The sequence below is a fragment of the Coffea eugenioides genome, chromosome 8 (genome assembly GCF_003713205.1).
Source record: "Coffea eugenioides isolate CCC68of chromosome 8, Ceug_1.0, whole genome shotgun sequence".
Taxonomy (NCBI): domain Eukaryota; kingdom Viridiplantae; phylum Streptophyta; class Magnoliopsida; order Gentianales; family Rubiaceae; genus Coffea; species Coffea eugenioides.
The window spans coordinates 1,000,715-1,105,863 of NC_040042.1; the positions used below are offsets into that span (position 1 = coordinate 1,000,715).

At 35.9% G+C, this 105,149-nt stretch overlaps 11 protein-coding genes and 1 non-coding gene across 21 annotated transcripts; 9 read left to right on the forward strand and 3 right to left on the reverse strand.

Annotated features, from left to right (window-relative positions):
* Positions 1–11,515: 11,515 nt before the first annotated feature.
* On the forward strand, positions 11,516–12,859 carry LOC113779095. The gene is made up of 2 exons (XM_027324534.1): positions 11,516–11,946; positions 12,076–12,859. The coding sequence occupies exon 2, from the start codon at positions 12,096–12,098 to the stop codon at positions 12,540–12,542; it is 447 nt and encodes a 148-aa protein (XP_027180335.1). The 5' UTR covers positions 11,516–11,946; positions 12,076–12,095; the 3' UTR covers positions 12,543–12,859.
* Positions 12,860–17,150: 4,291 nt separating this feature from the next.
* LOC113779311 (copper transporter 5) lies at positions 17,151–18,100 on the forward strand. Its single transcript, XM_027324865.1, has one exon. The coding sequence runs from the start codon at positions 17,503–17,505 to the stop codon at positions 17,968–17,970; it is 468 nt and encodes a 155-aa protein (XP_027180666.1). The 5' UTR covers positions 17,151–17,502; the 3' UTR covers positions 17,971–18,100.
* A 1,039-nt stretch (positions 18,101–19,139) lies between these two features.
* Positions 19,140–23,644, reverse strand: LOC113781724 (G-protein coupled receptor 1). Of its 3 annotated transcripts, XM_027327705.1 has the most exons (10): positions 23,287–23,644; positions 22,502–22,533; positions 22,230–22,399; positions 21,944–22,047; positions 21,741–21,842; positions 21,557–21,613; positions 20,926–20,970; positions 20,350–20,493; positions 19,969–20,039; positions 19,140–19,732 (listed from the first exon to the last, which is right to left on the reverse strand). In XM_027327705.1, exons 1-10 carry the CDS (start codon positions 23,467–23,469, stop codon positions 19,630–19,632), a joined length of 1,011 nt encoding a protein of 336 aa, XP_027183506.1. In that variant the 5' UTR covers positions 23,470–23,644; the 3' UTR covers positions 19,140–19,629. The 3 variants fall into 3 exon arrangements, 2 of the variants coding, with proteins under 2 accessions (XP_027183506.1, XP_027183507.1); XM_027327706.1 differs by lacking the exon at positions 20,926–20,970; XR_003469662.1 differs by lacking the exon at positions 19,140–19,732 and having other exon boundaries at positions 19,971–20,039; positions 20,910–20,970.
* Positions 23,645–23,755: 111 nt separating this feature from the next.
* On the forward strand, positions 23,756–23,837 carry TRNAS-GCU. Its single transcript has one exon. It is a non-coding gene; the product is annotated as a tRNA-Ser (tRNA).
* Positions 23,838–29,825: 5,988 nt separating this feature from the next.
* Positions 29,826–33,311, forward strand: LOC113779597 (monoacylglycerol lipase ABHD6-like). The gene is made up of 4 exons (XM_027325232.1): positions 29,826–30,706; positions 32,625–32,720; positions 32,877–32,944; positions 33,034–33,311. The coding sequence occupies exons 1-4, from the start codon at positions 30,080–30,082 to the stop codon at positions 33,149–33,151; spliced, it is 909 nt and encodes a 302-aa protein (XP_027181033.1). The 5' UTR covers positions 29,826–30,079; the 3' UTR covers positions 33,152–33,311.
* A 1,457-nt stretch (positions 33,312–34,768) lies between these two features.
* Positions 34,769–42,193, forward strand: LOC113779063 (guanine nucleotide-binding protein alpha-1 subunit). 3 transcript variants are annotated; one of them, XM_027324485.1, is made up of 15 exons: positions 34,769–34,973; positions 35,128–35,282; positions 36,405–36,575; positions 36,728–36,800; positions 37,881–37,918; positions 38,022–38,111; positions 38,286–38,363; positions 38,615–38,722; positions 38,880–38,981; positions 39,323–39,378; positions 40,678–40,812; positions 41,084–41,177; positions 41,366–41,425; positions 41,510–41,589; positions 41,842–42,193. In XM_027324485.1, exons 3-15 carry the CDS (start codon positions 36,489–36,491, stop codon positions 42,017–42,019), a joined length of 1,179 nt encoding a protein of 392 aa, XP_027180286.1. In that variant the 5' UTR covers positions 34,769–34,973; positions 35,128–35,282; positions 36,405–36,488; the 3' UTR covers positions 42,020–42,193. The 3 variants fall into 3 exon arrangements, with proteins under 3 accessions (XP_027180286.1, XP_027180285.1, XP_027180287.1); XM_027324484.1 differs by having other exon boundaries at positions 34,769–34,969; XM_027324486.1 differs by having other exon boundaries at positions 34,769–34,965.
* Positions 42,194–44,914: 2,721 nt separating this feature from the next.
* On the forward strand, positions 44,915–54,355 carry LOC113779380 (endoglucanase 16; the record flags this gene model as incomplete). The annotated part of the gene is made up of 9 exons (XM_027324948.1): positions 44,915–44,990; positions 51,880–52,016; positions 52,112–52,324; positions 52,400–52,600; positions 52,774–52,851; positions 53,050–53,199; positions 53,347–53,455; positions 53,553–53,716; positions 53,839–54,355. Coding segments are annotated over 9 exons (1,461 nt in total), but the record flags the coding sequence as incomplete, so codon positions are not given.
* Positions 45,007–50,709, forward strand: LOC113779141 (fatty-acid-binding protein 2). The gene is made up of 11 exons (XM_027324601.1): positions 45,007–45,194; positions 46,103–46,654; positions 46,816–47,038; positions 47,476–47,551; positions 47,643–47,745; positions 48,643–48,711; positions 49,238–49,274; positions 49,361–49,435; positions 49,515–49,566; positions 50,066–50,110; positions 50,267–50,709. The coding sequence occupies exons 2-11, from the start codon at positions 46,173–46,175 to the stop codon at positions 50,362–50,364; spliced, it is 1,260 nt and encodes a 419-aa protein (XP_027180402.1). The 5' UTR covers positions 45,007–45,194; positions 46,103–46,172; the 3' UTR covers positions 50,365–50,709.
* A 3,642-nt stretch (positions 54,356–57,997) lies between the features above and the next one.
* Positions 57,998–60,548, forward strand: LOC113779480. The gene is made up of 2 exons (XM_027325064.1): positions 57,998–58,663; positions 59,902–60,548. Exons 1-2 carry the CDS (start codon positions 58,317–58,319, stop codon positions 60,440–60,442), a joined length of 888 nt encoding a protein of 295 aa, XP_027180865.1. The 5' UTR covers positions 57,998–58,316; the 3' UTR covers positions 60,443–60,548.
* Positions 60,549–60,839: 291 nt separating this feature from the next.
* LOC113779479 (myosin-15) lies at positions 60,840–88,838 on the reverse strand. Of its 4 annotated transcripts, XM_027325060.1 has the most exons (39): positions 88,776–88,838; positions 88,526–88,691; positions 88,260–88,403; positions 85,957–86,102; positions 85,702–85,858; positions 85,491–85,549; positions 84,721–84,877; positions 82,320–82,469; positions 82,077–82,213; positions 79,735–79,881; positions 79,537–79,638; positions 78,778–78,835; positions 78,574–78,675; positions 78,121–78,158; positions 77,900–78,026; positions 77,636–77,809; positions 76,866–76,997; positions 75,905–76,014; positions 75,206–75,266; positions 74,943–75,120; positions 74,032–74,237; positions 72,836–72,955; positions 70,960–71,058; positions 69,956–70,177; positions 69,506–69,645; positions 68,815–68,926; positions 68,569–68,619; positions 68,393–68,482; positions 68,072–68,242; positions 67,718–67,870; positions 66,902–67,078; positions 65,937–66,074; positions 62,705–62,775; positions 62,528–62,627; positions 62,380–62,436; positions 62,240–62,296; positions 62,075–62,155; positions 61,918–62,000; positions 60,840–61,386 (listed from the first exon to the last, which is right to left on the reverse strand). In XM_027325060.1, exons 2-39 carry the CDS (start codon positions 88,643–88,645, stop codon positions 61,248–61,250), a joined length of 4,566 nt encoding a protein of 1,521 aa, XP_027180861.1. In that variant the 5' UTR covers positions 88,646–88,691; positions 88,776–88,838; the 3' UTR covers positions 60,840–61,247. The 4 variants fall into 4 exon arrangements, with proteins under 4 accessions (XP_027180861.1, XP_027180862.1, XP_027180863.1 ...); XM_027325061.1 differs by having other exon boundaries at positions 68,393–68,479; positions 88,526–88,836; XM_027325062.1 differs by lacking the exons at positions 85,957–86,102; positions 88,260–88,403; positions 88,526–88,691; positions 88,776–88,838 and having other exon boundaries at positions 84,721–84,917; positions 85,702–85,782.
* Positions 81,142–81,630, forward strand: LOC113779481 (NADH dehydrogenase [ubiquinone] 1 alpha subcomplex subunit 1-like). The gene has a single exon (XM_027325065.1). The coding sequence runs from the start codon at positions 81,198–81,200 to the stop codon at positions 81,399–81,401; it is 204 nt and encodes a 67-aa protein (XP_027180866.1). The 5' UTR covers positions 81,142–81,197; the 3' UTR covers positions 81,402–81,630.
* A 3,355-nt stretch (positions 88,839–92,193) lies between the features above and the next one.
* On the reverse strand, positions 92,194–100,642 carry LOC113779651 (LRR receptor-like serine/threonine-protein kinase ERECTA). 3 transcript variants are annotated; one of them, XM_027325318.1, is made up of 27 exons: positions 99,861–100,642; positions 99,384–99,522; positions 99,131–99,202; positions 98,963–99,034; positions 98,719–98,790; positions 98,518–98,589; positions 98,332–98,403; positions 98,140–98,211; positions 97,976–98,059; positions 97,820–97,888; positions 97,652–97,723; positions 97,472–97,543; positions 97,102–97,173; positions 96,840–96,911; positions 96,686–96,757; positions 96,530–96,601; positions 96,129–96,200; positions 95,924–95,995; positions 95,773–95,844; positions 95,606–95,677; positions 95,173–95,241; positions 95,018–95,089; positions 94,843–94,916; positions 94,394–94,522; positions 93,831–94,178; positions 93,341–93,711; positions 92,194–93,072 (listed from the first exon to the last, which is right to left on the reverse strand). In XM_027325318.1, the coding sequence occupies exons 1-27, from the start codon at positions 99,964–99,966 to the stop codon at positions 92,695–92,697; spliced, it is 2,991 nt and encodes a 996-aa protein (XP_027181119.1). In that variant the 5' UTR covers positions 99,967–100,642; the 3' UTR covers positions 92,194–92,694. The 3 variants fall into 3 exon arrangements, with proteins under 3 accessions (XP_027181119.1, XP_027181120.1, XP_027181122.1); XM_027325319.1 differs by having other exon boundaries at positions 97,976–98,047; positions 99,861–100,641; XM_027325321.1 differs by lacking the exon at positions 98,518–98,589 and having other exon boundaries at positions 99,861–100,641.
* Between the last annotated feature and the right edge of the window lie 4,507 nt (positions 100,643–105,149).

Below are 105,149 nucleotides of genomic sequence, written 5' to 3' on the forward strand. Positions count from 1 at the left end.
AAAAATTGTACCAACACAATTAAAATATAATATCTGTCTAACAATAATTTGAAATATAATAGAATGTGTATATTATTGAAAAATTACCTTTTTCGGAAGATAGATTCTGAAAAAATAATAGAAATTTATGTTAAAAAATGAATGATATATGAATAAAAATGAATGTAATTAAATGTTGTTAAAATGAAATACTTACAAATATTATGCATTTGATTTGATAATCTTGTATGAAGGTGCGAACACTCTTCATACCAATCAACTTTTAGTATGAAAGCCAAAATTGGTGATTTAATTAATTCTGTTGAATTTTGTGAAATGCGCACTACAAATGAAAATGCACGATCTTTGCATGAATTGATTCGTTGGTTGAACAACCTATAACCATTGTCCTGAGAATTAAGTACGTGCGAAATTCAAAATTAGTGTTTTTTTTTTACATAGTTTATAAATAGCATTATAAAAAATAAACATATATCAAGAAATTCTACCTTCATTTGTAATTCTCTGAGATACGAAGTATCACAACCAAATACGAATCGTGCATATCTGTCATGTAGATTAAGATGCATGTTACCACTGGAATCTTTGATTTGTATGTTAACATTGTACCTGTTTGATAAATAAAATATTATATACAATACATAAAAATTTGTTGAAATTAAAGGTACATGAAATTAATTATCTAACAACAGTATCGATTACGTCATTACAATGCATACACACTGTTTGTGAAAAGTGACCTTCACATAGTTGTTCACAATTTTTGCATAACTCATAGAACATATTTTCTATGTTAATGCTCTGAATATAAGCAAGTATTCGAAAAATTTTGACCTAGTAAGAATGAAAGAAGGTATAGGTTATGAATATAAATTTTAAAAATTTGTACAGTAATAAAATTAAATAGAGTAAGTTTACCGTATGCATGATTGTATATTCGGATATCCATATTCTCTTTGAATTTGCTATTAACAATGCTTGTGATGTTGTAAAATTGCTTGACCTCAACCACGTAATTAACTTTCGAGCACATGTATCGTTTTCAAACCTACAATTTTTTGAAATACATGTTGATAAGAGTATGAAACAACATTAAAAGTTTGATGTAGTGTTACTGATGGAACTCACCAACTGCACAGGTATCGAGCAAAATCTAAATTGTGATTGATATACAATTTGCTAGCTCCAATTATACAAAGTGATGGTCCTGCATAGTATAGTTATATTCGTTAAAAAACTATTCATATTATATAGAGTATAAGTAAAAGCATTTGATTTGTCTCTGAAATTTCGTACGCAAATACTACATGCTAGTAAAATATTATTTTTTGTAGCAGACTGATATTATATGATTTGTAGTGTATTCAATAACTTGATACTCAAATCACCGATGAGGCAAAGTTTGCCTAAATAAGCTTTACAATGTCATAACTCCTTGCAAAAAAAAAAGAGCGCTAAATAGGCCTAATTCGCATCGCAAGTTACGGCAACGTGCCAATGTCATCTAGACCTAATTTTTTTTTAGGTCAAAATCTAGTCCTAATTGGTTCTGCTGTTTCTTGATCATGTTGTATGCTTCCGAATTAAAATTGTATTAAAATAGCATGTGAACGAGCATTTGTCTTTAATTAAGGAGTAAAAAGGATTTAAATTATAAATAATAAACTATAAACGGTTTATAAAGTAGATTATGGGAAAGTTTTAAATTTTAAATTTGACTGGTGATAGGATTGGTTATAACCCACTACTTTTTATGTATTAAAATAAATACAAAAATCTATAACCCACTACTTGTTCTGTTCTTGGGATTTTTTTAGGGTTAAATATAGTAAACCCCTTAACTTTTCATTTACCTCCGCTTTACCCCCTCAACTTTATATTTAGTTGCACATTTGTGATTTTTTTGAAACGTGATTGTAATTTGCGAAACTCATTTGTAGGGGTGGTTATAGTAGTATGGTGACAAATATTTCTTAATTATAAAAATATAACATTGTATTAAAATAGCATACAAATGAGCATTTATCTTTAATTAAGGAGTAAAAAGAATTTAAAGTATAAATAACAAACTATAAACGGTTTATGAAGTAGATAGTGAGAATGTTTTAAATTTTAAATTTGATTGGTGATAGAGTTGGTTATAACCCACTACTTTTTATGTATTAAAATAAATACAAAAATCTAAAAAAAAAGAATGAGAAAAACCATTGAGAGGGTCTCTGCTAAAAACCCCTTCTGCAATACATATAGATATAGATTTGGCAAATCACAATATTCTCCATGTGTCATTTGCAACTAAAGAAAATGTGAAAACAGAAAATTGCCCTATTTGGTAAATGAGATTATTGGGTATTTGTCCAAAATTTTACTATAACTTACTGTAGATTTTGTAGAAATCCTTTTAAGCTGATTAAAAATTTTTTTTGAGAAAAAAAGCTTCATTTTTCCCCCTTTTTTTCCTTTCTTTTTTTTTCTTTTCCCCTTTCTCTCCATTCCTCTTCTTCTCCCCCACCCCATTACTCTTCTTCTCCCTCATTTCCCACTAATCAACCTCTCTCGCCGGCATCTCTGCAGTTGACCGACGTTAGAAACATTTTTTTCTCTCTCCTTCATGTCTTTCCTCTACTTCCCTTCTACATCATTCCTCTTCCCTTCCCCTAGCACGACCAGAACTCCCCCTCCTCTTCTTCCCTTCTCCCCCTCTCTCTCCCCAACGCGACTAAATCTAGTTGGTCCTTCCCTTTCCCCCACCATCTCCTCTCCCTTCCCTCCCTTTCTCTCAACGCAACTAGATCTAGGAAAAAATATTGGATAACTTTAAGCAAACTCAATAAAGAATAAATATTCCAAAAACCTTGGCCAGCGACGTCTAGGATTCTTGAACATAAAGTACGGACAACTTAATGAATGCCCCATAGGGAATTAAACATTTGAATTTAACTAACATATAACCATTAAGCATAAATCAAATGGGATAATTTCAAAAGCTTCGCCTTAGATTTCTGAAACTTGCACTGACCTATCCCAGGGTTTCTATAATTACGTTGACCTCCCCTAGCAGTGTTTTGGGACCTATTGTTGACCTAAGATATCATGAATTTACTTGTGTATACTAAGCCATTAAGGTTGTTAACAAATGAATTTAGGGACAAAATAAGATTAGGCTAGCAAACTCGAGAGCAACTAATTAAACTTGAACATAATGTTGTTTGTGATACTAATTCTGTCCTCGCCTTTGTGGATGCTACCCAAAATTACGAAATATTTCTTTAGTTAATGCTCAAAAATCTTAGATCCAAAGAAATTATACTTTGAAAAGATGACAATAAAAACTTCTGTTTTGAGAGAAATTTATAACAAAGTATTGTACAAATTTCATAATCTATAACATTAGTTTTTTTCTACTAAGAGAAAAGTTCAACTTTGACACTGAAGAGTGAGAATTCTTTGTTAAGGTAAATATTTTAATAAGTAGGAAAAAAATGCATTAAAAAGAGAAATATTGACCAATCAAAATCATTCATAATTGTCAGTAAAATAAGGAACAAATATAGTATTAGTATCCAATTTTCATCTACAAAATGCATATTTTGTGCAACTTTTGACGTTGAGTTTAAAGGATTTGACTCCTACTTAAATATTTTGAATTATAATAGACAATGAAGATGAAATTTATTCATGAACCATTTCTCATTCTAAGTTGGATGCAAGAGCCTCAATATAAATCCTTACTTTTTTCTATTTTATTAAGATTTTAGTCTCATATTTTTGAACTTTTTGTACCACTATTCGCAAAAAATTTTTAGATTATAGTCAATATATTATGTGATTATAATTATAGGCAATGTAGTGTACATTATTCTTACTGTTGATAGTACATAATTTTAACAAAAATTACACTTTATGTGATTATAATTATAAAAGGGCTGTGTTATATGATGGCATACTATGAAATTGTATTTCTAACTTTGTACTCTTTTATCTGATTTTATTTGCAATCACGCAACAATTAATATTCTAATATTCACTATTTAATTGTTTAAGGTACTGTTGGTACATAATTAAACAGCTAATATCAACCGAGACACCCAACATGACCCCACAATTTTTGTTGTGAGAAAAAGCAAAAAGGCCATATGTGCAATAAAAATATCATCTCACTCTTCAAAATACATTTCTAGCGCCACTTTCTCTGGCATGGGGCTGGATCTATTAGCAAAACATTAAGCTTACGGGAGGTTAGCGTAATTTTAGAAATCTTAGGAGAGGTCAGTACAAGCGTTAGAAACCTCAGGGAGGCTTCTGAAATTATCCCAAATCAAATTTATTAGAGAATAAAATAATTCAATAATATTAGAAAACATATGTAGAGTATTAAAAAACTTCTAAAATATCTCTCTTCTAGTGAGTATGGATTTAAAAAGTCAGATTAACGCACTGTTCTAGATGACCCTTTTAACATTTTGCTTGTCCATGTACATTAAGCGTATCAAGATATATGGGGGCCGTTTGGAAATAAGTCATGTCGGATATCACCAGACTTACTCAGGACTGAGAATCAACTTGATAATCGAAGCCACACAGATTCATATTTGTTGCTTGGTTTTCAATCTCACCAGACTTGCTGTAAGAGCATCCACAATGGATTACACTCTGTGGAGTGTAATCCACATGCCACGTCAGCATTCCACTTTCTCCTCTTTTATTACACTTTCACTCACAATGGATTACACTCCACAAGGTGTAATAGCATGGGTCCACAATTAATCAAATATTTATTTTAATAATGCATAACTCATATCCCATAAATAAATAAATAATTTTTAAAACTAATTTTGTTATTTTTAAAAAATAAAGTACTAACTTTCGTTAAATTTTGTACATTTTGAATTTTTTTATTTTCTAAAAATGATATTATTAATTTTTAAGTTTGAATAATATATCTTTTTCTATGTTTCAAAAATAATATATTGTTATTTTTTTAAAAATAATTATGTAGGAAATTAAACAAATATTTGATACTTCAAATGCGAAGATATCATAATAATCCATACTTAATTAATAATTCGGAATGTAATTAGTTGAACTCCATAACATAATATTACATAAGTTAAATCAAATAAAATACAAATAATAACAAAATGAATACTAGTTTTCATTGTCATTGCCTTCGAAATTTTACCGTTGCCATAGGAAGAAAATTCAATGGATTACACGCATCACCTGTGTGATGCGTGTAATATCCATGACACGGCTCCAATGGGGAGCCGTGTCATGGAGGGGTGTAATGGGGAGCCATTACACCCCCATTGGAGCTGCTCTAAGAAGATTCCTCACCAGACACATAAATGATTGCCACTTAATAGCATTTATGCTGCTTGAGACTTGCTGACCGAGCTTTAATTTCCTAAGTTGTGTAAAAATTTGGTACCATATTTTTATTTTATCTCTCAATATCAATATATATATATGTATATATTACATGAACTGGTAACCATCGCAATCACAAGAAGATTACAAGTTGGAACATTTACCAGTTTTCGTTCTTATTCTTATGAATTTGACTTTGAATTGTATAAAACAGCCAGGCATACGAGGCCTGCAACATTTATTAGCATTTTACCAATTGACACGAGCATAAACATAAGAATTTTTTGTAATAGCCGTCAATTAAGACCAGATGATCATCTGTCCCTTAGAAGTTAGAACCTATACGCCACTTATCATTTTGAGCGATTACAAGAATTTAGACCATATTTAGACATAAAGCATAATTGAGCCATAGTCATGATTATCAATGATCTTGGACAGTTCGCAGCCTATTGTGCAATAAATTATTATGTATGACTCTCAAAGTAAATTTGGAACTGCGCGCGATTCTTCTGAAAAATAGTTTTTTAAGGCAAATTTTGACCTGAAATACCTGTTTTGCCGTTCAGACCTTAATAAAACTACCATGACTCTTCTTGAATTTCGCTCCAAACTTGCAGAAAACGACGTTTTTTGCTTATATTATTAGTGAATGAAACTAATGAATCAAAAATCGTTTGTTTTAGGCTACTTTTTGCTTATATTATTAGGGCATTTCTTTTATTTCACTCAAAACCGCTTGTTTTAACGATTTCTGTCAGTATTTCAAATTACTTCAAATCATGAGATACCGACACGTATGATTTGAAAATACAACGGACCTTTCCGTAGGATGGTTATACCACAAGGGGCTTTTTTGTTTTTTTTACCCAAGATCCTAAGATCTCTACTAAGTTAATTATATAATGCCACCTTCAAGACCGTACAAGCCATTTCAAGAATTCTATATATGCTTGTTGTCTAGTTTTGATATGGTACTGATTTAAATAGATCATCCAGCGAGGGATACACCCCCGATTTATCATCCCACAAATAAAGAGGTTGTATAATCATTTACCCAAACCAGCCTCAAGTTAAAAAAGCTAACGAGAAACATTTGGAAAAGTTGACAAGAAAGACTCCTCAATTAACATGTGGCTGTCAAGAGAAAGGCCAGTACAGAATTAGTATCATACACGCATGATATACGTATATACAAAGTGATAAGGACCACGGATTATCAAGGAGGTCCCTTCACGATACATTCCATTTATCTGTTCAATGAGGGATCCTCATTTTCTATCATGCAGCAGCAGTATTTATTTTTGTTGGTTTCTCCTCCTTTCTTATCCCGACTCTCGTCCATTTCTTTCTCCATGCAACTTGTTATTTCCTGAATCGAATCAAGTCGCAGTTTCAGTTCTCTGATTATTACATTAAATAGTACCCACTGCTAGAAATCATCTGTTTAAATGGAACAAAATAAATAAATTCTGCAAATTTGCGACAGTTCCATATGTTCATCATGATCTTCTTTTGCATGCATGCATGTAGTAATTAGTCTAGCAAAGGAGAGACAAGCATTGATTATTGATCAAGTCCTCTGGATGAATGAGTAGTAGTATCTGCAATTTGAGCTATGGCGCCTGCAAGGCTACTCACTAAATCATTAATTCGTGAACAGTTTGGGACCCTAAAAGATTTTGAGTCATCTGGCTCAGGGTGCAAAGTGTGGGAATTGTGGATGTCGTATTAGAGGGGAGGAACATGGTCTAATTTGTCTTTAGCTTGGGAAGAATCCAGGCGTACCTTGTCCTGGTGTCAGCTCAACCTCTCAGTGATCTTTTCAGAATGAGGAAGGTGGCCTGGATTTTCTTCAAAATGAATGATGGTTGGTGCTTTGTTCGCATGCTTGAAGACAAGTCTAATCCTAATTGTCTAGTCTTAATCCCAACTTGGGCCATCAATTTCAGTCTTAATTAGCCAGATGAACTTATGTTCTAATCTACTCTCCTCCTATTTTGATTAAGAAAGGCAACTTGGATACTTGACAAAGTTTATTGGTTGATCATAAAATGTTAAGTCATTTACGTGCAAAAATGAACATTCAAAATACAACCCTTGAAAAAAAAAAAAACACATTTCTATAAACCATATATAGAGGAATTATATATAGCAACAAAATTCTCTACCACCAAAAAAAAAAGAGCTCTAAATTCAAGAATACTGCTGTAAAATAAAAATTTTTTCCTTTCTTTTCCTCTCTCAAAACTTCCAAACAATAGTATACTTATCACGAGACCACTTGTCACGTGTTAATCCAACGCGCACTCTCGAGTAGCATCTGCGGTTTCCTTATAATATAAAAGGATGTTATAATAATCTTTTTTCTCTTCTCTACTTATCAGACCTACACAGCTTTCTCATCCTTTCATTTCTATCCTAAACTCCCAAACTAGCCAATGGTGTTAATTTATTCCGGAAGTAAGTGCAGACCCTGTTGAGTGTTGATTGAAAGCAAGAAAGACATGCTAATTCTTCTCACATTGTCAGGTCTAAAAGTCCGGGGGGTACTAGGGAAAAGAACAGCAATATGGCTATTGGGCATATTTATCATCAAGGATGATTATGAATAAGCAAAGGTCATTAATGTGTCTGAGGATATTAGCAATGCGAGAGAGAACCAATAGCAGCCGAGCAAGAAGAAAGGGACTCTGACTCTGGTCGTGGCCGTATTGGCCGCGGTGGTGACCCACGCGTTCCGATTAGCACGTGGGGGTCCTGCATGTTGGCTCCGGCGACTCGCTAAACTGTCTTGACAGCTGGCTAAGCCAGCGACGCAATTCTATCACCTGTTCCGCCCACCACATTATCAGCCTTACATCCTCGCGGTTGAGAATTCCACTTGTGCACGATTCCATGAGATGTGAAATCAGGATGGACCCTTGTAGTCTCCTTTCATATCACTTTTGGCAGCGTCCCTACTCCAAGTACAAATGAGTTTGTTTGGATTTTGGATTATTCGGGATAATTTTTTTTTAAAAAAAATACTGTAATACTTTATCCACGTGGAATAACTTTTTACTGATTATGGGAATTTTTTTTTTTGAAAATATATTGGGACCAATTTACTCTTATAACTAAGAGTATATTAGAAACTTTAAAAAGTGACACTGTATGTTTATACCATGCAATGTTGCTCTTTCTTCATATATTGTACAGATTTTCTCTCTATTACACCTAAATAATTATAATTATAATATTATTTTTGAAAATCAAAATCATCCGCAATATGTTTCTCCGCTTGTTTAACATATATACTAGTAAATTGAAATTAAATTGATTAAAATTTACCGTTACGTCAAACTTTATAACTTTTATCATAATTTCAACTCGTCTTGAACCGTCCAAAAATTGGTGCAAATTTAATAACAAAGCGTTCATAGATGAGTTTGATTTTTTAAGTGTGTTAATCTACTTGTGGAAATAAGACTATTGGCATAAATATATTATTTTGTAAAAATTTATTTGTATAGAGATAAGAAGAATAGATACATAAATGGAAAGAAAAATAATGAAGAGGATCTCAACGCTATCATTAGGTACTTGTTAAGAGTGTTTGTTTTTTCAACAAAACTAACTATAATTTAAGAAAGTGTATAAATATAAGAGTGAAATAAATGTGACTGTGTGTATTTTTTTTGTCAAAGCAAAAAGAATATACTTATATTAGTAAACTCTCCCTCTCATGTTTCTAATATTTTGATTCAACATCTATACATAGTTGTAGTAACTCGTTGACGATCATAGCTATCATAAAAAATAGAGTGAATGGCCCAAAAGGTCACTAAACTATTAAAAATGGCACCCTCTGGTCACTAAACTTTTTTTGTGGCCGAAAAGGTCACTAAACTCGAAAAAACTCTCCAGCGAAGTCATTTTACCGAATTTCACCGGTTCCTCATCCGGTAACAGGGTCAATATGGAGTGGAGGAATATAGTAAAGGGGCAAAAATGTCAAACAAAATATGGTCAACCTTTTTTTCTCTCCCCCTCCTTTCTGCTGGAAATGCCGCACATCAGATAAGGTGACAGTTCCTTTTTCCGACTTCCTCTCTTTAGCATCAGGTAAGGAGGAAAACGGACGGCGGGCGGGCAAAAAAAATGGACTCTGCTCTCTCTTCTTCTTCTTCCTTTCATGCTCCGCCACGTCTTGGTCCCTCTGGCATGAATCTACTACAAACCCATTACTCCAGCTCTTTCTTCTTCAACCCCGTCCCCAACAGAAATCCCATCTCCACAGCCAACAGGCCCTCTTTGCTTTCAACTCAACAGCCATCAAGAAAGTTGCGTTGCCTACCACCTGCTGGCAAGTATGTCAGAGAGGATTATCTTGTGGTAATATTCGGTACTCTTTTTTTGTAGCTGATTACATAGTACTGCTCTGTTAGTGGCTGGTTTCTTGGGATTAGGCGGTGCAGAGAATTCATTGTTTAGCATGCAACAACTACAAAGTGTTTTTCTAGTATATTTTTCATTTTTGTCTTTTTTTTCCTGCGAGAAAAAGGAAGCTTTTTTCGATGTTTTTCAGAGGCTTATTGGGGGGTTTTTTGTTTTGCTTCCTTTGTGTAGAAAAAACTGTCTGCTAAAGAAGTCCAAGATCTGGTGAAGAGAGAGAGAAATGTACCACTAATAATCGATTTCTACGCAACATGGTGCGGTCCCTGTATTTTGATGGCTCAAGAACTTGAAATGGTATGGATAGTAATTGGATTCAGCTTATATGTTAGCACAATGCCACTTCTTTTTTTTTCTTTTTTTTAAATTTCTCCTTGACTTTCTTGATTCGTATCCTGATGAATCGGTTTATTGCGTCTTGCCATGAGTCATTGGACAGGATGAAATGGAAGGAGATTTTTCCTTGAATAGATGAGAGAAGATTTGTCTTTCAACAAATGAAAAGAGGACTCAGCTAATTTCTAGATCTAAGGCACGACTTGCGAGAGAAAAAAAGGTTGACCATATTTTGTTTGATATTTTTGCCCCTTTACTATATTCCTCCACTCCATATTGACCCTGTTACCGGATGAGGAACCGGTGAAATTCGGTAAAATGACTTCGCTGGAGAGTTTTTGCGAGTTTAGTGACCTTTTCGGCCACAAAAAAAGTTTAGTGACCAGAGGGTGCCATTTTTAATAGTTTAGTGACCTTTTGGGCCATTCACTCTAAAAAATATATAAGGCTCTCTTATTATGTGTCTTTGTGTACACTAGATAGGTCTATATATTCTTATTTGAAAAAAAAAATAAATTCATGATGCAAAAATAAATGCAATGCAAATGGAGATAAGATCAAAGTTTTATTATGTATCCCTGTGTATACTGGATAGATCTATATATTTTTTATTTAGAAAATAATTTGAAATTACGATGCAAAAGTAAATGCAACTCAAATGAAGATAAGATCAAAGTTGAATGGTAGACCTTATTCTCTTGTTTTTTGTGTACTTGTATGAAAGCTAAAATTAGGATTGTTTTCCTTTAAAAATTGCAAATCGTAAAAACGACAGACTGAAAGTATAATATACTTTTTATACTAACAGTCTTGGATATATATATATATTACACGTGCATGATTTAAATTTGAATTTATATCATATAATGTAATTTAAATTTGTTAGTATAAAAAAAAATACGATGATAGTGTATAAAAAAGTTATTAAAAAATATACTATAAGAATCTAATGTTTGTAAGTAAAAAAGTAATTAAAAAGTGCGTCAAAAGGATATTCAAAAATATTTCCTTGAAGGTCCAAACTTCATCGATTTATTTGGATAGTTGAAACAATTTGACATGACAGGACCGTTCATTCTGCAGATAACCATAGCTGTCCAAAGAATTTAATCACCGCCTAAGAAAGACACCTGTAACTTTCGACCATCACAGATCAAAAATTTTACAACGATGAAGATATGCAGTGCTGATTGCCCAAGAGCAGCAAGGCACACGTGTTCCATAGAGCACTGAATAATAGCCCTCCCAGACAGGTCGTGAAAAATCTGACGTGCACAAATTTACTGTGGGCCTCAGTACCGCCAATGATTGGGGTCGCATCTTTTTGTCTATACATTGCCTCCTACGTAGGATAAAAAGAACCGCCCACCACAATACCTTTGGCTCAGAATCCCATCTGAAAACTCAATCTCCCCTCTGATCTCTCTTGCTCATCAGGGAAGGAAAAAAGGAAGATGAAGAAGAATTCAGATTCTTGAACCTTCTCTTCGTCTCCTTCCAAACAATCCCTCGACGAGAATTAACCAATTCCCCCCACTTTCAAGTGTGAAATATCCAATCTCAAAGAGCCAAACAAGGCTCTGAAATGTATATGGTATTCAAGCTCTTGATCATCGGTGGTGAGATTGTAGAAGAAGAAGGAGAGTGGGAGAAAGAAAGATAGAATCTTCCTTTCAGAGATTCAATTTTAGGAAAAAAAAAAAAACCCTCAGATTTGTCAGCTTAAAAAAACCTGCCAAACTCGCAATAATATCTCATCCCCAATTTCCCTCGTTTGTTTATCTGCGGGATTCAGGCCTCAAGGTAAGCTCCTTGGTATAATAGTCTATCGATTACCATTATTTAATGTTTTACAATTCGTTAGAAAGTTTTGAAATTTAAATGGGATTCCTTTTTTAATTTTGATTTTTGTTATATAAATTTGGATGCAAGATCGGGAAAGTATCCCGAAAATGACTGCAATTGATACTCAAACATCCCCTGAAGCCAGCAGCTTGAACATGGCAAAGATGTCATCATCAAGCAGCAGCAGCAGCCCTAATAGTGATTTGGAGTTTGCCAAATGCGAGTGCTGCGGATTGACTGAGGAATGTACCGAGGCATACATCAAAAGGGTCCGTGAGAGGTTTCAGGGGCGCTGGATTTGTGGGCTGTGTGCTGAGGCAGTCAAGGACGAGGTGGTCAGATCCCAGAGGAGAACTGGAGATGAAGAAGAAGCCCTGAATTCCCACATGAGTTTCTGCAAGAAGTTCAGATCCTTGCGGCCACCCCCCAATCCAACTCATGATCAACTCATCTCTGCTGTCAAGCAGCTTCTGTTGAGGAGCTTGGATTCTCCTTCCCCCAAGAAGGAAGCTTTGGTTCGATCAAGAAGTTGTTTTTCAGCTCTGGATCGTTGAGAAACTCCAGTACTACTTTATACAAGTCAATTAGTCTTGATTCTCGATCTTAAAATAATTGAGACAAGGTTGCTTCAGTAGTTATTGATGATGCAGAATAAGTTAGCGGAAGTTCAGGAATTAGACTATCAGCAATTCAGCATTGGTAGTTTTTCAGTTGTCCGATATTAATGAATAATGGCATGTTTAGTAATGTTAATAATCGTTAGGTGACTGCAGTTCACCTGTCAAAAACTGTTGCATTGCCTACGTACTTGTTAAAGATGTGTTCAAACCTTTATGGAAATTTCATTCAAGATTTTAGTTTTGCATAGTAATTCTCATCTTCCTGAATGTCTCCAATCTCATTCGCTCTGTGTATCCTATTAATTCTGTTCAAGATTGCTTTTGCAGTCCCTATGTATCCTATTAATTCTGTTCAAGATTGCTTTTGCAGTCCCTATTGGATAAGGACGAGACTGTGGTTTTGCAGCTTTTGCCTTTGTCACACACGTAGTAATATTTGCTTTTCATAATCATAAAGAAATGTTGACAGATTCATCAGAAGAAGTAATATTCTTGTTGGCTTCCTTTGGGGAACAGTACTTTCTGTGGCAATGCTTAAAAGGTGATTTTGGGGGCCAGGTGGTGCATAGAAGAATATGCTTGGAATTAAGCAGCCATTTACTAGTGCTGAGATGACAGTCAATGGATTTGCAGTAGGGTTTTCTCAAGTCTGTATTTTCTGCTTAGCACCTCAAGAATCTGCTCTAGGAGAAGACACATGAACCATACTATTAAATGCAATTGCCACTGATTTGCTTGAACAAAGTTGGTGAAAATGACCAGAGTTAATGAATCTCAGGGTAAATATCTTACCGATGGTTGTGGGATGGGACAGAAGAAGATTAATGCACATCTTGTACTCCCCTTTGGTGGTCCTCTTCCTCTTAAAAAAACATGCAACAATTTTCTAGTTGTAAGTAAATTTAACAAAATGTTCTTCTCAAGAGCAAAGATTCCATGTCAAGCTCTAAAGTGGTTGGAGTACAGTTCGTTTCATCTTTGTTTTCACTTTTTTCCTTCAAATATGAAGCTTAAAACAAGAATTTTCGTCAACTCTCTGATATGCTCTTAAAAGATCATGATTGGTTTACGCAATTTTTTGTAATATCAAAACAACCATTAGCATAATCTGAGCATATGATTAGCAAACCAACTCTCAACAAACCAGTAGAATATACAGTTCAGTTGAAGTGGCTTTTGTCTGCTAGATTTGGTGGAAATGTGGTGCAATGGCATATTCAACGAGAGTATGAAAAAGATCTCATACTCAGTTAACTGCTTTAATAAAATATGCCCACCAAACTAAGGCGAAGGGAATTCAATTATTGCATGCTCTTCAGCCCTTCCTTCCTTCCTTCCTTCCTTCCTTCTTCCTCTTCTTCTTCTTTCTTTCCTCCAAGCCTCCACAGTCCACTTTGTTTTTGTTATTGATTACGTATGGAGAGTTAGTTGATGGTCCACCCACCCACCAAATAATTGCCAAAGCAAATGTTTTTTTTTTTTTGATAAGAGGTCCAAGAGCAAAAACCTGCATTAAGTTATTGCAGCTTATGTGGACGCTTAGCCATCTCAATCTGAAATTCTCTGCAATAAAATTACTATAACTATTTTGCCATCCGAGCCCTCCCAGAGTCCTGAAACAAAAACAACTATGTCAAACCTAACAAAAAGAGCAAAAAAAACATTACAAAAAAATCAGATCATCACAACTGATAAGGCCTTTATAACAATAGAAAAGTAAAACAAGTCACTATCCACACAATGCCCAGAAAAAACTTACTACATAAGAAAAACAGATTTGATGGTGAGAGGACAGACCCGACAAAATGAAGCAGTGCATAAACAATTTGCAAGAAACTTCAAGAAGTGCTCAAACTGGTTACTATATAATACTCGAAAGGTAAGTATTATCAGTCCACATAATAATATATAAGTTGGACTGGTTAAGTGCATGGCTTTTAATTTTGAGAGATAAAGAAGAACTTATCATGTCCACTTGGCATAGCAATCCACCACTACAGGAAAGAAGAAAAAGACGGAGAGCTCATTTCTTGTTGCCCCTTCGAATGAGCGAGACAAAGAGAGGAATCCAGAAAATTGGGCTAGCATCAGATTTCCCCAAAGTATTTTAACATCCACAGAATATAATGTTTGGCAGCTTTTATGTGAATCCAATCTCTCTTTAGGGTCAAGAGAAACTTGTTTAATTACTACCCTACGAGAAATGAATGCTTGAATTTAGACAATACTGCTGTCGAGATAAGCTATAAATTGACAATTTCGAGATATTTGAAACGTGCAATATCAAGCACTGATATGGCCGAACAAACTGGAAATAACACTCTATCATAGGCCTGTAGTTTAACTGTGAAGGACTGGATAGGGAGGCTGAGTAAGCAAGTCACTATCTGTTGTATTTTTGGACTTTGATCCATTTTTCTTTCTTTTCCACAGATTTGTCTGCTTACGTGAGGAGGAGGAGAAGTGTAGTACCGTGACTATGTTGTATATCGCTGGCCATTTTCTGGCCTGTACTGCATTTCTTGCTGTTGTTTTTAGGAGTCTTTGCTGTTCTGACCACATTCAGAAATAACCCCACCAAAAAAAAAAGGAAGAAAATGGACAAAATTGAGTTATTTCGGTGCTGATTAATTTGAAATCTTTGCATGAAATGCACCGCAAATAATGCTAAGAAAAACTTGTCAAGCAGTACTTAGTCTTTTCCACTTTCTTACGACCTTTTTCTGTTCCCCCACATTTAGAATGGTGTACTTTAGATACCTAAAATATTATTAGTATTCAAATGCAACGTTTTAGTTCAGATTTTTTATTTCTGCTCACTTTTCACCTAAAATACTCATGCCTAAGCCACAACTCGCATGTTATTGAATTAGGTGACGGAAATGATGGAACACTCTACTTTCTTGCAGGAAGAAAGCCATTTATTTATCACATGATCCTGTCCCCTCCCTGCTGCTCGTGAACTCGGTCGTACCTAGGAGTCTGGGACTAGAAACAAACGACGTGAGTTTAAGTCTGAGTTTTGATCCAATTAAGCCAAATCTCGATTTAATTTTACTAAATTTGAGCTCGATGAGCTCTCAACGTAAAGCTCAAACTCGAGTTTGACCTCAAATTCGAGTCGAGTAGAGTCAAGTTCGAGTTTAAAAAAATAGAAAACAATTTTTTTATTTTTTATTTTTAAAAAATAAATAAAAAAGTAATTTTTCTTAACAAATAATAAAATATTTACGCAAGCTAGCTAACAAGTTGAATATCTTTGAACTTGAATTCAAACTCAACCTCAACTCGAATTGCTCGCGATCGGCTCGCAAGCAGCCCAACTCGTATGCAACCATAGTCGTACTCCAAAAAAAAAAAAAATTGCTCGTGAACTCGGTAAAATAAATAAACAAATACAAAATGAGACAGCTCTCATAATGGAGCGATCCTCTCAGGAATAGAGAGAAATAAAAAATAAAAAAAGATTAATCTTTTTAACACTGACAGTGTATACAATATCAACTTTGGGTGAATCACAATCGTGCAAATTTTGAATTTGGAATTTAAATTTTGCACGCATATCATGGATCCAACAGCAATAGTGTATATATTATTAGTGTATATAAGATTTACTCAATAAAAAAAGTGTAGAAATGTAAACCAAAAACGTGAGGTCATTGAGCAAACCAAAAAACAAGGATAAAAGAAGGATTAATTTCTATGACATTGCACGCATACTATCACGATTAAATGCAGAATTATATGTAAAATTTAAATCTAACCCTGACAGTATGTGTACTATCATTGGTGGATTTTAAATCTAATCATAATAGTTGTGTATATATTGACAAATTTAAATGTGATAGTGTGTACATTTTCAGTGTATATAAATTAACTCATAAAAAAAACCTTGGAAAAGCAAGATTATCAATCACCATGGATGGATGGACATGAGGTAAGGCCTAAAGTTTTTCTTTTCTAAATAAAAAAAAAAAGAGATATAGGTGGAGATTCTAAAGATGAAGAATCTGAGTTTCCTTTCAATTAAAGCATGAAAAATGAAAAAGAAAATTTGCACATGTTCAAAGTATACATATTTGGTTATCATGATTGACCATTTCCTTTATTTTTGGCAGAACAATGCTAATATATGTACACAGGGTTAAGGATTAGGTGGATGAATCAGTAATGATTTCAAACTATGTCATCAAATGTCTAACTGTATAGTAAATATATGTATAGGTTTATTTGCATATCCTATCCAATCTTCTATAAAATTTATCTTGGTTATAGAATAAATAAGATTCTCAGTCATCTTTTTATATTTTTTGTTAAAAATATTACATCATATAACAAAAAAAAAATCCTCTACACAAACACTTTTTTTTTTGCTACAAAAATAATAAAGAACTCGTATTCTTTTATGGACGAGTATTCAAGTACTCAGTCCTTAACTTAGGGAAGAAAGCAAAAAAAAAAAAAAAAAAAAAAAGGTGTCTAAAGACAATTGAAGGCTCAAGAGTGTAGTACAAGTCAAATTCTGATGAAAGCAAACGTAGCACAAAAGCACAAGGCACCCTTGTGTCTCTTTGTACTCAAATTATTCCCTAATCCATCAGCGGCAACTGACTTTTTCATCTTCTTGCAACAAATCCAATTCTGCCAAAGCCAAGGGCCAAGCAACAGGCCAAAACCATCCTCCCACCAACCATTCAACCCTTCAACCAATCCAAACAAAAAACAAAAACAAAAACAGACATATATACCAAAGTCCCTTGAACCGCATCAATCAATCCTTGGATCCTCATCCCTCATCAGATCAGATTATCTATCTAGTTCCAGACTAGTGGATAATCGATCAGAATCTTCAAATCAAGCAAACTTCTTCAGAAAAACCAACAAGAAAATCAAGATGATGCACATGACCTTTTACTGGGGTAAAAAGGTGACCCTTTTGTTCGATTTCTGGAAAACCGATTCTTGGACCAGCTATGCATTCACCTTATTGGCCTGCCTAATTGTCTCGATCTTCTACCAATACATGGAAGACCGTCGCCTTCGGTTCAAGCTTCTCTCCACCAACAAAACAACCGTCGCCCCGCCTCCTCAAGATGGTTTTGCTGCCAATTCAACCACCACCCCTCTTCTCTACTCCAAGCTTTTGACCCCTAATGCCGGGAAACTAAGCGTTGCAAGATTTGCTGGGGCTGTTTTGTTTGGAGTCAACTCTGCCATCGGATATCTCTTGATGCTGGCCATCATGTCCTTCAATGGAGGGGTGTTTGTCGCCGTTGTTGTAGGTCTGGCTTTGGGCTATTTGCTTTTCAGGGCTGCTGATGAGGGCCTGGTCGTTGTAGATAATCCTTGCGCTTGTGCTTGAGCTTTACTCTTGCAGTTCCTATTGAATCTCTACTGATCCTATTTTATGTTTGTGTCCTGTAAATCTTAAATCAAGAAAAGGTCAATCTTCTATGGTTGTTTCAACTATATGCACAGTTTTTTTTTCTTCATTTCCTGGATTGTTTAGCTGATTTTCTGATTAGATCTGTTTTTTTAATTTTATTTTCTGACCTGATCTGTGTTTCCTATTATTCGGTTATGAACCCTTTTTTTTTACTGTTCTTGATCGTTTTGGTAAGAATAGAAGGCTGATCTTCTTTGCTGTGATGGGCGAAATCTGAAGCCTGTTGGTTCAACAAAGACAGGACAAGGGATTTGCTGGCTCATTCAGAGCCAAATATTGACGTCCCACCCAGTCTTGACACGTTTGGGGAAATCACAAAATGCACAGTAGTAGTGATAGCTTCTCGTGAATTAGATCAGGTATTGGGGACCATACATGGAAGGATATTTCTGTTTAAGCTTTTGCATTGTCAACTGGAATGGAATGTAGCAGTTATTGCAAAGTCCAAATATTTTCTTCCATCCTCATCTCGCTTTTGCGTGGAAAAAAAGCTAGCAACTAATAAACTAAACAAGTTCTTCCGAGTTCTGACCTGACACATGCCTTGATTTTTGCACAGAAGCTTCACAAACACCTAATTGGTTTTCTTAAACAATATGGTACCCATAACCATTTAGCCGTTGACTTGCTTTCTCATTCCGGTTGAGACAGGAGAACTTAATAGATAATTAGCTTGACAACTCATTCTAACAAATTAGGTACTAGTAGGTATAGCAAATAGAATACCGATTTGGGACGGTCCAGAAGCTGCACAATCCAGACAGAAAAGCCTTTACGTCAGTTTCTAAAGACCCGTCGAGGATCAGGCCAGGCTAATTAACAAAAGAAGGAACAGGGTGATTCCTCCAAGCGTAAGATAAGGGGACAGGATGATGCCACCAAGCATAAAATATTTGTGCAGAAGATACGTGCATGTGCAGGAATTCTGGCCTAGAATAGATTTACACCACGGAGACCGGCAGAAGCATCATTGACCAGTTGTTGCACCGATTAAAAAATATACAAGTTGTTCATGCAGGGTAGGATACAGTACAGACACCACACGGAAAATAACATTGGAGGAAGCTGAATGGACATATGACCCAAAACCAAAATGGTGTAAACAAACTCAATCAATTAGGAGTTTAAAAATTCCATAATCACCAGTTACTGCACGCAAGAAAGAATGATCAATTTAATCTTCTGAGCACAAGTTAGACTTTAAAAAAATCTATAACCCAATCTTAACAGCTATCACAGTAATGCATTCCCAAGTTCCCCCAAATCCAAAGTGATGCAACGTTTGTCTATATGTCTGAGTCCATCCACTGGTATCTTCTACTTGGTACCCTCCATGTAGGCCAGATTGAATATGAGCATCGGCAGTGGAAATTTGCAGCAAAATAGACTAGAAGAAGGCCAACCAGAGAAAAAAGAACTGCCCCTCCTTCCATGACGAGAGTGAACCAGAATGCTTCAGATAATCTGTACGCTGTAGCTGTTTTGAAATACAACTAACCCCAGTGGAACTTGTAGGTGTTTCACTTAGCAGAGACAACCTCATCCAGCTAAATGTACAAGAAAATCATGTAATTGCTATTGCTGGTCCTGAATTTTTAAGGATACTAATTCACTTTCCTGTTGCTGACCTCTTGACCTCAAACTTTTTGGAAACCATTTTCTCAGCCGTTCTGGCAACCTGGAAGAAACTAACCAATCACAATGCCATACAGAGAAAGAAGTATTTCTTAAGTAATAACATGCGACAGCCAAGCGGTAATAAAGCTGTCTTCACTAAACATCATGAAAAGGAAAGGAAATATGTCAATGCAGAACTAGGAAAAAGACAGCCAATAGTAGATAGAAGAACACTTGCTCTTACGAACTCTGGCAGTCAAAATAGAATCAGAATGTACAGGTGAAATCAGCACTTACAGATCCATTCTTTCATATATTGCCCTGCGTACTGAAGAGTTAAGGCCATATGCAATTGAGTTGAACAGACCCTGCAAAATGGTTTAACAAATAATTGAATCCAAATTATTGAAATAAACCTGTGTGCAGCACGATGATATGATAGTTTGACTAATAAATACTGGTAAAGCTGTACTAGGCAAGGTTCCCATCTTCTAGAACTACACATCAAGAATGTCTACCAAAACCTGACCCATGCAACATAAGCACATTATGTACATGATGCATGACTAACCCAACACACACAATTATCATGAGAGCAAACAACACATTCTTTTAAAATAATAGATCGAAAAAGTAACAAGGAACATCAAATGAAAAGCTATCGAGGTAGAGATTTACCATGAGTGCAGCCATTCCTACATCAAGAAGAGAAAGCCAAAATATCTTGTGTCCTGGTTCAATAAAATCGTGGATGCGGTTGATTGTGCCAAAGAACCATGATCCTATTAGAATGAGAGGATAATAGCCCCAGCGGTTCAGTACCTGCACAGGACAGGGAAAGGAGAAGAAATAAAGGAGTCAAGAGAAGCAATGACCAGTTCTGAACTATTCCGCATCTGTGCAACATGTTGCTTCACAAAGTCAACTTAACAATTATCTCCATGCTTACAATTTGCATTCACACAGAATGAAGAAATGCTATGTAGTTTTTAATGCTCAGGATGGTTCAGGATTCCACAAATCTGCAACTTGTTCTGATCAATCAAATATCACCATTGCATTAATAACACTCACCTCCCTTGAGGTTAGGCCAAATTACAAGTCAGATACTTGGGTTTGGCCAAACTATAAAAGATCCCTCAAACTCATGACTTCATATCGAACACCCGTGTTTGGCAACACATATTGACCTCCTAAAAGTGATGATGTCAGCAAAAATTTTAGAATATATATGATACCTATCATATCCCTAACCTTCCTCCTCTTCTTGCAAAACCCCACAAAAGCACAAGCCTTGTCCTGCACTAAAATCCCAAAATAGATTTAGCTTGATCCTTAAATGAAGGAAGGTATATGTAATTAGCCCAAATTGAATTAAATCTCTTAAAGCCATTATGCTTGACAAAGGGTTTCTGTCTCCAGTGACACAGGCAACCAGCTTGGTTTGTATGTGTGGTTTTTTTTTTTGGGGGGGGGGGGGGGGGGGTGGGGTTCTTGAACTGGAAAGCATACAAATCAAATACTATTCGAGTTTATAAAAGACAGGAGAAAAAGGAACAAGCTGGAGGAAGTTTGAGTATTAAGTAGCTTCACTGCAAGAGAATTAGTAAAGGAATGAAGAAAACATGAACTGGACATAATTCATTTATAAATAGGCAAAGAAGACTGAACCAAGGGCATCAGCACCATATGGGGTTGCAATGATTGACTCACTAGAAACAATAACCTCTGTGCACAAGTGTCATTGACATAAAGGAAGACACAAGTTTTAGTTGACTCATGGGCAATAATGACTACAACCAAATATTTCCGCTTTTATGATATCATTAAGAACAAAAAAATATTGTGTATGCTTCAAAGAATGATCAAAGGAAATGCAGGCTACCTTTACATCTGGCCGTGAATCAAACTGGAATATCCTCTCCGACATGCCAGCTGCCATCTGAAACACCAAAGATCAGATTACTACAAGCTTGACTGTTAAAATGCCACTTTTGAATATCCAATGCCTAAACCCCCAAAGAAAAACAAATGCTGAGCCAAAGAAAATATCTGAACTGGTCACTTACACGGGTTGCATTTTTTAACATGCGTATTACTTGGAAATAGGTGACAGCATTAAAAAGAATTGCACCCCAAAGAGGAGCATAAAATGTTATAAAGTGAACCGCCTGCAGATTGAAGTAAAAATTTGAGAATAAGTACTCAAATGAACCAAAATTCAGAGCATTGAAATTGCAGACAAACTTGATACCACAAAAATCATACTTGCCTTCCCTGTACGTCCTGTTTGGGCCCAGCACCATGCTCCTATATGACTTATATGCCCATGGTCATTGCTGATAGAGCGTATTACAGTCACAACTCCTGAAGTTCCTGTTAATGTCATCCAAGTTAGCTACCGCATAGACCAGAAGTATGAAAATGTCATGCAGTAAGCACTAAGGTTGACATCATGGTGGCTAAACATTAGGACAAAGAAACTTCTGCATTCCAGAAGAACCATTCTGATGAATGCTTTGAAAGAAGCGAACTCATTCTTAAATTTAACATCATACCCCAAACATACAAATGAAACATGGGCTCTAAATCTTCCACATCTGTTTTATGTCTAACAACGGTTCGATGAAGTGTAAAAGCAATTGTTGTTGTCCACAAAAAAGAAGCCACACAAAAGAAATGTGTGGTATAGCCTTGAGCATAACAGAAAAATCCCTTTGATGGATCCCTGCAGAACCAGAGAAATCGATTATCACATATATAAAACTTATAAGAAAGAAATGAAATCAGAATCTGATTAAACTTGACCCCCACGTGGCATCTTCCATACCCTATTATGCTGAAGAAACTACACAGCATGTCCTGCAACCAAAAAAGAACGCAAATAGATGGTCATACTCCTCCTATTATGGGCAGAATAATTGAACAGACTACTAAACATTTGAATTGGAAGAATAAAAAGGAAAAACAATAGAACAGCTGAAGGTTGACATAACTATTACCCTTTCACCAAATAATTATTACCGCTCATGCAATCATGAACACACAACAACAGTCTTCACTCACTCTAGACGCCAAATTGACAATATGGATCACATCTAACACGTGCAATTGCGAAGATCTCACTGTTTTGGCAAGTTTAACAATATATATGGCGTCAACGACGGCTTCATCATGGAGCCTTAATAAGCAGAAAAGGAAATCACCATATGCACATGAAAAACAACATCAAAAAGAACTTCGAATGACTAACTTAAGGCTGTGTTTGATTCTCTCTCTCAGAACCCAATAGCTTGATTCCAATAGTCTACAATTATTGTGTCTTAAACGGAGCCGGACATTACGATTCCAAAAGTCACATTTTTCATCATCAACAATTCCAATTCAGGTCTGATTTTACAGTTAATTGTCTAACCAAATTTCCATCTTTCTAGCAGGATAAATCAAATTAATGAAAATGGTCCAACTAAATATAAAACCCTAACATTTGAGACCTTTCGAGGAATAAGTACAGAGAAAGCTTAAGCGTTTAGGAAATTCAACACAAAATGTGACGAATGCTAAGTACTATATGTTGAGGTAGTTATTAGTATCAGGAAGCTGAATAATGCTTACGGAGAGGGCGAGGAAGAAGACGAGTTTGAAGGAGAACTTGCGGAGCTCTTTGAAGAGCAAATAGCAGAGCACTATGAATCCGGAACCGATAAATGAGAAGGTGGAGGCTCCGGTGTTGACCGCCGTCAGTATTCGCCGATCACTCGCCGACAGATTCCCCATTACTGCCTGCACCGTCGCCATTCCCCAATCCCCGCCTTTTTCAATGACTTTCAGTAATATTCCGGCTAGTGTTTCACTTGATTCGATTTCTACTCCCAAAACAATTTTAACATCTCTTGTTAAAATTCACCATAAACGGCGTACTATTTCTAGTATTTCACTTGATTCGATTTTCTATTTCACCATAAACGGCGTATTATTTTCTGCTGCAGTAACTAATCACAGCTAATAGAGGGAATCTAATTTAGTCCTTTGCGTTTGCGTACTCTTTAGTTCCAGTTTCCTTAATCGTTTTCCACAGCAACATGTCGCTTTGGCCGAGTGGTTAAGGCGTGTGCCTGCTAAGTACATGGGGTTTCCCCGCGAGAGTTCGAATCTCTCAGGCGACGTATTTCTTTTTATTTTTTACTTTTTTTAAAAAATGCACAAGCAGATTTGTTTCTTTTTAAATTTCTTTTTTAAATGTACAAGCGGATTTTATTTGGCAAGGTATCATAGGCAAGTTTTAATATTGGCCCATATGTTACTGTTGAAAGAGCAGAACTTTTAAAACTTGAGCTCAACTTAATTATCTATAGGGTCTAGATTTTTTGGATTCAAGCTCGATTAAAGAAAGGTTTTCGGTCAATTTTAATATGTCTTTTAACAATAAAAGTAACTTTTCAAAATAAAGATTAAAACAAATATATGAATATACTACTCGATCAAACTCGCAAAGTAATCGAGGTACTTGTTTTTATACTCGTACTTAGCTGGGGAGGGTTGGGTTGGGTGGTACGGGGGGAGGGAGTGTAAGTGAGAGGTTTTGGGTTCGAATCCTCTTGCTTACACTAAAAAAAAAAAAAGTATTTAAAAAAAATACTCGTACTTAGCTTGAATTTTTTATCCAATAACACTTAAACTTGACTCGAACTTATTCAACATCAAATCTATATCCAACGGTTGACTACCATGATTATGTCCCAGTTGAGCTCTCTCCTAAACACAAGAAATATTTCAATGCATGTAAAACAATTCAGGACCTTCGGGCGTTGTAAAGAGTATATAAGATCTAATAGAAAGCTGGATGCGCCTAAGCCCTTGTTTAAAGAATGTATATAAACTGGGAAGAGGGCGCCAAAGCATGGTCGTCCTCCATGTCTTTCTCACGTACGGGTTGTGAGAGTAGCCCATGAGATGGCATATGCGTCCCTTGTTCTTTTCTTGTTTCTTGGAACAAAAAAAAACCATCAACCACTTCTTGTCCTGGGAACCTTACGGCAATTATTGTGTCTTTACTGACGACCTTATAGAAAGCCACGATGTTTTTTATAGAGCTGTTAAAAGCTGGGTAATGATGATTAGCTTCCTATTAAAAGTAGATAACGAGATGCCAGAACTTAAATGAATTACTGCCAGCCTTATCGAAAGGCATGATGCTTTTTATGAAGCTGTTAAAAGCAGGGTAATGATGATTAGCTTCCTATTAAGAGTAGCTAACGAGTTGCCTGAACTTAATTGAGTTATCGGTGCTTCCTTCGGGTACACAGCCAGCGATACGTTCGTTGGCTATTCTGCCTTTAGCCGCCTTGATGATTCCTCGAATTTGTGGCGCACGAGCGCTCTTTGCGTTTTTTCATGAAGCTCCTCTACCCACCTTTTCGTCATGCATAGGGATGGAACGTACCATTTTCATTCGTATCCTCATGCAAGCTTCTACCCTTATACATTCCTCTCCAGCGACTCATTTTTCGCCTGTTTCTCGGCCTTCCCTGGTTTTCCTACACTTTTTGGACTGTTAGCCTCAGTGTCGATATACTCCCTGTTGCTGTTGGTTGGAAGAGGTGTTCGTTATTTTCCGCTTTAGCCTTCTTTTATCATCTTTTATTTCTTATTTCGTGCTAATCCAGGTTTTGATCTTAATCAGCCCATTCTTCTACGAATCTGCATTCGGTTTGACTTGTTTGCTGGTTAGCATTTTTCATTAGCAAGCTTGGTTTCTATTATTATATTGCTTTGCCATGGCGTCTGCTGTTTAAATGGTTTTCGTTAGCTCTGTGTCGGCTGCTTAGGTGGTTATATAGTGTGCATTGTGTTTGTCAACTTGTTCCTTCAATTGTTCTTTGTTATTTCTTGCTGGGTTTTGCCTCTTACAGAAAATGTCATGCCTTTTTCCACTGAAACTCGCTTTTATAGATAAGTCCTTGCTGTTTTATATTATTTGTGCCATTTCTCCCAGTTGAGCTAAGAAATCGTACTTATGTCTTTTACATTTATATTGGCTGTTCTACGCTTGAAGTTTATATGCAGGTGTTGGATTCTTTTTCCTCTGTTTCGCACTGACGCCGCATTTTGTGTGCTTCCCTTTCTTGCATGCAGATTGTGTGCTGCGTCTCCTGGAGTTGTACGTACTCTCTGCTCTTCAACCTGTGTAAGCTTTTCAGCTTGACCTCCATGCTCATTCAATCTTTTTGTCCAATTTGTTTAGCCTGTTCTTTTTTTCCCCCTGCAAGCTACCCTGCTTTTTCTGCTAGCTTTTGCCGCTCCTTTCTTGTTGGCATTGTTTCGGTCACCTCGATTGCATAATTTGTTTGCTAGCCTGTCGGTGTTGTCGGTCTTGTGGTGTTGTGCTGTTGTCGGTGTTGTTTAGCCTTCGTGTCTTGTCGATGTTGTGGTGTTTTTTTGCTGCTTGCTGACTTGTATCTGGGAGCTGGTGAACTGTTTAATTTGGCCGTCCCAGCTTAATGGATAGAAATGCCAAGCGTCGGCAGCGTTATGCAGAAATGCTACGGGAAAAGAAGGATGACCTCTTGCGGCGCCGCAGGGAAGCTAATGCTGCAAAGAAAAAAAATATGACCCTTGCTCCTTCTAGTCCTGGACCTACAGCTCGCCTCTCTAAAAGAAAACACGAAGCTGATGTCCAAGAAGCGACTTCACCAAGCATACACACAGGTGTTCGTGTTTCTGCTAGTTCTGATCAGCCATGTAGTGCCTATTGTGCTAATGTTGGAACCAACCAGTGCCCACCTCCTAAACAAAGTTCTTTTGCTGATCCTGCCAATGTTACTTTGGGTGGTCATCGAGCATCTTTACCAGGTTCTGTATCCATTGAGTTGATGTTTCTCTGTCTGGTGTTTCGGCTCTCATACAATTGCCTGCTATGACAACGCCATCCACTAACGAAAATCCACTTACCAAATCAAATTCTCTCCTGCTGAAAAAGTTACCCCCAACAAGCGAATGCTTCCAAACATTCCTTTTTTCTAACCTCAATGCCTCCGTACTCACTCCTAACGAGCTACCAAAGTGCATGTCAAAGGTTGTAGGACAAAAAATTCAAATGTGCTTACATTTGCAATATATATTCTGTAACCCTGTTAAGAATTCAAAAACAAGCACGGTCAGCTAAATAATTTCTCTGTACAACAAATCTATTTTTAAATAAATGCTTGCTGTCCTCTCAACCTGGGCATACTTACAACGTACCACCGTGCGCAAGCACGGTGAACATCTCCTAGTCCATTGATACTTGTATCTGCTGATCTTTCGAGGCATTTGGAGCCAGGAGAAGTCTACTTAATCCCACCTTTTTTCCTGGATACCAATGGCCACAGCTGCAACTTGGACCAATCTACCATCTATGTGCATTGACAGACAAAGGACCTGTTTGGCAAACAAGTTTTTGGCCAAGACTACTTGTTACAAGTTTTTTAATACCTTTAACTACTGTAATTTCAAAAAAACTTCTCACAAATTTTAAATTATATATTTCAAAATATCCAAAAATTTACACACTTCAAAATTTTTTCCTACAGTTTCGTCTGCAGTAAGTTATAGTAAAATTTTAAACAAACACTCAAAAAACTTATTTGTCAAACGGGCCTGATTTTCTCAAAGCATGATTGATTCAGTACTTTTTTTTCTGCTCAGGGGATATCCGGGTTTCGGGTATGCCGGACCCGACTAATCCCTCTGAGACCCGAGAGGAGAGGCCCCATTCTCTCGAACCGGCAACCACTGGGACTCGATCCCTGGTGGGGGAGAATGGACAACGGGACCTTAGGAGACTTTCCATGACCAACCGAGCTGCCTAACGGGACCTTAGGATTCAGTACCCTTACGCATTATGTGTTTGACACTGTGGCCAATTTTATAGTATTGTACTATCTTCATAATTGGAAAGACTCTATTAATACTAAATGAATAAAAATATTTTAGTAAACAGATGACAAATGAACTACACTATTAAGTCTTTCCATTCAAACTTAATTAAAAAAATTCATAGTTGAGTCACTACTCACTGGTCACTGCACATTCCAAGCAAGTTGAAACGATTATACACCATCACATAATAAAAAGAGTATGATATGATACTTAAACCAAACAAGTGGAGACTAGGGAAGGTTTTACATGCTTATCACACAACCATCATTTTCTATAAATTCAGTTGAGTACAACTTTTTTATATACACTAACAGTATATATACTGTCACGATTGAATGCATGATACATGAACAAAATTTAGATTTTAAATTTAAATTCAGATGAATTGTCATGAATCCAATAGTGATGGTGTATACAAAACCTATCCACAGTTATGTACTGTGAATACATTGTATACACTGTCAATATATAAAAGATTAATTCAATGGTGATGATATATACACTATCAGTATATCAAAGATTAATTTAATTCTCAGTTACAAACGTCAAACCTATCCACAGGCCTAACCAGACCGTATGCAAATTGATGAAAAGGACTGTTTCAAACTATGAATTATTCGCACAACTAGAAACCAATATCTGGCCAAATTGCAGCAAATAGTAGAATTAAATTAATGGGAGAGGGCAATGACAGCTACGCAGAACGGTTTTGCTGAATTAAACGAAATAAAAGTTCATTTGTGCAGGATGTAAATCACTTTAAACACAAAATAGACATAAAACTAATTTTATGAGTTTCATATATATATATATATATATGCATGCATTTTATATACTGTTGAAAACAAGAATTGTTGAATATTCAATAATTCGAGAAAAAAGAAATGCACAAATTATATATGTATATGAAGTTATTGTTTTCTTATTATAATTTTTCATATTGACAATTTGATTAATTTGGGTAGACTTGGTACTTAACAAATATCCAAATTAAGATTTCTAGGTGCCAACTGCAAACCAATAATTCTTGTTGAAATAATAAAAAAAAGAGCAGTTAAAAAATGTTTGAATTACACATTATTTTTACCTTATTTACACACACTGGCTTTTTTGTATCATCAACACATTTTTCAATCACCTTTCTATCTCACATACATCACATTAAAAAAGTGATACAATATATTTTTACAAAATTATTTCAAATAATTTACTATCATTAATCCTATTCTTTGGAGCAGTCAACAAATGGGATTAATCCTATTCCATGACGTCTCATACATGTCTAGTGGGTCATAACTTAATTGTTCACTCTTCCAAAAACAAACCCTTTTTTTTCACCAAATTTCAATAGTAGATTAGGCATAAGATAGGAATGAAAGGAAAAAAAAAAAAATCAATACTCAAGACTTGTACCGCCTTTGCCACATAAAGCTACTGTTCTTTAATGGCACCGTCGAACACCATCTTGTCATGACGCTCCCATGCTCTTTATCTCCTACTAAACTCAATTAATTGCTGGTATATCTCCACGATTAAATCTCATTAATAAGACCTGTGATCCACGACATAAAGAATTTCAACTTGATTAGCATTTATTATTTATAATTAGTCGGTATGCCAGATTATTGTAAACGTGAACTAATTAATCTTGAGATTAAGTTTTTCTCAAGTAGTAAAACAAAATCATGTGATATGCGGTACCCTTTTTCACGCAGAAGTAATAAAGGAAAGAGGCAAAAGGAATACGTTAGATGCATAGGATGTGAAGCAAAACAAACTTGCAAATTGGGAAATAGGAAAAGTTCCCATCAACGGTGTGTTAGGATAGGAATGATATGAAAAAAAAAAGAGAATAATTTGCTTGCATCACAAACACAAATTTCAATACACCTTTTTATATTTTTGATCATTTTATATTTCACATACATCACATCACAAACAAAAAATGATACAGTAATTATTTTAAATAAATATTTCAAATAAATTCCTGTCCAAACACAATTAATATTTTCAGAGAGGTTTATTATTAGAAAAGTTTTCTATTTTTTTCAGGGAAAAAAAAAACCTCTTATGTGGTCCTTGTTTGCGCACACTACTTTAAAGTTTCATGAACAGCAATTTGGTTCACATGTGGAGATACATACATGTACGTGCGTGTGTGTGTGTGGAAAAAATCCCCAATCTTCATGGATGTTGAAGCCAAACAACCACGATACAAGGACTTGAAAGTCACATTCACCCAAAAAAAAGAAAGAAAGAAAGAAAAGAAAGAAGTTACATCAGCAAGAAAATTATATACCAAACCTATCAATCTAATTATGTAAACCATTAACGTGTGCCACCATCCTCAAGACACTCAAACTCAAAACCCCCCAAGAAAGAAATCAAGAATCCACCCCACCTCCCAAGTCCCAACTCCCCAACTCCCATCCCATCCTTCCAAGGCCAAGCTTGAGGATCCTTCTTCATCCGACACCAACAACCAAAAATGGTGGCTTCTTGTTTAAGCATAGTCACCCTCTACGGCGGCTTTCTCCACCGATGCATCTCCGCGGCCGGTTTAGCCTCTCAAGCAACAAACATCGACGACCAAACCACCATGCATTTTTGGGGTCCGACGCCAAAAACCTTTTCCCCCACTAAACCTTCATTGATCCTGATTCACGGGTTCGGACCACACGGGGTCTGGCAATGGCGCCAGCAGATCAGCTACTTCGCCCACAAATACAACCTTTACGTCCCCGACCTCGTATTCTTCGGGAACTCGGCCACCAAGTCCCCCGAAAGGTCCGAGGTTTTCCAAGCAGTCTGTGTCGGCAAAATGCTGGAAAGGATTGGCGTTGATCGTTACTCGGTTGTAGGGACCAGCTACGGGGGGTTCGTGGCGTACCACATGGCGTCCATGTGGGCTGAACGGGTGGAGAAAGTGGTGGTCGCGAGCTCAGGGGTTAACTTGAGGAGGAAAGATAATGAGGAGCTTCTGAAGAGGGCCAAGCAGGAGAGGGTTGAGGACCTGATGCTGCCGGCAAATTCGGCGCAGTTAAGGACTCTGATGAGTTTGTCAGTTTTCAGGCGTCCGTACATCCCAGATTTCTTATTAAATGATTTCTTGGAGGTATGTATTGTAATGTTCCTTGAATTCTTCCTTCATAGCTACCGATTTTTTCCTGCTTGCATGAGGTCATTAATTTAATTAATTAGTACAATGGACTACTTTATGTATGAACAAGTCATTGTCAATCATGTCAATTGATTGTTTCTAATTTTTTGTTTCAACTACTAAAGCATTAGTGGTTTAGACTTTTGAGTATTCAATTAATCATATGTTGTTTGGACAGAGAGTTTATTTGTTTGGATAGGGTATTATTTGAAATAATTACTGTAACACTTTTTGTGATGTGATATATGTAAGATAAAAAGGTGGCTAGAAATATAAAAAAGTGGGTTGAAAAATATGTTTATAATACAAGCGAAATATTATTTGAGATAATAGTGCTATCCAAATATTTCAAATAATTATTTAGAATAATTACTGTAGTATTTTTTGTGATTTGATGTATTTAAGATAAAAAGATGGATTGAAAAATGTGTTTATGATACAAACGAAATATGATTTTAAAAAAATTTGACATCCAAACATATGCATTAATTTTCTTGTCTCTATTAATATACAAACTCTTTTGCTGGTCGCTCTTTTTCTCTCTTATACTTCTTTTTTTTTTTTTTCTAGATCATGGTTAAAATTCAATCAATCCCATTTGCTTTTGTCTCTCGATTTTTTGTTTCTGTGATGTTGTACATGGCAGATGGAATGAACTATTTAAACCAGATTAATATGATTGGGGTTATAATCTTGATCTTATAGCTAAGATTAGCATACTTAAAATAAAGTGCTGTCATAGATTTAAAATAAAACCAAACCTAGATAAGAAATTGTCAAACTTCTTGTGCCCCCAAGGCCCCAACAATAAAGAGCTGTGCAAGTGTTGTCAAGAGGATGAAAAGTCTGGTTGAAATTATTGGGAAAAAAAATGTAAAAGATAATGTTGCCAAGCCCACCAGCTTGAATTATGAATGACAACAATTTGGCCTTAGGGGTCTGTTCTTAAATTCGTGGGTCAATGTCACTTGGTTGTTTGTGGAAGGTGGGAATTTGAACCTTAAATTTGCAGCTTCAAGCATTGATTCCATCGCAATTTGTACAAGATTTACTTCTTGGGCAGTTGGGAGAGTCCGGAAATTCGCCAATTTATGAAAAGCCAGTCTAACTTTGGTGGCTCATCATAGCTATTTTGTGGCGGGCCAACTTATCCTAAAAGGGAAATTATGAACTTTATTATGATGACTGAATTTGGCATACATAGGAAAAAAATTCCTATGATAGGTAAAAAACTCATAAAGATTTTACTCGTTATGCCCTATCATCTTCTTAAATAAGGAAAACCAACCTCTGCATTTTTATTTTTTTTTACTGAATTTGGCAAACATTGGAAAAAAATTCCTATGGTAGGAAAAAAACTCATATAGATTTTACTCGTTATGCCCTATCATCTTCTTAAATACGCAAAAGCAACCACTGCATTTTTCTCTTTGGACATATCGATGGCCGTTAGAAGTTCTTAAGTGCAGTTGTTATCCTTTCAAATGCGGAATGATCTTTCAAGAACACGTATAATCATGAATATTGTAGATGACACTTTCATCTATAAGTTAGCATTTTTATATGGGGCGTTTAGAAATTAAAAAATACGGGGCGTACGTCAAAAATTTTAGTGATTCTGAACGATTTATTTATCCTTCAAAAGTACATAGATTACGTTTCTTTTTTCTTTGTGAATCTTGGCATGTAGATTTCAATTCGACATGGCTAAAAATGCCAAAAATTAACCCATGATCATGGCTCCATGAGTCAAAAAATTAAAATTTCATTCATTATATTAGCACGTTTAAGTTGTGTATATTCTCTAGGGTAATTGACCCTTTAGAAGGAATATGACATCCTTGTGGGAATTAATTAACAATTGGAAATGCAGAAATTATACAGTGAGAACAGGAAGGAGAAGATGGAGCTCTTAAAGGGATTGACTCTTGGACGAGATGACAAAGTAAACATAACCCCTCTTAAACAGGTATGTATATATATATATCTTGAATGCTTCATCCTCGATGGACTACAGCTTTTGTTGATGAATTTGTTTAACTAATACTAACTGCCTGATCACTAATCATGCTATTAAGGTCATTAATTCAGTACCTTCATCCAAACCTGCAAATTTTGGCTGCAGGAAGTTTTAGTTGTTTGGGGAGACCATGACCAGATATTTTTGTTGGAGAAAGCATATGAGCTCAGGAAGTATGTACTCCTCTTTTCCACTAATCAACTCTCTATTGTGATGCTAGGAAATTGATCTAAAAAACTGATGATGGGTTTTCCATTTGCAGGTGTCTGGGAGAGAAGGCAAGATTGGAGATCATAAAGAAAACCTCGCATGTGCCTCAGCTAGAACGAGCTCGGCAGTTCAATAAAATTATTAACAACTTCTTATGCGGGTTGTCATGATTAATGTGACATTTTTGTAAAGAAGAAGAAGATGAAGAATTGCTTCAGGTCCTTTGTATTAATTACTAGTGATGTATGGCACGAGTGTTGATTTTGATTTGCTGATTTGTGTGTTGCAAAAAAAAAACTATCATCAATAGTGCTATGTTGATGATATTAATTGGCCTTGTTTGGAAAACCAGTTTTCACCAAAAATTTTCTGCGTTTCTCGTGAACACATTTTCTAATCATCTTTTTATTTCACGTATATGAAATCGCTATAGTATATTTTCTATAAAAAAAAACTCCAGAAAATTGCAATCCAAACAATTCCCGTTAGATTGTTGGATCTTTTGGAAGTATATAAATATAACTCAAAAGTTCATTCGAAAACCTCAACTAAACAAACTTGGTTTACAGGTCATGCAAACCAACTCGCCTTAGAGAGCAATGAATAAAATACAGTAGTCCTAACAAAGGTTTTGAGAGGTTTAAACCTTTGCATTAGTAGTAAAAAATTCAATTCAGAACGTCTGCGGTAATCCATCCTCTGATTTATATAAAATTCAGTTGGTTTTCTCTTAAGTTTCTCTTGGTCCAATTAGACCTCTCCAATAATATTAGATTAGAGGAGTAGTATGGCCTAGTGTAGGTTGAATTAAGAATACTACAAATGTTATCGACTGATGGAAAAATATATAAAAAAAAATAATCAATGTTGGAGGTTAATCAATGTTGTTAAACTCGGACCAGATAACGACTCAGTTAAACTATTAAGTTAGGCATCAAATGGCCGAATCGGTCGGACTGTTCTCCAAACTTTGCCGACATCAAGATGATGTCATAATTATTTTATACTTTTATAAGTTTCAGAAATATTGAAATTAAGTTATTGGTTATATTTGGCCAATCATACAAAATATTCCAAAAATATTAGACTTGCAATCAAATATACACCTAATAATTATATATGAAAAATGTAAATTCATGGTTAAAATATATTCATTCTCCAAAACTACTTGAAAAACTAAATTAAAACAAATTAATACAATTCGGAATCACTGGTGCTAAATTGATAAGATGATAGGGATGAAGACACCTTGATTTAGAAAATTATTTAGGAAAACGAGTGATTTTGATATTTACACTAAGTGAGTGACGTTTTCTTATTCCTATTAATAAATGAAAGTGTTACAATTTAGGTAATTGAGATTATGTTAGGGGAAAACAAGAAAGTAAAGTTTGAGAATCCGGTCAACCAATTGAATCGAGTCATTAATTTAGTCAATTTTTGACTAAAATTATTTTGTACTACAAATCAACTCGAGAAGAAGATCGATTTATGGCCGGACCGATCAAACCAACCTGTTCGATCCAGGTCTAACAACATTGAGGTTAATTCGAATTTAAAATTTTTAATTATATTTAAATTCTCACTTTGATCTTTAAATTTTAAAATGAGATGCTTTATAAAATGCGAGCCTGATATTCCAAACTATGCCTTGAATATGATGAGAAAGTGAGAATTGTAAAGACAAGTATAGATTACAGAGATAAGACGAAGAGGGAAAAGTAGAAAAAACCGAAACAAAAGAGAGAAAAGAGTCAAAAATACAGTTGTACTTTGACTGGCAAAAGTTGACCGAAATTCTCACTTCTGATTTCTGTCTGTAGATACCAAGACCCACGGGCCGTGAACTTTGTGAGTGAAAACTGAAAAGAGCAAACTCAGGGAAGAAGAATCCAATCAAGAAAGAGAAGCAGCAAAGCGAAGAGGGGACTGAGAAAGCTCTCTGCCTCTGCCTCTGCTGTGGTCAAAAAAGTGATTCACCCAAGTATGTATGTATGTATGGTTAAAAAGTACACCAACGCCAACACTCTCTCTCACACACTCACGCACTCTCCCTCCTACTTCTACTCTGTGTCTGTAACTCCATTCCCCTGGCTGTTGTCATCAACCCCTTTTCTTAATTTTTTTTTTTGGATGTGCTGTACAGCCCCAGCAGCAACTCGGCCTCTGAGCCTTGACGTGTTCAAAAACCAAAACCCCCAGCTCCTTGCCTCCTCAACCCTCAGATCAGCCGAGCTTCTTCTTCTTTTCTCGCAGATCCGCCACCTCCCGCCCTTCTCTTCTATTACCATCTTCTATAAGGTTTGTTTCTTTTCTTTTTTTTTTCTTTGTTTTTAAGTTTTATTTCTTTTATTTTCCCCCTTTTAAACGTCATTTCTTGTTTATAAGTTAATTCTTAATTTGCCCATTTAAGCTTCCATGTATTGTGTGAATGATCAGCCTTTTTTTTTTCTGAACATTGAAATTTCATTTGCATAAAGCAGCTCTGGTTATGATATATATACAACTGAGTATAATATATAATAGGCCGACAAACAAGTTTTTACCCAAGTCTACAATTGCATAAAATAAAGGGGTGGATGTAAAATTTTCGAAGCACTTTAATTGGAGCATAAATTTTTTTTCCCGGTTGTTTGACTAATACTACCAATAAAGAAAAAAAAAGACTAATACTACCAAAATTCAGTGGGGATCAAAGACAAATCTTTTGAAATCTTGGGGATGCATCCCTACACCTTTATGTATTTATTTATTTATTTTTATGGCAGCAACAATAGTTTTACAAATATAAAACGAGCCCAGTGTAAGTTTTAACATCCCATCTGCCTAGAGTGTTTTTTACACACTCAATGTGTGTGTGCATATCTTGAAGTGGATAGCAGAAAGAATTGGAGGTTGGTAGTTTATTAACCTGTAGGGAAGAAGGCTACTTTTCATGTTACACAAAATGACACCGAAATTTAACGCCAGAAGAAGTGCTCCTGCTTTACGTATAGTGGATAGATTTAAATGTTGCAACTACCAGCAAGTAACAGGGTTATGTTTGAGGAGTGGTCTGCTTTATAATCGCAGAATACTTGATATAACGGGTGGATCAGCGTGTAGTAAGATCGTCATTGATGAGTATCAATGATATGAGCCGGTTGAGTATAATGCAATATATTTCGAGACCTTATGGAGTTTGCATTTTCTTTATTGTGATATTAAAATGGAGAAACCCTTGGTTAAAGTGTTTTGGCATATTATATTTGACTTAAACATTCAGAATTGAATTCCTTGAGTGGCATAGTAATTCTAAGCTTTGATATCTGCCAAGACGAACCAAAAATTCCTGTGGAATTGTTTCAATTCTTGATTTATTAGGCCTGCATTTTGCTTGAGCATGACTCGATATTGCATTTTGTGTATGAACGTTACCATTAGGCACTTGAAGACCATAATCCAAGGCTAAGCAGGGGTACTGCAGTTTTCTGATGCCTGGCATAGCTTGACCAATACAGCATTTCTATGCTTATTACTGCAATAGAAAATATGGGCTTACTCTGTAGTAGACACCAAGAATACAATCAAGCTGATTCTGAAGAAAATGCACAGGTTACTTCTGCTTTATAGCTAGCTGTTCTTATCAATCTTATTTCATTTTGTAAAAGCAACTAGATTCTTTTCAACCTTGCACACTTTTTGTCTTCCATTTTCTTTCCGGCACGTGCCACCTTTGATCGAGTTTTTAACTGTGGTTTCTTCAGACTGCAGAAATAGAAAGAAGAATAGAGCAAGAAACTAAAGCTGAGAAGCATATCCAGAAACTACTTTTGCTTGGTATGCATGCTATGCCCCATTTGTTTTAAATTGCCATTGTTCTTGGACTGGTCATGTGCACAATACTCTACTTGACCTCCACTTCTATCTTTTTCAAATTAAAATGACTAATTTTTTGGTAGGGGTGAAGGTGTACAAAAAATTATTGGGCTTTTTGTATATAACTTGTATGAGTATCCAATATGGCTATGTTGTTGAGAGCTGAATTACCAGAAAAATAGGCAGGCTTAACAAAATTACACTACACGATTTTCATTCATTTTAAGAAAACTAAAGGTTAACAAAGGCTGGTTCTTTTTGTATTATGTGCTCCATAGAAACATATATTATGAAAAATAGATACATTTCATATTGTTTCATTCTTTCCCTCACTCTAAGAAAACAAAAAGTTAACAAAGGCTAGTGCTTTTTGTAGCATGTGCTCCACATAAACATTAAAAAGACAGATTCAATTAAATGGTTTTGTTTTTCTTTTTTCCTTTAAGAAAAGAGAAAACTAAACAAAGATTAGTGCTTTTTATAGCCTGTGCTTAGGTTCAAATTTAATGGATTGATTTTTCTCTCATTATTGATCTCCCAGAAACTTTGAGCTTTGCAGACCTTTCCTTGACTCATAAAGATAAAATCATCATATCGTGGCATAACTATATACCAAATGTTAGAAGTATGCCCTTCTCTCTTAATCAGTCCTTGCCCTGTTCAAAATGGTATCAGATTCTTACTACATTCCTGATACTCTTGTAAATTGAGATTGTTGTCTGTGTCTGGCTGTACCATTTTAGAGGGACCAGGCTGTATTCATAGAAAAAAAAGTTGTTATTTTTACTCTCAACTTGTTTCGTGTGGAAAGTTGTTTGACTGTAATTCCATGGATTGTAGAAGAGATACGACATAAAATGTGCATTTTGTGGTCCTTGCTTAGTGTTTTGACATGCAGTTTTACATAAGTCGGACTAGATTTTATTTCTGTAATTGCTCTTTCAAAATGTTAGCACTGCCTTCCCCTTTTTGTTTTGTTTTTCTACTATTATGGATCTGCCATGTGATAATTCTCTAGTGCTCTTCTTCTTTTGTGGATAGGTGCTGGAGAATCAGGGAAGTCCACTATCTTTAAGCAGGCAAGAAATCACACAAGTATTCATGTTAAATTTGGATTTGTCCTTTTATGTTCTTTGAGTTCCACACTTACTCCAACATATGATTGATTTGATTGAAATCCAGATAAAACTCTTGTTCCAAACTGGGTTCGATGAAGCTGAGCTGAAGAGCTACATACCAGTCGTCTATGCCAATGTCTATCAGACAATAAAAGTACGGATACTTGGAAACGGTGTGTCGGTTGTTTCCCTTTTTTATAACATTAAAAGGGTAGCATCATGTTAGAGAAGCGCTTACTTTTTCCATGTTAACTTAATTTGATCTTTGATCCATCTCAATTTTGAGATGTGGTAATATATATTTAGTTATAGGTTATTTTGTGCACAGACATTGTATGATGGATCAAAGGAGTTGGCGCAAAATGAAGCAGATTCCTTAAAGTACGTTATATCTGCTGAAACAAAGGTTTGAGTTAACCATCTTGTTGTTCAATACTTAGTTCCCTGATTCATCTGTTTTGCGGCTTGGGTCTTTCTTCATATAAGAGTTTTCAATATGAAAATGAAAAATGTACTAAAGTTGTGTCATGAAATTTCTACTTTCAATTTTATGTAGGACCAAGGATATGATTTTTTTCTTGAAGATTTTAGTATTTGATTGCTTACTTGTTATCTCGGGAGATAAATCTGTGAATGATTGTTGTTTCACTACATTAGGATGTCGCAGAGAAACTTTCATCAATTGGAGGCAGGTTGGATTACCCTCATCTTAGCAAAGAATTGGCACAGGAGATTGAAACTCTCTGGAAGGATGCCGCAATACAGGTGATTCATACGTAATTATGGTTGCTATTATTTAGTTGCAGAATCTTTCTTTACTTTTCAGTAGTTTTGCCGATTAGATTTTACTTTTATATCTTTTAAGTGTTATTATCGAGTTTCCATATCAGCTCTTCGACTGTGACTGGTTTACAACTTGCAGGAGACATACTCACGCGGTAATGAATTCCAAGTTCCAGATTGTGCCCATTATTTTATGGAAAATTTGAGTCGATTATCTGATACAAACTATGTTCCGACAAAGGTACAATGGCACTTAACTCATTGTTTTCTTACGGTTTTTGTTTCTGGGTGAATGGTCGAAGGAAACAAGTACATGGCCTACTATTTTGAAGGGGATTTAAAAGACAAAAAATATGTTGAACTCTTATGCAGCATAGTTGAGTATTCCATGCCATTGCTAATCCAATTTGCTGTAAATCAAGTTAAAAACCTTGTGGTAGGAGTAGTGGTTCAATTACTTTATGGTGCCCAGTGGATGTCTAACATCTACTTGTCCCTTCCCAATTTTCTTTTCCCTTTCTTGTAGTCATTTTCATTGACAACATTCCTTATTCTTATAGTTGCTACTCTATTTCCTTGTAGGAGGATGTTCTTTTTGCAAGAGTTCGTACTACTGGTGTTGTAGAAATCCAGTTCAGGTGATAATTCTTTTTCTCAATGCTTCCTACAACATAAATAGAAAGAATTTAAACAAGAAAAGCAACAATAGAAGAGAGATGTACTACTCTGTCAGCCCCTCGTCCTTTGATAATTTCTTTGTATTCACTTCAGATCAAGTGTCCTCCTAATGAGTAAAAGTTAGTATATCTTAAAATCAGCGGAACACTATAAACATAGATACAGTTTAATAGTAAAATTTGTACAACTTCAATCCTGTCTCTTCCAACATTTACTCTTGGGAGAACAAAAGAGAAATGGAGAAATAACTGTCACTCGGGTGTTTTGTTCTTGTTTTTTTTTTTGTTCTGCTCCCTGTCTCGCTTCCCTCCTTTTACAGATAAAATTCATCGACTGAATCTCTCAGTAGTATGGCGTTTTTTTTTTCCTAAAATACTAAATAGAGGGCCTCTCTTAATTTGTTTAAGCTTATCTGGAAAAAGTGATCTGTTGGACTATATGTGTTCTTAAAGCATCTCCAGCAGTGCTCTACACAACAAACTAGTTTCTGCTTATAATAAGCCAAAGGCAGAGCAGATCACCTCATATAGCTGTAGCTTTGAAAAAATTAGAATTTGCTGATTTTAAAAATTTGAGAACAAGCCAAATGTCTTTTTTGAAATTTCTCATTACTGTTTGTCAATTGTTGTGTTTAAATCACATTCCACTCTTATCTTATCCCTTCCTTGGTATTTTAGTATTTGCAGCTGCAATGTTGCCAATATCATTTGAATTGATGTCCGTGTATACGTTGAAACACACTGCCCATCAAATTTTTCTGCTTTTGTTTCAGCTTTCTTGATCTTCATTATATCTATCAGCTGTGTTTTCTGTAGTCTGTCATCATGGATGGGTAAATTAACATCTCTACCTTCTCAATAGTTCCATGCAGGTGTGGAACCATGTTATGGCCAGGGCGGCTAACTACCCCCTGAACTTTAAAAATTAGAAATTTGGCTAGTAAAAATTTTTGATTTTGTCAAATTGTCTTATATTTGCACCCCTTGAAAGGTTTAAAACTCCCTTTACAATCCCTATTGCCCCACACTAATTTTTCTTAAATTTCTTCATTTACTTTTATTTTATTGAAAACTAAAACATCACCACTGGTATATAGTAAATATGAATATCTTTTAATTCAACTTCAATGACAACTAGAAATTATGTGGTTTACATTCTTTACTGACATGCATTTGTCAAAGTGCTTGCACCCCCTAACCTCTAGGTCATGGCTCCGCCACTGGACTTCTATGTATGGCTAACTATTAAAGGATTTGCAGCCCTGTGGGAGAGAACAAGAAAAGTGGTGAAGTGTATCGGCTTTTTGACGTTGGAGGCCAAAGAAATGAGAGAAGAAAGTGGATTCATTTGTTCGAGGGTGTTTCGGCTGTGATATTCTGTGCTGCTATTAGCGAGTGAGCTTTTTGCTGCTTTGAATATTTTCAGTCATTGCATCGTATGCTTGTGATGACAACGATTTCCGACCTTATATATCTGTTAATTAAAATGTGATATCTTTTTCGGTAGTTACTTCCTTTAAATTACTGTACCTAGGATGAAACATCAGGAACTTGACAAATGGTTAATCAGATACCAAATTGGCTGCTCATTTTTTTGCTGTATCTACTTGATGATAACCTAAATCACTAAATTGCAGTTCGATCTACTTATCAGTTTTATTTTCAGGTATGATCAAACTCTTTTCGAGGATGAAAACAAAAATAGAATGATGGAGACCAGAGAACTCTTTGAGTGGGTCCTAAAGCAACGTTGTTTTGAGGTCTGTCAATTACATGTGGTAGAATACTTTCCAACTTCTCTTGTTTCTTTAAAAACAAAAGTAACTTCTGAAAGCTTCTGTTTGCTCTTGAAAGATTTTATTGCACAAAGCATGATTATTATTTTTAGGTTCGGTGTTGAATCCATTGACTTTCCATCTAATGCTTTTCATCTTTTCTGATTCTGCAGAAGACATCATTCATGCTGTTTCTCAACAAATTCGATATATTTGAAAAGAAGGTTCTGAATGTAAGGAGACACATATTCTACTTTTTCAGTATATCGAAAGCCTATCCCCAGCATAGCATTTTGATCAATCTCCTCTTTGCTTAGGTTCCTCTAAATGCATGCGAGTGGTTTAAAGATTACCAACCAGTTTCAACGGGAAAACAAGAAATTGAGCATGCATACGAGTAAGCATTTTTTTTCAGGCTCTCTCTTTTACATCTGGGAATTGTCTAGGACACTGAAGAGGCAGGAATCCTAGCAAACTCCGTATCTAATATGTCTAATCTTCTGACGGCCACCTTTTCACTGGCTACGTTACACTCTCTCTTTGCTTCTCACTTGAAATTGTTGCAAGTCTTTCCAGTATAGGTTTGCTTTTCTTTTTCTTGATTGCATATGTTGATTATCCATTTGGTGTGCTTATCATCTTGATTTAGGTTTGTTAAAAAGAAATTTGAGGAGTTGTACTTCCAGTGCACTGCCCCTGATCGCGTGGATCGAGTCTTTAAGATCTATAGAACCACTGCACTTGATCAGAAACTTGTGAAAAAGACATTCAAACTGGTGGATGAAACTTTGAGGAGGAGAAACCTTTTTGAAGCAGGTCTGTTGTGACCTAGAAGGTTTCTCAAGAGAGTGTCAAATTCTCAAATATTCTGGAGAGAGATTTATCAGGTTTTTTTAACCCCATCTATGATAGGCTATTGGCACATCTTAATCCACAGGTTAAAATTTTTGCATTTCATTCTTTTAGCAATTTACTTACTAGGTAAAGTTGATTTTTCCTTATTTTACCGTGTTACCATGGAAGATTCCGTCCTAGGACGTATTTCAGTCCATCATATTAAGGTATTTCAAGAATTTAACTGGCATGTCAGTTTTTTTTTACTGGCATTGAAGATAATGCCATTGACGTTTTGAATTAACTAACTTGCTATCTTAGAGCTTTATCCACATAGGAATTAACATTGAACCTTGGAGCATTACAGTAAACTTTTCAATCTTTGTGCTCTTCCTTCAATTTAGTCCAAACAACAAAAAACAAAACATGTATCTTGAAAATATCAGACTTGAATCTTTTGCTCGTTTATTGAAACACTCACCAGTGGGGATGGAAATTAACGTGAAGGTTATACAAAGTTCACTTTTTTCTGTCCGAATATGGAAAGTAGGGGTGTACGCCAACCGAACAGTTTGCGAGCACTTATTGAGGTATTTGGTCAACGGATCGTTTCGTTTTTCCTCAACTTTGATCGAGTTCGAGTAGCAGTATATTATAGAAATAAAGAATTTCTAAAAGGTCTAAACCCTAACTTAACGATTTGAGTTTAATCGAGTCGAGTTCGAGCTCTTTAATGATCTCATTAAGTCGAATTCAAATTGCTGTTCTTTTGCTTGATCAATCTCGAACATCACTTTGAACATAGCACTGCTCGAACTCGTTCCGACTCGATTACGCCCGAATGTGAAGTATTCAACCTACCTTTTCACCATGCATGAAACATATGGATAGTTAGCTAGCCCTTGATGTCAATTCTTGAGATGGCCTCCATGAGAAAACTTGGCCATATTACGCGTGTAATCCCAGGAACAAATTCCTTAGATCCACGAGTGCGAAGTACTGTATCATATTAGGGAATGGAGAAATGTGACCGACCACTACACGGTATCATCAACCCACACAATAATAATGACTGAATAATCATGCATGCACCTAAAGCTCATGTTACACGTGTTTGTAAAGTATCAGTCTTTTTTCCTATGTAAAAATGTGAAAGACCTTTTTGCTTTTATGAACTCAACTTTCTACGACTTTTTCCAATGTCCGAATTCTTACAGAAAAGAGTCACTTTCAACCTTAGTCAACATTCATAATCAAGAAGGATTTGGCTTCCACGAAGAATAGTAATAAGACAAATAAAAAAAAAAAGGATTTGGAGGAAAAAAAATTAATAATTTTCATTTTCTCATCTCACCCTGTCATGATCAAATCAACATCCCGTTGACCTAATTACTTTTCTAAATATACCGAATCACCCTTTTCTTTTTTCTTTTTTTTCCTTTTATATTTACCAGAAGACAACTTGTAGTAGCAGAATACCAACAGTAAAAACTCCGCAGTGTCCATCCAGATTTGCAAATGTAGAACAAGGAAAAAAAACTAAATTGATGCTAAAAGTATTGGAATAAAAAAAAGGGAAATGGAATATACATAGGCCTGTCAACGGGTCGGGTCTAGACCCGGATCCGGACCGGATCCGTGAAATTATTGCGGGTATGGGTAGGGATTTAATTCCGTTTCCCGGATCCGGATCCGGATCCGTTTTGTCAAACAAAAAAACGGGTCGGATAGGGAATATAGTATTCCGACCCGTATTAGACCCGGATCCGGATATAAATGAATTAATAATTTAAAAAATATATATTTATCAATATAATTTGATTAGGGTGATGTATTTTAATAAAGTTAATTTGATTTCTTTTCTTATTTAGTTTTTTCTTTGCATTAGTTAGAAATTAGTTTACAAATATATTTTTTTCTCATTTTTATTAGAAATTATAAATTTTGGTAAATTTGTTCGGGTAGACCCGGATCCGGATCCGGCGGGGAACATAGAATAAAAGACCCGTCGGGTAAACGGGTCGGATCCGGATCCGGCATAGTAATTCGGGTCCGGGTCCGGAATAATGAATTCCGGCCCGGACCCGGCCCGTTGACAGCCCTAAATATACAGTAGAGACCATTCTTTAGTTTTTTTTTTTTTTTGGTGAAAGAAAAAATTCTACGCTACTACTAAATTGGTCTACATTAAAGAAGGATCATAATCTAAAATTCATTAAAATAATCAATCGAAAACAAGTTTACGCCATGTTGTGTTACTTGGTAGTTCCCAGAGAATATTTGAACAATTGAGAAATACTCAGAGATACAGTAGGGCCAGGCCATTTGGATTCAGGAGAGGACAGAGTGGTCATGAATGAAGGAGGGGCAGGAACGGTGCCAAGATTTGGCCAAAAAAAAAAAAATATATTCATATCGTATCTTATACTACATCGTTTTTCACATCACTTGTGACGTATACAAAATTTTATTTTATAATTACATGTTATTGAAATTGAATTATATCATATGCTTGTGTATTTTGCATAAAATTGACCCGAACGATTTTTCCGGCAACCGTTCAGGCCTGAGTCCGTCATGAATTGATCCCAAGAGACTTGCGTATGTAGTATAATCAATAATGTATGTGAACGCAAAAGAGGGGAAAGGGCATTGAAAGGAAAGTATCTACATTTGAAAACCAGACCAGAGAGTCTTCCGTCAGGGGACCATTTTCAGCCCTCAAACCGAACGCGCAACAGCTTCTTTTCAAACACCGCTCGTCAAAAACGTAGAAGGGTCACTTTCTTGGAACAAAAACAAGTATCTTTTGAACCTTTCCCAAGAACTGCAATATAATATCAAATCAAATCGAAATTGTTAACCCAAAAAAGGGCACATGCAAATAAATTGCAATATTAACTCTTCCTTTCTTCTTTATTTTTCTTGCATTTACTATTTCTGCCGTCCTTTTCAATAACACGTTTGTTTGCTTTTGAAAGTCATAACGGCATATTCTTTCCTTTCATCCATATATTCTGCTTTTTCTTTTGCTTTCAAACCAGACTCAAAAACCAAAAGCCGTCTAGTATTTTATTTTGTCGAAAGTTTTCAATTTCAATAATGGGTTGTTGCTAATTTGATCGATCCGTCAATTGAAGCTGCCAAGTTCCTATTTTTTTTTGCCAGGTTTGTTCTGGTTTCTTTTCGACGACATTGGCCTAATAGTATTTAGATTGACTTTTATCTAAGTTGATGTATTGCCTGTTGCATGCAGAAGATAATAGAATAGAAGTAATCTATTGTTTGCGTCGAATTTAATCCCAAAGTTTGAGGGCTTTCTCTCATTGTATTGGAAAAAGATTGAATCTTTGTAACTTGGTTGTTTCTCATTGAAGAAATCAATTGATCAATGTGATGGACTTATTTCCCATTCTTGATCTGGATGGCTTTATTTTCAGGTGTTAAAAGTTATGTCTCTTATTTGTAATTTGGGAACTTCAAAGTAATTTGCCTGTTCTTGCATTGGACTTTTTTTATCACGTGTCTGAACGTAAAGCAGTTTTTAATGAAAAATATTGCTCTAAAAAATCTCATTTTCCCTAGCCTTTTTTTTTTGTCTGTATGCAGTGTCCAGCTTCATTATTTTTGTAACTTGCGTGTAGTGTTTGTAATGAATCGGCTACTAACACAATCTTAATTGGAGCACTATTCGTACTTCTCCAACCCCCCATTTCTGACTGAGCAAGTCCATGTATTTGCGTATTTGAACATATCTTGAAGAAATTAAGTTTCAAAGGATGACAACCAGATTCCAAGTTGGATGTCCATTACGGACATTCTGTTGCATTATAGTGTTTGCAAGTGGCCAAGTTGGGTTAATGTGTTAATTGGGTATTTTTGAAGAAAGCCCTCATTGCAATAGTATTGCTTGATTACACGGAAGTCCGTCTTTTTACTTGTTTAGATTTGTTGGCACAAAATGAGTCATTACAATGGTTTGTAATCTTATTTTGCTTTCAATTGTACTTTGTTGGTTACTTGTTTTGAGGATCAATTGAAACTATCGCTAATCAGTGAAATTGGAATTTTTGCAGGGATTATTTATTAGTGCCATTGTGGCTCTTATTGAGAATTTAATATAGTGGAACAGTTTGATTGGTTCCCATGGATCCCAATGGAGGTTCATCCAACATATTTCCAATGGATCCACTTGTACCACATAGATTCAGCACTCATTTTTTGTCGCACATTGTCTCATTTGTTGACAATTCCAGATACTTGTGTGTCCCTGGAACTTTGGCACTTCAAGAAGCTTTCAACTGTTTTTCAAAGTTTGCTGGGGCTTTCTTTATTTGGTTTGCTAGTGGTTCAAATTCCAATATAAATGGTAAGATATTGGGCAGACATGATGGTTCAAATCCTATTAATTGTAAGGGTGATAACCAACTAAAGCGTATAATATCACAAGGACAAAAGTTTAAAGGAGTTTTAGACAATTGTATATGTGAAGGGAAATCAAGCATCCCTTTCATCTTGGACAAGATTTCAAGGTTCTCTATGAAGCAATTTTACATTGAAGCTGAACACCTCCGTTCATTTCCTGCGCTGTCATTAGCTGCTGCTCTGGTACCTCCATTAAACAATGTGTAAGATCTTCTTTCCTGCCAGACCGAACATTTTGGTGAAAAGTTCTTAACTTTTATTAGATAATGATTTAGGAGCATGAGTTTTGGTGTTCTCTGTTGGTTTAGTATCCAGATGGTTTTGATTTTTAATCCGAACTTTGTGTTTTTGTGGACTTTATCAGCTATCCAGATGTACTGGCCGTTCCTTTGGAGGCTGGTGACATTGCAACACAGAGATGCTTGAGTCAGAGGCCTTGTGAGATTGAGCATCAAGGGTGCAACGATATTTCTTTTCAGAGTTTGAGCTGGACTGGACATGCTGTAGAGCCTAGAACAGGCATTGAGTTCCCTACCATCTTGGATAACAGTGTAGCTGCAGAGCATAATTCGAGTTTCACATCAGAGGTATGTTTGGAACAGGAAACATTGTCGATTGAACATGTTCTGCTCATTTGCATGTTTGAAGCCTTACTGGAATTTTTGGGGTCATATTCACTTTTAATTTCTGAATTTAACTTAAACTTTTGTGTTTTTTGTACTTGGCATTAGTCCAATGCTTTGCTGCTCTTCCACTATTTTCCAGATATTTTTGCACTTTTTTTTAATTGAATGCTCACTATTGACACTGGAGGTGATTTGCAAAATTGACTTAGTGGGTTGGTTCACTGTATATCAAATCGAAAATGTTTTGCTCATGAATTCCCTTGTTAGTTTTTTTCCTTGTTTGTGATTTATGTTTGCATATGAGGTTTCACTGCTCTTCTTCATCGGTAATGACTGGGGGATTTTTTCATTTCACCTTTTAAAAGAAATGATTGATTACAACAACGCATCTGTATTAGGTACTTGTCGGCACTGGATCAAGAATAATGAAGATAATCAGAATCAAATCTCTTAATGTCTATGCATTTGGTTTTTGTAAGTTCCTTATCAACTGAGGATTCCAGTTTGTAATGTCTAGTTTTCTGAATTTCTACTCAAGATTTGACTTTTACTGTATTGTGGATAGATGTTCATCCTTTTGATATCTGTGAGAAGCTGGGTCCAAAGTATGGTTCTCTTCCAGTTAGTGAGCTGAACAAGTCTTGTGATTTTTATGAAGACCTCCTCAGGTATTTGAACAAGTATTGAATAACCCCAGCCATATTATCTAGATTCCCTTTTTTCCTTTTTCTGCTTGTATCTCTAGTTTGCTGAACAACACTGAATATGGAAGATGAAAGAATAGGACATTTATTCAGGCTTTTTTGCATAAAAGAAGCATAGCTCATGGTGTAGTATCTGGATTCAAAAAAAAGTTGGTTACATCTTTAACTAGGAAGAAGTCATTGCACTTGTTGGTCATCAACTGAAGTTGTCTACTGGGATAGGTTTATGAGTAGAATAGAGGTCAAAGTTCTAAGGTGTGTTCCATGGTCAAATCAATATTGTGGTATGTTGTGGAGGTCTTAATTTAGGCTTCTCATCTCAAGCAGCTAGCATATTTGAATTCCAATGGCAAATGCGTAAATATTACTGTTGAAGTAAAATTATGTTGATTTATTTTGAATATTGTTTTCCTAAATAAAAGATTCAGAAAGAGCAATTTTATTTTCGTAAATTGGATGAATTTTTTATGTTTGCAACACTTTGCACAAATAGCCACGTGTAGCATCATCTTCTAGAGGTTGTCCCTTCAAACAGGAGGCTATGCTCTTAATAATGGTAGTGCACTTTGCATTTGAGCATTGCCATGTCCATGATTCCATTGTATGTCTTCTATGGCTTATGGTAATGGATTGAGACAGTCACCAAATTGTTTGTTCTGGGTGCTAGAGCCTAGAATAAATTTTCACCTGGTATTTTTTTCTTTGTAGAAAAATGTTAATTTTCTGAAAGACATGGATTAGTTGGTTGGCTTACTTGATGTCTATGGACTCAGATTTTTTGGACAAATAATTCTTGTAAACTCATGGAGACTTGGAATCATTACAATTATTTGTTTGCTAATATTGGCAAATATGCTGCAGGGAAGACATTAATATGACTGTCAGGCTTGTGGTTAGCTGCAATGGGATCAAAATTAATACTGTTAAGGAGTAAGTTGATTTTTTATCAGTATGGTTTTGGAAAAAAATACATGCAGTCATTGTGTCTATGCTAAATTTGTCCCTGTAATATACTAACTTTATACACTTATTTCGCTAATTATTGGTGATTGATTAATTCCCATGAATCCTTTTCTTGTTTCTTATCATCACTAGTGCCCCAAACAGTACATTTTGTTTGCCATTGACCTGTGCACATGTCTTCTTACTATTTCTTTCTGCTTAGTGTCAAGAATGGATTTGCCCTCCTTTCTTTTTGGAACCTTGCCTTGATTTGTGACCTAGAGGAAGAAATTCAAAATGGCCTTTAAATATCTTGACTTAGAGTTTGAAAGTCTATTAATTTTTGTGCAAAAGGTTGCTGCTTGATGAATGGGCAAAAATTCACAGTTTAATTGGATTCTGTTTAACAAGCAAAAAGATCTCTTTCTTTGTTGTTGACTGCAGGTCTTTCTACATGTAAACTTGTGCAAATTCTTGTGACTAATATTAGCGTCCTTATTTATCTTTTCTGCAGTGCTTTTGAGAAATCTCTTCGAGCCCGATTATTGAAGGTAAGTCATCTCTTTTAAGCTTTATTTCTGCAATCCTAATTAACTATTTTGTCAATCTGGTGCACTGATGTGTTTTTTTTTTCCAGACCAATCCTGACACTGATTTCAGCTGCCTACAAAGATTTGGTTCTATCTTTTCAAATGACATTCCTTTGCATGCTGTAAGAAGTCTTTCCCTAGATCTTGTACTTTGAGGTGTAACGTAATTAATATCTCTGACCTAAAAATTGAACTTTTCAGGGAACCACGATCAATTTTCGTCGTACGGCCGATGGATCTTTTATTACTGAAAGTAAGTAAATATGACTGAGGAATATCTATTGAGTATTCTTTATTTGTCTGGGGTTTTATAGCTGAAAGCTGTTCTGATGGTTAGCTCCCAAGCTAATTAGAGCTTCAATACATTCAGGTTTTCTGTTAACTTGTCAAATGCAATGACATGATCTGTAAAGATGAATCTGTATTACAGAATTAACCTTTTGAGCTTGGTTTTGGTAAAGCTTGATTTAGTGTGGATCAGATCATAAATAAAGCAGTGCTGAACGCAATGGTGAAACTTGTTTAGAAACTGAAGCAGGGTTGGAAAAGCTTAATGTTGTTTCTTCCCATGTTAGTTACCAAATTTCATTGGCATGGTATCAAGGTTTCTCATTTTGTTTTTGTGTTTGAGTACTGCTGGTTTACTACAGAATGGCCTGTGTATTTTAACATCGGCGATAGTAAAGACAGCAAAAGTAAAAGCGTTTGGATATTCATCTGTAGTCCTTATATTTTAACTGTTATTTGTGCAGTTGGGGATAATCAGCTTGGAGCGGTACAAAGCAAGGAATTATGTAGTAAGTTATTAGGCTACTGTTTGGATGTTCAATAACCTCTAGTAGAATGTGGACCAGTTTTGTTTTTCAAACATATCCTAAAGAGGAAACGAGAAAGTAGATTAACAACAAAAGAATCAATACTAACATCTATTTGTATATATCTTTTTTGCCCAGGGGCTTTCTTTGACATGTATATAGGTGATATTCCTGTCTGTGAACAAACGAAGGAACAGATTGGGGAGAATGTGGCGAGTATAATGCGGAGATGCTGAATCCGTCGAGTTTTGGTTTCAATCTCATTTTCTTGAATGAGTTGTTTGCATTTGGGTCAAATTTTTGGCACCCATGACTTCAACATCACCTGACTGATGCACCACTCTTCAGTCTTGGCTCCTTGGAATTAATTTGTATGTGCCATTCTTCTGGCATCATGGGTTCGTAACATTTATCCACAGTGTAGTTAGCTAGGGTCCATAAACTTGTAGGATTTGTTAGCATGGTAGGAATCCTAGTTGATTGTAGTAGTATTATGAGCATTTGCAGCTATGGACTTGCTGCTGCAGCTGTTGTACATTTCAGTGATAGTGAAATTTACTGGCACCACCATTTCGATTATTTGTTTTTGGTTCGGACTTGATCATTTCCATCTTTGGCAATTGGGTTGGAAATTAAATTTCAGGTTTAAAATCACAAATCTTTGAACTGGAATAAAATAGGTGAACCAGGATTCTGTGGAAAACTTCATTCGGAATACTATTGCATGCTTCTGCACATTGAAAATTTGTGTAGCAGCAGATTAGATGCGAACCTATACATTAGTCCGCGGCCTCTTCCTACGTTACTCCAAGACCACAATGTTGTGAAGAACTACTACCGTATCAAATAAAGTTTACCTTTTTTTTCATCAATAATCACCTTTTATCTATAGTATCTTACACTATCCTAATTTAAGGGGGAGATCCAACTGGGTCTAGGGGGGGACGGTGGGGACTGAACCACCACCGAATTAGAATCCACTTAGTGTGCCTCCAACGCCACCAAGCCTTAAATGGCTTAGTGGTGGCCACCAATCCAAAGGCTAGTGGTTGTATCAAATAAAGTTGACAAAAACTTGGAAATAGCCAAAGTAAAATGTACGATCTTGTTGCTTTCTTTCCTTGTTTTCATTGAAAGAAAGGGTGAACGTAAATTTCCATATGCAAATGAATACTAGTATTTTTTTTAAGAGGTGGATGAGAAAAGTAGGGAGTGATTTAGTTTGAAATTGTAGGTATATCTAAATTTATGGGAGATACGGATTAGCAAGTGATATGATGGTTAGCAGGCACGGGACAAGTCATTTTTCTAAACCTTATGCAATTAGCTAATGATGAGCCATGGACTTATATATAAAAATAAAAAAAAAAGAGAGGGTAAAATATGCATGGTTATAATATGCAACAATTCTACCACTAGTTGCTGGCTGCTTGTTGAATTATTCATGTTAGAGAAAGAAATCAGCAAGACTGTTATCTGACTGTTATCCATCTTCTCCTTACCTTACATTTCCAATTTGTACTGTGAACCAATGAGCAGAATTGGTGGGCTAAGTTCATTTCCTTCTATTTCCGGTTAGGAATCCAAACTGAACTGCCTTCCTTAACTAACTTGTCAGATATAGACTTCCCGCCTAGACTATCCCAGGAGTTCTGCAATCCATGGTCTTTAATGTCAGGTTGAATTCATGGAATTCTATAAACATATGTTAGGAGCCTTTACCTTGGTGTGTTATTTTGTGTTTGTAGCTAATGCACAATTTAATTATCGAGATGCACTCAGCAAGTCAATCATTTTTCTGGAGGCACAGAGATCAGGAAAGCTTCCTCCCAACCACAGGCCTTCTTGGAGAGGAGATTCTGCACTTCAAGATGGAAAACTTGCCAACGTTCGTATATCCCTGTCTCTATATTGGGTCAATATTTGAGATTCTATTGAATTCATGTGATTTTACACAAGGGATGTGACAGTTTTTTTCATTAGGTGGACCTCGTTGGAGGATACTATGATGCAGGGGACAACGTAAAATATGGCCTTCCAATGGCATTTACCATAACTACCTTATCCTGGGCTGCAATCTTCTACCAATCAGATATCCAAGCAGCTGGAGAATTGGCAAATGTTCATTCAGCCATTAGATGGGGCACTGATTACTTACTGAAAGCTAGTTCTAGGAGAGACAGATTGTTTGTGCAGGTGAGAAAGATTCATAGAGGAATGTAATTTACAATCATTGTACTCATCTACTTATGTTTGCACTTTTTGGTTAAGGTAGGAGATCCAGTTCAAGATCATCAATGTTGGATACGGCCAGAAAATATGAAAACTCCAAGAAATGTATTGCAAATTGACCAAAGTGATCCGGGAACGGAAATTGCAGCAGAAACTGCAGCAGCAATGGCAGCCGCTTCTGTTGTCTTTAGATATTCTGATCATGCCCATTCTCGTCGCCTCCTTAATAAAGCCAAAGCGGTATTTTTCCAGCCAAGATTCACTTTTATTAATTTTCTCCAAGGAAGCATCGTGCATTACCCTTCCTGCTCCACATGAAAAGAATTGAATTTCTTTATTGATTATCTGAATGCTACACTGTGAGTATCTGCAATATGCTGTCCTCATACTTGGACTGAATTTTGGCTTTGCAGCTTTTTAAGTTTGCCAAGACTTACAAGGGCACATATGATGGAGAATGCCCCTTCTATTGCTCTTACTCGGGCTATAACGTAATCTCTCTCTCAGTCACTCCTCCTAAAAGGCCAAAATTAATGGACAAAGCTCATTAAAAACCAGAAAGAGATTCGGGAATGTAATCATTCATCTAGGGACTAGTTATAGCAAAACAGGAAGAAGAAATTTGACACGGTTGAATTCATCTGATTTGTGTTTGATATCTGGTTTCTTGCTTACATGTCCTACTGCAGGATGAGTTGCTTTGGGCAGCTACATGGCTATACGTCGCAACCAAGAGATCTATTTATCTAGAATACATACAAGAAGAGGCCATCACTGCAACCGTTAGTGAATTTAGCTGGGACCTCAAATTTGCAGGCGCCCAAGTTCTCCTATCCCAAGTAAACGTTTACTCATTCCTTTCCTTGTATACAAATCATTTAACATGTACGAAAGAAAATATATTAGCAGATATCATATTCTTTATTATAGTCAACTCACAGGCCCTGTTAATTGCACATTTCACATTTTGCTTTATAATTGACCAGTTATACTGGGAAGGCCACAAAGATCTAAAGAACTTCAAGCAAGAGGCTGATAGTTATATTTGCTCAGTACTTCCTGATAGCCCCTATCACCAGGTTTACTTCACTCCAGGTATTTCTCCCCTCCATCCAAATTTCCTTTGAAGCTTATATCTGAGTACTACAAATATATGTGTAAAATTTACTCATGTCTCTGACTATTCTGTTAGGTGGTCTGATTCACCTGAGAGATGGAGCAAATGCACAATATGTAACTGGCACTGCTTTTCTGTTCAGTGTCTACAGTGATTTATTGTCCATGCACAAGCAACAAGTCACTTGCGGAAATAAAGCATTCACTTCTTCCCAGCTCATGGCTTTTGCTAAACAACAGGTGACAACTATTCTTCAGACCCTCTTCATTATTCATGATCATTACATATGAATGTGATCAAGAAAAACAGAGAAGTTTCCCAGTGTAAATTTCCCATTTTTATGCCGTCCGTACATCTGCAGATGGATTATCTACTTGGGAAAAATCCCAAGGGAAGATCATACATGGTTGGGTTCGGTAACAATCCACCAAGACAAGCCCACCACAGGGGTGCATCTGTCCCAAGAATGTCTTCTAGTGAAGTTGTTAGCTGCCCAATGACCTTCGTCAACTGGTACAACAAAAATGGACCAAATCCTAATGAGCTGACTGGGGCTATTGTTGGGGGCCCTGATCGGAATGACAACTTTGTTGATCAACGTGCAAGCTCAGCCATGACAGAGCCCACAACATACACAAATTCTTTGGCCATTGGGGTCCTTGCAAAGCTGGCTAAGCACCATGCTGTTTCTTGATCCATTAGTCTATGAAATCACAATTAGATTGTGAGGGAGGAATCTTCGACCTGTCCCAAAATTCCAAATTAAAGCAGATTAGTAAGTCTGTTTTCTTGTACACAATAGATATATATTTTTTGGTAGCTCGGGGGATGTAGATGTAGAGGTTGTCGAAAAGTCATGGAAGCCGAAGCTTCCAGCTGCGTAGAGTAAATCTGATGAAATGCCATATTTGTACTGTGGTTTATAGGATTTATTATGTTCATCACAGAGCGTTACGTTACTTGCATGTATGCTAAAGACTAACGTAGTGGACGCTGTGCACTGTGGTAGAAATTTGTCCGTCTTGAAACGAAGTTCTCAGTTTCCAAGATTTGATTCTCATCCATAATAGAATTAGAAACCATTAGTTTCAATGACAACTTCCATTGCAGTATTATGAAAAAAAAAAAAAACGGATCTAGTGAATTTATTCTGCTGATATTGGTATTCTGTAGCGCATTATCCGCTATTAAGCAATAAATCATAAGTAGAAGTGAATCCACAGCAGCATAATAGAAGAGGAAGATAAATCAGTGGCTTATTAGTAAACGCCGCCAGAGATTTTACCGTCCCTTTTGGATATCATACCTACAAGTAAAATTCATCAGTAGATGATATGGTAAGTGTTATTGACTCTTAAATTATAAAAAAAAATTCAAGAAATAGAAGTGAGAGATTGGTACTTTAAACAAAATTGTAGGACATTTTTTTGAATTGTAATATGGTTTTCTAATCAATTATCAGGGCTGAGGTTTATCAAGGACAAGCTTGTGCGCAGAACTACCTGTTACACATGATTTATATGGGAAGCGGGAATGCGACAGAGAGCGATTTCTTTTTTTCTTTTTGGTAATAAAAGGGATTATTTATTGAACAAACTTAAGTTATAGGTACAAAACGAGGGAAGCAAATTCCCTTAAGATCTGCATCTACTAGATTTCTCAAAACATGAGGGACACTGTCATGACATACAAAATTCATGTCTTGTTGAGCATCCAGTTTCGCCAATCTGTCAGCACACTGATTTGCTTCTCAGTAAGCATGTTTAAGTGTGACTTTCGACAGAGAGCGGAGATCAGGAACCTGTGCAATCAAAGATAATTGGGGCATGCTCATGAGTTGAGATAAAAAGTTTCTGCTGTTGCCAAGATAGATGGAACAGCAAGAAAGAATGTAACACTACTATTAAAGACTTGTCTTGGCTGGGAAGTCGTCACTTTCAAGTGGATCAAGTGGGCTGAAGCATCCGTACAATTGTGAGTCAGAAACAAGCGACCCACAGAGGAAAAGGATCCACAGATTACAGATACAAGGATAAGGACTTTTTCCAAGAAAATTGACTCTTAAGCGCTTTGAGCTTTGAGGGAGGGCCAGATAGAATTATGCTAAATCATAGTAGATGTGTAACACAAAAAGCAACCTGCCATTCTTGTTAGCACTTATTTTAACTAATAATACAAATAATAGCCAATTCAAGCAATTGAGACTAGTATGTTGTCTCTTTCAATTCTCATGTAAACACAACCAAACCTGCATCTTAATCTTCTAGATTACACTTTCAAAGCATTAGTAATCAATGCTTTAGGATTTGGAGATGTTGGCCGTGGTGGCGGTGGTGGCTGTGATGTTGGTGGTGTTGTTGAGATCTTATCCATTTTAGTGCAATAGATGAAGGGACCCCACTCCATTTTAACGAGAGTTGAGGCTTTTTTCATTTAGTAGCACTTCTACACAGCACTGGTTATTCATTTGGATAAGCTTTCAACTAGAAGTATCTACTGTGGAGATGTACAGAGCCAGCTAAGCAGTGTGTAATTAAACCAACAGCTGTTCGTGCGTGCTGTTGATCACCGCTAATGACTCAAAGTCTTGATGGGACGGGAGGTTAAAGGTTCAAATTTTATCTTTCAATCGCATTGTTATTACGTGACTTCTCTAAATTCATACGAGTGATATATAGTGCACAAATTTGGTCCGATGATGGTTCAATCCTTTCGTTGACCTAGTTGGACCTCCTCTTAAAATAAGTTAGAGTAGAAATAGGAGTAGGAGTAGAGTAGACGGTGACAATTGATAAAAAGAAAAAAGAAAAAAAAAGTAGTTTGTAATTAGCCCAAGAAACAAAAAATGTAGCGTGTAATTGGCAATTAGCAATAGTCATTATTGGTAACCAAAGATTCTATAACCCGAGGTGGAAAAATGGGGAATGAAAATGTTGGGTTGGGAGTCCCAAATCAAATGAATGAAAGCCACGGGTTGAAATTTGTTGGTGGTTCGAAGATAACAAAGGAAGATTGAAGGAAGAATTATGGATAAGCACTAAGAAAAAAGCTACCCACATCAATCATTGTTTTAGACAAGAGACATTAATTGTCTCCTCTTCTCCAGCTACTCTACTCGATTTCCTCCTCCCATCTTTTCCTCTTTCTCTCCTTAAAAGTTAATTCTATCCCACCCATTGTCCTTTGATTTCTAATCATCCTTTAATCTTCTCACAGCTTTGGCCTAATTGTATTTGACCCATAAAAGCATTGCACAAAACAAACAAATTAAGGGCCCTACCATTTTCACACTCTTTAACTCATGATCACATTAATAGCAACAGTCATTTTTCATCTCAATAGCCCTATTGGATGGAATTTTGCACCAATAAAACATCACATCAGATAATCAATCATCTAGCCTTCTTTTTTTTTTTTTTGGTGAATTTTGCTACTGGCTACGCATTGCATTATTTTTCCAGTAATTTATAGGGATGACAATTGGACAATTGGCCCGCGGGGGCTACTGGGGCTTTTTCCCCCCATTTAGAAACGGGGTAGGAGAGTATACCCCCCTCCCATCCCTATCCGGTCGCCTATTGAAAAAAATTAAATAACTTTCATCATGTGAATTATATTTAAATAATTTTTGTTTGATTATTTTTATGAGTTTCAATTGTAAAATTATAATGAATAATAACTTGATGATGTGTTAATATTTTATTACTTGATTATTTGTTAAAATTTAATTATGATAAAATTATATAACAAATTTTTATTAACCCCGCAAGAACACTCACGAAGGAAACGGGCAAGGACAGGGGTTGGACGGGGGAAGCCGGGGACGGAGATGGGGCGAGAGTGGGGGAATTAGTAGGTACCGGGGCGGGGGCGGGGGACCCCAATTCCGCCCGTTGCCATCCCCTAGTAATTTTTTTTTGCAGCATTTTTGTTTTTGTCCTTCTATAGTAAAAGAGACATACATATACATAATACATACAGGTTAGCAAAGCTGGTTTTTTGCCCCAAGGTTAGGACATGTTGTTGTTGACGTTAATCCCTTATTATTGCTTAGCGCATGGTCTAGTCACGCATGAAAATATGGATAACTTTTGGATGGGAGATGATTAAGACCAGTTTCATTAGCTTAATTAATTACCATTAACTAATCATAGTTGATATTTAAGTTACTAGAACTCAAATTTGACCACAAGTTAGGTAACCACTAGGACTTAATTATAGTACTTATTGATTAAGCAGAAACGCAAACCACTGGATAACTTCCCCCCTAGAGTTAATACCACAATAACTAATATCTTAATTAATTAATTATAGTACGTTAAAAGGCTTTTTCTTTTCTAACAGGGTGACAGACAATGGATGAGGATTGAGAGGATAAGACCTAACCTCCCCACTCTTTTCACCTATTTAATACATACATACTTCTATATTAAAACACCTATATTATCCAATTCAATCCTCTCATCATACTTTTTCATTCATTTTATTTTATTTGTTTAAGAATTCGGATAAAACAAATATTATTTTGTCTTAATGATAACTTATAGTAATACTACCAAACATGGCTTCTCTTGTGATGGTGCATAATTCACTTCTTCTTCTGTTTTTCATCAGAGATCTCATCATTATCTTTAATGGCGAAACCATCTTTCCTCCATAGCAATATCATACTAACCATCATCGTCATCTTCATCAACATCAACCTTTCCTTTAAGACCTCATTCTTATAGCACAGAACCCTTTTCTTTTCTTTTCTTTTTTTGGGTAAATTATTTCCTTTTTGTGGGTTCTGACTGTCCGTGCATTGGTACTATCATTTTGTTGATTCATGAAACTTTGATGGTTCTAGGGGAAAAAGGGTCCTTAAGTTTGATGAATAAAGGTGGGGTAAAGAGTTCTGCATACGTGCATGGGATGTCATGCATATCCACGATCGATTCCCCGGAGATTTGCAATGAAGACGGGAGATGTTTGGTTGAAGAGAAAGTGGTGGGAAAGGAGACCAAAAGAGAAGATTTTGAGGCAATGAAAACATGCTGCAGCAGTTCCTCAACATCATCCATTGGAAAGAACAGTGATGTTTCCGGCAGGTCAGTTGAGAATCCCGGGGACTCTGCTGAGGTGCAAAGCTCCTATAAAGGCCCCTTAGATGCAATGGAAGCTTTGGAAGAGGTTTTACCCATAAGGTACTTCAATTCTTGGTCACCATTCCTCGAGTACAATGTGTATAACACGATCCAACTGCGTTGTTTGTAGATCGATCGATTAGTGGTGATGAGCCTCGATCTCCTGTACTCTCTATCCTTCTTCTTTTTTTTTTTTTTGGGAAAATTCTATTCAGTTTGTGGTTTGTGTGAATCTTGGAAACTCTTCTGGTCAAATATGTTAACTAACACACTCTTTTGCTGCGTCAGAAATGACGGCAAGCCAAGAAGTCTCCTGGGCATTCATTATGGTACGCAGTATTACTAGGGAACTGCATTGTTTAGCTCAATAATAGATAAACATACTAGATTAGATATAGTTTCTTCTAGTAATATATTTTGGCCTCCTTATAAAGGATGCTGCAACTGATAGTATGGAATTTATGTCTAGGAGAGTGAAAATATTGCAAAGAGCAATGGATCTGTGGCGGATTATATACAATACATGAACAATACAAGTAGAGATTCCACCATGACCTCTTTAACATTGTACTTGAGTGGTTTGACACCTGATAATACTATTAAAGAATGATTGAATAGCCGGAGTACGATATACTATGACTTGTGAAAGCTTTTAAATAATGTACTAGAAGTTTTGGTCGGCTTTATTTTATGTGAAGTTCAAGGCAGAAAGCAAGTTTGAGTTCTGGCCAGTGGTAATTGATCTTGGAAAATGCCCCTATCTCCCCCCTTTTCTCTTGCCTATGTGAGCTAGTCAAATACTGAAAGGGTGGCATGAGGTGGAAGGGAAGTTTATTGAACCAAAGTTACTACTAGAGTAACGGATCACAATTCATAAGCATGATTACAGCTCATGGTATGGTACTCTCTCCTGATCAAAGGCAAATGTGGCAACTTTCACCAATAATAAATATAGCTGGTGAGACCCATCCGAAGTGGAAAAGATTTTAGTATCTTCAAAAGTTAATCTGGGATTCCCTTTAGTCAATGTCATATTTCCTTTGTAACCCTTTACTTCTTGTTTTAAATTTTATTCCAACTTCTAGGAAAAATAGGTAAAGAAAAGTAGTAAAATTTTTGAAGTTTTTCTTTTACTGCATTGTTAGTGCTGCTAGTCAAGCTTTCTGTTGCCTTGCATATTAGTAGTAACACATTCAGGCTTGAATGAATGGCCTATATATATATATATATATATATATATATATATGCAACACGAGATATTCCGTGGTGGGATGATATATCATCTTGTTATTGTGCAGAAGAGGCATTTCAAGCTTCTACAATGGCAAGTCGAAGTCATTTGCAAGTCTAGCTGATGCTGCTTCTTCAACCTCCTCCATCAAAGACATCGGGAAGCCGGAAAATGCCTACATTAGGAAGCGAAGAAACCAGCTTGCCTGCAGTCTTGCCTGGGACAGCAACAAGAGCAGAAGTTCCCCACTTAGAAGCAACAGTGGTGGAGTGTCAAAAAGAGTAATCAACTCAGGTCGTACCAGTTTGGCTCTTGCAGTCACAATGAGCAGTTCTGGAATCTACCACGCTAAGAATGAAAATGCGAGTCCTGGGCCGAAAGATATGATATCGGCTTCTCCACCTTCCCTTCTTGGAGCTTGTCACCATTCGCAATTCAGAGACTACCACCTGCATAACGGATCATCCTTGGCGGCGCCGCCTCCACGGCAGAACTTCTCTGCCTGGAGATCACTCTCCTTGGCTGATTTACAGCAATGTGTTTCCATTACAGCTGCCTGTACATCTTCTAGTACAAGTCGGTTAGATATAAAGCCCTCTAAGACATAGTTTTCACAAGAGACTCGTTAATTTCTTGTTAACCAAGAAGAGCTCCAGGAGAAGCCATATTGATCAGTAGACTTGTAAATCTGCTCCTTCCCTCACTTCTTTATTTATTGGAGATCCGGTCTTTCTCTGAGGGATCTCTTCAAGCCTGCATTCCCCAACAGTTTGCTTTTAACCTGTAAATCTTACAGGTTGGGAGCACATTGACACACGAAAGCCCAAAATAGTCTAATTACTGGGCGAACAAAGGACTGCTGCATCTCAAGTCAATATTTCTGAAACCCTTCAATGCATCTCAAGTGCAAATTCACACCGTACAACAGGATTTTGCTTCAAAGACGATAATACAAGGCACACGTCTAATTATTGATTAAGAAGCCGTTTAAGGGTGCACAAGTGCTAGAGAGGCAGAGAGATGAAACGATTGTATTACCAAATATTACAAGATGATGTACACTGTACAGAGCTCAAAAGGCTAATCTTTTGAGAAGATAAATATTGTGATTCAAGCAGATGTTATCTATCCCATATACAAATCATCCACTTCCTAAATAAAAGTGTGACCTATCTAGATTCTGGGGATTTCACCCCTAATGAATCCCCATAAACTAAGAAAAAGAAATTTCTCTTTTCCTGCCGATAATTATAGCAGCATCGAGAAACTACAGACTGGCCTTGGAAAACAACACTACATTGTATTAACCCTGAGCCCAATGATGATCAAGAAAAGAAATATGCTCAGGATGCAAAGCTGGTCCAGTATCTCCTGAACTGAGCTCAATTCTTTCAGCTGAACCACTTGATAGCATCAAGGCAAGGTATTTACATTTACGTTCTTGACCAGGAACTGTGCAGAAGGATATTCTGACAAAAACTTGGGGAGCTCCACATCTGATGGATCTACTGGCGGAAGTGCCATATAAATATCCTCCGTTGAGAACGGAATGCTGCAAAAGATTTACGATATGTTAAGGCGAAGAAAACTCTCTTAACTGATTCAGTGATGATTTATGTGTGATGGACAAAATGACATACACAGGATGTAATGGCAGTACATTTACAGCATCCAAGGTTAGTAACATACAGCTTGCGATGCACAGGACTCAGAAGCATAGCATTTGCTATTTGTTAAAATATTGGTCCTCTAAGTTTCATCTAAGGCCATGAACCAACAAATGCAGACAAAAGGTAACATGGAAGCTTTAACAAAAAGCAACTCAGTGACATCAGCTAAGAGCACACATACAAAAGTTAAGGAAAATTATATATTTATTTATATGTACAGGATGAATATCTAATACATGCAATGCAGAAACTAACAAATGGATGAACAGAATAGACTCCAAATATTGTAACTACAGTAGGAAATATAGAATTTCAAAACGACAACCAAGATAGAAAGTTGCAAACACAATCCTGTATTAACATTCTCTGCAAGAACACAATACTGAACTACCACAGAATTGACAGGTGATTACCTTAGATCATCATCCAACAAGAATGAATTTGATGTCAAATTTTGAGAATCTTTATTTAGGGTCTCTCTCATCTGAGCAACAACCTGCAAATTAAATTTCTCCAAAAACTCAGAGGAGTACTTAATTAGACTAAAGAGGTTGAAAACAAGAAACTTACCTCATTTGACACACTTTGAGTCCCATACTTGTCATCCCAGTACATTGTACTTATGCGATAGATTTGCCTGATCGTCAATGCCTGAAAGAACAAGGTAAGAGTCATGAAAGGAGATATTGGACTAAAAGGAGTACATGTCTAGTAAGACACTATAGAAGATATTACCGGACAAAGATCCTGCATTATCTCATCTAATGATTTTTTTCTCTTCTGATGAATCACCTACAATAAATAAATAATCGAGTAAAAGGTTGGGTAGAATAAAACAGAGTATAATTATATTTCAGAAGCAGTATGTTTCATACCAGAAAGCCAACAGCCTGTCTAATGTAATTTAGTTCATGCCAAGAAGTTCCTGCAAACTAGATTTGGTAATAATGTTTCAGGCCTGGATGAGTATGAGAAACAAATTCTGCACACAATGTCAATAAATCAACAAAACAATTTTAGAACCTCCTCTTTTGCAGTCACTATCCATTTCTCCAGTTCAGCCAGACCAGATTTAACATATTCTCCATTTGAAAAAGTGCAACACTCTCGTCGAAGCAATAGGCTGCAAATTAAAATTAGGCAATCTAAGTGATTGGAACACTTGGACAACTAGAAGGCTATGAATCATTATATACATACCTGTTAAAAAGTGATATATTGATGAAAGAGAAAACTTGAGTAATGAGCTTGCGGATGAAAAATGAAGGTACCTGCAGGAAAATAAAACATAAGTTTTGCACCTGAATGATCACTAGCAAAAACACACTTGTGCCTACCAATTTACATCACCAAATGCATGCAGTGAACAAACATGGAAATAGGAACTGTATTCACTTAAATTCTGGCATTCATTCCACAGCAAGACCACTTCACTTTAACAACCTATTTGGTTAAAATTCAACAATCACCAATCACTATTAACTAGTTTATAGGAATGGGTTGTTATCAAGACTCATAGAGTGTGTTAGATTTTGGTTTCTTAGATTCAGGAATAGATTTTATAGTTTATTTCTTCGTTTAAAAATGTTTTACTTTTCCTATTTTTTCTTTTTTATTTTCGTTCCCACTCCTCTAACATCACCTTCTGAGAATAGAAATCTGCCCATTACCCACTGCTGCCGCCTCATGCCAGCCATCGTCAAACCACCCTCCTCATTGGCTTATAAACACCATAAAATACATCATATAACTTCTCTTTAGGCTGTGAACATCTTTCTTTGGATTTGGTCAAGAACACAACAAAATTTTGCTTCAGGAAACTCTAATATTCAACAAACCCACGTAGATCTACCAAATATGCAATTAAAATACATCAGAGTGCTCCTCGCATCATCTATTTCAAGAACAGATAGATTTTTCATTCCGGTCAAGGAAAAATAGTAGGACAAATAGTGCAAGCCCCATTGCCAATGATTCTAGAGAGATTGGCTGCTTTGCAGTTAGGCTATAGAACAAAATGCTTTACAAAACTGATGAGATGAGAATTAAAGGTGTAGGCAGAGGGAAAGGTGAGAGAATGAGTGATGGAGGAGGAAGAGGAGGAGAAGGTGAGAAAATAAGGTCGAAGAAGGAAGCAGAGGAGTAGGTGAGACAGTGAGGGTTGGGGTTGACAAGATGAAGATGACGTCGGGTATTCAGCTTTATTTTTTCTTTTTCAGTTTTTTATAATTAAAACATAAGCGTAAGTGGGTAATCAAATCGATACCCAACTAAAAGCTGGTTAATCACGAAACCCATAGAATTGGTTTTTATTCCGTTGATTAATTCTGGTTGGCCTCAAACAAACACAATGTATGGGTATCTTTTAACTTAAAACCCCATTCCTGGCATTGAAACCCACTTACCAAACGCCTCTTAAGATTCTTTCACCCCAAAAACAATATAACACTTAATCGAGACTGTTGAAGATATGTGATCTGATATTATGGCAATATTTGCTATTGTAAATATTAGGAAAGATTTCATTATAGTATCATATATTAATTAGGTAGTAGATTGATTTAGATTTAGATTAGGTAGTATATATAATTGTATATTGTGTAGTCCAAAGATATGAAGAAGAGTATTTTCTCTCCCTTTTTTCTTAGTTTACATGGTATCAGAGCTTCAGGCTCTGTTATCAGTTTGTCTTTTGATGAGACCCTATTGAGTCACTTTTAGGTCTTTCTTGTGTCCCTATTGAGTTTGACATGACCCTATTGAGTCACTTTTAGGTCTGTTATCAGTTTGTCTTTTGACGTGACCCTATTGAGTCACTTTTAGGTCTTTCTTGTGTGAATTATAATGGCAAATATGAAAGGTAGTAGTAGAGAGATGAAAACAGAAATTTCTGATGTTATTCCTACAACATCAAAAATTACTGATCACAAATTGAGTGGAAAAAACTTTTTGGATTGGAGTAAAACTATTCGGATATATCTGCGCAGCATCGATAGAGATGATCATCTCACTGATGACCCACCCGTTGATGGGGAAGAAAAGAAGGTTCGGCTAAGGGAAGATGCAAAACTATTTTTCAAGTGGAGAGAACAAAGCATATCGAAATTGATTGCCACTTTGTTCGTGAAAAAAATCCAGCAAAACTTGATCTCAACCAGTCATGTGAGAACTGGAGAACAGTTAGCTGATATTTTCACTAAGCGTCTAAATGGTCCGGGAATTAATTACATTTGTGGCAAGATGGGCATGATTAACATCTATGCTCCATCTTGAGGGGGAGTGTTGAAGATATGTGATCTATGGAAATATTTGCTATTGTAAATATTAGGAAAGATTTAATTATAGTATCATATGATTATAGTATCATATATTAATTAGGTAGTAGATTGATTTAAATTAGCATAATTTTAGGATCTAAATTAGGTTACACTTGTGTATATATATTTGTATATTGTGTAGTCCAAAGATATGAAAAAGAGTATTTTCTCTCCCTTTTTTCTTAGTTTACAGAGACCAAGAAGGATGTTACGCTTTTTCCATAGTTGCTAATCTATAAGAGATACAATCATTATAAACAGAAGTAAGGCACGGATCATAAACCAAAAGACAGATCACAACTCAAAACAAAGATTACAACTGTACAAAATACAACCTGATGGCATCACAAAAAATAGAGATGACTACCACATGTTAATGCATAGAAATCTGAAAAAATTAGATTTGTTAAAAACTGACAAAGCGTATTTGCATAGGTGCCAAAAAAGAATTTTTTAAGATTATCCAATGAGACCAGGTGGTCATCATTCAAGGGTAAGATATAAAGGAGACAACTATTGCATATGAAAATTTTGGTTTGCCCACTTGTGCTGTCTGTACAGGTCAGTCTAAAGCAGTTGAAATGTATTTAGGCATTCAAAAGAACGTTCAACATTTCAGCTGCTTCTTTAACCCATGGCAAGTCATTCAGCTCTTGAAATCCGTCAAATTCAGATTTCAGATAGTTTCGTTCCTCAAGCACAAAAAGAAACTTCACCACATAGAAGGAATGGTTCACGTTTTACTTTGCCTCCTCAAATAGTGTTTTCATCCAGTTGCAAATATATTGCTTGTCCTTTATTCCTTTTGGAACATCCAGAAGTTCCATTACATGGTAACAAGAGCAATAAGGAATTTGGATTCAAACAGCACAAAGCACTTGCTAAGTGCCACTTCACAAGGTTAATGAGGTATCTGATATTAAACCCCAAAGCCTAGAACCTAAACAGAGACCATTGGGATTCCTTTAAATGGTATGAGAATAATGAGGCATTTAGGTTCAGACAGCCCAAAAAAAAAAAAAGGAACAAGAAGAAGAAATAATAGTAAAGGCAAACCAATAAAAGAAACTCAAGTTCAACTACTACCCAAAAATTTTAGAGGAAGTCTAACATACATGATTTTCTCGAAGACGGCTCATAAGGGAATCCAAAAATTTGATGATGCTATCCCACTGACTACTTGGCGACTGTTGAGGAACTCCTCCGGGTGATCGTGATAGTTTACCTCCATGTACTCTTTGATTTTTAGGAGCCTTTGGAATTGCAAAAAATTTTACCAAGCAATTAGTACATATCCAATTAATACATCTGGAAAAAATTCCCAAAACTATGACTAAACACTAGGAATAAAATATGCACAGTTGAAGCAAGAACTTTTACTTCAAAACCACGAAAATCTTAACAAGCAAAAAAAATTCTTTTGCTCTTTAATTCAATTGGGTGCTTAACATCTGAGCTATCGTTAGAAGAATGTGAACACTCTTCTAGTACAGAGCTAAATGATGGAAGTCTTTAGGCAATTAGTACACACGAGCAAAAAGGCCAAGCTAAATTCCGAACAATCCAAGTCAAAATCAAAGATATAGAAAGCAAATTCTACCATTTATAATATATTATGAGGATAATGAAAGGAAGCCAAAATTATAGTTGTGAAAGTCAACCATGCAAAAAGGAAAATTTTCCAGTTCTCACGTCGTTCTAACGCATGCAAGCATCACTTCAGCTTCAGAAATTGTCTTACTTGAAAATACATAAAGTTTTATTTTCTTCGTGTGACAAAAATAGCCAGATGAAAGAGAAAAAAAAAGCACAAAATTTATACTGAAATTTGGTAAAGATACTGAAGGTGCGTTTTAAAGAAGATTCAGTAACCTAAACCAACTAAATCATTTCACAGCCATAACCGCAATCAAATCAGCTCAAACTTTAAAAGAAGTTCAAAAACATAGGAAATGGAATGCAACCAAGCACTTTTACAGTTAAGTAAACCATATCAACAGAAATCTCTTTTTTGTTTTTGCTCTAAATCTTGGGCATGGGTTGTGTGTATGCATGTCAGCGAGGGGAGGGAGGAACCCACCTGAATGCATAGACCCAGAAGAGGGGATATTTCTTTCTTCAGATTGTCACGTATCAACCCAAAAATCTTCTCCACACAGGCAGTTAACTGTTGTTTGAATAAAAGTGAAGGATATTTTGCTTCCACAAAAGATAAACCATCCTCCAATCCAATATATTTGAATGGTGATTTTGAAACCTGAAAAGGTGACATTCAAAATTAACCATAAGTACCACTCAAGCATAAAATCATAAAAAACACAAAGGTTTCACCGCCGTAAGCAGTTCACAGAATATAGCCAAGTGCAACACAGCCCATCCTACCATAGAAGTTGAACTATGAAGCATAATAAAATCATAGAAAAGCACAAAGGTTTCACCGCCGTAAGTAGTTCAGAGAACACAGCTAAGTGTACCACAGCCAATCCTACCATAGAAGTTGAACTATGAAGCATATGAAACATACGAGTCATGCCACATTTACTTGCCCTACAAATCCAAGATAAATGGAAAGATACAATGAAAGAATAACAGGAGGCAAACATGCAGACCCGGATAATAACAAGTAATTAGGTGCATTTTTCAAAGACATTAAGTGAATATGGTTCCCCATTAACACACCCAGAGGAACAAACAACTAAAGCAGGAAAGATTCACTTGCACAAAAAGTAAAATATGTTATGATACTATCAACCACCAAATATTGCTTAATACCAGTTATAACTTATGAGCTGCAGCACACCCACTCAGCGAATGGGACATTGTAGTTCACCAAAATGAGTACATATTAGTCAAAAGTAAACAGTAAATGACTGATCAATCTCATTGGATAACTTACATGTGTAACGGTGCCATTAAGCCCAGTGAAACCAGGGGAACGGTGAGAATTTGCATTTAAGTATCCATTGGACCGCAAATTCTTTTGAAGAAGGCACAGAAGAGCGGATGCATTTGACAACCAGTAAGGCAAGGTTGTATCCTCATTCCCAACCTAAAACAGTAACAAAAGCATATAACTTATCAATTGCTTCAAAGCTGCATTTTCGTTTTGGCTTGATCAGTAACAAATTGCAAGCATCAAGAAGGCTAAAACCATTTAATATTATCTACTTATTTGTTGACTTTGAAAATTGTTTTGCATTATAGTCAAAGGCACAAGAGGAACAGTACAGGGTTCAAAAGCGAAAATCACCTTTAGAACCTCATTGATTCTCTCAATGATAAAGTCAAAAATCGAAGTCCTCTCAGATTCAAAGGCATGCCAATGGAGGAGGCATCTATAGATGACACAAGCAGCAACCGGCTTGCTATCTTTAAAACCCAAATTCTCTTTTATACACCTTGAAAGTATATCATAATTCTCCTGCAGAAGACCTTTATCTTTAGGAGTAATGAGAAAAGTAAGAAAAGGCACTTGCTTCATGGATCAAGGTACATTTGATTATTTTTTTTATAAAGCAACAGTAAGTTGTATTCATAAAATTCACAAATTAGCGCAAGGAAAGAAGAAAACCTGGTGCCTTTCAGTGGTTAATTTCGTGTAGCGAGAATCAGATAACCCTTGTGATAGAGGAGCTATAATTTTTGACGGAGTAGGTGACTCCTAAGTCAAAAAAATTTAGTGTAAGTACATAGGAAAACAAACTGGAATGCACGATTTATCCGACAGTGCCAGAGATCCAATCTTACAAATGAAGGCTTCCGATCTGCAGAGGAAAGAGCAAGTGCTCCTGAAAATTTCTGTGGAGAAGAAATCAAGCTAATGATGAACAGTATTACCAAAGAAAATTCAGTTATTCAGCAGGCACATACAGCTGAGGTTAAGCCATTCCATTGTTCAAAGAATGCATTTTGGCAATGTGAAAACCAAACAAGAACAAAACAGTGTGAAGCATAATATAAACATATATGAACTATGACACAAATGGTTCTTACATCCAGAAAAGGCTTGACATAACCAGGACGGATGCTCTTTGGAGTTGCACTTATTGCTTTTTGTCGAAGTACATGGTTCTCATCTTCCAAATTTGAGAGCTTTTCTTCCAAACTAATCACAAAGACAAAGATGATAAAAAATAGAAGAAGCAATTTCTAAAACGCTAAGAAAAAAAAAAGAAACATGGTGAGACAACAATTGAGTTTAACTTGAAGTTAAACGATAGCGAACAAAATACGTGTAAGAAGCAGCTCCCTAGATTTTTGTAGTAGTTTACTGTATAAATGCGTACTTTCAAAAGCTTGCTATGAATAACAACGGGGAAAGAAAACTAATCCATCACATAATTCAGGAATATTACCAAGAATAACTTTTTGGTGGCTAGAATTAGCCCAGTTATGCAAACAAAACTCCCAGTTACCCCATTAAAAAGGTATCCAATATTTATAAAATTGCCAATTCATCAAGCAAACATGTTCCTAATAGATCCCCCTAACCTAAATGAAAAAATAATAATAATAATAATAATAATAAAGCCCCATATTGACATTTAGAGGCAACCTTTTATGATACTTCCATGACCATCTGGAAGCAAGAGCTTAAGTGTTGGACTGTTCCTATCTCTTATTCTTTACAGTTACAAATGAGGGTCATAACAGAATCAGAAAATTATACAATATGAAAGAGCACCTTCTTAGATTTTGTTGAAGTTCTGAACAGGTGAGGTCAACTTTTTCCAGCTTTTGAATAGTAGAACTGGTATCTTGTTTAGCCTTGACAAGCTCGCGCTCTAGTGCAGAGTTCTTCCGCTCCAAGGAAATCAGAGAATTCTGCAGCAAGAACCAGAAATACACATGCATCAAGGTTCAAAATATGTAATGATGTTACAAACAAATCAAAAATTTGTCATACCAACTGGCAGAAATCAGATAATTAGATGCATGACAATCTTCATGCATACTGTAATTTAGAAGGACAAATAGAAAGACAGAAAACGAAGAAGAAGAAATACTATTGACCATTTCCTGACTTTTAAGAGTAGTCAAAATGACCAAAATCTATACCTAAAGACGTAGCGACACCACCTGGTAGATTGGTCATATCTAATGCAATACAAGAAGAAGAAAATCAGAGAATTACCTTCAAAATCTCATTTTCATTCCTTAATTCAGACAGAGCCACAACTTCTCTTTCCAAAGCAGATTTCCCCTTCATTGATAGTTCTAATTGCCTTTGAAGCACTGCACTCTTGTTGAACTCATTGACTGTAGCAAGTTTTGCAGCATCTAATTGAAGGCTTAACGATTCGACAGTCTTGTGAAGTTTTGATATTTCCCCCAACTTAGACTCTTCATTAGACACCTGAAATTTGCAGATTTTGTTTACATATATATAAAGAATAAAGTATCTCTTGAAGAATCTATATCATATAACCTGCAAATTATCAACCCCATTTTTGTCATTGGAAAGTTAGAATGTGTACTACTTTGGTCACAACCAGCCGAATACACTTCTAATGAGCTAAAACAAAGCAAGCATCATGTAAATCTGCAATACTGTCGCAAAAACAGAACCAATCATCTAAGTGAGCAAATGTGCTGATCAAAAGTTGAATTTCACAGGGTCCTATTCTACAAAACATGCGCCACAGTTGCAATTTAGCTTATTGGTCTAAATGACTTACCATTTACATGTAATCAAGCAAGAGCAATCAACCTACAAAGTCAGTGATCTCAAGCACTAGACATTGTTATACCAATAAGACAAACTTGAAACTTACATCAGCTTCTTCTCTTTGTTCACGGGGAAGGGGGGTGAAGCAGTTAAATATCTTGATACCCTATATTTATTCAACTTTAAAGCGCCAGGCAAAATGTTTCGAAACCCTCACAAAACAACAACACACATTTTGCTTCGTACATGTAACCTTCCCATAGGTAGCCTCCTACTCAAGGTGTCTCCTAGGAACAAGGTTAGCCAGAGTCGATAAAGCATCAAATTGAATTTCTTTATTACCAAAAACAAATCTAGATTTCTGTAGGAACACAAAAGCCAAGAAACTTTATTCAACACTTTGAAAGGTATTCTTACAAATCCAAGAACTCCAACACATACAACATAATATACAAATTAAAAATTAGTACCCGTAATTTTTTTTCCAAGTGCAATCGCCAGGTAAGATCTTCTAACTGCTTCTCAAGTTTGGTCTTCGCTACACGCAAGGCACCAGCTTCATTAGCCTCCTGCACACAGAAAAATAGGATAAATCAACAAAAGGATGATTCTCAACGAAATAACAAGCAAAATTTATTTCAACAAACCAATACAGGCAAAACAATAGATGCTAAAAGGTCCGGCAGCTGCAAACTACTAGAGATGCCAAGACCTCTGAGACACTTCATTACCCCAAACAATTTATATCAAATCTATTTGTGTAAGCCTTATCAATATTCTCAAAAAATTGATTGTCTGTAATTAGCACATTTATAAAAATATAAATTAAAATAGCAAATATTTGTCATCACTTTAATCGCAACCATTAACATACCATCCTATAGCAAGGATGCATAGTGTTCGTGGCATTTCATATGGTTTAAGCAACACAAAAACACTACAATGCATGCAGCCCTCAATTTTCACCTAGGATATTTATGAGAAATGCTTTTCCAAGTCATCATTTCGAAGCTAGAGGAGAAGACTCTCATTTACATCTAGACCAATTTTCTGCATCCCCCTCTCTCAACAAGGATGCTACACTTTTCAGTGACATTGAAGAACCAGGTACTGGTGAGCATAGAATCTAGCTTTCATGACCTAGTCAATAATATCAGTTCAAATTACATATAAAAGAAATTTTCCCGAAATCACCTCTCAGATGTAGTTCCCCAAGAAAAGATAAAGATTCAATAACCCTGAGAAATACACTCCTATTTTTTTTCCTGGTTTTGTCTCAACACAGGATATGACACTTCCTACAAAAATTGTGAAATAATATCTCTTGTATTCTGTGAAATCAGTTCCCAATGCTTGGATGCATATCACAAAGAATAATTTACTACCTTAGTATCTGGGAGCAAACAAATTTAGCCCCCTTCATGCAGATAATCACATTCACCATGCACAAAGCATAGGTTATCAAATATACACACTTTTAGGCATTTTCTTATTATTTTCTTTCTTCTTATTAAGACCACTATTAGTCTTGGGGTGTATTTGATAAAACTGAAGTCTGAATCCATTAAGTTATTGAATTGTTAAGTATTAAATCTAATACAATTAAGTGCATATCACATTCAGTGATAAGTGAATAGCTTATCACTTAATTTTGAGAGCAAGTTGTCTATAAAATTCAATGTCACTTAATTAATTCAGATGTTCAATTTTGGTTATCAAACGGTCTACATATGTTAAAATCTGAATCCATTAAGTTTAAGTACTGAATTGGGTTATCAAACACAGCCTTAGTGTGCAAAACGAGTCAATATATCAACAAAATCTGTCCGACACAAATCTAATCTTAGTTTGAACTAATATTCAACACAATGAATGAAGTCAAGGAACACTCAAAATCCGCACTAGAAACTCAAAATGAGATGTTGCCTGAAATAAGTGAGTCCAGACAAAGCTATAACCAGTTTGGCTTTAAACCAGTGGCTGGAGAGATTACTTTTGTTCATATCCTATTTTCACCAAACTGGAAAATTGCATCAAATATAGTAAGGCAAGAAAAGAGGACCCACAAAGGAACTCCCACAGTGGTTAGCTCAACAGAACAAGAAAATTACTAGCACACCACAAGATACATGTTTCTAATCGGATAAATAATGTAAACAGCAAAAGCAATTGAACAATGAGAATTACTTGAATGCTAACCATCCTTTATCCTGAATGACATTCACAATGTGTCTTGCCAAGTCCAATAAATAAACAAGAAATAAGGTGTGTGGAACAAGCATTAATGCACAACAAAGGTCTCAAAACAGACGAGCGTGCTATAAGCATCAGTAACGCTTTGGTCACCTGTTTAAGCCTTCTAAATTCTCTTTTAGCCATCTTTTGCCTCCAAAGACATTGTATAGCGATAATATTAGATTGCCGGTGACAGTAAGCAGAGCGAATCTTACACATCCTCCAAAAAGCCTGTGGGATAACAAGACAACAGTTCAGAATGTACTTGCAATTGTAATGCAAACTAACAAGACAACACACGCAGGATCAGGATACAAACACAAGGAGACCAAAGTAAAAGGGAATTTTAGGGGTTTAGAACACGTGAAGTATTCATTTCTTCTCCTCCTCCTCCTCCTCCTCCTGGTACCAAAAATTCACTAGCTGAGGTTACCCCATCCCAAGGCCAAGGCATGCCATCAGCCCCACAGGGACTTATGGTGGTTCTTCCAGATTGCCTACAGACCAGGGTCCACTAGCAGCTGGATTTGAACTAAAGCTTCTCTCAGCAAAGGCATCATGATGTCACCAGTTGAGGCAACCCTCGTTGGTTCAGTTAAGTATTGATTGTGCACTATTATGGCACACATCTGATGCTTCTATGTGTTTTCACATTGTAAAGAATTTAACAGGGATTTACTCATCCAGCAGTCAATAATTTGAGAGGTTACGGCATAACTAGCGAGTTCAGCAGGAAAAAAATCCAAGAAAGTCTTTCATACACCAAAGGAGAAAAATAAAGAACTTCTTCAGCATCCATGACTATCTCAACAACTCTATAATGCATGCTCACAGTGGGCTTAAAAGTATCATAATCTCCCATCATCCAAGAATATCTTGCTTCTATGGTTCCTCGTCTGCCCACTTTCCACCAAAATGGGACAACATACTCTTTCCCAGTACATACTTTACGCACCAAAAAATGCAACTGTCCAACACTAGGCTGCACAAATTATTTAAATCTCTTCAAACTACTCAAAATTTCAACCATCTCACAATACTTGTGCCCAACCAAACATACATGTAATTTGTAAAAGAGAGCATGATTTCTTGTTCTTTAAATAAATCACTACTATACACTTTCACTGAGGCGAGAAGTAGATTGTTTTGAATTCAGTCCACTTCCAAGAAATGTAGCTCGTGAATGTGTTACTAACATCACAACATGAACAAAACAAAGCTGCCAAGTACTTCAACTTACACATCCATATTCCAAATGTTTCGAAGAAAACTACAAAAAAGAAATATGGCAAGGTACAATTCTCTACCTGAATTATAGAAGCAGCTCTGTGCTCCTTCCTGTACAAAAACTTTTGCCGTGCAGAGAAACCACGGATGCTAGACTGTATGAATACAATTGACATGTAAAGCTGAACATAGGCATGCCTGAACAACCATCTCCGGGCATATTTCTGTATGATAATAGCAGCTGTTTCCTCTCTTATTGAAGTATACAGTTTTCGAGCAAGATGACCTGCAAAACATAAGCACCGTACTCAAGTGCTGCTTCTTGGGATAAACATAAAAGCAACACATAAAAGATTCTCTCATAAAACCATAAAAAAATTTCAATAAAGACTTTGTTGTCAAACCATTAAAAATTTTCAATAAACCATAAATAATGGATTGAAAGTCATGAATAAGATTCAGTATACAACACAAAGATGCTACTTGGTAAAGCACGTGAGCAGATTTCCAATCCTTTAAATAATTTAATTTTTTTTTATTTTTCTCCCATATGAAATAAACTCCTAAAAGAGTAATCGAGTGGAAAAAGACAAACATTGTATTTAAGATGATGCAGGAGATCAGCGCTTAAGCACAACAGTCTGCTCATATCTTTACACCATTTTCTTTATTAAATGGGAAAAAAAAACTTAATCATTTCCTTCATTATTATTTGTTTACAAAGGCTAGTCAACTTAGTTATGCCACGATTAGTCCTGCATTTACTAGGCCATAACAGAAATTCAATCATGTTTTGTTAGTTATGTCTCATTAATAATTTTGTGAAAAGAAATTAAACAGCCGATAAATTTATTTAAGCATCTAATGGAGTTCATATTGTTGCCAGGAAGATCAAGGAAGATGCGAAGAGGATAACACAAATAAAAGCTAGCAAGTCCCTTTTACAGGAGCAGCTGCAGCTTTTCATGGATATAGTTGAGGAGACAATGACCTCTACAGCATGCTTGTAATGAAATTCCAGCTGACTGGTGCAAGAGAAAATCCCTGCGTGCAAAAAACGTCCGCAATCTACCCTGAATACACTTTGCAGCAGAATCTAAAACCTCTGCACGACGCGTGTCTAAGACAGCAATTTGACCAGCTCGGAGGAAAACTTTGGTCTTTCCCAACTGAGAAAGAGAACCCAAGGATATATATTTCTATTCAATTGAGTAGGAAACCACTAGGTATAACTTCAAACAAGTCAAAGCCAACCTGAAAGTTCCTGAGATTTAGTCTTTGTAGTATTTTCTCAGTCATAGTTTTCTCATCATACCTGTAAGCAGATACCAAAGGATATTGGTGAAATCCATTGAAATCTCCCTATAGACCATAGGATCAAGAAGCCAAAGTACGAGTCAATATACTATCTCCTCTATGCTATGCAGTTTAACAAAAGTCAAAATCAAGCCAGCAAATGTATCAGATTAACGAAGGAAAATGATCCATTCAAAGTAGATATTTCACTGTCCAAGTACAGAAGACATTGTAAGCCAACAAGAGAAAACCTACTCGCCCAAAATGAATAAAAGGCAAAGAACCGAAACCCACAAAAAAAATAGGCTCTTCAGTCATTGGATCATGATTGTTCATTAGTGAAATTAACTTTATGACAGGGAATCACATTAAGTTTCATAAACCAACAGATAAACCCACAGACAAAGGAGAATTCAGAAGAGTGACCAAGGAAAGGGAGAATTAGAAGAGGTAAAGGAAGTGCAAACCCACAGAGAACCACACTGAAACCAATGAAAACATTTGGGTAGGTCTAAAAAGCAACAACAGACAAAGTTCAACTGAGAAGCAATGCATTTAACTGGAAAATGGACATATGAGGGGAACATTAGGTGAAAGCTCCAGATATGGCCTACACCAAATACATTCAGAAAGTTCAACAAACGTTTACTAACTCACCGTCCATCCATCATGTCCAAGGCTATAATACCAAATCGATCAACAAACTCATGATAGGTCTTCCGAGAGGGGTAACCTGCCAAACTTATGCGAACAGCTTCTAATACACCCTGCACAATATCAGGATATCAAATATATGAGACCTCAAAATAGCACACAGTTTTACTTATATAAACTCTTTCTACAGAAGAAAATAATTGTCTTTTCTTCAACCCCTAAACACTTTGCAGTAAATGAACAACTATTGACATGTAGGATCTAGCACCTACCAACCAAAATTGACTAGAAACTTGGTGGATCAGAAATTTTATATCAAAAGAACAAGTACTAATTTAACTTCTGGTTTTGTATTATTGTCAAATGGTTGATGCTTTTCTCTAACAATTCCCTTTACAGCAACCAACAAGAATGTATCTTTATTTTCTCAGCATCAAGGTTGCAATTATCCTAAGAGCCCACTCTTTAGATACTTGAAACATCTACCTGAATTGATCATGTTCAGTGAATTGGGCCGGAGCATAATCTCCAGACCAATTGACTGTATAATAACAAGAGCACATGAGGCTGAAATTTGATACAGGGAGAGTTGACAAAGTTATTGCATCCAAACAAACCAGCAGTGCACTGAAAATAATTTGATAATTAATGATACCTCCTCAACAAAGAAAGCAACATGAAAGCAAATTACTAGATGCTGGCAAAGTGTGCGACATAAATGAAAATAAACATTAGTACGAGGAATGGAACAATCAAAATTGTGATGCAACAACAGAACATAAAATAAACAATAGTAATATGGGAGGAAAAACAAGAATTATGATTCAACAGCTAAACATGGCGGAACCTAATATTCTTGAGCAGCAAAAACAAATATACAAAATCAAGAGAATGGAATGATACTTAACTTGAAACTTCGAATAGACAAACTTATAAGCAACTAAAAAATACAGATAATACTGACCCCACAGCGTAACTGGTGTAAGATGCTTTGATTCTCAAACTTCTGGGGCCGATTAAAAGAGTTTGGCTTCACGCAGCGGATATAGTGAGGCTCCGTAGAACTAAGGATCTCCATAAGAGATTGAAGTTGTTGCTACAAGCAAAAAAGAACATAAATATTTGTGCTTACGCTTAACACTTCTGTCAGGAATCACTTCAGACATCATGATAGATCCAAAAGAATAACCAACAAACAAAGAAAATGATACATTCACTAGAAAATTAACAGCGCTTAACCAAAAAAACTACAGAAGCTCACTCAATAAACCAGCCTAAATGAGAACAGTAATCAACAGCAGCATGTAAATGGACCCAACCATAAGATCTATGACATTAACAAAGCATCAATGCACCTTCCTTGAATGATGCCCTACCTACCCAATCTAATTTTATTTTAGGTGACCAACGAAGGATATAGATGACAACTGCTCCCTCAACATAACCAGTCCCAATAGACCATTTCGAAAGTGAAGTGCATTAGATACTTCTCTCTGCTACTTTTCATTCAGTGCCTTCTCAAAATCCATTTACATGGTTGAAGGCCCATAATCAAAATGATCGTCTCTGTAAATCTAAAGAAATCGATATATCTTAGTCCTTAGATGTGCTTACTCGTCCACCATAACTATACTCCCTTCAAGTCTTCATGTTCCAAAATCCACATAACCCTTACCATATTTACGTTGGTAAAGACAAGGTTTTCGAGTCTTTGGAACAGTAGAAAATTCATACCTTAAACCGAGAGGCCACTGAAGAAAATTTATATGAAGATCTAGAAAACTCTTCTGCAGATGAAGGAAAGAGACCAGCGATGAAGGGACATTTTGAAGAAGATAAGAGATTGCAGTGCTCAACTACAACATAATCACGATTTTTATCTAAGAATGTTTCTGTCTGATATGAGACCTGCAGATAGAACAAACATTAAAAGAATTCCCAGTTTCACAATAATAAAACTCAATTCACTTTCAAGCAGTCTCTAAGACATCAACATGCCTTGCCAGCATAGTGGGAAATGGTGAAATCTGTTTCAGAAAACTTGGCCTTCTCCAACCGTGGATGGGTCCGGAAATTCTGGAATAATTTGTTCGAAAATGTTCCATGAGTTGATTTAGGGAACATGCTGCAAGGGTAGGAAATCAGGATGAGGATAAGCAGCAGCAAATGATTCCCGAAAGAGCAGTACGCACCAATTGACATATAAGATATATTAATACCAAGCTTCATCCAGAAGTGCAATTATCCCAATGGGCTTCTGCAAAAAGCAGGTTAAAAAAGGCATGAAAACAAAGGAAAACAGCAAGTAAAATGCATTTGATAGCAAAACGTCAAGGCAAACTAGATGTAATTTTAAATCTTGCACTAAATGCATTTATACTGAAAAACTGTATCTAGGTAAGAATTATCAAAAGGTAAGGCACCCCAAGGACAAAACTCCTTGTAAAAGTTGCATGGATCAACTAGGACATTGAGCAGCATTCTCATAAAAAAAATGCAAGACAGATGCAAGTGTGAAATATGTTTAAAGAAACAAGAAAAATTAGATTCAGATTTCCAACTACATTTCTAAAGAATTGCTGGACTGATCCAATTATCTCATTCCAGCACATGCTATCTGCTCAATAATACTCGGAGCTTAATCATGCAATGAGGGGGAGCTAAGAAAAAACCTTCTCAATCAGATCCAGGACATCTTGGTTGTCTATAAATTCAATGTAACTCCAATTTATTTCTTCTTTATGATATTCCTCCTGCTCCATCTTGAACACATGCTGGAGAAGTGCAACAAAGTGAGAAGAAAACTTCATTCCAAAGTGAAAAGGCAATCCAAAATCTAAAAAACAACACAATGTCATAAAAACTTCATGCCGCACCTCATTGAAATGTTGTTGAAGCTTTTCATTTGCAAAATTAATGCAGAATTGCTCAAAACTGTTGAATAGAGTTTCCAACGATTCATTAGTCACAGCATATGCAAACCAATGTCAGTTGTCAAGTTCCTTTAGACATGAAAAAGAGTGAGCTTTTCACAATAAAGCCTAGCACTATCTTGTCTATGGAAAAAAGTCTCAAACTTCCCCGAAAAATAACAAAGAGAAGAGGATAAATTGATCAGGACAAACACACTGCCTCAATAGTGCAACTCCAGAAGGACTCGGACTAAGTAATGTAGACATCAACACATGGAGCAATTGACAGCTAAATACGTCCAAAAATTAATTTTTTACTGAGAAACAGGTAGTTTGCAAAAGTTAGTTTGTTTGAGAATCCTAAGGGGCAGTCGGCAAATGGATCAGCTACTTCAGATTCATGGTGACATGGGTATTTTATGGACAGTAAAGCTAACAGAATCTTTAAGTCAATTATAGCAACATGGCATCCTGAACCTAACTGAATTAATTTTTTATGAGTAAATGCTAGTTTGCAAAAGTCAGTTCACATGAGAATCCTAAAGGGCAATGATAAACGGAGCAGCCACTTCAGATTCATGATAACGCGGATATTTGAAGACAATTAAGCAGGCTTTCTTGTCCAAGAAAAAACCAATTCTGCTAATTTCTCTATTCGACTTTCTGATTTGTTTCCCTGGCACAATGGAATAAAAATATGAATGAGAAGCCATGACAATGGACCTGTTATGTTTGAAGCATTCAAATCCGTATATGTCCAAAACTCCTATTTTTATCCTTGAATCATGATCTTGTCCAACAGATCGATTGATCTTTTCAACAAGCCTGAAAAGACGCAAGGAGTACAGTGTCAATGCCAAACAATTTAGTTCAATATAACAAAACCACTATTTTACATAAAAGGCCAGAAAATGCCAGCACCAATCAAATAGCCGAGCATAGATAGTTTTTGCCAAAGCATCCCGACCAGCTGTGGCTGCATTGCAGTCAAGAGCTTTAATGATGACCCCTTCAAGAGTTTGTATTGAGCGCGTGCAGAGGGTAGCCAGCAAAAGATTCACATCACACCTAACAGAACAGTCATCAAGATTCACATCACAGAACAGTCATCAAGATTATCAGAAAATTCATTGTTGAACTGCACAATGAACTAAAATTGTTTGTGCACATGAGATGACAACAAAAAACTAACAGATCTAGATTCAAAACTCAGAAATGATTAAACAGTAACATTATACGAATACATGAGGCAAACAAATAAATAACACTAAGAAATGAAAATGGAAATTCATTCAGATAAAGAGGCTAAGCGACACATTTTCCATGTTGATGCAAGAACATGCCCACTTAAGATAATGGTTCACAGTCAATCTCCTCATTCCAAGCACATTTTCAATTCAGGGTCAGAGAAGATCAATAGAGAAAGACTAGACTGATTGCATATTTGTTGCTTAGCTGTTTGAACTTATTTGCTTAGTTGTTTGAACCAGTAAGTTCCGCCGTTCACTTGTAACCTAAGAATGAAATGAGAGAGAGACAAGGCAGAATAAGGATTTCACTTGATTCAGCAAACATGTTGCTAGATTTTAAAAAGAATAAAAATTGTATGGTTTAGGCCTTCAGGCTATAACACCAAAACTTTTTATGTAGTTTGAACGAATTAAGGCAAACCAGAGCTACAAGAGACGAAATTAAAGGTACCTTTCGAAAAACTAAGTTTCAATGATGAACTCACAGCTACAAGAAAAGGGGAAGACCTATTTACTCAAGGAAATGAAAGTCCAAAAGCTGAAGATGCAAGCTACTGAAGAAGTTGAAGACAGTAGAGAATCCAAATTCTATTCCAACCAACTAACCTGAGCATTTAATAAAATTGCTCAAAAACAAAAAATGTGATGTTTGCTTATCTAACTCAAAAGCATATGAAATAAGAGTAAAAGACCTGGGGAGCCCTTAAACTATCACCGTTGTCAAGTTTTGGCCCCCGATCTAATTTTTGTCTCCGATGAGCCCCTAAACAATTAAAAATGCATAGTTTAAGTGCTTCCGGTCATTTTATACTGAAGTCAAGCCGGAATTAAAGGGCAATTTCGTCCAACTATAATTGAAACATCAGGACCAGAATTAGCATTAGATCCATTAGACAAGAATTCTAACAAAAAAAAAGCATCAGATCTTCACCTTGAACCCTTTTAGATCCATTAGACAGATTTCTAATAAAAAAGCATTAGACCATCTTCACCTTGAACCCTTTACCAATAGTCTCCTTGTACCTAAAGATAGAATCCAACCTCTGCAAGCAAAAGCTCTACCAGCGGTGTGGGGAACAACACAGTGACTAGCAACCCAACCAATCAACCATCCTGGTGGTGGTGGTAGCGGAAATGGCATGGGTGATATTGGAAGCATTTCTACCATTGGAAATCATAGTTGGCATGCTTTTCGTGATGGGAAATGCTCAGGACTTTATCCACAAAGCCACCCATGGCTGGCCGAAGCACATCGATAACAACGTTTGGGATGTGGCCATGGAAAGACGGGACAAGAAGCTCATGGAGATGCTATCCTCTTCTTCTACTCCTAATTAACAATCTAACTCAGGAAGCACTATGGCCTATCGGTAAATTTTTGGATCTCTTCATGTTTTGCAAGCATTGAAGTTGTAAGCAGACAAGTTGAATTGTTGTCTTCCTTTTGCAGCTTACTTTAAGCTTTTGAACTCAAAAAAAAATAAGGAACAAGCTATTGATGTTGATTGCCTGGATTTGGTAGATGATAAAATAACTATAGATGTTTGAGTAATAATAATAATAATAAATCCAGCTTCTGCTACTTCAACTATTACTTGAACCTGTAGATGAATCATTAGCTGGAAAGAGAGAGAGATATATACTTTTCTTGATACTTCAAATATGGTTGGACAATAATGCCATTTGCTTCTGGCTCGACTCACACATAAAATGACCGGAAGCACTTAAACTATACATTTTTTATTATTTAGGGGTTTATCGGAGACAAAAATTAGATTGGGGGCCAAAACTTGACAACGGTGATAGTTTAAGGGCTCCCCAAGTTTTTTACTCATGAAATAATAATAAGCAAAAGAAGCAACACAACCCACAGATATTAGGAATTGTCCATTAGCAAACAATTTCCAAATCAATCCAAGAGAAAGAAGCATTGATTGGAACCACCAATCAGCAAAGGCAAAGGAAGAGGTATTTTGGAACAAGGAGACTAAATCATCGAGTAGCAATCCTTACATAAGAAGGTTTGAGGCCATCTGCAAATGGAAGTCAGACTTTTGATCCTTTATAGTTGATGAATCATGCTCTTTACCAGGAGAAAAATCTACATTTCCAAGATGCAGTATGGCAGCCAATGTCCGAAATATTGCTTCCTGATGAAGGAATGAACCACTTAAAACACATAATCAGAATATTCTTCAAAACCACACTAAAATGGACCTAAGATTCCTCATATCAAATTAACTATATTTGGAATACCTGTTCCTCAGAGCTAATGCCAACAATGTCCATTGCCCTTCTTGTTTTGACGTATTCCTCGGCATTGCTCACGCCATCCAATTCATAAATCTTGCTTTGATTCAGGTAGTGGAAGGTACTTGGATGGCCAAGTTTGTACTTCTCCGCATCCTGCAAACAAAACATTGTAAAAATGGCCTAATAAGACTCCCGTTATACAACTTTGTACAACCATAATGGCTTAAGAAACATAAAACAAGGATGAAAACAATGAGAATTCTTAACATCTGGATCCAAAATTCCTTTAGGCTTAGTTTGGGAGTTTAGGATAGAAAAGAAAAGAAGGGAAAGCTTAAGTTATGAAAGAAGAGAAGAGAAGGGAAGAGATTGTTATGTTGTTTGGGAGTTTTGAGAATTAGTGGAATGATTTTGGACATAGAAGTCATTAAATATTTGTTCAAAACCTTTTTAAGGACAAAATAGGCATTTTAAAAAAAATATCAAGCTTTCTCCAAACTTTCTTCCCATTTCTTTCCGATTTGGGAGGAAGCATTTTCATAACTATTCATCCTTCCATTTCTTTTCTTTTCTTTCCTACTTAAAACTAACAAATGAAGCAAAAGTAAACTTTCTCTTCTTTCCCTTTCTTTTCTATCCAAATCTTCCACTCCCAAACGAACCCTTAGTATGCCATTCTATAAATGTATAACATAAAAATGTGCATATACTTGGATCAAGAATCACGAATGCCTGAAGGTCAGACTCACAAGTGAGGTAACAGAAACAAGAGAAACCAAATTGAAAACATTTGTCCTTTAATTGTCACAAATCCTCCAGGAGGTTTCATTGCATTCCCAACAATGAGCAGTTCTACATTACACATGCTGGATAGGACAAGGATAAGGAGGTTATAGAATCACAGTCTTAAAGCAAGAAACAATTATTATGCATTTCAAATCAGACCATCATATAAGATCTAAGTCCATTGTGATAACACCTAATTTGTAGAGGGACATGGCTAAGAACGTAAAATTTGGAATCAATAATATCTCAGACCCAAACAGGAGTTGAGGTTCAATAATAACCTGCACCCACATAAGGTTCTTACAGCCATCAATGAGAGTGTATGAAAAACATGAGGGCGAAAAAAAAAGTGCAGGAGAGACTTATTTCCTATCATGTATATGCCAGCATTTCCTGCAGGCAACACTTTCATATTCAAAATTTGCAGGTTTATGATGGAAAGTTAGATTGCACTCCTATGACTTTCATAACGAACAATCAGCTACCTGTGATCCTTCAAAGTCTTTTCTGGTAAAACAAACATGAGAATGTAAATGCTGGATTTCCTTTACTTAATTTTCTTGTGAAACATCATCTTGCTCTACTCAATATTGTAGAACATAAACCTTTCTCGATATTTGAAAGGACCATAAATGTTGGCCAAGTAGGAAATGCCTCATTCAAGTAGAAGCTATATAAATATTCCTTTCTTATGGGAGGAAAATGTTTGTGGGTTCCCAAATGACAGAAAAAGCCGAAATATAAAGAATAACTCAACCCTGTCTAGGACAAATATGCTGGTTAATGCATAAAAATTCATTCTACTTTGACAAGCCAAATCAACACAGAATCAATATGCTTATTTTCTAGAGCTTAATTCCGGATTAACTTTAGTAGGTTAAGATTCTTGATCAAGGCACAACTAGAGATTAAGATAAGCACAACTAGCACATAGCACACCGTTCCAACATACCTATTTCCTTGAATGCAACGTTTTGTAAGTAAAAAATTATATTTCATACCTAGCACATATATCAAAGAGCCCCTACACATTTGTGAAATAATAAATCTGTCCTTAGTTATTGGAGAGTTGGAATGAACACAAATAAGTCATAACCAATTATAGCCATATTAGGTGAGATCACACGTGGCTGCTACCAAACCCGCTCCAGCAGCAATCTAACAATTAATTAAAAAAAATTTCATCATTTGGACAATCAGTAAAAGTTAGTTAGAAAATGAACCCAAAAATAAGCAAAGTTCGTAGACACACTAGGAAGCTTACACGGACTTTTAGTAGCAAGCTAAGGGCATTCATTGGGATGAAGTCCAAGTTTCCACTAAGGCATCTACCAAGAAAAGATATCTTCTGTTGGTATCCTAACCAATGATGACCTACAAGACTGTCCAACCAATTCCTTTGACATACTTAGCCAGGTTATCTCTAAGGCAAAAATGATAATTATATCACAAAATGACAATCCTCATCCCCTGCACTTGCAACATCATATTACTAGTGACATGATAGAGTAAGCATTAATCTTTAGGACAAAAATGATGAGCTCTTCATAAAACTAACACAGAAATTGCAAGTCAAGTATGTTTCATGCATAGCAAGTTCTATGGATAAAGAGTCTACCAATCCAGAAGCACACAACTGGTAGAAGCAGTGGTAATTTCTTTCAGGATCTGTTATTTGAACAACACGTGATCGCTCCAGAAGGTACGTTCTAATTGCAGCACCAGATATTCTACCACTTGCATCAAACTGGATCTCAACAAACTTCCCAAAGCGACTGCAGTGAATAAGCAGAATAAACATTGAGCATGACTCCCCTGACAAGAATGGTAAAAAGGAAAAAGCGGACAGTTCAACAACCATAACAGCATCATACTTGAAATGCTGGCACTATTCTTGCCATTACATGAAGATAAACAACCTACAGCAAAGAAATAGGCCAAGATAAATGTCACAGCACTAGCACCGTGCTAGTACTGCTTGTACTGTGACACAGTATATGCAGAATCTTCACTTTAAATTGCAAGGAACACTAAACAGAATATACTTCATATGGACATCAATACGCAGAGCCGCCAGAACATTTGTTTAGTTGACAGTTTTTAGTACTTTAAATCATCAATGTGATGCAAAGCAGGAAATGAAACACTGCTCTAGAACCAATGACGATGCTCCTATTCAAATTCCACGTTGAACAGATATGTACGTGCTTAGTACATCCACAAATATTAAATTAAAAGAAAATCAGCATAGCAAAATCCATGATGCACATCCTAATATCAGACAAGAAGAATCAAAGACGATTCAGTTTTTACAACTGAGAGACATTGTCTCAGCCATGCTGTACATTCAACCATTCAAGACTTGCAAGATAAAGGACTCAGACAAACCTTGAATTATCATTTCTCACAGTCCGAGCATTACCAAATGCCTCCAGCAAGGGGTTTGACTGCAACAAGCACCAAAGAGAAAATATCAGCCAAAAAGTAGTTTCATTTGAAGGCTATCCACTTCCCTCCTAAAACTTTCAAAACAGGATATTAAATAGAATATTCTTTCAAGCCAAAATCCCCTTAACACTGACTAATTTTCTTTACTTACCTCAAGAACTTGCTGTTCAACAGTTCTGTCATCTCCAGCTGCACGACCACCAACATAAGTAAGATACTGCATAATTAGTTTTGTTGTTTCAGTTTTTCCAGCACCACTTTCGCCACTAACTAATATGGACTGGCTTCTACCCTCCCCCATCATTGCCCTGATCAACAAGGTTAAAAGAAACATGAACCACATCATTTTGGTAGCAAGCACAGCTAATGTTACAAACTGCAGCATATTTGATCAAACTTCACAAACCTATAAGATGCATCTGCCACAGCAAAAACATGCGGATTCAGCTCGCCAAATGGAGCCCCATTGTACTGTTCCATCATGTGTAGGTTATATAGATGAGGAAGCTTTGTGAATGGATTGACAGCAATAAGAATGCTTCCAGTGTAGGTCTAGTGTAGGCAAATAACACAAAAATTCAAAAGCCATGGAAGAATGTCAGTTAAGCATTTCAGGAATATCAAATTCAAAAAGCACAAAATGACAATCTCCTGTTAATTGACAATGGAAAAAATATTTAGGCAGTTACCAACTAGGTGACATTACAAAACATGGTGATCCTTGAAAGGAATCTAATGCTGTAGCCTTCCAATCTCACAAGAAGTATCCAGGTATGTGTGTGTGTGTGTGTTACACATTCACAGTTACTTTCTATTAATCTCAGGCTTTTCATGTTTTAGCTAGCACAGGTCCTAAAGATCTCGGTTAGTTAACCCGATGCTCCTATGCTGAATCTAATGAAAGTAGCAAATGCAAAGTATCTTGAACGAAAGAAGAATTTAGCTTGTGATGACAATAAACCATCTAAAGATTTTAAGCTTTTTATTATTATTATTTTTGTCCAAAAGCCACTCTTTCAGCTCTAATCTACCATGAAAGTACATGTTAAACTGCCCTTCATCCCCATCTCTATATTGACATACTACTAGAAAACTTCAACGTTACTTTTGAAGCAACCAGTATATATGTCTTCTCACCCACATTGGACAGCAATAGGACTTAGATATAGGTTCAATTCTCTTCTTTCTAACATTAGGAAGTAAAAAGGTTGATGCAATTAAATTTTTTTATTCCTTTATAACAAAGAAAGAAAAAAGGCATTGACAAGAAGAAAAACTCAGCTCCAGAAGATAGCTATCCACCATTCTCAGGAAAGCATAATAGTATCAAAGATTTCTAATCCTCATGTTCTTGAACTCCATATGCAACCTATAGACGTTTAGCGCCACTCAGATAAGAACCTTTTACACCCTTGGGGTGCAACCCTATCCATTTTCTCTACAACCATGTATTTGAAACTCAAACTCAAGAATAAATTGAACAGAGTACAACAGTTAACTTGAAGCATTTTAGTGAAGGTTGTTATTGCATAATGTTGTTTGTTTCCTGAGTAACTTGTTTTCGGGGATAGGTTGGTCAAACTGAGATTCTTCGTGGATAAATTGATGATCAAATTTAAGTAATGGAACCATTGGCATGAGCTAAAATAAACTTAACCCTTGATGATCTTCTCCCTCAAGCTTACTCTGCACTGAACTCCAAGAAACCACGTAATCTATCTTATGTACAAATATGACAAGAATATTGATTGTCAAATGATGGCAGCAATAGTTTTCTCCTTGTCATAGCGGACAACTCATTATCCCTAACATTCAAGACCTTTTCAGAAATAAGTAGCAGATTCACTGAAAAAGACGTTAATCTGTATAACAAAATTTCACAGTTCCCCATTGGCCACCAATGCACAATATGGAGCTGACTGAAACACAAAGCACCATCTGTTGAAAAGGCTTTTACAAATCAATTTTACTAGCAACCCAAAAGACAATTTAAAGCAGCAAGTCAACAATCCCAACAACTGATGGATTACCAGCTTATTTGGCTAGTAAATGACATTAACTAAGTTTTTTCCTCGTGTCCATTTATTTGTCAGAAACATTGTCAGATGGTAAAGTTAGGATCTTCACAGAAACTCGCGTACTTCTTTAATGCACTTTTTTAGATTTCTGCCTTGTCCGGCTTTTTTTCCAATTATCTGTCAACATAATTCTCATGTTGTTCTCATAGGCTTCTCTTTTTTATATTTTAATTTTCTCCATCTTCACCTTCATACAGAAGCCAGAAGCAGAACAATTCCAGACACCAAATATACCCACTCATTCCAAATCTGAACCAGCACAATTATTTCTCTGTTTGGATGGGAGTGTTTTTCAAATACAATAAAAATTTTTAAAAAGTACTCTAAAAAGAAATCTAAAAATTAGTTTAAATTTTTTAAAAATTTTAAAAAATATCTCAAAATATATTCTAGAAACTCTTCTACTCTTAAATATCCCAAAATATTTTCTGAAAATATCCCAAAATATAATCTAAAAACTCTGCTACAGCAAAATTTTTCAAAAACACCCTAAAAAATAGCTAATCCAAACGGAAATAACTTTCACTGCCTTCAACCTCAAGTATACTGCTTGCTCATAACAAATTAACCATTTTTTACTCACTAACACATTTCTAGAGAAGAACTAATACTAATAAAAATCCAAACTCACGTAAATTTCATTAAGTCCATATCTCCTCTGAAGATTATCAAGCACTCCAGGCTCATTCAAGTACGTCAACTTCGTCATATCATCCACTCCTCCGTGGTCCGCTTCCGCATCCCTCGGATGCAGCTTCTCCGGCAACGCCAATACCTACATAAACACAACCCAAAACAAACAAAACAGCCCAAACCTCATCAAAATTTGAGCAATTCCTCCACATGTTCAATCAAAAATCAGCAAAAAAAAAGAACAAATTCCTTCAAAAATCTTACCTTTTTACCATTCTGAGTGAGAACTTGGACTTGTTTACCTATAAAATCGGTCACTTCAGCTGCGACCCAAGCTGAGTCTCTGTCTTCCACCCAAACCTTGGAGCCTTTCCGCAAAGTCATCTTCCCTATCTCCTCCGTCTTGCTAGAGCATCAAATTGTCTGAAAACTGAAAATCTTTGAAGAAATTTAAATACTAAACTTTTTGAATTTTGAACAAATAAGCCCTAGAGAGAGAAAGAAACAAACTGACAGCGCGAGAGCGGAGAGATGTTACGGGCACATTTTTCACTTCCCGCCCTAATCAAAACGTACAACTCAATAGAATAATACTCCACAACTAGTACTAAATCTGAATATCTGCTCCCCTGTGCCAATTTGAATATGAATTTGGTTTGATCAATAAGATATAGTAGTGCAGATTCTGCCCCTCCAACTCCAATATTTGTTGGGTATTTTGTGTGATAAATTTATGAGTTTATCATGATAGAATATAAAATTTTAATTAATTTATTTAGAAGATTAATTTATTATTTTATATCTTATATCTTATATGTATTGATAGAATTTATTATCTAATAGAATATCTTATATATATTGACAGTGTATACACTATCACGATTGGATGTACGACATATATGTAAAATTTCGATTTTAAATTCGAATTCGAATTATGTGTTATGCATCCAATAGTAAAAATATATACACTGTCAGTGTATAAAAGATTAAATTTATTTAATAACTTAAGTTACTCGCGTGCAGAATAATAAAAATTTTCGCGTGTCGGATAATTATCAAGTACTTACATTAAAAAAATTGTGTTTAGACAGGGGATTATTTCGAATTTTTTTCAAATAATACTTTTTCGCAAACGTGTGACATAAAATATAATTAAAAATATGTTTATAATGTAAATTCTTTTTTTTTTTTTTTGTAAATAATCACCTATCCAAACAAACCTGTTTGTCCAATTAAAATTTTAGAGTGATGTTTCAAATAAAAAATTTTGAGCAACTTTTTAGAATCACCGAAGAAATGATATGCTTGATTAGGCTTCTTTTTTTTTTATTTTTTAGAATGATTAGGCTTGTATAGATGCTTTTTTTTATATAAAATACCCCATAATTTCATTAAAATATGTACTAATCGTATAAATTAGTGCATCAAACCTACACAGAAATACAAATCAAATACATGTATGCTTATGAACTTACTAGTATTTTGCTTCGTGTGGACATGGTATGTACGTGGGTGACACGTCAAATAAGACTAGTTAAATAGCTTAGCTGTTAAGTCTTGGTTTGAGTAAGACTAGTTACTGTTAACTGATTGCTGTGTTTTGTTCGCTAATCACTAGGTAATTATTGCTTTAAGCTTCAGCTACGGCTGTAAAAGGATTATTGTATTTAATTGTATAGATTAGAGTGCCAGGTTTCACCTCATAATTTCTCAGCTTTTCACGTAATCCAAGTGCTTTTTCTTAAGTTTTGTCATCCACGTCAACTTCTTAAATCGGTAATACAATTTAATAGTTTCACATGATTGGACACTGCATTTGAATTGAGGAATTTGATAAATAATTTGAAATCCTTCCAAATTACTTTAATTGTTTATATATTATTTAGAAGATATTTAAATTAAATTTTTTTTTATCAAATTTCTCGATCTAAACAAAATCTTATTTGTTTTCGTATACAAAAGCAAAGAAAGCAAATTTTTTAGTCATTTTAATACCCAAAAATTTGATGATGTAAGGTGACAAATTCTTGCTTATTAAAATTATTATGAACAAAAAATGATGCTCTAATTTCATGCACAAGGTTTAATTAATATACTCCTAATCTTTTTTTTGTGAACAAATGTGTTTGGACTTTGGATCCTTCGGTTTTTCTAAAACTATTTTAAAATATATTTTAAAAACTCTACTACCTTTAAATATTTCAAAATATTTTTTAAAAAATCCTAAAATATACTCTAAAAGTTCTGCTACAATAAAATTTTTCAAAAACATCGTAAAAAATAGCTAACCCAAACGGGGCTAGCAAATAAAAAATTCGCAAAATCTTGGCTAAAGTTGTAGTGCAAAAAATTTGCCAATAATGGGCCGGGAGGGAAGGCGTGGCACCAGGCTCGAAGGAAGATTCCTTAAAAGGGTGTCAGCATGTGGATTGGGCTTAACTTTGCCGCCTTCGACATTGTGCTTTATGACGAGATACACAAGGCCGCATCCGACATGGGCATACTCGAGTCAGCACAGTTCTTCATTCTTCCCGCTAAGGCAGGCTTTGGAATTTAATTAGTAATCTTCAAAATTTTGAATTTGGTTTTTCGTATTTGTCTGGATTGACATTTTTTGCCTCAAAAATTTTTTTATTTTTATTTTTGGTGAACACATGTATCATTTACTTTTTGAATTCACATATATCAAATCGTTATAATGCATTTTTCTACCAAAATTCTGAAAAGTAGCAGTCCAAAAGGACACAAGACTTGTTTGGAAAGTTATTTTCCTCCAAAAAATTTCTACGTTTTTCATAAACACATTTCTCAGTCATTTGTTTATCTCACATATGTTAAATCGCAACAATACATTTTTTTACAAAAGACTCAAAAAAAAAAATCAATCCAAACGGGAAATTAGCATGAATGTTGAATTTTCGTCTAATTCAAGCATACATCATCTTGTGTAGTTGGAAATTCACCCGTGTGAGTAGTAGTATTAAACTAGGCCCCAGCAGGTAACTCGGTGGTGACCTCATTAGATCCCTACCCAAATGTCACCGTTTCGACTTCCGCTTGTTACCGTATAGTACATCTTTGTGACGGGTTCTGCATTAGCACAGGAAAACTAGTTTAACGTAAATCAGGATACCCTTGCGTCAACTAAGAAAAAAAAAGGAGTAGCAGTATTAAATTGTTTGCATGTCCAACCACAAAAGATTCAAGATTAAAAGCATTCTCAAGTCTCAACTAAGGTTCGGGCTTTGGACACCACCAACAATGTCGAAGACCAATGACAGAAAAGCTAGGTTAAGGTGATGAATAAAGTCAAGATCTGCAAGCTGCACAATTATGGGAGGGAGGCAAATTCTATGAAATGCTGCTTCCTAGTAGTACTACTAAGTACTGACTACACCAGCCTAGGGTGCTTAGAATCCGCAAAACATCAACCCATTGCAAGTACTCCACTGCTCTATTTTCAAATTCAAATCCTTTAACCCTTGAACACAAACGACAATTATTTGTCCATGCACTACATAATAATTCGTAATTTCATGCTAGTAAATCGCTCAAAAGCTTTCTTCACATGAATCAAGAACTTCAGATAGTCGCATTATTGTTTCTTTTGATAACTTGTAGCAGTACCAATTCTCACATTTTCTACAAGATGATGCCTAAATATTTTGCTGAATTGCACCACCACTACCTAGTGAGCACAATCTTTCATTTTCCACAAGATGATATCTAAAGGTTTTAGGGTTCTGTCAGCATACATCTAGAGATTCTGGACAAGCAAGAATTGACCAATAAGTGGTTGTTGGATAGATTCTTTCCCTAATGCAGCTATTTGCAGAACTTATAACCCTTGTTTCTTTTTGTCACTGAGAACCCTTCATTGTCCATCACCATAGATATTTTACCATAATAATAATGTATACTGCCAATGTTGGTAACTGGGTACTACCAAACATGTGCATTCATTCATTCATTCTGCCAAAGTGCCTAAGGTCCACAATGCATTATTGCTGCTGCTGCACACAAGAATGCAGTGCCCTTAAGCCTCCTTCGGTCCTTGGGTAGTACCAGCCAATGATCATAACAGCCGGTCCGCTCCAGAAGTACAATTACCATCCCTAGATCGGGGGACCAGTGGTCCCAAAACCCAGGACCAAATCTACCTCCATACTCATAAGAAAAAAAAAAAAGGTTTCTATACAGATCAAAAGAGCGGGATATCATACTACACGGTTTTAACTGCCAGTAAAAAGCCTGCCTATCTTTTTGAGTCTACCAAAGTACTACTGCAATAATTGGTCCTCTGATATGATACTACTACTCCTGCTACTTTATACAAAACTTTCAGGATCTTGATTCCATCTACCTTGCGGAAAATATATGCTTATTTTATCCATGCACTTGGAATAGTGACTTCTTTTTTTTTGTCCACAGAACTAATTTCCCTCGCTATTTTGAGATATCACCTCTCCAAATTTAAGAAATAGTTGAGCATCAGAAGTGCTCATGGACGAACAGTTTACCAACTGGGGAGTCTTGAGATTTGCATATTCATCCATGTAGCATGGTACTTTAGCTGATGGAAGTAGATTAGCTGCTGGGTTGGTTGTCAACATTTTTGGTGTCGATGATGGCATTAAGCTCCCCAGGACTCGAGCCACCTCGTGCATGGTAGGCCTTTCTGATGGCTGTCTCCTGGTGCACAGTAAAGCAAGCTGAAAAACCTTCTTCACTTCTCCAAGATCCTTGCAGGTGGCGCTAATCTCGGGATCAACAGTCTCCATCACGGCATTGTTTGCTGCTTTGATCAGGATCTACAAATGAGAAAAAAGCCACCATGAGACCTTATAATAAAAGGATGATCTAGAACAAGACTTTCCACTTCAAATGCCAGAGGCAATAGGTAGGGCATTAAAAGTTAAATTTCAAAATTCATAACAGCTCATAACTTCCACCTCACGAGGATCATTCTTCGATTTCAATTCGCACTAAATATCAGTTAAAAGAACTCAAAACACTCAAAACAAGTTTCAAATGACATGGCTTCAGAGTAAACTTTTATGGGAGGCACTTAACACTCACCAGATAGTGGAGGTTGGATTCGTTATCCACTGCTTTCCTTCCAGTAAGCAACTCCAATAGAACAATTCCATAGCTGTAGACATCAGATTTCTCAGTGAGACGCGAAGTACCAGCGTACTCGGGATCTATGTACCCGATGGTTCCCATTATGTAGGTAGAAGTGTGGGTCTTAGTTGCGCACAAACTCTTTGCAATCCCAAAATCAGTGAGGTGAGCCTCAAAATCCTTGTCCAGCAAAATATTGGATGACTTCACATCCCGGTGTATAATCCGAGGACTACAATCGTGGTGAAGATAGGCAAGCCCTTCCGCTGCACCCAGTGCTATGCGAAGACGGGTATCCCAATCTAACTTTTGCTTCTTAGCAGGCCCTGGAAAGCATTGTGAATGATAACACAAGTACCCAATGCATCAAACCACCTAACACATCTAATTTAAACTCATTTCTTGAGTCAAGATAGGATGCCAACTAAAATATCACAGCACTTACCATGAAGTAGATCCCAGAGGCTGCCATTTTCCATGTAGTCATAAAACAAGAGATTCCCTAATGGTGAAAGGGAATAGCCCTGTAGGCTGACTAGGTTACGATGCTTGATACTCCCTACAGTCTCAAGTTCAGTCTCAAATTCCTTCAGGCTTTGGGGGTAATGAGAATACAGTTTCTTGATAGCCACAGGCTTGCAATTTTTCAGAACACATTTATACACGGTGCTTGATGCTCCATATCCAATTATGTACTTCTCACTTAAGTTCTCTGTCATCCTCATTATGTCCTCGTACACGTGGAGTGCCATGTTCATGTGAAGGATTACAAGTTTTGGCATTGAGTAGGTTACTGTCCAAATGGGAAACAATCAATGGTAAACAAAAAACTTCTTGATTATTTCATCTCAATATATTAGAACATAATTTCTCAAAAACAAACAATTGAATGCCTTGGATCATAATTTCTCAAAAACAATTGAACCTTCCAAGTTGCTTGCAAACTTAATGCCTACTTGTGCAGTTCTAGTAACTTAGATATCCTTCGGCAAGCTGAAGATGGGATACCTGGTTTGTCCAATGATCCTTCCATGAAGTGTGCAGGATTGTGTGGACGGCAAGCCGCCACTAAAATCATAAGAAGAATCACCAAAGCACCCAAAGCAATTCCTAATATAGCAGCTTTAGAGATTGAAACTGCAAAGGCAAAGGCAGAAGAAGAAAAAGGAACATTAGGTGACTTCCAGATCAATACAACAATACACACTACCTTTGAACAACGTGATAAATGACTCAGCACTCAACTTATCACACACCAAATCATGTCCAGCCTTTTTTATTCCAACATTTCCAGCTACTCATCAAAACGAAAACTAGGAAACATTCACACAGACCCAGTTTCTTGTTTTTTCCCCCCTTTCATTATATAGAAAAAACTTATCTGGGCATACACACAACCAGTAATTATCGTCCGTTACTAGTTATGGCTGAGAATCTATGGTTCAAGGCATTCTTACCTCGTTCTGTCTGATGAGATGCATGACAAGGAGAACTGAGCCAATATCCACAAAGACTGGGATTTCCTATGAAGCTGGTGTTGTAGGATAGAGTTGAAAGGAGATCAGACGGAAAAAAATAATTCAATGGTTTACTACCAAATTATAATGCGAAAACAACCATGTATTAACTAACCTATCAGGTGAAAACCTTGAAAAGTTATTGCCTGTAGGAATATTTCCAGCCAGGTTATTGTAGGACACATTTCTGCAGATATAAAGGAAGATTAGCTCAGTCAGATAATAAGTTTTCAAATGCAAGATATGCATTCAATATAATCATAAACTTACAGGACTGTCAGACTGAGGCAATTGGCAAGTGAAGTCACATCACCTGATAAGTTGTTGTTTACTACTTTCCTGTGGTTAATTATTTTTGAGAACGAATAAATAAGTGCCAGGAAAGGAAATCATGCAGATGACTTCAAAATCAGAACCAAATAAATTGCAGTGCTTCAGGGTGACAAGAGTAAACAAGCTTCAACAACAAATTAAGACATGTTTCTAAAGTACTGTGACTGTCATACTTTAGGATGTAAAGAGTCCTCGTAAAAAATTCTCATGAAACAAGTGGCTCAACCCAAAAAGTAATGTACTTTATAATTATGGAGTCCAGTAAAGACATAAAAACGACAAGTAGAGAGAAAGCCTAACCCTCTGAATAACCAGGAAAATAGCCAAAAGGAAGAAGCACAAAGAGGAATTTTATTCAAAAAATACTTACAGCAAGAAAATATTTTGAAGTTGACCAAGTTCTTGCGGTATTGCGCCAGAAAGATGATTGTTTGAGAGATCTCTACAATGAAAGAACACCATGAAAAGTACAAGCTTAGAATTGATCAAAAGATATAATAGAAGCTTGTTCAATCTCACAGTTACAGATTATCTTACATCTCCATTATGCTTCGTAAGTTGCCAAACTCAGCTGGTATAATCCCAGTTAATGCATTGTTGCTCAAGTTTCTGCACAGGCAAGTAAAAAGTTAAGACTACCTACAAAGCAAACCTTTGAGAGTACAAAAAGCCAGATGATAGTACTCACAGTTTCAAAAGATGTTCCAAGTCACCAATGGGAGAAGGTATGCAACCACTGATTTGATTATTTGATAGGTCCCTTAAGCCACCAAATATACAAGTGAGATTAAATGGACTTGATCTCAATCTCTCTCCAAAAAAAAAAAAACACATGAAAAATGTATAGAATGACGTAGAATTACCAGGCAACAACAAAATAAACCATCACTTACAGAGTATCCAAATTTCCGATGCGAGAGAGCTCAATTGGAATGGGTCCTCTAATGTTGTTAGAGGATAAGTTACTACCAAAAATTAAACAAATCACGATTAGCTTACAATCCCTAGATCTCACACATAATCAGAATTTAGAAGCAAAACAAAAGAAATCCCTAATACTCATACATGGAAAAGGTATATTATTCCATGAAAGTACAACTAATTTATAAGCAAATTTCACCCCCACTCCCGGAGGTGGTGGAAGATCGAGGAGTTTCACCCCGTGCTACATCGAACAGATGCATATCAAACAATAAAATTTGCTGTTACTCAGCCATTGCTATAAACTAATACAAATTCCACATAAAGAAAATTAAAGATTTCCAAATTTGAAAGCACAAGGCGTGAAACTCACAGATAAGTCATACTCTCAAGCCTTTGAAATGCACGGGGGATGGTCCCATTCAATTTGTTATCATGCACATTCCTGCCACAAAATGAAAATTTAATTATTTTGCGTGAAAGCTATGAATGGATATAAAGGAAATCAAGTGACAGATTTTATTCTTACAGGCTATTAAGATTCGTACAAGAGCTCAGATTTTCAGGTATGGGCCCTTCAAGGTTGTTATTGGCAACATTTCTGCAAACAATTTAGCATAAGTAACCTTTCTGCAGGCCAAGAACAATCATCCCAGAAAATTTTAAAGGGAGACGAAATATACAAGTCAAACAACTCTGTGAGCTTCCCAAGTTCTGGTGGAATACGGCTGCTAAGTCGATTATCATTCAATTCCCTGCAGGACAACACCCCAACTAGGACCATGAATATTTATCTCACATTCATAGCCACTGACCATCATATTTGAGGTCAGTATGCAATCTAATCCTGATAAACCTATTGAACAGTGCATAGAACAGTAGATGTAAACAGAATTTAGTAAGAAAAGGGATCAGAAAATAAGAGGGGAAAAAACAAAAACATACAAATAGTGGAGTTTTGTCATGTTTCCAAGCTCTGGTGGAATAGAACTGGTGAGCTTATTTCCATGCAGGTACCTACAACATGACGTAATAATTGAAACAATAACTTCCTTAATTGAACCAGTACAGTGTCTTCAGAAACCATGCACATGATGGCAATTCAGCAGATTTGTAGTTTTAAATTAACAAAAGTATAAACTAAAACCTGCAAAAATCAATATTTTGACTTTAGATGCTTTATACGTTAAACAGAACTTGGCCAGCTATCCGACCAAATGAATTGAAGAACCATTTGGGATTACATTGAGTAGATGCTGAAGACATGTCAAACACTGAAATTAAGCTTGATTAAACAGATGATTGTAAAACTCACAGTTTCTCCGTGTAAGTTAAGTTTCCCAGGATTGGAGGTATCGGTCCACTCAAATTATTGCAGCTTAAATCTCTGCATATGAGAATTCCACTAACTCAGCATACTTTGAGCTACTTTACCATATAACTGACTTTGGAAAGTCTTTTTATAAAATTACACAAGAACCTCAGAAGTCCTTACAACACAGCAAGTGCCTGCATCAAGCCAATAACTGATGGAATTTGCCCAGAAAGCTTATTACCTTGCAAAGATCTGGGCATATACAGCAGAATCAGAGCAGAAATAATAGTACCACTAAAATAACAAGCCAAACTGGACCATAAAGTACAGGAATATGCAAGCACTTACAAGGTAGCCACTTGCAAGAAACCGATATTGAAGGGAATCTCACCAGTCAACTGATTATACGACAAATCCCTAGGAATGATGCAAAAGCCAGTTTAAATTTCAAAACACTAAAACCAATTCAAAATTCGGTTCAAGCGTTTTTGTAGAGGTACATACAAAACCTGGAAGGCTGTACAATTTCCAATATTCTCTGGAATAGAACCAGTCAAGCTGTTGTTTCGGACATCACTGAACAGACAACTGAAACACATGAGCAACGAACCTGATGTAGCAGGCTAGTGATATAGTATCAAGTTTGAAGTAAAGCACAGGTGACTTACAAGTACCACAGGCCCGTGAGCTGACACATATCTGGTGAGAGAGTTCCAACCAACTTGTTCCCACGCAAACCCCTGTATAGAGGGCATAGCCGCACACATTTTTAAACTAAACTTGGATCCAGAACTTAAAAAATAGTTCATTAAAACATAGTAGTACTTGAATACACTTAAAATCCAAATTACTGTACTCACAAATATTGCAGTACTTCATTCCAATATATGAGTCTTGGTATTTCTCCGCTCAAACTATTTTGTGCCAAGTCACTGGAATGGTACAGTTTCTGACGTTAAGTACCAAAAGCTTAAGTAGAAGAAAAAAAAAACTCTCATTTCCTCTAGAGATTAAATTACTCTAAACCAGTAATATCTTGAACTTACAGAACTTTCAAGTTAGGAATCTGAGATAGTGTGGAAGGAATTGGACCAATCAACTGATTATTTTTCAAGATCCTGTGGCACCCACACAAACAATAACTGGTTTCAGACACCAAGCCAGATTATAGCAAAGAAGAAAAGTTGCGCAAGAAAGTATGTTGACAAAATTTTCGTAAATAGTCTACAACTGCGAAACAAACTTACAAGAATTCTAGTTGTTTCAGCTTGGAGATTGAAAAGGGAATATCGCCATACAGTTCGTTGAAGGAAAAATCCCTGGTCACAGGTATCCAGTAAAGGTTTAACCCCCAAAAAAAAAAACAGAGCACAATTTGAAGGACATTTAAAAAGACTTAATCAGGTAGAAATGTGCATAGGTTCTACATGCCCTACCAAATGTACTAATGTAGCTACATTAAATAAATGTTAAGTCTAATCAGGAGCTTACAAGCTTGTCAAAGCAGAACAATCACCAATCTCGTCTGGGATTTGTCCAGAAAGACGATTTCCCCTTAGATCACTGTCACATTGTTATGTGAAATCAATTTCCATAATAGTAACTCGTAAAAATGAAATCCAAAGATAAAAAGTAAAGCTACAAGCTTGAAGACAGTACATTGAGAGCAGTGCTTTGAGATGTCCTACTGCAGGTGAAATTTCACCATCAAGATTCAACCCTGAGAGATTACTACCGCAACATCGAAAAAAAACGTAAAGTTAAACTCTTGGCTAACTGCAAAAACATACCATATGATAATTTGCCTAGCTGTCTGTTCCAAAAACAATGGCTCTGTTTGGATTGTAAATTATTTGAACTTGTTCTAATATGAAGTAGTATTGAAGGAGATAAAACAAAAAGAGAAGCTTACAGTGCAACGACATTGAAGGTGACATTATCGCACGTAACACCTCTCCACACACAGCAATCTGAAGATGGTGAGTCTGTCCAGTCATACAACACATTGTCTACATCTCTAAATGACTTCTTTATCTCCAGCAAAGTAGCTCCTTTTTTCAATGAAAAACACCAAAGGATGGCCCAACACGAGCAAATTAGGTCGTATAAGAGTAGCTTGGAAATGGAAGTACAGTGAGGAATAATCAGACAACGACAATGGCATAACCGAGGCATAACAAGGTCAACAAAAACGATTAAGAATGGAATTAATTAAATAAAGGAAGTGCAAAACTTCGGGTTATTTTAACACTGATATATGGATTAATATATTAGTCCTCCAATTATTTAGTACCATGTACCTCATTAAAAATTAGAAAATCTCCAAAACCCAACCGAAAAAAAAAAAGAAACAAAGGAGAACATAGTACCGGTAACATCAACAACTTACCATCATCTGAATCCACGGAACCAAAACTGAAGCAGAGAAGAAATCCCAGAAGAAGAACGACTTGGTTTTTGCTACTTCCACGTACAAGACTGAACGTAAATGCCATAATTTTTAATCCCAGAAAACGCCCACCAATATTTTTGAACGAATAACTTCCAGCAGTACAAAGTCAAAAACTTGGAGGGTTGGCCCTGAGGAAGCCCGGTAGTAATGGCAGTAATGATGCCGGGGTTGGACACTTCACCGACATTGGTGACAGTTGATACTAGATACTACTGGTTAAAAGAAGGAAGATGGGGAATGGGAGAGAGAATAATTACTCAACGATTGTGAAAAAATGTGAAGGCAAGTCAGAAAGAAAAGAGAAGAGAAAGAAAAAAAGAAAGAGCTCTCCGCCTCCGAGGAGTACTGCTCACTGTCCTTGTTCAATCACATCGGTTCTGTTTTTCTGGCAGAGATGTAGTACTCTCTATTACACAGCGGCCATATTCACACACACTAACACAGCAACTGAATGAGCATTTTATACTACTACGATATATATACTGTATATATATATATATATATATATATAGTGGAGACTGGAGAGCCAGAGTGAGAGAGATTTTCTTCTTTTTTTTTCTTTTTTTCTGGTTTTCTTGGTGGGGTGCCCCGGGTGGGTTGATATAGGAGAAGATAAAGTTAAAAGGGCATATGGCAGAGCTCTGAAACAAGGCCTGCAGCATTACTTACAATAGAGAGCGTACAGGTACAGCTCTCTTTTCTGAGTCCTAGCCCCTGTAGCCCACATAGCACAATACACAGCTAGCAAGCCTCAGCCTCAGCCAGAGCCAGCCCTTTTATCATTAGTACACGCAGAAAAGTGTGTGTGTGTGTGTGTTTTTTTTTGGGAGTATAGAGAAGAGAATCATCACATCAAATTCTACTACTACTACCAGTAAGTATCATAGATATCTGTGTGGAAAAATTAAAGCTTTATTAATGGTGGGTAATGGGGGGTGTCTGTATGTGAAAGAGCCTGAGGCAAAAGGCCATCACAGGTCGCTCTCCTGGCAGAGACCCAAAGCTGAAGAGGGTAATGCTTACTTGTGTTGTTGATGATGACTTCTTCCATCATTTTACACACAGTTTCTTCGTTTGTGGGAGTAAATTTTCATGTTTTCTTGCTAGCACACACTACTCTGTTCTGTTGTCCATCTGTTGTGTTACCACCGCTATTGTTTCGTCTGCTTCTCCACTAGTAGAAGTACATCGCGCTGTAATTGCATGGCTGGGGAGGGATATTATGTAACTTACTGCCCGTATCATTTTATAGGTACTAGTTATTTATTGTAGTACTACTACTACTACTACTGTTATTATTAGGGTTAATCACATTTTATCTCCTTAAAGAATGCCCATTTCTCAGTTTACCCCCTAACCTTTAATTTTGCTCACTTAACCCCCTTTAGGACAAAATTGCCCTTGCATTATTTTGACTTTTCATTTACCTTGTTTTCCTTTCTTTTATTTCTTTTTCTCTTTCTTCTTTATTTAATTTTTCCTCTTTCCCACAAAAATTTTCACCTTAATGATTGAAATTAAAAAAGAGAAATTGCAGAGATCTATCTTCTCTTTAAATGATTAAAAAAAATATTCAAATCACTTCCCTAAAATACAATTTTTTTTAGCTTTTCAATTTTTTTAATTTTTGGGTTTTCCTCTTTCCTTTCTAGTTTCTCATTTTATTTTCAAGAAAATATCATAAGATGAAATTGTTTTTCTTTCTTTTATTTATTTTTCTCTTTCTTCTCTCTTTCATCCTTCCCAATAGAAATTCCATTTCAACGAAAATTTTTATCTTGAGTTTGTAATTGCATATTTCTGGGTGACATATTTCTGGGTGAAGGTTTAAAAGGTATCAAAAACTAATTTTAATTTTTTGTATAATGCAACGTGTCACAAATTTCAATTGATGATTATTAATCAGGTCACAATTTCATCTTAAGATATTTTTTTGGGAATAAAATGAGAAACTATAAAGGAAAGAGGAAAACCCAAAATTAAAAGAATTGAATGACTAAAAAAATTGTATTTTAGAAAAGTGATTTGAATATTTTTTTAATCATTTAAAGAGAAGATAGATCTCTGCAATTCCTCTTTTTTAATTTCAATCATTAAGGTAAAATTTTTTGTGGGAAAGAGGAAGAATTAAATAAAGAAGAAAGAGAAAAAGAAATAAATGAAAGGAAAACAAGGTAAATGAAAAGTCAAAATAATGCAAGAGCAATTTTGTCCTAAAGGGGGTTAAGTGAGCAAAATTAAAGATTAGGGGGTAAACTGAGAAATAGGATATTCTTTAAGGGGATAAAATGTGATTAACCCTTGTTATTATTATTAAGATACAAATGCAGCATCATCTTTCCCGTTTTGATTGCATTTTTCTAGATTTTTTGTAAAAAAATTACTGTAGCAATTTGATATATGTGAAGTAAAAAGGTGATAGGGAAATCTGTTCACGAAAAACGTAACAATTTTTCTGAAAAAAATCGCATTTCAAACGGGGCCTTAAATTACTCCGTGATATTTGATTTTAATTTAAATTAATTAGACACTTGACATCGAACGAAGGAATAGCACTGAATTGCCAGTGGCATCGAAAATCTGATAGAGCCGAATTGCCACTGGTTAAATGTCACCGAGAATCTGATTTTACATCGACAGCTTTGAGCTTTCACCTCTCTAAACACCATTTTATTGTTTGCAATACCTTGTTTGGATTTTATTTTTTAATGGAAATTTTTTCCTCATTTATTAGTGAATATTTCTTCCACCCTAACTTTTATCGCCACCATGAAACGTGCCCTGTTAAAGATAATGAATAGTTACTTTAATCTTCTCACAAACATTACTGAATAAGTGTAGTCGTATTAATTATTAAATATTACCTCGAGCTCCACGGCCCAACGTAAGTCGTTATGACTTAATTTCATTCCTTAGCATTTGCATTTAGTAGGTATCAAGTATCAACAAACAAATGAATTTGATTTCATGACCAATTCTTGGGCCTCTCCTTTCATTTGCTCATGAATATTAAAGAAGATCAGGAGCTGGGGGCATTGTATTAATTGAACTGTTTTGACTTTTTGGTTAAATAGTTATTAAAATCAAGGGTAATGTTGTCAATTTATAACATTTGATGGGAATATTTAGCGTGTGTTGGATTGCATTTTTCTGAATTTTTTTGTAGAAAAATTACTATAGCGATTTGATATATGTGAGGTAAAAAGGTAATAGGGAAATATATTCACGGAAAACGTAGTAATTTTTCTGAGGAAAATCGCAATCCAAACGGGTTACGTTTTTCGTAAACACATTTTTTAATCATCTTTTTATCGCATATATATTAAATCGTTACAGTAATTTTTCAACAAAAAGTTCATAAAAAGGCAATCCAAACAAAGCCTATATTTTTGACAAATTGGTACGGGAGGTACGTGAGATTTTAAAAAACTTCACAGGAGTTGACTATTATGACAAACCTCAAGTGAGGTTTCTGAAATTATTTGCAATGGGAGGTTATTCATTACAAAAGTTTCATCTTCCGTACGAGGAAAATTTCTTTTTTTTTTTTGTTTTGGGAGTACTATCACACAGTAACCCTTTTCTTGACTCCTGGAAGGAATAGTTGTTTGCATTTTTGTACTTAAAATGTATAGAATAACTATTCTACGGATTGCGTAAATATTTTGATGTCTTAAATTTTTTTTGGAACCCCTTTCCTCTCTACGTGGAATTTTCTTTCCTACTTTTAATTTCTTGTTTGGATTGTTTTTTTTTTAAGTCTTTAGAAGTTTCAAAACAAATTTGATTGGATAGACCTTTTTTAAAATATTTTTAGGTGTATCATAAATTCCTTTTTCAAATACCTTTTGATCTTCTCAACTATTATTTTATGTTACATACATCATATCATAAAAATATTTAATATTACTTAAAAACTATAAATGATCTTTTATTTAAAACATGCTACATTATAATTTTTTAAATATTATATATTCGAAGTGAAAATGTAACTAATAAATGTATTAGGAAAAATCATTCAAAATATTCCTCACATCTCATCGACTGATTTTTTTGTTCTTCATTTTTAATAATATTAACTTTACATCCATTACAAAATTATAAAATTAAATTTCAATCTAAATTTTTGACTACTTTTTATCTTGAATTCATTACAAAATCTCCACATAATCAATTTTTTATGATAAAAAGTTAAATCCCAATTGTAATTAAACAAATGACACAATCTATATTCATTTTTGTTCCTTAAAAAAAAGATCTAACGTTACCCTATTCATTTTTCCAAAAATGGTGATATTTGACTCAATTTATATTCATTTTTTCACTAAAAATGTGAGATTTGATGTTTTTATACATAAAAAAAATCACTGCATATAGATCATATGGTGGTTTCAAGTTAAAAGTGATTAGAAACTTAAGTTAGAAGCACATTTTACTAACTCAAATTTTCAAAGAATATAAAAAGCCAATATTTCAAAAGTAAAGAATAAAAAATTATTAAACGAGATATGAAAGGCATTTTAAATGATTTTTCTATTGTATTGATAAAATAATTTTTAAAAAAATTCTCACAAAAGAGTAGCAATCCAAACAAGAGCAAACAAAGGGTAGAGAGGTCCCACTTGTACTTATCACGTTTTTAACCTCTGTAGTCAATGAGCGTTACCTTAGCAATTTTTTTTTCTGCTTTGTAAGTTTCACCTCGGGAAGGGTCATCTGGCGTCGTCAGTCTGACTCCGTCTGCGTCAGGCGTCAGTCGACCCCATCACATTTTCTTCTGACATGTAAAACGGGTCCGGGTCAATGGGTCCGCTTCTTTTTGCCAAAGCCTGACAGCCAATGCAGCCAATTCACAACCCTTTTAACGCCGTTAACGTCGCTGTCATCTCATCCTTCATCATGCAATGCAAGTGGCCAAACCCAAACCCATCCTTGGCCGTTGATGTTCCCCAATATCTCTTGCGTTCGACCCGAGGATCCTCGATGGGCTTTGCCTTGCCACGGCCAAGGCCCGTGGGCTGATACCACATTATAATTTAATCAAGTATCAATTTTCTTCTTGTTGTTATTTTCTTTTATGAATTTCTGGTTTGACTCTAAAACTTTTCTGTTTTCCATTTTTTTCTCTTTTTGAAGTGTGTTGTAAGCTACATATTGCTATTATTGCTTATCTTTTTTAAAAGAATTTTTTTAATGGATGCTCAATAACACACCTAACATTAATCT

Excerpts from the sequence above, each read along its gene's own strand:
- LOC113779095 (XM_027324534.1), top strand. The coding sequence starts at position 12,096 with ATGACTGCAATTGATACTCAAACATCCCCTGAAGCCAGCAGCTTGAAC.
- LOC113779311 (XM_027324865.1), top strand. The coding sequence starts at position 17,503 with ATGATGCACATGACCTTTTACTGGGGTAAAAAGGTGACCCTTTTGTTC.
- LOC113781724 (XM_027327705.1), bottom strand. The coding sequence starts at position 23,469 with ATGGCGACGGTGCAGGCAGTAATGGGGAATCTGTCGGCGAGTGATCGG. Across the intron at positions 20,040-20,349 it reads TAGGAATGGCTGCACTCATG|GGTCTGTTCAACTCAATTGC; the intron begins GTAAATCTCTAC and ends ACCATTTTGCAG. Across the intron at positions 19,733-19,968 it reads ATATATGAAAGAATGGATCT|GTTGCCAGAACGGCTGAGAA; the intron begins GTAAGTGCTGAT and ends AGTTTCTTCCAG.
- LOC113779597 (XM_027325232.1), top strand. The coding sequence starts at position 30,080 with ATGGTGGCTTCTTGTTTAAGCATAGTCACCCTCTACGGCGGCTTTCTC. Across the intron at positions 32,721-32,876 it reads ACATAACCCCTCTTAAACAG|GAAGTTTTAGTTGTTTGGGG; the intron begins GTATGTATATAT and ends TTTTGGCTGCAG. Across the intron at positions 32,945-33,033 it reads AAAGCATATGAGCTCAGGAA|GTGTCTGGGAGAGAAGGCAA; the intron begins GTATGTACTCCT and ends TTCCATTTGCAG.
- LOC113779063 (XM_027324485.1), top strand. The coding sequence starts at position 36,489 with ATGCTTATTACTGCAATAGAAAATATGGGCTTACTCTGTAGTAGACAC. Across the intron at positions 39,379-40,677 it reads GTTGTAGAAATCCAGTTCAG|CCCTGTGGGAGAGAACAAGA; the intron begins GTGATAATTCTT and ends AAGGATTTGCAG. Across the intron at positions 41,590-41,841 it reads GAAATTGAGCATGCATACGA|GTTTGTTAAAAAGAAATTTG; the intron begins GTAAGCATTTTT and ends ATCTTGATTTAG.
- LOC113779141 (XM_027324601.1), top strand. The coding sequence starts at position 46,173 with ATGGATCCCAATGGAGGTTCATCCAACATATTTCCAATGGATCCACTT. Across the intron at positions 49,567-50,065 it reads TGGATCTTTTATTACTGAAA|TTGGGGATAATCAGCTTGGA; the intron begins GTAAGTAAATAT and ends TTATTTGTGCAG. Across the intron at positions 50,111-50,266 it reads ACAAAGCAAGGAATTATGTA|GGGCTTTCTTTGACATGTAT; the intron begins GTAAGTTATTAG and ends TTTTTTGCCCAG.
- LOC113779480 (XM_027325064.1), top strand. The coding sequence starts at position 58,317 with ATGGTTCTAGGGGAAAAAGGGTCCTTAAGTTTGATGAATAAAGGTGGG. Across the intron at positions 58,664-59,901 it reads GAAGAGGTTTTACCCATAAG|AAGAGGCATTTCAAGCTTCT; the intron begins GTACTTCAATTC and ends GTTATTGTGCAG.
- LOC113779481 (XM_027325065.1), top strand. The coding sequence starts at position 81,198 with ATGGCATGGGTGATATTGGAAGCATTTCTACCATTGGAAATCATAGTT.
- LOC113779479 (XM_027325060.1), bottom strand. The coding sequence starts at position 88,645 with ATGACTTTGCGGAAAGGCTCCAAGGTTTGGGTGGAAGACAGAGACTCA. Across the intron at positions 85,859-85,956 it reads GTGGCAGATGCATCTTATAG|GGCAATGATGGGGGAGGGTA; the intron begins GTTTGTGAAGTT and ends CTTGTTGATCAG. Across the intron at positions 82,470-84,720 it reads AGTTGTGTGCTTCTGGATTG|GATGCGGAGAAGTACAAACT; the intron begins GTAGACTCTTTA and ends TTTTGTTTGCAG.
- LOC113779651 (XM_027325318.1), bottom strand. The coding sequence starts at position 99,966 with ATGGCATTTACGTTCAGTCTTGTACGTGGAAGTAGCAAAAACCAAGTC. Across the intron at positions 97,889-97,975 it reads TGTACAGCCTTCCAGGTTTT|GGATTTGTCGTATAATCAGT; the intron begins GTATGTACCTCT and ends CATCATTCCTAG. Across the intron at positions 97,724-97,819 it reads TTCTTGCAAGTGGCTACCTT|ATCTTTGCAAGGTAATAAGC; the intron begins GTAAGTGCTTGC and ends GTATATGCCCAG.